At 43.9% G+C, this 144179-nt stretch overlaps 2 protein-coding genes and 1 non-coding gene across 10 annotated transcripts; 1 reads left to right on the plus strand and 2 right to left on the minus strand.

Annotated features, from left to right (window-relative positions):
* Positions 1-4719: 4719 nt before the first annotated feature.
* On the minus strand, positions 4720-4791 carry TRNAE-UUC (transfer RNA glutamic acid (anticodon UUC)). Its single transcript has one exon. It is a non-coding gene; the product is annotated as a tRNA-Glu (tRNA).
* Positions 4792-20096: 15305 nt separating this feature from the next.
* ZFYVE1 (zinc finger FYVE-type containing 1) lies at positions 20097-64915 on the plus strand. Of its 2 annotated transcripts, XR_011465602.1 has the most exons (13): positions 20097-20340; positions 21674-22614; positions 41484-41988; positions 46264-46478; positions 55373-55479; positions 57782-57890; positions 58441-58538; positions 58625-58742; positions 60127-60297; positions 61029-61209; positions 61689-61802; positions 63254-63555; positions 64432-64915. XR_011465602.1 is itself a non-coding variant. In XM_070377590.1 (12 exons), exons 2-12 carry the CDS (start codon positions 22132-22134, stop codon positions 63484-63486), a joined length of 2334 nt encoding a protein of 777 aa, XP_070233691.1. In that variant the 5' UTR covers positions 20097-20340; positions 21674-22131; the 3' UTR covers positions 63487-64915. The 2 variants fall into 2 exon arrangements, 1 of the variants encoding a protein (XP_070233691.1); XM_070377590.1 differs by having other exon boundaries at positions 63254-64915.
* A 68-nt stretch (positions 64916-64983) lies between these two features.
* DCAF4 (DDB1 and CUL4 associated factor 4) lies at positions 64984-104678 on the minus strand. 7 transcript variants are annotated; one of them, XR_011465603.1, is made up of 15 exons: positions 104528-104678; positions 87120-87216; positions 84882-84991; positions 84278-84435; positions 83474-83556; positions 82291-82393; positions 80121-80264; positions 79389-79438; positions 75570-75649; positions 74476-74574; positions 74265-74362; positions 73233-73406; positions 72766-72880; positions 70981-71225; positions 64984-65709 (listed from the first exon to the last, which is right to left on the minus strand). XR_011465603.1 is itself a non-coding variant. In XM_070377593.1 (14 exons), exons 2-14 carry the CDS (start codon positions 87206-87208, stop codon positions 71032-71034), a joined length of 1485 nt encoding a protein of 494 aa, XP_070233694.1. In that variant the 5' UTR covers positions 87209-87216; positions 104528-104678; the 3' UTR covers positions 70836-71031. The 7 variants fall into 7 exon arrangements, 5 of the variants coding, with proteins under 5 accessions (XP_070233694.1, XP_070233693.1, XP_070233692.1 ...); XM_070377593.1 differs by lacking the exon at positions 64984-65709 and having other exon boundaries at positions 70836-71225; positions 84882-84979; XM_070377592.1 differs by lacking the exon at positions 64984-65709 and having other exon boundaries at positions 70836-71225; positions 74476-74571.
* Between the last annotated feature and the right edge of the window lie 39501 nt (positions 104679-144179).

Consider the following 144179-nt stretch of genomic DNA (forward strand, 5'->3'; position numbering starts at 1 on the left):
TGAGAGTCTCTTGGACTGCAAGGAGATCCAACCAGTCTATCCTAAAGGAAATCAGTCCTGAATATTCGTTGAAAGGACTGATGCTGAAGCTGAAACTCCAATACTTAGGCCACCTGATGTGAAGAACTGACTCATTGGAAAAGACCCTGATGCTGGAAAAGATTGAAGGCAGACGGAGAAGGGGACAACAGAGGAGGAGATGGTTAAATGGGATTACCGACTCAATGAACATGAGTTTGAGTAAACTCCAGGAGTTGGCGATGGATAGGGAAGCTTGGCATGCTGCAATCCATGGGGTCACAAAGAGTCGGACGTGACTGTGCGACTGAACTGAACTGAATATTTCCATTATATATGTAATGGAAACATATATATATACCAATCCTCCACCAGCTTTGTTCATAGTAATGCTTCATAAGGCCCCCTTGACTTCACAGTCCAGGATGTCTGGCTCTAGGTGGGTTATTACACCCTCGTTCTTGCCACTTTTTAATATCTTCTGCTTGTATTAGGTCCATACTGTTTCTGTCCTTTACTGTGCTTATCTTTTCATGAAATGTTCCCTTGTTATTTCTAATTTTCTTGAACAGACCTCTAGTCTTTCCCATTGTATTGTTTTCCTCTATTTCTTTGCACTGTTCACTTAAGAAGGCTTTCTTATCTTTCCTTGCTATTCTTTGGAACTCTGCATTCAGATGGGTATATCTTTCCTTTTCTCCTTTGCCTTTCACTTCTCTTCTTTTCTCAGCTATTTGTAAGCCACAAAGCTAGTGCAGGTGATGGAATTCCTTTTGAGCTATTTCAAGCTCGAAAGCTTATTTAACTTATATGCAGAGTACATCATGTGAAATGCCAGGCTAGATGAAACACAAGCTGGAATCAAGATTGCAGGGAGAAATATCAACAACTTCAGATATGCAGATGACACCACCCTTATGGCAAGAAGCAAAGAGGAACTTAGGAGTCTCTTGATGAAAGAGGAGAGTGAAAAAGCTGGCTTAAAACTCAGCATTCAAAAAACTAAGACATGGCATCCAGTGCTATCACTTCATTGCAAATAGATGGGGAAACAATGGAAACAGTGACAGACCTTATTTTGGGGGCTCCAAAATCACTGCAGGTGGTGACTGCAGCCATGAAATTAAAAGACACTTGCTCCTTGGAGGAAAAGCTATGACCAACCTAGACAGCATATTAAGAAGCAGAGACATTACTTTGCCAACAAAGGTCTGTCTAGTCAAAGCTATTGTTTTTCCAGTAGCCATGTATGGATGTGAGAGTTGGACCATAAGAAAAGTTGATCACTGAAGAATTGATGCTTTTGAACTGTGGTGTTGAAGAAGACTCTTGAGAGTCCCTTGGACTGCAAGGAGATCAAACCAGTCAATCCTAAACCAGTTCTGAATATTCGCTGGAAGGACTGATACTGTGGCTATAACTCCAATTCTTTGGCCACCTGATGCGAAGATTTGACTCATTGGAAAAGATCCTGATGCTGGGAACGATTGAAGGCAAGAGGAGAAGGGGACAACAGAGGATGTGATGGTTGGATAGCATCACTGATTCAATGGACGTAAGTTTGAGCAAACTCCAGGAGTTGGTGTGGACAGGGAAGCCTGACATTCTGCAGATCATGGGGTCGCAATGAGTTGGATATGACTAGCTACTGAACAACAACAACAGCAATACCACATCCTCTTTACCATTAATCTGTCAATGGACATTTACCCAACATGTGTTAGCTATTGTAAATAGTGCTGCTAAGTACACAGGGGTACATGTAGCTCTTCAAATTATGGTTTTATCAGGATATGTGCCCAGGTATGGGGAGTTTTGAACCTTATGGCAACTCTAGTGTTTTGAGGAAATTCCATACTGTTTACCATAGAGGCTGCACTAATTTACATTTCCACCAACAGTGTAGGAGGATTCCCTTTTCTCCATACCCATTCCAGCTTTTATTGTTTGTAGACTTTTTGATGATGGTCATTAGGACTGATGTGAGGTGATACTACATTGCAGTTTTGATTTGCATTTCTTTAATAGTGATGCTAGCATCTTTTCATGTACATATTGGCCATCTATATGTCTTCTTTAGAGAAATATTTAGGTCTTCTGCCCATTTTTCAATTGACTTATTTGGCTTTTTGTTATTGGATTGTATGAACGGTTTGAATATTTTGGAAATTAAGCGCTTATTGTTCATTTTGCTTGCAAATATTTTTTCCCAGTTCATAGGTTGTCTTTTCATTTTGTTTATGATCAGAAGTTCTTCCAGAAGCTCAAGGAAGAACTTTCTAAAAGCCCTAGGAACATGAATTGATCACATCCTAAATTGTTTCTTGTTCTTGCCTGAAATAAAATAATTGTTAAGATACTCTTAGAAAATCAAGCCTATCCCTTGAAGTAAGAGGGAGGTCAGCTTTCCTAAATCTAAAGTCTGTGTGGGGGAGAAATGTGGATATTTGAGCAAAATTAGGATTATGTAAGAAAAGAGAAAGAGGGAAACAGAATCTGAGAAGGCAACCATCATCCATTATACAATGTATTGAGTAATTTTCTTGTTTATGAACATTCGTTTCCAAATTGTATGCATTTAAACAATTATGCAATTATCATCTTTATACAAGTTTCCTTCAAAATTTATGTTCGTCATTCTCAAGGGCTGATCCCTAGGAGCGGAAAGGAATAGTGGAAGAGTATGCTGATTTCTAAATTTGAATAGATACCGCCAAACAGTCCTTCAAAGGAGCTATGCCCACTACATTCCTACAAATAGCTTAAACTTGAATACACATATATACATTGTTGTTGTCGTTTGGTTCCTAGGTCCTGTCTGATTCTTTTGCAACAGCATGAACTGTGTAGCCTACCTGGCTCCTCTGTCCGTGTAGATTGCCTTTCCTTCTCCAGGGAATTTTCCCGATGCAGGGAGCAAACCTAAGTCTCCTGCATTGAAAGTGAAAATCACTCAGTTGTGTCCAACTCTTTTCTACCCCACGGACTGTAGCCCACAGACTCTTCTGTCCATGGAGTTCTCCAGGCAAGAATACTCGAGTGGGTTGCTATTTCCTTCTCCAGGGTAACTTCCTGACCCAGGGATCGAACCCGAGTCTCCCGCATTGGCAGGCAAATTCTTTACCACTGAGCCACCAGGGAAGCACACACACATACATCAGTTCAGTTCGGTTCAGTCGCTCAGTCATGTCCGACTCTTTGTGACCCCATGAACCACAGCACGACAGGCCGCCCTGTCCATCACCAACTCTCGGGATTTACCCAACTCATGTCCATTGAGTCGGTGAAGCCATCCAACCATCTCATCCTCTGTTGTCCCCTTTCCCTCCTGCCCTCAATCTTTCCCAGCATCAGAGTCTTTTCAAATAAGTCTGCTCTTTGCATCAGGTGGCCAAAGTACTGAAGTTTCAGCTTCAACATCAGTCCTTCCAATGAATACCCACGACTGATCTCCTTTAGGATGGACTGGTTGGATTTCCTCACAGTCCAAGGGACTCTCAGAGTCTTCTCCAACACCACACAGTTCAAAACCATCAATTCTTTGATGCTCAGCTTTCTTTATAGTCCAACTCTCACATCCATACATGACTACTGGAAAAACCATAGCCTTGACTAGATGGACCTTTGTTGGCAAAGTAATGTCTCTGCTTTTAACTATGCTGTCTAGGTTGGTCATAACTTTCCTTCCAAGGAGTAAGCGTCTTTTAATTTCATGGCTGCAATCATCATCTGCAGTGATTTTGGAGCCCCCCAAAATAGTCAGCCACTGTTTCCACTGTTTCCCCATCTATTTGCCATGAAGTGATGGGACCAGATGCCATGATCTTAGTTTTCTGAATGTTGAGCTTTAAGCCAACCTTTTCACTCTCCACTTTCACTTTCATCAAGAGGCTCTTTAGTTCTTCTTCAGTTTCTGCCATAAGGGTGGTGTCATCTGCATATCTGAGGTTATTGATATTTCTCCTGGCAATCTTGATTCCAGCTTGTGTTTCTTCCAGCCCAGCGTTTCTCATGATGTACTCTGCATAGAAGTTAAATAGGCAGGGTGACAATACACAGCCTTGACATACTCCTTTTCCTATTTGGATCCAGTTGGTTGTTCCATGTCCAGTTCTAACTGTTGCTTACTGACCTGCATACAGGTTTCTCAAGAGGCAGGTCAGGTGGTCTGGTATTCCCATCTCTTTCAGAATTTTCCACAGTTTATTGTGATCCACACAGTCAAAGGCTTTGGCATAGTCAATAAAGCAGAAATAGATGTTTTTGTGGAGCTCTCTTGCTTTTTCCATGATCCAGCAGATGTTGGCAATTTGATCTCTGGTTCCTCTGCCTTTTCTAAAACCAGCTTGAACATCTGGAAGTTCACGGTTCACGTATTGCTGAAGCCTGGCTTGGAGAATTTTGAGCATTACTTTACTAGCGTGTGAGATGAGTGCAATTGTGCGGTAGTTTGAGCATTCTTTGGCATTGCCTTTACATACATTTGCTTTAATGGTAGACAATGACATTTAATTTAGTTTAACTTACATTTCCATGACTTTCTCCAGTGAAGGTGATTGTCTCATCCTGCAACTATTATCTGAACCTGTTCCCCACCAATCCAATAAAACTACATCTACTTTTTTACTCCTTTCGTATTTAATACCTCTGACCACTACCTTTTTTCCTTTTGACTACGCCACACGGCTTGTGGGATCTCACTTCCCTGACTGGGGATTGAACCCAGATCACAGCAGTGAAAGTGTGAAATCCTAACCACTAGACCACCAGGGAACTCCCTGACCACTGCCTTTAACAATTCCTTCTTCCTTGGTTTCCTTGTCCCAGGTTCTTCCTCCTACAACACTGCCTCCTCCTTCTCAGTCTCCTTTGAATGGTCCTCTTCTTGTTCTCACGTCTTAGAATGTTGTTCGTCCTCAGTGTCCTGTTGCAAGCCTTCCTCCCTTCTTGCTGTAAGTGATCCCACAGCTGACTCATCTACTCTTAGGGCTTCAACAATAAGTCTAGATATATAGATCTATTCTCGGATCTGTGTCTGTAGCCTAGATCATCTGAACTCCCTTCTCTTATTGGCCAGCTATCTACCACGTGTCTCTATTAGGATATTTCCTGGGCACCTCAAACCCAACTTAGGCAAAACTACACTTAATATCATCTTGTCTGTTTTTTTGCTTTGGTTTGTGTTAAAAGTAAAATTCACATAAAATTCACAATTTTAAACATTCTTAAGTCTGCAATTCAGTGGCTTTTAGTGCGTTCACTACGTTGTGCAAAATCACCACTAATCCCAGAACTTTTCATCCCTTCAAATAAAATTCTGTACATTAAGCAGTCATTCTCATTCTCTGTTATCCATTCCCCACAGCCCTGAAAACCACTAATTGGATTCTTATTTCTATGGATTTGCCTATTCTGGGTACTTCCTATGAACAGAATCATAGAATATGATTTGTGTCTGACTTGTTCACTCCCAGGTGGTGCAATGGTAAAGAATCCACCAGCCAAGCAGGAGACCCAGGTTTGATCCCTGGGTCAGAAAAATCCCCTGGAGGAGGAAATGGCAACCCGCTTCAGCATTCTTGCCTGGGAAATCCCATGGACCAAGGAATCTGGCAGGCTACAGTCCATGGGGTCACAAGAGGGCTGGACATGACTGAGTGACTTAACAACGACAACATCTTTCACTTAACATGTTGTGAAGGTTCATCCATTTGAACCATGTGATAGTACCTCATTCCTTTTTATGGCTGAATAACATGCTGTTGTATGGATATGCCAGGTTTGATTTATCAACTTATTAGTTGATGGACATTTGAATTGTTTTCACTGTGAATAATGGTACAATGCACACTTGTATGCAAATTTCGTTTGAACATATGTTTTCCATTCTCTTGAATGTTGTCTCTGGGAATGGAATTGTGGGATTATATGGTAGCCCTATGTTTAACTTTTGAAGGAAATACCAAGCTGTTTTCGATAGCAGCTGCACCATTTTTTGTTCCCACTAACAACGTTTGAGGATTTTAGTTGCTAATATTTGCAATTCTCTGGATTTTCCCCCCTAGTTATACCTGTCCTAGTGGATGTGAAGTGATATCTCACTGGGGTTTTGGTTTGCATTTCTGTAATGAGCATCTAGGGCTCGCTTGGTGGCTCAGATGGTAAAGAATCCATCTGCAGCGTGGGAGACCTGGGTTCAGTACCTGGGTTGGGAAGATCCCTTGGAGAAGGGCATGATAATCCACTTCAGTATTCTTGCCTTGGGAAATCCCAGGGACAGAGGAGCCTGGCAAGCTATAGTCCATAGGTTTCCAAAGAGTTGGACACGACTGAGTGACTAAGCACAATGAGTATCTACCCATGTGCTTTTTGGTCATACATGTATCATTTTTCTGCAGTCTTTTTAGACTAGAGAAATGTCTATTTACATTCTTTGCTCTTTTAAAATTATGCTGGGAGGGATTGGGGCCAAGAGGAGAAGGGGACGACAGAGGATGAGATGGCTGGATGGCATCACTGACTCAATGGACGTGAGTCTCAGTGAACTCCGGGAGTTGGTGATGGACAGGGAGGCCTGGCGTGCTGCGATTCACGGGGTAGCAAAGAATCGGACACGACTGAGCGACTGATCTGATCTGATTATTAAGTTTTAAGAATTCTTTATTATGAATATTAGACTCATCAGTTCAGTTCAGTTGCTCAGTCACGTCCGACTCTTTGCAGCACGCCAGGCCTCCCTGTCCATCACCAACTCCCATAGTTTACTCATACTCCTGTCCATTGAGTTGGTGATGCCATCCAACCATCTCATCCTCTGTCGTCCCCTTCTTCTCCTGCCTTCAATCTTTCCCAGCATCAGGCTCTTTTCAAATGAATCAGTTCTTCCCATCAGGTGGCCAAAGTATTGGCGTTTCAGCTTCAGCATCAGTCCTTCCAATGAATATTCAGGACTGATTTCCTTTAGGACGGACTGGTTGGATCTCCTTGCAGTCCAAGGGACTCTTGAGAGTCTTCTCCAACACCATAGTTCAAAAGCATCACTTCTTCAGTGCTCAGCTTTCTTTATAGTCAGACTCTCACATCCATGCCTGACTACTGGAAAAACCATAGCTTTGACTAGATGGACCTTTGTTGGCAAAGTAATGTCTCTGCTTTTTAATATACTGTCTAGGTTGGTAATAACTTCTCTTCCAAGGAGCAAGCATCTTTTAATTTCATGGCTGCAGTCACCATCTGCAGTGATTTTGGAGCCCCAAAAAATAAAGTCTGTCACTGTTTCCATTGTTTCCCCCTCTATTTGCCATGAAGTAATGAGGCCAGATGCTATAATCCTAGTTTTCTGAATGTTGAGCTTTAAGCCAACTTTTTCACTCTCCTCTTTCACTTTCATCAAGAGGCTATTGAGTTCTTCTTCGCTTTTTGCCATAGGTGTGGTGTCATCTGCATATCTGAGGTTATTGATATTTCTCCTGGCAATTTTGATTCCAGCTTGTGCTTCATCCAGGCCAGCATTTCTGATGATGCACTCTGCATATGTTACATAAGCAGGGTGACAATATACAGACTTGACGTACTCCTTTCCCAATTTGGAAGCAGTCTGTTGTTCCATGTCCAGTTCTAAGTGTTGTTTTTTGACCTACGTACAGATTTCTTAGGAGGCAGGTCAGGTGGTCTGGTATTCCCACCTCTTTAAGAATTTTCCAAAGATGTATGATTTACAAATATTTTTTTCCTATTCTGCAGATTGTCTTTTCACTTTCCTTACAGCATCCTTTGATGCACAACATTTTTAATTTTGATGAAGTCCAATGCACCCTTTGTTTGTTCGTGCTTTTGGTGTCGTCTTTGAAATCTGTTGCCAACTCTAAAGTGTCAGTGTGTTCAGGCTGCTACAGCAAAATTCCACAGACTGGAGAGCATTATGAAGAGAAGAAATTTAATAGTCACTGTTCTGGAGGCTAGAAGTCAAAATCAGAGTGCCAGCAGGGCCAGGTGACAGCACTCTTCCTAGTTGACTCACATGGCAGAAAGGGACTAGAAAGCTGTGTGGGATCTCTTCTATAAGAACACTAATCCCATTCATGAGGGCTCCCCGCTCATGACCTAATCACCTCCCAAAGGCCCTAATCACCTCCCAAATAATAATATTATTAATATTCTATTAATATCATCACCTTTGGGGATTAAGATACCAGCAGATAAATTTTGGAGGGACATGAACATTCAGATTCTGTCAGATCTCTCCACAATGACCTGCCCATTTTTGGTTGCCCCACGGGCATGGCTTAGTTTCATCGAGTTAGACAAGAGTGTGGTCCTAGTGTGATTAGATTGACTAGTTTTCTATGAGTATGGTTTCAGTGTGTCTGCCCTCTGATGCCCTCTTGCAACACCTACCATCTTACTTGGGTTTCTCTTACCTTGGACATCGGGTATCTCTTCACGGCTGCTCCGGCAAAGCGCAGCCGCTGCTCTTTACCTTGGACAAGGGGTATCTCTCACCGCAGCCCTTCCTGACCTTCAACGTGGGACAGCTCCTCTAGGCCCTCCTGCACCGGCGCAGCCACCGCTCTTTGGACGTGGGGTTGGTCCTCCCGGCCGCCGCCCCTGGCCTCGGGCGTGGTGTGGCTCCTCCTGGCCACCGCCCCTGACCTCAGACGCGGGGTAGCTCCTCTTGGCCGCCGCCCCTGACCTCGGACTTGGGTAGCTCTTCTCAGCCATTCCTGCGCCATCGCAGCCTGGCACTCTCGGCCGCTGCCCCTGACCTCGGACGTGGGGTAACTCCTTTTGGCCGCCGATCAGGCCCCAATTCCACCTCTGGGTCATGGTGGACAGATCTGACAGAATGTGGTCCACTGGAGAAGGGAATGGCAAACCACTTCAGTATTCTTGCCTTGAGAACCCCATGAACAGTGTGAAAAGGCAAAATGATAGGATACTGAAAGAGGAACTCCCCAGGTCGGTAGGGGTGCCCAATATGCTACTGGAGATCAGTGGAGAAATAACTCCAGAAAGAATGAAGGGATGGAGCCAAAGCAAAAACAATACCCAGCTGTGGATGTGACTGGTGATAAAAGCAAGGTCCGATGCTGTAAAGAGCAATATTGCATAGGAACCTGGAATGTCAGGTCCATGAATCAAGGCAAACTGGAAGTGGTCAAACAAGAGATGGCAAGAGTGAACGTCGACATTCTAGGAATCAGCGAACTGAAATGGACTGGAATGGGTGAATTTCACTCAGATGACCATTATATCACTACTGTGAGCAGGAATCCCTTAGAAGAAATGGAGTAGCCATCATGGTCAACAAAAGAGTCTGAAATGCAGTACTTGGATGCAATCTCAAAAACGACAGCATGATCTCTGTTCATTTCCAAGGCAAACCATTCAATATCACAGTAATCCAAGGCTATGCCCCAACCAGTAATGCTGAAGAAGCTGAAGTTGAATGGTTCTATGAAGACCTACAAGACCTTTTAGAACTAACACCCAAAAAAGATGTCCTTTTCATTATAGGGGACTGGAATGCAAAAGTAGGAAGTCAAGAAACACCTGGAGTAACAGGCAAATTTGGCCTTGGAATACGGAATGAAGCAGGGCAAAGACTAATAGAGTTTTGCCAAGAAAATGCACTGGTCATAGCAAACACCCTCTTCCAACAACACAAGAGAAGACTCTACACATGGACATCACCAGATGGTCAACACCGAAATCAGATTGATTACATTCTTTGCAGCCAAAGATGGAGAAGCTCTATACAGTCAGCAAAAACAAGACCAGGAGCTGACTGTGGCTCAGACCATGAACTCCTTATTGCCAAATTCAGACTTAAATTGAAGAAAGTAGGGAAAACCACTAGACCATTCAGGAATGACCTAAATCAAATTCCTTATGATTATACAGTGGAAGTGAGAAATAGATTTAAGGGCCTAGATCTGATAGATAGAATGCCTGATGAACTATGGACGGAGGTTCATGACATTGTACAGGAGACAGGGATCAAGACCATCCCCATGGAAAAGAAATGCAAAGAAGCAAAATGGCTGTCTGGGGAGGCCTTACAAATAGCTGTGAAAAGAAGAGAAGCGAAAAGCAAAGGAGAAAAGGAAAGATATAAGCATCTGAATGCAGAGTTTCAAAGAATAGCAAGAAGAGGTAAGAAAGCCTTCCTCAGCGATCAATGCAAAGAAATAGAGGAAAACAATAGAATGGGAAAGACTAGAGATCTCTTCAAGAAAATTAGAGGTACCAAGGGAACATTTCATGCAAAGATGGGCTCGAAAAAGGACAGAAATGGTATGGACCTAACAGAAGCAGAAGATATTAAGAACAGGTGGCAAGAATACACAGAAGAACTGTACAAAAAAGATCTTCACGACCCAGATAATCACGATGGTGTGATCACTGACCTAGAGCCAGACATCCTGGAATGTGAAGTCAAGTGGGCCTTAGAAAGCATCACTATGAACAAAGCTAGTGGAGGTGATGGAATTCCAGTGGAGCTACTCCAAATCCTGAAAGATGATGCTGTGAAAGTGCTGCAATCAATATGCCAGCAAATTTGGAAAACTCAGCAGTGGCCACAGGACTGGAAAAGGTCAGTTTTCATTCTAATCCCAAAGAAAGGCAATGCCAAAGAATGCTCAAACTACCGCACAATTGCACTCATCTCACATGCTAGTAAAGTAATGCTCAAAATTCTCCAAGCCAGGTTTCAGCAATACGTGAACCATGAACTTCCTGATGTTCAAGCTGGTTTTAGAAAAGGCAGAGGAACCAGAGATCAAATTGCCAACATCTGCTGGATCATGGAAAAAGGAAGAGAGTTCCAGAAAAACATCTATTTCTGCTTTATTGACTATGCCAAAGCCTTTGACTGTGTGGATCACAATAAATTGTGGAAAATTCTGAAAGAGATGGGAATACCTGACCTGCCTCTTGAGAAACCTGTATGCAGGTCAGGAAGCAATAGTTAGAACTGGACATGGAACAAGTAACTGGTTCCAAATAGGAAAAGGAGTTTGTCAAGGCTGTATATTGTCACCCTGCTTATTTAACTTATATGCAGAGTACATCATGAGAAACGCTGGACTGGAAGAAACACAAGCTGGAATCAAGATTGCCGGCAGAAATATCAATAACCTCAGATATGCAGATGACACCACCCTTATGGCAGAAAGTGAAGAGCAACTAAAAAGCCTCTTGATGAAAGTGAAAGTGGAGAGTGAAAAGGTTGGCTTAAAGCTCAACATTCAGAAAACGAAGATCATGGCATCTGGTCCCATCACTTCATGGCAAATAGATGGGGAAACAGTGGAAACAGTGTCAGACTTTATTTTTCTGGGCTCTAAAATCACTGCAGATGGTGACTGCAGCCATGAAATTAAAAGACGCTTACTCCTTGGAAGGAAAGTTATGACCAACCTAGATAGCATATTGAAAAGCAGAGACATTACTTTGCCAACAAAGGTCCATCTAGTCAAGGCTATGGTTTTTCCAGTGGTCATGTATGGATGTGAGAGTTGGACTGTGAAGAAAGCTGAGCGCCAAAGAATTGATGCTTTTGAACTGTGGTGCTGGAGAAGACTCTTGAGAGTCCCTTGGACTGCAAGGAGATCCAACCAGTCCATTCTAAAAGAGATCAGCCCTGGGTTTTCTTTGGGAGGAATGATGCTAAAGCTGAAACTCCAGTACTTTGGCCACCTCATGGGAAGAGTTGACTCATTGGAAAAGACTCTGATGCTGGGAGGGATTGGGGGCAGGAGGAGAAGGGGACGACAGAGAATGAGATGGCTGGATGGCATCACCGACTCGATGGACATGGGTCTGAGTGAACTCCGGGAGTTGGTGATAGACAGGGAGGCGTGGCGTGCTGCAATTCATGGGATGGCAAAGAGTTGGACATGACTGAGCGACTGAACTGAACTGAACTGAAACATTCAGATACTAGCACACGGTCATGTAGATATATACCTGTATTTTTACTTTTTTTTTTTTTTTGGTGATGTTGTGGGTCTTGTGAGATCTTAGTTCCCCAACCAACAATTGAACCTGGGCCCATGGCAGTGAAAGCTCTAAATCTTAACCATTGGATCACCAGAGCACTCCTTTCATACATATATATATGTGTGTATATATATAGAGAGAGATTGCACTGGTCTTTGTTGCTGCATGCCGGCTTTCTCTAGTTGTCAAGAGCAGGGGCTCCTCTACATTGTGATGCGCGGACTTCTCATTGCAGTGGCTTCTCTTGTTGTGGAGCACCAGCTTTAGGCGCATGGGTTTCAGCGTGTGAGCTCAATAGTTGTTTCTTATGGGCTCTAGAGCACAGACTCAGCAGTTGTAGCCTATGGGCTTAGTTGCTTCACGGCATGTGGTATCTTCCAGGACCAGGAATTGAATTCACGTGCCCTACATTGGTAGGTGGATTCTTTTAACCACTAGACCACCAGGGAGCCCTCTGTTTTTAATAAAATTTCATTGTTTTATCTTTTACATCTTGGATTTGAGTTAATCCTTATATATGTCGTGGGGCTTCCCTGATAGCTCAGTTGGTAAAGAACGTACCTGCAAGGCAGGAGACCTCGGTTTGATTCCTGGGTTGGAAAGATCCTCTGGAGAAGGCTTAGGCTACCCACTCCAGTATTGAGCTTCCCTTCTAACTCAGCTGGTAAAGAATCCACCTGCAGTGTGTGAGACCTGGGTTTGATCCCTGGGTTGGGAAGATCCCCTGGAGAAGGGAGCAGCTACCCACTCCAGTATTCTGGCCTGGAGAATTCCTTGGACTGTATAGTCTGTGGGGTCGCAAAGAGTCGGATATGACTGAGCGACTTTCACTTTGTATATGTTGTAGTATAGGGGTCCAAATTCATTTTTTTGCATGTGTATATCTAATTGCCTCAGCACCAATTTTTGAAAAAACTTCTTTCCTCCATTGAATAGTCCTGGAACCTTTGTAAATCATCAACTGATAGTAAATGGGTGGGTTTAATTATAGACTCTCAATTATATTCCTTTGAGAAATACTTCTATCCATGTGTAATTACCACACTGTTTTGATTATTGTAGCTTTCTGAAAAATTCTGAAGGCAAGGAACGTGAGTACTCCAGGTTCACTGCAGCATTGTTTACAATAGCTAAGATATGGAGACAACCTAACTGTTCATTGATGGGTGAATAGATAAAAAATATGTGAGTAACGTAAGTAATGGAATGTTATTCAGCCATAAAATCAATGACCTTTTGACACTTGTGACCACATGGATGGACCTTGAAGACTCTATGCTAGGTGAAATAAATCAGAGAGAGACAAACGTTGCATGCTCTCACTTTTATATGAAAACAAAAAAACAAAACCAAGCTAAAAAATACAGGGAACAACAAATTGATGACTGCCAGAGGTGGAGGGAGGTTGAGGGGTGGACAAATTGGGTGATGGGGGTCCAAAGAACAGACTTACAGCTATAAAATAAACACATCATGGGGGTGTAATGTACAATATTGTGACGGTAGTCAATACTGCCGTATTGCATATTTGAAAGTTTAAAGTAGATCTTAAACTTTCTCATTCAGTTCAGTTCATCACTCAGTCATGTCCGACTCTTTGCGACCCCATAGACTGCAGCATGCCAGGCTTCTCTGTCCATCACCAACTCCTGGAGCTTACTCAAACTCATGTCTATCATTACAAGAAAAAAACTGGGAGGACTTCCCTGGAAGTCCAGTGGTTAGGACTTGGTGCTCTCACTACTCAGAGCTTGGGTTCGATTTCTAGTTGGTTGGGGAGCTAAGATCCCACAAGCCACACAATGTGGCTAAGAAAGAAAATAAAAATTTGTAACTGTTTATGTTGACAGATATTAACTGTTGTGGTGATTTTCTTACAGTGCATGTACACATCGAATAATGATGTTGCACACCTGAAACTAATACAATGTTACACGCCGATTATAAGTTCTCAAAAATGAGTTGGGAAGGGGGTCCCTCTTCTATTTTCTGGAAGAATTTGTGTAGAATTGGTATTGCTTCTTCCTCAAGTGTTTGGTAATAGTAATAGAATTCAACAGCAAAGCTGTCTGGGCTTGGAATTGTCTTTGTGAGGAAGTTTTAAACTAAAATTCATCTTTAAAAAAAATAAAATAAAATTCATCTTAATAGATAAAGGGTTATTCTGATTACATTTAGAGTCACGTTTGGCAGTTTGCTTTAAGGAATTTGGCCGTTTCTTGTAAGTAGTTGAATTTATAATAACAAAAAGTTATTAATACTATTTATTATTCTTCTACTATATTAGGATTTGTAGTGATTCTTATTTCCATTTTCTTAACTGTGTTTGTGTCTTTTTTATCTTTTTTGGGTATGTCTAGATATAAATTTACCAACTTAAAAAAATCTTGTCAAAGAACCATCTTTTGGATTATTTTCTCTATTGTTTTCTTTTTTTCTTTAATTTTGTTTTTTTTTTTTTTTTAAATTTTATTTTTAAACTTTACAATATTGTATTAGTTTTGCCAAATATTGAAATGAATCCGCCACAGGTATACCTGTGTTCTCTATTGTTTTCTATATCATGAGTTTCTGTTCTGATCTTAATTATTTTTTCCTATTTATTTTGGATTTAACATGCTCTTGTTTTCTAGCTCCATAAGACAATAGCCTAAATAACTGCTTTGAGACCTTTATTTTTTTCTGAGATAAGCTTTATATCCTACAATTTCTCTCTAAGCATTGTCTTTATTTTATTTATTGTGTTTTCATTTTCATTCAACTCATAATACTTTCTAATTTCCTTTGTGGTTTCTTTGACCAAAGTATCATTTAGAAGTGTATCGTTTAATTTCCAAATATTTGGGGATTTTCCAGATATATTTCAGATACAGATTTCCAGTTAATTTCATAGTGATCAGAGAAAAGACTTTATATGATTTTAATATTTCTAAATTTACCGAGATTTGTTTTATTGCCTAACATGATCTATTTTGATGAATGTCCTGTGTGTACTTGAAGAGAAGGTATGTTCTGCTGTTGTTAGGAATATCAAGTTGGTTGATAATGTTGTTCAAGTCTTTCCTATTTTAACTGATTTCCTTCAGCTCTTTGTGCATTTGTCTATTTCTGCTTTCAGTTCAAACTTCAGACCCTCATGATGACAAAACCATGTTTACAAATTCTCAGAAGAGACACTTGTGATCATTATTATAGAATACAGTCCACCTATAACTCTGGAAGATAGTGATGGACAAAGGAGCCTGGCGTGCTACAGTCCATGGGGTCGCAAAGTCACAACTTAATGGCTGAGCAGTGGTCACACAGACAGGTTTCTTTTCTTGCTCCCCCTGCTGGTAGGTAAAGTATTTTAGTCCATCCTTGGACTCCAAGCTTTCTTGGGGGGCTTCCCTTGTGGCTCAGCTGGTAAAGAATCCACCTGCAATGCAAAAGACCTGGGTTTGATCCCTGGGTTGGGGAGATCCCCTGGAGAAGGGAACGGCTACCCACTCCAGTATTCTGGCCTGGAGAATTCCATGGATGGTATAGTCGTTGGGGTTGCAAAGAGTCTCACGTGACTTTCACTTTTTCTTTTGCAAGGACTCTCTTTTATTGCCCAGTTTCCTCTTCTGTTCCTCTCCTTAGTAATTGTTATCAAGACTCTGAGACTTCTCTGGTGGCCCGGTGGTAAGATTCCGTGCTCCCAATGCAAGGGTCCTGGGTTCAATCTCTTCATCAGGGAACTAGATCCCACATGCCACAGCTAAGAGTTTGCATGTCTTGACTAAAGATCTGCAACAAAGGTTGAAGATCCCGAGTGCTGCAACTAAGACCTGACACAGCCAAATAAAGTAAATAAATAAATGTATATAAAAGACTCTAGGAGAGTCCCCCCCAGGCTTCCCCAGGAATTACCACTCTGCTTGTGTTTTTTTTTTTAACTTTCTTTTTTGACTTTCTCTTTTCAATACTTGGGGATTGCTCTTATTTTCCTGTCAGTGTAGTAATGTATTTAAATATATATTTTTTGTAGTTTACCTAACATCTGAGTATTCTGCTGCATAAGTCTTTTTAGAATACCATGTCAAGCATACTCGCGGAAACAGAAGTTTCATTTTGAATTCCAAACTGTTTTTATTTATTTATTTAATGTTACTATGTACTCGTGGTCCATGGTCAGCCCACTGATTGAACAAATGTCTCATCAACTCTTACACAACAGGTATATCTCCAAACACAGAAAAGAGATTATATATTGAGTACACTCTCTGTAGCAAATGTCCACTCTATTCACTGTTTTTGGATGTTAATTCTAAATGCCCTGGGCAGAAAATCTGACTGGCACAGCTAGAGATCAAGGTATTTTCTAGTACCTTTTTAACAGAGAAAAAGTTTTTAATTTGTTGACATCTCATTGTATCAATTTTATCTTTTATGAATTGTGCTTTACTGTCATGTCAACAAATTCTTCACTTAGCCTAGGTCTTGAAGATTTTCTCACGTTTTATTCTTAAAATTTTATAGTTTTGCATTTTACATTTACATCTATGATCAGTTTTTAATCAATTTTTGTGTAATGTATGAGGTTCAAGTTGAGGTTAATTTTTTTTTCTTTTTGCCTATTTTTTTGTGCGCAATTACTCCAGCATCATTCTTCCTCAAAGATAAAGGAAAGACAATCTTTCCTGTAACTGAATTGCTTTTGCACCTTTGTCAAAAATTAGTTGAGTGCATTTCTCAAAGATGAGAAATGGAGAAGGAAATAAGATCTTAAATATGTTATTTGACCCCAAGATTGAGATTTGGCAGAAATGATAATCACCAGATTGTGCAATTATGTGAGCCAAATCATTTCTTTTATTGATTAAGGCAGTTTGATTCACAACTTCTGCCTTAACTACTGGAAGGAAAATATAGCTCATAGGTTGGTGGACTCAAATATAATCTGATGAAGTAGATTATCATATTTTAAAATGACAAACCTGGAAACCTTTTACTTGTTTTGTATGTCTTGTTGGGGTTAAGACCTTTAAAATGCTGTGCTGAGTGACCTAAGGAAATCAGTAAGTCCATAAGCTTGGTTTGCTTACCTCGAAGATTCTACTTTCCTGTCACCTTTTGCATTATTCAGTTTTTTCTAATTAAAATTTTTAAATTTTATTTTTTATGGTGAGATGCACAAATGGGCTTCCCTGGTGGCTCAGAATCTGCAGGAGACCCAGTTTCGATCCCTGGGTTGGAAAGATCCCCTAGGGAAGGGAATGGCTACCCACTCCAGTATTCTTGCCTAGAGAATTCCATGGACAGAGGAGCCTGGCGGGCTTCAATCCATGCAGTTGCACAGAGTGACTAACCGTATTGTATTGTATTGCATTGTATACAAATGGGAAAGTACAAAAAACATATAAATTGTGTAAAGCAAAATCTAGTGAGTATTGGTACAGCTACTATGAAGGTCAGGAGTTGAACACTACCAACAAACACCCAGATGCTTACCATGTGCCCTGATCATATCAGCTCCTTCCATGAGCTAACCACTGGGTTTGTTGTTGTTCAGTTGCTAAGTCAAATCTGTAGTCCCCATGTGACCCCACGGACTACAGCACACTAGGCTTCTCTGGCTCCTCCACTATCTCCCGGTTGTTGTTCAGTCTCTCAGTCATGTCCTACTCTTTGCAACCCCACGGACTGCAGAATGCCAGGATTCCCTGTCCCTCACTGTCTCCCAGAGTTTGCTCAAACCCATGTCCATCGAGTTGGTGATGCCATCCAACCATCTCATCCTCTCTTGTCCCCTTCTCCTCCTGCCTTCAATCTTTCCTGGCATCAGGGTCTTTTCCAATGAGTTGGCTCTTCGCATCAGGTGGCCAAAGTACTGGAGGATTAAATACCATTTAAAGTTTTAAAAAGGATTAAAAAAGCTCCAAAATCACTGCAGATGGTGACTGCAGCCATGAAACTAAAAGATGCTAACCCCTTGGAAGCAAAGTTATGACCAACCTAGAGAGCATATTGAAAAGCAGAGACATTACTTTGCCAACAAAGGTCCGTCTAGTCAAGGCTATGGTTTTTCCAGTGGTCATGTATGGATGTGAGAGTTGGACTGTGAAGAAAGCTGAGTGCTGAAGAATTGATGTTTTTGAACTGTGGTGTTGGAGAAGACTCTTGAGAGTCCCTTAGACTGCAAGGAGATCCAACCAGTCCATTTTAAAGGAGATCAGCCCTGGTTTTTCTTTGGAAGGAATGATGCTAAAGCTGAAACTCCAGTACTTAGGCCACTTAGGCCCACAACTCATGGGAAGAGTTGACTCATTGGAAAAGACTCTGATGCTAGGAGGGATTGGGGGCAGGAGGAAAAGGGGACGACAGAGGATGAGATGGCTGGATGCCATCACCGACTCTATGGACGTGAGTCTGAGTGAACTCCGGGAGTTGGTGATGGACAGGGAGGCCTGGTGTGCTGCGATTCATGGGGTCGCAAAGAATCAGACATGACTGAGTGACTGGTCTGAACTGAACTGAACTGAAATACCATTTTGGGGAAGGAAATGGCAACCCACTCCTGTATTCTTGCCTGGAAAATCCCATGGGCGGAGGAGCCTGGAAGGCTACAGTCCATGGGGTTGCAAAGAGTCAGACATGACTGAAGCGACTTCACTTACTTACTTAAATACCATTTTGTCCTCAAGATATATTAATATCCTCATTTTATGATTAGGAGTATGAGGCAAACTATTAAGATTATAAAAAATTATTGTGGTAGGTTAGAAATAAAACCTTCTAGGGAAATTTTGTGACATGCTAGCCAATCCTTAGAGCCTAGCTCGAGATGTTTTATCTTAAGTTCATTTCCAAAATCCCTCTTTTCCTCTTCTCTCTTTAAAACCTGAAAATTACAAAGTGCTACAGATAGCTTAGTTCTTAGTATCTTGGCTTGTGATGTGGCTTTCTCAACGAAGTTTTACTGTTAGTCCAACTGTTGGCTATCTGTCCAGTCTTGAAAACATAATTTTCAGCAATATAATCCTCACAAATAACTTATACTGTATTATGTAGACTTGGCTTTACTATTGGTCTAACTATGTCCCTTGAATCATCAGGTAAAAAATTATCTCACTTTAATTCAGGAGATGGGTTCCTGTCCCAGCTTTGTCAATTATTTGCTTTATGACCTTGGCGAGTCACTTAACCATCGGTTTCTCTCCTGGGTTAACAGTTATCAGGACAGAGTCAGAGAACATGAGAATTGGCAGGGATCTTTGAGATTACATTGATACAATCCTTTTATTTCATAGAGAGTTGCATGATTTGCCCAAGAGCTTTCTAGAACAATCACAGTCTTCATCTCAGACCAGTGCTCTTTACACCAGGCTTCTGGTGTTGTTCTAAGAAACAATAGAAAAGACAAAAAGTCAAAGCACTGAATAAAAGACAATTTCCAAAACAAACAAACAAACAAAAAAACAGGTAACAATATTAACCATTAGCTTGTGTTGTAGCCTGAAAATTTACCTGGATAAATGTACCTCTCTCTAACCAAAAGCTGATTTAAAACTTGGAAGTTCTGAAGGTAAATAAGGAAAGGTCAGAGAAATAAATTAATGGAGGAAAAAAAAATTAATTCTTGGCTTGCAGAACATTCCAAGACTACTTATATTCTCATATAAATTCTTTCTGGTCTTAGTTTGTGCAAGACGAAATTGGGTAACTGGAGACTGCCTGTTTTTAACACATTTCTGAAGGAATGGTGTGCAATAAAAGTTACTTGAAATCGAATTATTTGCCTGGCCTATACCACATATTACATCAGTTCTCTAATTTAGAGCCACTCCTTCTCTGGCCACTACCCAGAACAACGTGCTGAAACCTGCGGAAACCACAGTCAGCGCAAAAACTCCAAGTCCCATAATGCTCGAGAGCCTGTCTCTAGCGCCTCTTCGCAGGAGCCGCGTCTTCCGTATCGGGAGTTGTAGTCATTCAGAGGCTTCATTTCCGGGAAGTTGGGGAAGGGTGCCACTCCGAGGAACTACACTTCCCAGGAGGCTGTGCGCACGCCTCTCCGCCCTCGCCGCTGTCAGGCTCCACTTCTCCCGCTCCTCCCTCAGTGGGCTGCAGCGCTCACGCCTTCCTGTTAGTCCGAGCAGGGAGAAGTTCACTCCGATCAGCTGATCCTAACTGACAACAGGAGAGGAGGAAGCCCGGGAGGCAGCGAAGGAGGAGGGGGGGGCGGAGATGGAGATGGGGATGGATCCACCGGTGCCCTGAAGAACAGCCCCCGCCTCCACCGGCGCCCCGTGGTTCCCGGACGCCGCCTCGCCGCGACAGAACTGCTTAGTGGTGGGGTTCCCGGGCCGCCGCGGTCGGGGAGGGAAGGGCACGGCCCTGCGCCGGGCGAGCGATAGCCCTGGAGCTCCCTCTGCCCCCGGGAGGAAGGGGGGGGCGGGTGCGGCTGGGGTGGGGGTGGGGTGGTATAAACAATGGATCCGGCTCTGGCCTCTGCCGGCGTGGGGGAGATTTGGGGGGACCTTCTTTGTTCTTAGATCCTGCTCCAGCCCCTCGGGTTGAGGTGGTGTTGCCTGGGAGGAAGGAAGGGTGAGAAATCCCCGGCTGGGGAGAGGCGCCGAGGTGGGAGGCCGAGTGGGCAGACTGTTTGCTTGGGTCTTGGTGGGCGGAGAGGTAGCCTTTTGAAGGTTGGTTTTACATTTTTAATCAATTGTGACAATTTTGATTTTTGTTAACGTTGCGGGAGCTGCTTGGGCACGTCTGTGATTAGGGTGTAAATAAGGTCTCCTAGTCATTCCTTTCGCCTTCCCTGTTTATCTAAAAATTAGAAGGATAGATTGATTTCTGTATGGGAGGAGTTGAATACCTGAAAGGAGGGCTTTACATTTCGTTGGAGCATTAGAATGGGTATCCAGGCGAAGGGGAGTTAGAAATATGATTGTAGAAGGGGCAAAAGCCCCTTTCTTGCTCCACTTATTTTTCTTTCTTTTTTTTTTTAAGTTATTTTAAAGTTGGGTTTTGAGTGACAAAGAGAAAAATTATTTAACTCACTGCATGCCTGGCTTTGCAGTGGGCCATAGTGAAGGAATTCTGTCTCCTGTCGCTCCTTTTTTGCAATTTGAGAAAAGGATGAAAGGAAGTACAATAGTTGTTTTTAAGCACCGTAGAATGGTGACTCTTTCCAGGTTGAGAGTCCTTAATAGGCATCTGTCTAGAGTTGAAACAGCCCAGTTACAAGGGTCTTTGGACCTGCCCAGGACTTTGATGGAGCTAGAGTTTATTATTATTGCTTCTGTAGCTTTTTACAGGCATCTTTCTTCGCCTCTCCCAATTGTGGAGTGCAGGGACGGGTGCAGAACGTCCCTTCAAGGACTGTTTGCTTAGTGCTTTCGATCTGAATCTAATAACTCAAGGAACAGAGAATTTCAGTCTGGGAAATAAAGCGACAGAGTCTGTTAAGTGCTTTGATCCTATAGGTAGTTGTTTTCAAAAGGAACAGCCTTAATCATGATTTTGAGGAGAAATTTCTAGGATCAGAATGAGTCAGTATTTAAGTTTCAAGAATGAAATTTCTCTTGGGAGTTTTAGCCTCATATTTAATCACAATCTTTTTATAAAGGTGCACTTCTTTTAGATGAGTGAAATACTTTTCCTGCCTCTATTGTAGGTATCCCCAGAAATATTGACTTGAGGTTGGATAATATTGAAAAGCTCCTGACCACTCTTTCATTACCAAAACCTTGCGACTGAGGCCCCACCCATGAGCCCACCTCAGTAAATCCATCAGATCTCTCTCAGATAGCCATAAAAGACCCTTTCAAGTTGATTTTGACCACATATTTGCCTGCACTTTATGGAAGATGAAACTATCAAACCAAATCAACGTTGCTGCTGATTCAAGAGTCTTAGAGGCAGAAAATTAAACATTGGAACATTTGTGAGTGTGTGAAGAATTCTAATAGGACATCGATTGTTTTTTTTTTTAAAAACAAAACACATTTTTTAGGGTATTCAGAACCCTGTGGAAGTTGTGTGCAGTCTTCAGACTCAACACCTCTGTCTTCACTTCCCCTGGGGAAAGCCCAGTTACCGTTACATGGTAGGTGGTTTCCTTCCAGTCTGAATATGAGTGCCCAGACTTCCCCAGCAGAGAAGGGCCTGAATCCAGGGCTGCTGTGCCAGGAAAGTTACACCTGCAGTGGGACTGACGAAGCTGTCTTCGAGTGTGATGAGTGTTGCAGCCTGCAGTGTCTCCGTTGTGAGGAGGAACTCCATCGGCAGGAGCGCCTGAGAAACCATGAGCGGATCAGACTCAAAGCTGGCCATGTCCCTTACTGTGACCCCTGCAAGGGCCCCAATGGGCACTCTCCAGGTGTGAAGCAGAGGGCAGTGGTGAGGTGCCAGACCTGTAAAATCAACTTGTGCCTGGAGTGCCAGAAGAGGACTCATTCTGGGGGTAACAAAAGGAGGCACCCCGTTACTGTGTACCATGTCACTAAGGTCCAGGAGTTGCTGGAAGAGGAAGGGATGGATGAGGAGACCAAGAGGAAGAAGATGACTGAGAAGGTTGTGAGTTTCCTCCTAGTAGATGAAAATGAAGAAATTCAGGTAAGCGCTCAGTGATCTAGGATTCATGTGGTAGTGGAGGAGATGTGTTGTTGGCAGGTGACTCTCAGGGAACGTCCAGGAGGAGCTTACATTTTAATCGCTAAGAGGCAAGACTTCCGAAAGCTTAAGTTGAATGGAGTTAGATTCACTTACCAGCTGCATGACCTTGGGCTGAATTATCAGTACTTTACCCCTCTGAGTCTTAATGTTCTCATCTGTACACTGGGGACAGTGCCTACTTCATTGGGTGGTCATGAGGAAGAAATGACACAGTGTTTGTAAAGCCTGTTAGATAGTGAATACTCAGTATATGATAGCTGTCATTATTATTATTAGGATTATTATCAGAAAGAACTGATTTAGAACCATTTTCTGAATGAGAGCACTTTGGTAAGTTGTGAATACATGTGAATGAGGAGAGACTGTGCGTGCAGAGAAAGAAACACTTTTTTGGTGGGTCCCAGGGGAGTGGAAGGCTGTAAATCATAACCCTGCTAGCTCCACTGGGAGACAGGTCTTTGAAAAGTGGGCATTTCCTAAGGGTAGTACCCTCTCCAAATGGGCTCTTATTCTCATATATTAGCTTCTGATCAGTAGAGGCCAGTAAGGGCATCTGTGATAACAGGACTGGAGAAATATTTAATTCTGGGCTAGGGAGAGGGTGGTGAGTGATAATAGGAGCAAGTTGGAGAGATGAAAGTGTGTGACAGTTGGGCCGTTTGGTAAAGGGGTAGATGAATGAATGTACTCTCCACTGAAGCTAGCTAGTATCATCATTTCTATACTTCGAATGAAGACTGCTTGAATTCACATCCTGGCTTCACTTACGGACTGTATCACCACAGATAAGTTATTTAAACTCCGTGCCTCAATTTTGCTTCCACATCGTAGTAGCAATTGAGAGGATTCAAAGAAATTAGGAATGGAAATGGAAAGGCCCTTATCACCGGGCCTGGCATTTGGAGTCAGCATCAGTTTGTTGTATTTGTCAGTATCAGGGAGTGTTTGTGGTACATTCAGTACTTTTGGTTGTGATGACTCCTCAAGCCTCCAGATTGGAGGAGTACATTTGTAAGTTACCACTTGGAAACTGTCTAATTACCCTTGAATATTTTTCATCTGTCTTTTTCCTCTTTAGATAAGATTATGGAGATGAATTGCATCATGATTTCTATGTACATGTATTGTCAGCTACTTTGCTAACACAGGCTTTTCTTTCTTGGCTGAAAGGAACTAATAGAGTTATGGAAGTGACCCAGATCCCCTTCTGCCTCCCTTGTTAGCAATAATGTCTCCTTTATGGATTATGCTCTAATTGGGTGACAGTGTGGACTAAATATTTATAAATGGAACACTTGGGTTTGGATGTTTCTTGTTGGTTTTACCACCAGTTCTCTTTAATGTGGAATACTTTGCAGTGTTGTCAGTGTCATAAAATGAGAGGAAGATTTGGGATGACCAGTAATCCTCATGGATACTGTGTCAACACCAAAAAGAGTGTTTCTTAAGGGGAGGAGGCTGTATTTTTTTTTTGTAGCGTTGATACATATTTCTTAGTAGAGAATTAAGAAAATAGAAGAATGTATACCAAAGAAGACAAATCCAACGGTTTGTGCATCTGTTTTTCTTATAATGTGTCATATATATATATATATATTATAATTGGATTGTTCTGTAAAGATTTCTCCTTCATAAACATTGACTACTTCCCAGCAAATAACAGTTTATTAATTGCAAGCAGCTTTGGTTGGGACTAATGGATTAGATGAGAATTTTAGGTGGAGATTTGTTCTCATAGAGTCATAGTGGTAACGTACGTGGAGAAACTATCTGGTTCCCTTTTCTAATGTGAAGGTCTGAAACAATTAGAGAGGTGATTGTCTGATATAAATCTAGATGATGAACTCAGCTCGATTGTAAACTCCTGGAGAGCAGGACCCTGTGTTGTGCCCTGGGTCATACAATGGTGGACATATCAGCCCTTAAATACTTGATTGGTGATGTCACATGTCAGCCTCAGTTTTTTAGAAATGAATATCACACACATACTTAGTAAAAAGGCTAAAACCATATGAAAGGACATACAATGACAAGAGTTCCCCTCCTACTCCATGCTCTTGGTCTCTTGTTGGAACATTCACCATTAACAGTTAACTATGCGCCCTTCTAGAATTTTTGTCACGTATGCTTATGAATATATGTATGCATCTTTTAAATTTTTCAACAAAAAGGGAATCTAATATACTTGCTGCTCTGTCCTTGGCTGTTTTTCACTAAAGGATACTTGTAGAACTTTCCTTATCTGCACTTTGGGGTTTACCTCATTATTTAAAGGCTGCCTAGTACTCGGTTGAATGGTTTTTCTATAATTTTAGCCTATTATGGGATGTTTGAGTTATTACAACCAGGGATGTATTGAATATCCTATAAATCTATTTAGATATGGAATCTTTGTCAAATGATATGTGCATTTTAGATTTAGATCGATACTACCAAATTTCTGAACCTTATTTTCTTTGTTCCTGCAGTGCTTCTCTGAATCTCCCCTGGGTTCTGGTCTTGGCTCATCATAGTTAAAATTTAAAGAGCTCTCACTGTGGTACTTGGCACCATGCATAGCATTTGCGCTCATTGAATCCTGATGACAGATAGCTCTGTATTAGTTTCTTACTGTTGCTGTAACAAATTATCACAGATTTAGTGACTTAAGTTTTTCTATTATAGGTCAGAGATCAGAAGTCCTAAAATGGATTGATGGGGCTGTGTTCCTTCTGGAGGCTATGGAAGAATTTGTTTTCTTATCTTTCTAGCTTCAAGAAGCCTCTTGTGTACTTTGGCTTGTGGCCCCACCACCCAGCTTCAAAGCTAGTAGTGTTAACATCTTCTAATCCCCCTTTCCATCTTTTTTCTTCTGCTGTCACTTGCTTCTCTGCCTGTGGCCCTTCTGCCTCCCTCTTGCAAGGATCCTTGTGGTTACATTGGATTCACTTGGATAATCCAGCATATTCTCCCCACCTCAAGGTCCTTAATTCAGTCATATCTGCAAAGCCTTTTTGCCCCATGAAGTGACAGATTCGCAGGTTCTAGGCACTAGGATGGCATCTTTGGAGGTGGGGTGGGGGCAATTTCACCCTACCACAGCCTGTGAACTAAGTGTAAGTCTTAGTAAGTTCGGCAGCTATAACAGAATAGCATAGATGGGGAGGTTTATTAACAACAGAAGTTTATTTCTCATGGTTCTAGAGGCTAGGAAGTTCAAAATCATGGCACTGATAGATTCAGTGTCTGATGAGTGTTTGGTTCATGACAGCTGTCTTCTCATCATGTCCTCACGTTGCAGAAAGAACCTCTCTGGAGTGTCTTTTATAAGCACACTAATCCTGTTCATAAGATTTCTACCCTCATGACTGAATCACCTCTCAAAGGCCTTACTTCCTAATGCCATCACATTGGGAGTTGGATTTCAACGTATGCATTTTAGGGGAATACAACATATCATCTAGAAGCAGTGTATTTTCTCGATGAGGACACTGAAACACAGAGAGATGAAATGACTTGCCAAGGTCAAGTTACAATAAGTGGCAGAGGATTTGCGCTCCAAGATCCTTGTGCTATAATACTTCTGTTCTCTCTCACCAAGTCATTTAAATGTTCTAATCAAACTTCATTCTGGTCAGTAGCATCAGCTTACCAATTCCTCATGGCTACTGTGAGGATCAAATGAAACAGCTCTGTGTAAATGCAAGACTGTTAGCACTGAAGAACTCCTTCCTCATATCAGTGAAGATTTCATGATTTAGGCCCCGATTTTGCTTTTCTCTGTATGTTTCTAGGCATTTGTGGGCTTTGATCATTTTCAGTTTAGTTCATAGGGATGATTTTAGCAGCTTGTAGGCTGTTACTGTTATGTGAGGTTCCCTCAAATTCTCTGGCCTAGAATCTCCTAAGATTTTTTGTTTGTGATCTGAATATTATTTAGTTTCTTTTGGAAGACCTGGGAGGACAAAAAGCTTCCTTTTGGAGGTGACAATTTTATCATTGACCCGTTGCCATTTGAGTGTATACTGGAATGGCAAATTTGGGGAGAGATTGACTTGTAGTCTCAGAAGCAGGAACTCATTGGTGGCTCTTAAATGGACACATTTGGCCTACTAGCCAAAGACATTTCATTCATTCATCACCTTTATGGAGTATATCTGCTGGTGCCAGTCATTTTCTAGACTCCAGAGATAAGGTTTGGTCCATGCCATCATAAGAGCTTACCATTAAGGGAGGAAAGCAAAGTTAACACATGTAAAACACATAAAAAAGGTGGTTTCGCTGTATAATCAAGGAAGAGTGACTGAGAAGCCACTTTTGCCAGATGGTCAGGGAAGGTTTTATTGTAGAGGTGACTCTTAAGCAAAGACATGATGGTTAATACCACCTGGGGAAATAGACCTCCAGACAGAGGAAAATGAGAACAGAAAGCAGGTAGGCTGGCATGTTTGAGTAGAGAAAGAATGCCTGTGTCGCTGGAGTGAGCCGACAGAGAGTGGTGAAGATGGAGGTGCAGAGCTAGGCAGTTGCCAGATGCTGTGGGGCCTTGTAGGCCATGGAAATAAGTGTGGTTTTAAATGTTGTGGGAAGCACCAGATTGCTTTATGTTAGAAGGTCACTTGTGCTGATGGAAGTTTTTTAGAGATGCTCTTGACTTTGGTGTGAAGACTAGGAGACTTTGTAGTGTCTGGGAGAGGACAAGAGGAAAGCAGGGAACCCACTTAGGCTGTAGCAGATGCAGAGGGGAGAAGGAGCCTGGATTTGGTGCAGTTATTGTCATGGTGAGATGGAAAAACATTGATGAATTTGGGACGAAGTTTGGATGTAAAACAGGAATGCTGGTATGTTGGGTAGGTGAGTGAAGGAGAGGACTCCGTAGTGACTCCTAGGCATTTGGTTTGTGCAAATAACACCTGCTTAAAACCCCAGGTTTAAATTGATAAAACCCCAGACTTAAATTGATAAAACTTTTAAGAACTCAGTTCACATAATAAAGAAAAAGTTAAAGTAATCTCATTTGTTACTATCTAGCACAGTAGTTCTCAACCAAGGGTGATTTTGCTTGCCCCCAGGGGTAGGGGTGGGGGGGCATTTGGTAATGTTTGGAGACTCCTCTAATTGTCACTGCTGGGGGATCAGGGATTATGTGCTTCTGGCTAGTGGGTAGAAGCCAGAGTCCTGCTGAGTATCTTAAAATGCATAGGGTAACCCCCACCTAGAGAATAACCTGGTACAAAATGTCAAGGGTGCTAAGATTGAAACTGATCTAAGAGATGAAGATTTGTTCTGATAGGAGACCTGGATTCCAGTGAAGTGGAAAACATTTAACCAATACACCACTTTTTATTCCCTCTTCTGGTTCTTTCTGTTCCTCAGAAGTAATTTAGCTGAAATCAATATTATCTTTTGGCATATTTTGTAACCTCTCTAGTGAAATGGTTAGACCTTCTGTGTTGTATTCATTGATTTTTCTAGACATTACTGGAACTGTAGTTGGAAAACCAGAGACTCATGGGTCCATTATTGAGAAACTCACAATACGTAAATGATCCACACTGACAAGAGATCTATAGTTTCTTGAAGTTAGAGACAACGCCCTTAGCAAATAACTCAAAGGTTAGAAGAATAAAGTTCTAACAATTAGAGTTCTTAATGGAGGTAGGGGGTAGTATTTTCCTCTTTGTTGAGTCTTGTGAGGGATTCAGACATCTTGTCTTGCTGAAATATTTCTAGTCACAGAAATGGTGAAAAAATTCATATACTTTTTTATATATATATATAAAAAACAAATTATACATTTATATGTACACAGATCCACATCTAATGTATGTATATATAAATACTTAAACCCCAAGTTTTTCTTTCTTTTTACAACCACTCCATTCTCCACTGTCTCTTTTCTACAAACTTGCTATCAGAACAGAGCAGCACACTAACAGTCTCTTGCCCCTGTTTCATCCTCATGCTAACTGATCCCCAGTGGTAGGAAGGCTGTGTGCTCTTCATGCCAAAAAGCTCTGGAAGTTAAATCCCCTCCTGCTGAACATGTGGGGTGATAAGGAAGCCCAGTGACCCAGGAGTGGTCCATGAGACCCTTAAGAAAGTGTCTCCTGGGGTAGGCCTTCCTAGACTAGAAATCCAGAGCCCTGAGCCCTGTCTGAAAGGGAAGGCCAGGGTAAGCCTTCCTGTCCTTCAGTGAAGTCAGTGGTGGACCTCATCTCACTGAGACCGTTCCTTTAAGAAGACCCATCACGTTGTTTGGCTGCTCCACTTGTTTACAGTCCCAGAATAGTGTGGCTCAGAACACTGGGAGTTGGCCTTTTTTTTTTTTTTTTTAATTGGCTAAAAGAGACATTATTCTAGTGGGATTCAGGAATGGAAAATAGCTGAGGATGTTTTTGTACTGTATGGGAATCCTTGACCCCAAACAGGCTGTGCTGGTCTGTCCCATTTCTTTTCTGCTTCTGTCTTAGACTCATCTGTGCGTGACCCCCTGGGCCTTGTCCTCTGCTGCCTGGTCTAGGGTACCTTCCAGGGGCTTGCTCTTCCCAGGACCTCTGTTTCAGAGAAGCTGGCAGAAACCCCTCAGGACTTAACCGGTTGGTAGGTCAGGAACCTGGGGATCATAATTATCTAACTTGTGGAACTTCCTTATTTTTCTCTTCGAATGGTCAGACTATTATAGTATAAGGACTCATTTTGGTACTGTGGCTGGTTAGCCCTTTGGCAAATTCTGGTCAAAACACAAATATATTTATTCTTGGTTATTAGGTGCCATGTTAAAAAATGTAACAAAAAACCCCTCCCATAGATCTGCTTAGGAGCTGTCTGTCAAAATAATAAGCAGTAATTGGTACAACAGCAGAGACTCCATCTCCCTCCACCACCTTTTACTCATAGAAAGCCAAGTAAAAGTCCCTTTTGTTTAGTAATAGTAGTTGGGGGAGGGCACTGTATGATATTATTGGGAAACTGGGGTTGAGAATGACTCAGACAAACAGGAAGATGAAAGAACCCCTATTATATGCCTCTAATTTCTGCTCAGCATCTTGTGAGCTCACTCAGCCTTGGGCTTATTCAGTTGTAACAGACTTCTGGCATTTAACCTGGGAGGCTATTTTTTTAGTCCAGGGCTGTTTAAAATTTGACCCATGCAAGCCATCAAAACCACTGTGAGTCAGCTTTTCAGGGAACCTATCTTTAACTATTTCAAGTTACCTCCAGTTTGTATGATTCTAATTTTTTTCTGATCTGTCAGTTCCTTGAAGTGATTGATTTTATTTCTGGAATTTGGTAAACATTTGGCTTTTTTGAGTCGGGGTTAGTGTCCTAGGCAGATTTCTCATTAAGTTGACGGTGTATGTTTCCCTGTGGCTGCATCTCCGGGCTGTGCTACTCTTGAGTTGGTCCTGCAGATTGTGTCACGTGGAAGCCTTCTGATGGCTGGCTGGACTCTTCTGGGGAGTCCTGTCTGCTTTGGGAACAGCTCCCAAGAGATCAGTTCCAGCTGAGGTTGGAACTGCTAAAATGTATTGAACACATTTGATCAATGGGGGGCAACCAGCGGAAACCTAGTGGGTGAGATCACAGAGAGGGGAAAGAGATAGAAAGTTTTCAGGCAAGACGGATTGGAAAGACCTATGGGAAGGGACACAGAGGAACTTTTGGAGGCAGGAAAGGGTGGGTGTTTCCTTGGAGAATGTTTTGTTCATTTTGCCCCTCTTTCCAACAGCTTTTGGCCAGTAATTAAGAGGTTCCCTTTGACCTGTTTGTGAGGTCAACTTGGTGGTAGCTGGAATCCTTGGTGGTGGCAGAGAGGTATACCCACCATACGTAAGCACTTGGCCTCTGGCTTGAATTGATGGAGGATAATTCAGTTTTCTTGTAGCTTCTGGAATTTTTTTTTTCCCCTCCTTCCTAATTTTCTTTTGCTTGTGACTGGGTTATTGCTGTCTTTCCCAGGAACTTGACTCTTAGAGTACTTGAACAGACGGAGCCTGGTTCTGGCATGTAGTCACAGATACCCCAGGTTCAAGTTAAGAAGAGAATAAAATCCCAAGCAATTCAGCAGTCATAGAGTATTCTAGAAATTCCTCTACCTCTCAGCCCATTCTCCTGCCTGGTGAATATGTCATCCAATTAATACATGGCTGAACCGTTTTCCATAATCTCTTATAACCTTTCTTTTCAAAGAGTTTAATTCAGTTTACCTGTGTCATTCAACAGCAGTCATAAACATTTATTGAGCGTCAATTTTCTGCCTTACTAGTTTGAGTAATCACTCTGAAAAATGCTTTAAAGTGAAAATTCAGAGGTTGAGCATGACTGGGGAGGGGTGGTGGGGCCTTCTTTCCTGGGAAGGCCCTGCTGTCTTCTGTCCTTGTCTCTGAGCAGAGGCTGCTTGAGGATCCTGACTGTTGGTGCGCACCCTTTCTGGTCCCGGTGCCTGGGCGTTCAGTCTGTGGCTGGTAGGTCACTGGGCGCACTCATTCCTCCCCGTGTCCTTAGTCAGCTCTGTTGTTTGGAACTGGATCACCTCATGGGCAGCCATAAAGACAGCCTGCTTTGCCTTTCTTCTTTTTCCTTCCCTCCCTCCTCCTCCTCTCCTTGTTTCCTTCCTCCCCTAATTCTCTCTCTCTCTCTCCTTTTCCCTCCCTCCCTCTAGACTCTTCCTTCCCTCTCTCCCTCCCTCATCTCTTCCCTTCTTCTCCCCCCTACTTCATGAATTATGAAGTTAAATCTACCATTGCCAGGGGAAAAACGTTTCTTTCCAGTGCTACATGTAAAATTTTAGGCTTAGTGGAAGTCGCTCAGTCATGTCTGACCCTTTGCAACCCCAGGATTGTACAATCCATGGAATTCTCCAGGCCAGAATACTGGAGTGGGTAGCCATTCCCTTCTCCAGGGGATCTTCCCAATCCAGAGATTGAACCCAGATCTCCGGCATCGCAGGCGAATTCCTTACCAGCTGAGCCACCTGGGAAGCCCAAGAATACTGGAGGGGGTAGCCTATCCTTTCTCCAGCAGATCGTCCCAACCCAGGAATCCAGATGGGGTTTCCTGCATTGCAGGCGGATTCTTTACCAGCTGAGCTACAAGGGAATCCCTTTAGGCTTATGTACCATATTCTTTTTTTTTTTGGCCACACCATCATGCAGCTTGGGGGATGTTCCCCAATGAGGGATCTGATTGAACCCAGGCCCTCAGCAGTGAAAGAGTAGAGTCCTAACCATTGGACCGCCAGGGAACTGCTTATGTACTGTTTTGGACTGTTCATATATTTCTTCTCCTTTCACTACCATGAAGATTGCATTTACTGCATTTTTTTTTTAAAGGATTGATCTAAAGAGATTTGGCTTTATAGTGCTGCCTTCCTTGACCACCAGATTTAAAACAGCAACTCCTGCCTGTTCCTATAGTCCTACTGCTCTTTCCTGGTTTTTCTTCACTCTGCTTATCATTGTTTGACATAACATGTACTTAAAACCAACCCTTGTGGTATAACTTACACATAATATAATATGTACATCAAAAACCAGTTTTTTGGCTTCATCCCATGGCCTGTAGGATCTTGGTTCCCAGACCAGGATCCAACCTGAGGCCCCTGCATTGGAATCTCGGAGTCTTAACCACTAGATCTCCAGGGACGTCTCTGTAATACACACCTTTTAAGTGTACAGATTTGTGAGTTTCAACAAATGTGTGTACACCTGTGTAACCACCTCCGCAACACTCGAGATGTAAGTACCACACGCTAACCAATTGCACCCCTGGGGCCCCCATAACGCTCAAGGTATAGAGCGCTTCCGCCCCCTCGGAAGGTTTCCTAGGAAGTCAGTCCCCAGCAATCACTCATCTGCCTTCTACAGCTGCAGATTTGACTTTCCTGGAGTTTCGTGTGAATAGAATAATTCGGTGCTGCTTTGTATCTGGCTTCTTGCACTCACCATATGTTTTTGAAGGTCATCCGTGTTGTTGCGTGTCTCGGTTCATTTCTTTGTGTTGCAGAGAAGTTCTATTGTATAGATGTACTGCAATTTCTTCATTTGTCCATGGACATTTTGTTTGCCATGTATATTGTTTGCTTATGGTCTTTCTTCTCCCCATTAGCATGTAAGCTTCCTGAGGGCAGTGATTTTTTTTTATAGGGGTGTAATTCATGTAACATAAAATTAACGATTTTAAGTGAACGATTCATTAGTATTTGGTACATTCAGTGTGGTGCCACCACCTCTGTCTAGTTCTAAAACATTTTCGTCATCCCAGAAGAAAACCCTGTACCAGAGGGCAGTGATTTTTTTGTCTTTTTTATGCAATATTTGTTATTTTCCAGTTATAAAACTAACATAGACTGGTCATGTTAAAATACTGAAGATACAGAACTACAAGAAAGTATCCACTTCTATCTTAATTTTAGAATGAAAACCACTAGTACCTTTAGTTCTTCTGAATGTTGCATTTACTCTTTGAGTGTGGCCTAGAGGCAGACCAGGGCACTGCAACATCAGTCGGCACTTAACAGCATTTACGGCAGGCCTCCGCTGTGCTGAGTGCTTGCTGTGCATTCTGTCAACTTAATCCTGGCAGCAATCCTGTGAAGTAAATTACATTGTTACCCTCATTTTACGGATGAGATAATGGAGCCCAGAGAAATTAAATAATTTCTTTAAGGTTTTTCTGAAGTCAGTGAGTGGTAGAGGCAGATTGGACCCCCTGCTTTTTTTTTTTTAATATATATTTTTATTTATTTGGCTGTGTTGGGTCTTAGTTGCAACATGAGAACTCATGTTGAGACAGGTAGGATCTTAGTTCCCCAACCAGGGATCAAATCCAGGTCCTGTGCATTGGGAGTGCAGAGTAAACCCACTGGACCACCAGGGGAAGTCCCCCTCCACTTTAAAAAAAGATATTTTCTTGGCCACACTGCACAGCATGTGGAATCTTAGTTCTTCAACCAGGGATCAAACCCATGCCCCTTGCAGTCTTAACCACCGGACTGCAAGGGAAGTCCCCAGATTGGACCCTAAGGTGTAGCCTTCCCTAGAGAGAATATAGCATCTAGACATTCTGTTCTGTGTTTATTCACTTACTTAACAAATAAGTACAGATTTCCTATTGTGTGTCAGGCCCTGTCTTAGGGCTAGTGGTAAACAGCATAGCTTAGACCCTTGCCAACCTGGAGTATGCTCTAGTGGGAAGCTGGAACCAGGAATAATGGGAAAATGTTAACAGAGGTGGTGGGTGGGGACTGGAGGCTGTGATTAAGAGAAGGGTAGAGAAAATTGCCCATGGCGTGATCCAGATGGAGGTGGATCTGAATCGAGCTCTCACTTTTTAAAAAATTAAAACATTTCCTTTGTGGTTTATCACAGGATACTGAGTATAGTTCCCTGTGCTCAGCTCTGCTGTCTTCTGTCTAGCCTGGAGTTGTTACTACTAATCCCAGAGCCTTTACCAGAGCTTCCGTCTGTTTCTATAGCTGGCCAGATATGAGTATGCCATGCCACGCCACTGAAAGGGGGGCATCTTCCATCTGGAAGCTCCTTGGAAGAGTTCCTTGAGGATGATGTGGGTCTTGAGGATGATGTGGTATTTCCAATCCCCAGAATCTAGCATTGCTTTGGAAAGCTTTTCACTCAGATATAAATGGACAGCTGAACTGGGTGAGTTGGGTGAAGTCAAAGAAACTGACCATGGAGCTAAAAATGACCCGTCTAAAAGAATTTGCTTTGTGGATCATCCCTACATAGAAACATTTCTCTTTCCTGCTAGAGGAGCTGCAGGCAGCACTGTGAGGTCATATGTCAAAGGCACCACTGGTAGTTAGAAGACATGGGAGGAGAATTCCTGACCTCTCAAGTAATGGAACTCTTTTGAGGACACTGGAGTGGAAGAAAATGATCTTTGCCCTTACCAAATGCGCTCAGTGTGTTTGTGAAGCCAATCTTGTGACTTTAGTGGTCTTAAGAAAACATTTGATTGAGAAACAATTGTTTTTTACATGAAACTTGATTGGCACATGTGTGGGTAAACACAAACATGTACAGTCCTTGGAGGATAGGATGAAACGTAATTTTCTGAACTAGCTGGGTTGGGGGGAGCAGGTTTACTAGAACTTTCTGGCAGTAGGGATTTGCGGTTGGAAGGGAACCTCCTTTGATTTTGGACTTTAACAGTGGACTGGGTCCTGATCTGTTTGACATTGTTTAAGTAAAATTTTATCTGAAAATTAGGCCATGGACTTAAATCTTTGTATGGAGTTTTTTTCAACATGATGAAAATGGCTCTGGATTTTTCAGAGAAGAGAGTCCTCACTTTTCACTTCTCCTTTCCTTCCTACAGAAGATGGAAAATGTTACCTAAATTATACTTATGTTGGTCTTACACTGTTAGATTAGTGCCAGATTCTAGATGAAGCTTGATACATATTTGTTGATTGGTCAACAGAGAAAAAACACAGCCTAAAAGTTGAGAATTAGGTTTTACTTGGTGAGTTTACTGAGGAGTATAGCCTAGGGTAGCCTCTCAGATAGCCCACTCCAGTACTCTTGCCTGGCAAATCCCAGGGACAGAGGAACCTGGTGGACTGCTGTCTCTGGAGTTGCACAGAGTCGGACACGACTGAAGTGACTTAGCAGCAGCAGCAGCCTCTCAGATGGCTCGGAGGAACTGTTTCAAGGAGTTGAAGGAGGAACCAGGATACAAGGGAGTTTTTGCTGGGGGGAAAAAAAGAAAAATTTTCTAGTCCAACATCAAAAGATCACTGCTAATCACAAAGAATAGAAATCTCAAGTTAATGATTTCAGTGCTTTTCTGTGGGAAGATGCAAGAGTCTGGGCTCATTGAAATTATTCCTTTGATGTACACCTTTACTATCTAGAGTCAGTATTCTGTTTTTCTCCATCCTGAATCCCCTCAGGGTGAACCATGGCAGGAGGGCTGGGGTGGCTGCAGTGACTGATGGCTGGATGGAGGCAACATTAGTTGTTTACCAGAATGGCAGGCAGCGTTCTTTGTTTACTGAAATGGCAAACAGCATATTTTTTGTGTACAGGTTAAATGAAGTAATCAAGTTCTCATTTCCTTCTGAGATAGTGGTTCCAGTTCTGCCAAGATTGAGAATCTGGTTTGGTTTCTTTGGGTTCTGTCTCTTCATTGGAGCTCAGGCAAAAATGGAATGAAAGCAGAATAAACCAGAGTAATTGTTCAGTTCCTAAGTTGTGTCTGGCTCTGTGACCTCATGGACTGCAGTATTCCTAGCTTCCCTGTCCTTCCCTGTCTTCCAGAGTTTGCTCAAATTCCCATCTTGAGTTGTTGATGCTGTCTAACTATCTCACTGGCTGCCGGCCTCTTCTTTTGCTTTCAGTCTTCCCCAGCATCAGGGTCTTTTCCAGTGAGTTGACTTCGCATCAGGTGGCCAAAGTTTTGGAGCTTCAACATCAGTCCTTCCAGTGAATACTCAGGGTTGATTTCCTTTAGGATCGACTGGTTTGATATCCTTGCAGTCCAGGGGACTCTCAAGAGTCTTCTCCAGCACAGACCCTCACGTAAATGTAATTAGTGGGAACTTAACTTTGGGGATAATTTATCTATTTTGAGTAATGTTAGAATCTCAGTGGAGAGGTATAAAATCATCTTTGTTGTCCAAGGGTGGGATTTACCATGAGCGCTGTGCGGGGCGGAGCAGTCATGCCTCCCTTAGCCCTTTCATTACTTTGGGAAAGGACCTGATTTTTGTCCTCAGCTATAAAAACTTAGAGGACTGCGTGTTTGTAATTGGTGCAGATCAGATCCTCTGCACCCAGAGCGACCAGAACTGAGAGGACCTCAGTCCTGAGTTTCTTTCCTTTGGAGTATGTTCCGGTGTCTTTAACTTTACTGCCTCTGCTCTGTTGAACTTTCCTCCTTCCAAGGCTTTTTATTTCGATTTCTGTCCCATCTCTTGCTTTTTCCTCCCTCGGCTGCCTCAGAGCAAAGCCCACACGGTCATTCGTCCCGGAATAATTCTCTGAGGGCCGAGAAGGAATCTCTCAGAGACTGTCATCCTTCCCCTTGCCTGCTTGGGTTGCCTTTTTCACTGTTGTAAACTGCTCTGAACTCTGAGCTGAAACAATGTAGTTCATTGAGTACTATAACATTTCATTCTAGAAACTCTCCTTGGAACTTGGCACAAAATGAAAAGCTTTGATGGGTGAGACAGTGATAGAGAGAGGGGTGTGTTGTTCGGTTTCTTCAAGATGGGTATGGTGATAGTCAAAGTTGCTCAGTCGTGTCCGACTCTTTGCGACCCCATGGACTATACAGTCCATGGCATTCTCCAAGCCAGAATACTGGAGTGGGCAGCCTTTCCCTTCTCCAGGGGATCTTCGCAACCCAGGGATTGAACCCAGGTCTGCTGCATTGCAGGCAGATTCTTTACCAGCTGAGCCACAAGGGAAGCCCAAGCTATAAAGTCAGTATCAATAATACTATGTTGTTTTGCTTAAGAGGAGTGAAAAGGAGTTACCAGGAGCAAGCAGTGAGAGCTTTTCATTTTCAGATAGAATTAGTTTAGATTTCACCCCATCACTGCCTCAGTCCCTGGATGGACAACCTCTGAGCCACAAGCAGGCGCAAGCTCGGGCGCTGCTGCTGTGCCCCTGGGTATTTTCCCAGCAGGCTCGTCTTTACTAAATAATGGCTGGTATTCATCAGGCGCTTGCTGTGTGCCGGGCGTTGTACTGTGCCCTTTGCGTGCCTTATCGCCTTTAGTCCTCTCAGTAGCCCTATGGGTTGTAGAATCTCATACCATCTCATTTCCCTGAGGTTTCAGGAGTTGAGCAGCCTTTCCAGGGCCACACTGGGTGTTGAATTTGGGTGTTTCTGACTTGCCTGAGGTCCATGTGAGCAGGAGGAGGACGGAAGGCAGAGGCTGGGGAGGAGCACCTTTGGGGTGTTGCTCCTGTTTTTGCTGTTGGGTCAGGGCCGAGGACCATTCCCAGCATGTCAAGTTGGGTGGGGTGACCAGTTGGCAGGGCTCAGAGTCAGATAGCTTATTTCAGCCCAGGAATGGAGCAGAGTGGGAACAGGCAGATGGTGAATAGGCAGAACCAGTAGAGCCGCAGCCTTGTTCCCCCTGGCCGCATTCTTCCTTCATCAAGGGGAACCTTCTTACCTTTTCTTGACCTTCTCTTCTGCCAACTGTGGGCTTCCCAGGTGGCTCAGACGGTAAAGAATCTGCCTGCAGTGGGGGAGACCTGAGTTCGATCCCTAGGTCAGGAGGATCCCCTGGAGAAGGGAATGGCAACCCACTTCAATATTCTTGCCTGGAGAATCCCATGGACAGAGAAGCCTGGCGAGCTACAGTCCATGGGGTTGCAGAGAGTTGGACTCAGAGACTAACACTTTCAGTTCACTCTCTTCTGACTGAAAAACCGGTCTTGTTACTTACTCCCTAGGCTGTTGTTTCCTTTCTGGCTCAGGGGAAACTGCCCACAGGTTAAGGATGAATTGAGTAGTATAACAGGGAGCAAAATAATGCGAAAGGCAGAAGAAGGAAAAACGAAGCATGATTTCAGTTTGCCAGGCATTTTCTCGTTTATCTGTTGATTTGATTAGCAACCAGTACCCAGTCAGGGGAGGCAAAGATGGTTATATCCTCATTTTACATGTGGAAAAATGCAGTCAGTGCATATTGAATGATTATTCAGGGCTTCTTGGTAGAAAAACCAGCCTGAGGTTTGAGCTCCACCTCCTAGAATTCTTTGCGCTAGACTCATCTGCACATGCGCACATGAACTTGTATGTTTAACATACCCCGGACACCTGGTGCCAAAATCATATCCCCAAATGCTGACTCCAGTGAGTTACTTATATATGTTATGCACATCATTTAGTGGGTAAATCTTGAGACATTTAACTCTTAACAGATCCTACAGGCCCCTTTTCAGGTGCCCACTCTTGAGTGTCCTGGATACCCGTTGTGGTTTTTTTTTTTGGATAGTGGATTCATGATTGAGTTCATTTCCAGGGGAGAAAACCCCTAGGCCTTGTCTTCTTCCTCCAGACTGTTTGATGACTCTTGCAGCCGGCCACTCTGACCTTATCTGACTCCTTGCTGGTAGAGGTTTATGGAGCTTTTGTTTTGTTTCTCTTGCGGCCAGCTTTGCAGCTTGGAACGATACTGGAGGAGTGACATGGGTCCAAAGCGGGCTGTTCTGTGTAACTTCTTGTTCCTCTCAGTTGCCTGGGAGATCAGTGAGCCCAGTTATCAAATGCCGCCGCTGTGTTCAGCCCTGTGGACGATCCAGGGTGGAGAAGAGTGATCAAAGTACCTAGCAAGGTGCACTGCATTCATTCATTCGGTAGCTCGATATTGAACTCCTCTCCTGTGCCAGGCCGTATCCCGAGTACTGGGGGTGTAAGGGCAGACTCGCTTCTGCCCTCATGCATCTAGTGAAGGGCACTGTCAGTGCAGTGGGCATTCAGTAAATAAAATATTGTCATTAAGGCTATTCCTGTAATAATTGTAGTGATGTCATTAATAGAATAGTGAGTGCTTTACCATCTTGATGAGATTATGGGAAATGAAGAGATCGTATTATCACACCCAGTGGTCTGCCTCCCTGTAACTTCTCCTTATCAAACCAGCAGACTCTTGAGAGTCAGGAATGTGTTTTCTGTTGTTGTTGTTTGTGTGTCTCCTGGCTGGAGGATGAGAGTTGTAAAGGTTCATCACTCCTTTAGCTGGAGTAGAACACCGTGTGTTTGAATTAGGAGCTTTGACCCTGGGGATTTGTGTTCTGAGAGTTACAGGCCCCTGAGCATCTTCCTGGAACTCCAGTCTGGGATCTATCTCACTGACGCCAGCGCCCTTCCTTCCTGGCCTGACTTTTTTTTTTAATTTCGTCACGGCACACATGTTTTCTCTGTTTGTGGCGTGAGCTTCTCGTACTGTGGAGCGTGGGCGCTAGAGCTCACAGGCTTAGTAGTTGTGGCGCTTGGGCTCACTTGCCCTGTGGCATGTGGGATCTTAGCTCCTTGTTTAGGAACCTGCATCAGCTGCACTGGAAGGCAGATTCTTAACCACTGGACCACCAGGGAAGTCTCGTGGCCTGACTTCTTATAAGGACTGCAGTGTTTTTAAACTGTAAACGGAGGAATTATGGATAGATGGAGTTTGACTAGTAAGTTGTTCTTTGTTTTTTAATAGTCTTACTTAGATGTAAGTCACATACCATGTATTTATCATCCTTTTAAAATATACAACTCAGTGCTTTCAGTATATTCATAACGTGTGGCCCTTAGTACTAAGTCCTTAGCATTTTCATCAACCCAAATAGGAACCCTGTACCCACTACCAGTCACTCCCTATTTTCTGCTTCCCTTCACCCCTGGCAGCCACTGATACATATTCTATCTCTATGAGCTGACCTATTGTGGACATTTCATATAAAAGGAATTATATAATATGTAACATTTTGTGTCTGGCTTCTTTCACTTAATATAATATTTTCAACGTTCATCCATGTTGTAGCATATATCAGTACTTTTTATAGTTGGATAATATTCAGTCATTGTATAAATATACCGCATTTTGTATATTCACTCATCAGTTGACGGACACATGGGTTGTTTCCATCTTTCACTGTTATGAATAAGGCTGCTGTGAAGATTCATGTTCAAGTTCTGTATGGATGAATGTTTCTAATTCTCTTGGTTTATACCTCGGAGTAGAGCTCCTGAGACATTTGGTAACTCTGTGTTTCACTTTCTGAGAAACTGCCATGCTGTTTTCTAGAGTGGCTGTGCATTGTGCATTCTCATCAGCAGCGTTTGAACATTGAAGTTTCACTGTATTCTCACCAGAACTTGCCATTATCTTTTTGATCATAGCCATCCTAGTGGGTGTGAAGGGATATCTTGTTGTGGTTGGTTAGCATTTCCCTGATGACTATGGTGTTGAGCATCTTTTCATGTGCTTATTGATAATTGAATGTCTTCTTTGGAGAAATGTCTGTTCAAATTGTTTGCTTAATATTTGATTAGGTTATTTTTTCCTTACTGAGTTGTAAGAATTATTTACATATTCTAGACCATTAGTCCCTTATCAGATATGTGGTTTGCAAATATTTTCCCCCGTTCTTTGGATTGTCTTTTCATCTAATGGTATCCTTTGCAGAATAGAAGTTTTTAATTTTGATGAAGTCCATTTTATCCATTTTTTTCTTTTGTTGTATTGATTTTAGTGTCATATCTAAGAAGACATTGCCTAATCCACGGTTGCAAAATTTCCTCCTATGCTTTCTTTTAAGAGTTTATAGTTTTAACATTTTTATGACCATTAAGTTCTTATATACTGACTGAGGCTTTCAAAGTTCCTGTTAGCTGTTTGCTAGGGGTAAGTGTCAGAGAAGGCAATGGCATCCCACCCCAGTACTCTTGCCTGGAAAATCCCATGGATGGAGGAGTCTGGTAGGCTGCAGTCCATGGGGTCTCTAAGAGTTGGACACGACTGAGCAACTTCACTTTCACGCATTGGAGAAGGAAATGGCAACCCACTCCAGTGTTCTTCCCTGGAGAATCCCAGGGACAAGGGGAGCCTGGTGGGCTGCCGTCTATGGGGTCGCACAGAGTTGGACACGACTGAAGCGACTTAGCAGCAGCAGCAGCAGGGGTAAGTGTTGGGTGAGAGGCTATTATCCTGGGACTTCTTTTCCTTGTCACATTGACAAGTCAATCGAGGAGCCCTGGCAAGCACTTAATTCTTGCAGGTGTTTCTAGCTATTTTGCAGTTTTTGTATTTCATTGTCTTTCCCCTCCCCTCTCCCCCCCTCCCCTTTTTTGGGAAGGTAACGAATGAAGAGGACTTCATTAGGAAATTGGACTGCAAACCTGATCAGCATCTGAAAGTGGTTTCCATTTTCGGAAATACTGGGGATGGGAAGTCTCATACCCTCAACCACACTTTCTTCTATGGCCGAGAAGTCTTCAAAACCTCCCCTGCCCAGGAGTCCTGCACTGTGGGAGTGTGGGCAGCATATGACCCAGTCCACAAAGTAGCCGTGATAGACACGGAAGGGCTCTTGGGAGCTACAGTGAATCTAAGCCAGAGAACACGGCTGCTGCTTAAGGTCCTGGCCATCTCAGACCTCGTCATCTATCGAACTCATGCAGACCGACTGCACAATGACCTCTTCAAGTTCCTTGGGGATGCCTCAGAAGCTTATTTGAAACATTTCACTAAGGAGCTCAAGGCTACCACTGCCCGCTGTGGCCTGGATGTCCCCTTGTCCACCTTGGGCCCTGCTGTTATCATTTTCCATGAGACTGTGCACACCCAGCTGCTGGGCTCTGGTAAGTAGATGGGGTTCGGTTGTCATACTTTGACCTTTCTGGGTACACTGGGCTGCAGTAGTGACTTGGTGGCGGTACATTGCCCAGAAAAATTTCTGCCTGGGCAAGACATAAGGAAGTGTTTCAAGAAGGACGACATGATCAACCATGTCAGAATCTGCTCATGGGCAGGATGAGGATTGAGAATTGCTGATTGGCTTTGGCGATATAGAGGGCCCTGGTGATCTGGGTAAGACCGTTTCCCAGGGATGGTGGGCCTGAAAGCCTGATCAGAGTGGGATCAAGAAAAGAGAAGGAAAAAACTTAAGGTAGTATATTGATCTCTTTCTTCTATAAAGGGAAGCAGGTAAGTGACAGCAGGAGGCTAATGTGGGATTTCAAGTTTTCCCTTTATTGAACTTTAAGACGCGAGGTATTGCAGATACTTGGGTATGGCTGGGAATGATTCACTAGAGCAGGAGTGATGCACAGGTGGAGGGCTGACCTTAGGAATGTGGACGGCTCATCTGTAACAACAGGAGAGAAGGGAGATTATATGGACACGATTACAGGTAAGTAGGTAGGTGTGGTGGAAGGTGTCTTCTTGTTTCTGTTTTCTTAGAGAAATAGGAAGCAAGAGCATCGCCCGAGTGGGAGGGTGAGGGAGCAGGTGCGACAGTGATTGGATGCAGTGGGGGCAATAGTGTTGGCTCCAAAAACAGTTTCATTATGAACGTTCGTTTAGTTAACAAAGTTTATTAAGTGCACAAGGTCACATGCTGACTGCCAGGACCCCAAACTGAAAAGAAAACCAATTCCCACCCTCGAATAGCTGGTAGTCTAGTTGGAGAGGCCACATGTGTTCCATTCCGTGGTGGGTGTCGCTCCTGGAGCTGTGAGTGTGCAGAAGAGGGACACTGTACACATCTTTGTAGGAAAGAGGAGGTGACATTTGAACTTTAGAGACTGGCTAAACAGAGGAGGGGAGGAAGGATGGTCTAGGAAGATGAACCTGTAGTGGTTTGAAGGAGCTTATTGTGTTCAGGGAACTGTAGGTATTTGTACACTGAGTTCCTGGATTCTGTTCCTGCCCATTTCAATGCATTCTCCTCAAAGGATGGGGAGTGATGTTTTTTAAAAGCTTAATTTATACTTTAGGTCATGTCATACTCCTGCTTCCAACCTGTCAATGGCTTTCCATTACATCAGGATACAATCTAAACTCCTAATTATAGTGTCCTCACTCCTGCCTCTGTCTCTGAACTCTGCTTACCCCTTTCACTCCCTCCACTAGCTATACCAGACTTTTCTCTGTTCCCATCTTTGTACATGCTACTCTGTCTACCTGGAACACACTTTCCTCCAGCCAGCCATCCTCTTTCAGATTCAGCTCAACTCTCAGCCCTTTGGAGCCTTTGCCAAGTGTCTCCTTTAAAATGGTCCTTCCTGCACCCTGGTGGTCCTGTCTTGTTAGATCACCCTGTTCATGTTCATCAGGGCAGCTGTCGCTCTCCGAAATCATCCTGTTTGTTTGCTTACTGGTTTTTGATCTTTTCCCCTTGGAATGGAAACTCCAGGAAGGCAGGAACCTTGCCTGTCTTATTCACTGCTGCCTTTGAAGAGCCTGGGTGAGTGCTTGGCGCACAGGAGGCTGTCATCAGGTACTTGCTGAATGAAGAGGCTCAGTGTTTCTGAGGCTTAGATTGTGTGGGAGGGAATAGTGGACACAGTCAGGGATCAGATCATGCATGGATGGCCTTGATTTAGGTCTCAAGTATGACAAGATCCCTTGAAGGATTTTAAGTAGGGAGTTAATGTGATCAGATCTGTATTTTCAAAAAGATCCCCCACGGCCTGTTGCAGGATGAACTAGAGAGGCACGTGTAGAGGCAGGGAGGTGGCCAGGAGCTTATCACAGTACTAGGTGAGGAGTGATGGGGCCTGAGCCAGGGCAGGGCAGCAGGTGGGGAGTGGACAGACTGGGACCCTATTAAGGAGTTAGAATCCGAAGGATCTGGGTCTAGGATACCTCCCGTGATTAGCATTTTTATGCCACTTTGGATCTTCACAGCTTTGGTGAGGGGAAGGTCTAATTTCCTGTTCAGGGTTTTGAAATAACCAGCCTTTCAAAGTAACTTTTTTTTCCATAGGCTTTACTTAAAAAAAAAAAAAAAACAATCTTCTTTATTTTTGGCTGTGCTACATCTTTGCCGCTGCATGGGCTTTTCTCTAGATGCAGCTTGCGGGGGCTGCTCTCTAGTTGCAGTGTGCAGGCTTCTCGTTGCAGTGGCTTCTCCTCTTTCGGAGCACAGGCTCTAGGGCGTGAGGGCCTCCGTAGATGCGGCTTGCGGGTTCTAGAGCACAGGCTCAGTAGTTGTGGCGCATAGGCTCAGACACTCTGCAGCATGTGGGATCTTCCCGGAACAGGAATCGAACCTGTGTCTCCTGCGTTGGCAGATGAATTCTTCACCACTAAGCCATCAGGGAAACGCCCCTGCTTTTTTTCTTTTGCTTTATGCCTTGCACTATGCTAGGTGCTTGTTTGTTTGTTTTTTTTAAATAAAAGCTGAATAACAAAGATAACATTTTTTTCCTTAAATTTTTAAACATTTTTATTTTTTTGCCTGTGTCACACAGTATATGGAATCTTAGTCCCCTGACTAGGGATCAAACCTGTACCCTCTCCAGTGAAAGTACAGAGTCTTAACCACTGGCCCACCAGGAAAGTCCCAACATTTTCTTAAAATAAATGCAGACTTAATGTTTCTTTGTTACTCAGCTCAATCAACAGCAGCTATGTTTTACAAATGAAGAAACTGAACTCAGAGAGCTTAGGTTATGTAACCAAGGAGTTTCCAGCTAGTAAGCTGCAAAATTGGGAGTCTGAATCCAGAGTTGTTTGTGGATCCAGAACTCTGGCTACTTCTCTTTGATGACTGTACCTTTAAATTGAGCTAAAGCCATATTTCCAGTGTTTAATTGGAATGATTTTTTGTTGTTAAAATATTAAAGGAAATTATGCTATATGACTCAGGGAACTCAACCCGGGGCTTGGTCACAACCTAGAGGGGTGGGATGGGGAGGGACGTGGGAGGGAATGTTCAAGTGGGAGGGGACATAGGTAAACCTATGGCTGATTCATGTTGATGTTTGGTAGGAATTAACACAATCCTTCAATTTAAAAAAATAAATTTTAAAAACAACATAATCCTTTGTCAGCACAGAATCTAGTTTCTAAAGAATAAAATAATTTAGGTTTTAAAAAAAATATTAAAGGAAATTAAAACCAAAAGTCCGTCCAAGTTTTATCTCCAAAATGATTATTGAATCTGTTTATACTGCTGCTCCCTAAATTTCTGGATAAATGTTAGATAAACTACGGGAAGGCTGATACCTTCACACAATGGCAGTTGTCTGCAACTTCACCAGCATAAGATCAGCACTTCCAGAGAAGCTATTTATTTTAAATGCTCACTAGAAGGTGACTGGTGAAATCCATCCATAGGATGAAAGACTTATGTAGCTGTTAAAAAGAAGGAGATGTCTCCTCACAGTGTATCAAGTGTCCAAGGACACACGCTTACCGTATGTTGTTAAGTGATGAAAGCAAGTTGCACGTATGTGTTGGGAATTATGTAGGAAAGAAAGTCTGAAAGGGTAATCACTGGACTGTAGTTCCCTTTGAAGAGTAGGAGGGAGCAGAGGACCTACGTTTCTTTCCTTTTATGCTTTGACATGTTTGGATTTTTTACAATAAGCACACTAAAAAACAAAAAGACACTTCTAGTTAAAAATCCATCTTGTAAGGCAGGGGACTCTGGTTTGATCTCTGGTTGGGCAACTGAAACCCCCACATGCTGTGGAGCAGCTAAGCCCTCGTGCCGCAACTAGAGAACCCGTGAGCCACAATGGAGATCCCTCATGATGCAGCTTAGACCTGCTGCAGCCATTAAATAAATAAATATTAAAATTAAATAAATGACTCTCTCTTTTTTTTTTAAGTTACTTCCTTGAAGTGTAACACACATACCAAAAAGTGCACAGTATATCAGAAGTGTATCCCTGAGCACTTTCACAAGCTGAGGGTACCTGTCACTTCAATACCAGGCCCCACTTTACAGAAACCCCTGCTCGTGCTTCCTTCTAGGCAGTTCCTTCCATCCTGACTTCCAACAGCATGGAGCAGTTCTGCCTGTTTATGTACTTTTATATTTACGGAGTTGCACCACATATTCCTTTTATAATGAAAGACAGGAGACTTAAGAAAGGCCCCTGTTCACACACCTGTTTCCACAGATCACCCCTCTGAGGTGCCAGAGAAGCTCATCCAGGACCGGTTCCGGAAGCTGGGCCGCTTCCCGGAAGCCTTCAGTTCCATTCACTACAAGGGGACGAGGACCTACAACCCTCCCACTGACTTTTCTGGGCTTCGGCGTGCTCTGGAGCAGCAGCTGGAGAACAATACCACCCGTTCTCCCCGGCACCCCGGCGTCATCTTCAAAGCCCTGAAGGTCAGTTGGTTTCTGGCCTGAGTGCTTCTCACTGGGGCACCAGTGGGTGGTTAGGACACTCAGTTCTCCAGCTTCTGTTGGTGCTGGTGATTAGAAACCTGGGCCGCAAAGAGAGGATCTGTGAAAGGAAGGGCATGAGTGCAGTGTGTTACCTGTTGAATGGTGTCCTCTTGCCAGGAACATGAATCTTGGATGATAATTAAAAGGTCCTCATCTTGGAGAAAAACCTTATTTTACCATTCTTTATAATAAAGACATCAACTCAGTTCCTGCCAAGACTGCTTCTGTTTTAAGGTTTACTTTGTATACGCCCCTGTGTTACCATGCCTGCAGGCGGAGGACAGAGGAGCAGGGAGGGAACAGGGTCTTTGGAGCAGTGCTGGGAGTGTGGGATTTGGAGAAAGGACACTGTTGACAGGAAGACTTGAGCTAGGGATTTGAGGGTGCTCTGAGGGTTAGGGCATAGAGCCCGAGACCGGAGGAGATAGGAGAACCGGTTTCCATAAAGCTAGGCTGGCCTGTTTGACCCAGGAACAGACTTTGGGCATATGCTGATTTGCTTCATCCATGGAGTCTAAAAGGTTTGCGGTGGGACACAGTGTAAGCAATTTCTGCATCTGGGTAAACTGTATATGGAAGTTTGTTATACTATTTTTGCAACTTTTCTACAGGTTTGAAATTACATCAAAATGAAAAGTTAAAAAAAACAAGAGAAGGGAATGAAAAGTTACTACTCAGACAAGTTTATGGTTTTTGCATAGTGGTTACTAAAGGCTGTGTTTAGTAACCTCACAAAATTCATATCTTGAAATACTTTAATGCCCAATTAGTATACATGTACTAGTATACATACATATCCAGGGGTTTGGGAGGTGACTGGGTCATCAGAATGGAACCCTCTTGAGTGTCTTTAGCACCCTTACAAATGGAGCCCCAGAAAGCTCCCTTCCACCAAGTGAGGACACTGAGAAGGCACCATCTGTCAACCAGAAGGCAGACCCCCGCTTGGAGGCTGCCATGCTGCACCCTCATCTTGGATTTCCAGCCTACAGGACTGTGGCGAATAAATTTCTGTCATTTATAAGCTTCCCAGTCTGTGGTATCTCATTATAGTATCCTGATTGGACTAGAAAAACTTGGGACTCTGGAGTCAGACAGAGTTGTGTTGGGATCCCAGTTCTGCCATTTACCTGTTGCTTGGTCTTAGGAAATTTGTTCGTTCATCCATTCAACAAATAAATGAGTGGATCTCTGTGTCAGAGTTTGAGGTGCTGGAAATAACCGTGGAGAATAAGATAGACACCAGTGTTTGCCCTTATAGTATACTTCTTCAAGGGCTTCCCAGGTGACTCCGTGGTAAAGAATCTGCCTACCAGTGCAGAAGATGACGAGTTCGATCCCTGGGTCGGGAAGATCCTCTGGAGGAGGAAACGGCAACCCATTCCGATATTCTTGCCTGGAAAATCCCAGAGAGAGAGGAGCCTGGTAGGCTAGAGTCCATGGGGTCACAGAGTCGGACACGACTGACCACACATGTCCTTGTAATGGCTTAGAGGTAGTCAGGTGGAAGATTACACCCAAATATTGGGAACATTCTTAAATGCAGGCTGAATCCGTACTACGTTATACAAAGGGCTGTAAAATCTGATCCTTAAGACTATTGACAACTAGGCCAATGGCTGCATTATAGAGTTCCTTAGGTTTTCTCAAAGTTAACCTGCTTAGTGTTTGCAGAAGCCCTTCAGGGACACCAGGTGCCGTGAGCAGTAAGTAACCTGTGCTCAGAGTTCTTGGATGCCCTCCTCCAGGCCGGTTTGTCAGGTCCCTTTCTGCTGTTGTTGTTGTCACATTGTGTTTTTACGAGGTGATATGATTCATGAAGCTTTCTGTGATTAAAAAGAGCCTGGTCAGCTGGAATTTTGAGGACTCTTGGTAACCGTTGGCCTCAAGAGTTTACCTGGATCTTGTATTTCCTGTTCTCTGAGGCAGGCTGTGTGCTGTACTGAGGTGTGGGCCCACAGCTCTGTCCATGGGATGGAGTTACCTGTTTAAGCTTGTGCTTCGGGCTCTCCTCAGGGAACTCTGGGGTCTTGCAACTTGTTCAGATCCTTGAAAAAATTGTTTTGTCTTTTTCTGGTTGTTTTTAATCTTCTTTAAATTAGAAGTTGTTCATTCTCTGATAATCATGCTTAGAGAAAGCTACCTTTAAGGTCTGCATTAGGCAAATTGACCTAGGAGAGGTGTATTGCTATTAAAATACTCTTAACAGAAGTCTTCATAGTTCAAAGCAGTGTATAATATAATGGCCATTTATTTTTGTCCACTTATTTTTTGTTTTATGTTGTATTTTTTTTCTTTTAAGGTGGCCTTGCATTCTTTTTTGGAACAAAAGAGTAGGGATGGTCATAAACAGATAAATTATCAGTGCCAAAATAGCTTGTTTGACTTTCTGTTTCTCCCATTTTTTTCTTTCTCTACTGGTATTTATTCTTCACCTTGTCCAGTGCCTTACTGACTCCCTGAAGAAACACTTCAAGAAGCCTTGGGATATATTCTAGTATGATTTATATGATTTTGTTTCCTCTGTGATTTTCTCTTTATTTTACATAAGATACACAGGAATATTGTTAGGAAAAAAATGTATAAACCTTTTGGGAAAATTGGGAGGCACTGTGTGCACTGTGAGGCAAGACTGTGATGGCCAAAAAAAGAAATCGCAACCCTCTAGCAAGACCACCACTGTGCAAGGGTGAACACTGACAGGTTAGGCAATAAAATGTCAAAAAGGATATGAAGCACTGTAAACTTTTACAAACTTCTGGTTGAGGTAAAATTAGTATAGCCACTTTGAAATGCAGTAGTATAAAGAAATGCATAATATATATTCCAACCATGTCATTTCTAGAAACTGGCCATAAAGCAACTCTTCCACAGGAACACAGAGACCTATATGAGGATGTTAATGGCAACAGCCTTGTAATAGCAAAGAAAAAAGCAAACTAAGTGTGCAAAAAATAGATAAATGGGGCATTATATGATTCTTTGCTACTTATTTTAGAAAGAGAACTGGGGTTGTGATGTATCTATGTGCCTTATATACTTTGCTTTTTTTTTATGGAGTGTTGAAGCCTAGCATTTTTTCCATGCTATTAAATATCCTATAAAACCATGTTTTTTTAAAAATAGCTGCATGCTTTTTCATTTATATGGATGGATCATTTTTTATATGTAGTAGTTCTGCCCTTATTTTAATAGTACTTTCCATTTTTCCTTATATTTTCTGAGTACCTAAAGGTATTGCCCCGGAGAAGGCAATGGCACCCCACTCCAGTCCTCTTGCCTGAAAAATGCCATGGATGGAAGAGCCTGGTGGGCTGCAGTCCATGGGGTCACTCAGAGTCGGACACGACTGAGCGACTTCACTTTCCCTTTTCACTTTCATGCACTGAGAAGGAGGAAATGGCAACCCACTCCAGTGTTCTTGCCTGGAGAATCCCAGGGACAGGGGAGCCTGGTGGGTTGCCGTCTCAGGGGTCGCACAGAGTCGGACACGACTGACGCGACTTAGCAGCAGCAAAGGTGTTGCCCACATTCTGCCTAATTCCTTCAGGTAAATTGCAGCTCCCATTGCTGCTGGCCAACCTTTCTGTGGAGTGTTTACTGATGTCATGTTCTGTGCTCTGCACTGACGTGTATTTTTCATGTTATCCTCATACCAACTCTGAGGTTGAGAAACAGAGGCACAGAGAGGTATGCTAATTTGCCCGAGATGGCTTGTCTAGTGAGTGGTGGAGAATTTGTTTTTTTAATATTCATTTATTTATTTGGCTGGGCCAGGTCTTAGTTTGCAGCCTAGCACTCGGGATCTTCAGTCTTTGTTGTGGCACGTGGGATTGTTTTTAGTTGCAGCATGTGGGATCTAGTTCCCGACGAGGGATTGAACCCAGGCCCCCTGCATGGGGAGCGCAGAGTCTCAGCCACTGGACCACCAGGGACGTTCCAGTGGTGGGGATTTGAACCTGGTAGTCTGGCTCCCAAGTCTGTGCCTTTAAACCCTGGGCTGTATTCCTTCTCAGTAGTTACTCGACTTTTAAGAAGGTCAGAAGATGGGTCGTCTTTAAAGGTTCCTGATGCATACTGCCAGTTGCCTTTACAAAGGACATTCTTATAAGTTGTATTTGAGTGTTTGGTTACTTTAAAAAGTTATTTTTTAAATTGTAAAAGCAATGTGTGTTTGTAATGAACAATTGAAATAGTACAGATTCAAATAGTACAATCCAATAGTAAGGTATGACTTGAATCCTTTCACTCCTGTCCCCCTCACTGTATGATAACTGTTATAATACTTTCTGACATACACTTCCAGAAATTTTTGGTGCTGCTTCGGTGCATACAGAAATATATGTATGTAATGTTTGTATACATTTTCTCCCTAAATAAGTCAGATCATAGAGAAGTTAAATCTTTTTTTCCTTCCTCATATTCTTTTCCTGTTCATTATTAAACAGGAAATGTGATTAATGAGCAAGATTGAGGAGTTGTAGAATGTGTGTGTGTGTGAGCATGTGTGTGTGTATGAGACCTTCAGTCACTTTCTGCTCTAGCGACTTGCCCGTGTGTTTCCCATTCATTCTGCTGATCTAGTCACTCTTCCTGCCATTTAGCCTCTTTGTGGTCCAAGCCCCAGTTCCTTTTCTCCAGGGGAATTTTTCTCACTTCTTAACCTCTCACTTGTTTGCTCAGTTTCCACAGTAGCAACAGCTCAGATACCTACCAGCAGAGCATATTCTCACTGATGAAGTAAGTCTGTTTAAAGAAAAGAGATGCTCAGGTCCCTATTGACCAAGGAAGTTGAATATTGAATTAACTGTTGTTGCCTGTATTTACAGTTATGAATAATGGAGAGAACCATTTTAAGGTTGGATTCTTACAGGTTTTATGTAATACCTCCTTTAGCCTCCGATCTCTAAATGTAGGAACTCTGACTCTCTAATTCTGTCATATCAGGAAGCACCTATTAAGTATTTACGAAGTTATTATATATTTGGGGGGGGAGGTGGCATCGTGGATTACATAAGAGTCTCCATTTTGAATCAGAAAATTCACTGCTAGCCTTTGATGACTGGAGTGAAACTTACAGGTTAGATAGTAAGAGCTGTACTGTTGTCAAGGCAACTAAAGTTCAAGATCATCTAGTCTCCAGGCAGCCTTTTCCAGACTGACCTCAAATACTTTCCCAAGCTTTCTCAGGAAAGGTCCTTCCCTGCCTCTTATGGCTTTGGGGCCTCAGGAGGGAGGGAGCCCAAGAAACCCTGGAATGATGTGAGGCTTGACATTCTTGAAAGAGATGAAGTATATGGATTAGGTGGTAATGTTCACACTGGAAAGAAACAGGTTATAGAGGAAGGAAGACAGTGTCTCCTTACCCTTGTATCTAAAACACATGAGCATCAAGCTTTTTTTAACAGTTATTGTTATGTTTCCATACTTTTTTTTTGGCCGCATCATCCAGCATGCGGAATCTTAGTTCCCTGACCAGGGATCAGACCTGTACCCCCTGTAAGGGGTGTGTGGAGTCTTAGCCATTGGACTGCCAGGGAAGTCCTATTCCCATACTCTTGATTCATGTAAGTCCTCCTGATGCTTGTCAAGGTCTGATTCATTACTGACTGCCGGCTCTTCGGTGAGTTGTGAGAGAAATACGATGCTTGTGTTACCAGCATTTGAGAGGATGGGTGGCCAGCATCTGAAGAGGTGAGGCTGGTTGGTCTTGGAGTTCTCTTTCTGATGTCATAAGAAGTTACTGTTGCCTTGGCAAACGTAAGCCAACAGTTGTCTAGGGCCGGTGACAATGGAGGTTCTATGGGGATTTGTCTCATGGTGATCAGGCTGCAGATTGTTTCATGCTAAGCCTTGAGATATTTAGAAATGTCCTCATTTTTCTGAAGATCTTCCAGAGAAGTGAATCAGGCCACTTGAGTTTGGAACAGAAAAAACCTTATGCTGTCACTGTTATTGGGCTGCAATTTTACATTTACTGGGGAGTGGCATGCCTTCTGAGTTCAACCCAGCTGTTGGATTCATGCTAAATTTGATATTTTTCCTAAGAAAAAGTATTACTTAGGTTATCCTTTCAGTTACCTATTTAAAAGAGAAACCGAGGGCTAAAAATGCTCTTCTTTGGGTTTCATTATACATCTTTAGTAGCTTCTGCGTTCCTTTTTTAGCTCTCTTTTTTTTCTTTCTTATTTTAACACTGCATTTGGTACTTAAGCATCTTTTTGCAGCTAAATATTCACCCACAAATGCAACCAGCCATGAAGACCAGGGAGCTGTCATGGAAAGGAGAGAAGCTCTTATATCCCTTCTGTTAGCTGGATCAGTTGGTGAGGGTATCTGAAGGATAAAATTAAAGAATTCTCAGCATAAAAAATAAAAATATTAATCGTGGCAGCTCACGGTTTCTGAGCTCTCAATCTATGCCATGTGCTCTATGGAGTAACTTCATTTGATCTCACAGTGTAATCCATGGAGACCCCTGCTCCAATAGCCACCCCCATTTTACAGATAAGGAAATTGAGGCACTTGAAGAGCTACCAACTACAGGCTGAAATAATTTTTTGTGGGGGGTCCTCACATTTATGCAAATTTTCCATTTGGTTTCATGCTATACCCAAGTTTATTTTTTAAGTAAAAATAACTTCCTGGGACTTCCCTGGTGGTCCAGTGGTTAAGATTCTGTGCTTTCACTGCAAGGGGCATGGGTTCAATTCCTGGTCGGGGAACTAAGATCCTGTATACCACGTGGTGTGGCTAAAAAATAAAGCAAAAACTTCCTCCCCAAATCTTTCAGTAAATTGACACATTAGGAAGATGATTCTCTGTTTGCCCACCAGCTAGCCCCAGAAGGTTAGGCACACAGCTGTTTGAGAAACACAGCTGTGTGAGAAATACAGAAAGAGTTATCAGTGATTTGGCCAATCAGTGAGTAGTTAGGCATAAATTAGAGAGGCCTGTGGGCGTGGGATAAGACCTGGTGCAGAGGCAGGGCCAAGGTGAGGAGGAGAGGGTGGGTGGGTTGGCGTGTGCGTGGGGCTTGGTGTGCGTGGGGCTTGGTGCTGGGGCACTTCATTGCAGAGGTCCTAGTTGAGTACTTGTTAAGACGTGTGCTGGACTGAGAGGAGGATCCAGAGGTAGTACGTGCCTTTCTTAGTGTTTGTGATCTAGTCTGGGAGATCAGATACATATATCAGGCTTACAGCTTTGCCTCATCACTTACTACCTGGTTCCGATGTTGAGGACAGGAGGTGCTTAGAGAAGGCAGAGTGTGATCTTCCCAGAGTGGTTGGGAAGGCTGCATGGAAAAGGTGAGACCAAGGATAGGTCCTACTCAAAAGTAGGAGAGAGGAGGATGGTGTAGGCTTGACTCTGCTGGGTTTGCGTCTTGTTTATTCTCTTCAATATTCACATGTATATTCCTTTATAGTCTGTCTCCAAATCTTACTTGTTTTCCCTTAGTTACTTTTTACAAAATTACTACCAAGAGAAAAGGATGTATATGTATTAATCTTAGATTGTTTTTTTTGGTCCGAGTCAGAGATTGCCACTTGGTCAGCCGTCACTGGCAGGTCGTATTTTATGGGCATGTTCATTATCTTTGCAGGAGCTGAATTTGAATGCACATGGGTGAGTCCCACACCCTTAGTCTGACACATTCTTTGCCACTACTCTTGTCTTGAACACCTGACCTGACTCAACATTGAGAGCTTGTGCTTTTGAAAACAGTTGGTTTACAACTCAGGGTATTAGGCTTCATTGGGAAAAAGGAAAAGGAGTTTTAATAAATAAGTGTCCTTAAGCGAAATTCTGTTTAGAACTTGAGAATCTTAGTTTAGAACCTAACCTGCCCCTTTTCTGAATCTCATCTTAAAATTTCTTTCACCTTTTTACTAAAGAAAGTAGCATCTTGTCCTTCTGTTTTAAAGCTACTTTTATATCTCTTCCCCTGAGGAGTGCCTGGCTGCCACAGAAAGAGTCGAGACTTAGGAACTGTGAATATTTAATAATTTTTAAAGCCTAGAAAGCCTATTTATATTTAATTCATATGACTTTTTTCACTGCGTATGACTGAAGGGTTGGAGGGGGGAAAAAAAAAATCAGCCTGAAGAATACTTTCAATATAAAGTAGTGAACACAAAGAGTATTAAAAATGGAAGCTTCCTTTAAACATAAAAATTTCAGTCTGTTACTTCACATACCTTTATCTTTCTTCTTGGCATTTATTTTGACCGTTTGCTGTCTTTTAGGTTAGTTACTATAGTTGATAAAAAGGCTGCCAATACCTAGAATAATTCCTCCTTGCGTTTTGGCTGATAACCCTTTTTTGTACATAGAGATAGTTCTGTGGCCAGTAAACTCCAGTGAGTGTCTGTGGTTAGAACTGGTGGAGACGCCCAGAAAACTCCCAGCGCACTTCTGAGCTCTGTCTCCCTCCGACTTCAAGACAAGCCACCTTCTCAAGTATCGCTTTCTTTCCCAGCTTCACAAAGATGAAATGGGCATTCGTCAGTATCTGGTGGTTTTGAATGAACAGTGGAGTGTGTGACATGTTTATAACTTTCAAGGTCATTAGGAGAGAACAGTAATTTTGCTTCCTTCTGAGCTCTTGGGAAATGGGCCGGTTCTTTCTGAGGTTTCCTGTGGTGAGGATTGGTGTAAGTCAGGCCAAGAAGGTGGAGGTTAAGGAGCAGAAGTCGCTGGCTTCCCGCTTCTAGCCGCAGAACCGGTAAGAAATAAGCCAGCGGTGAGGGCGTGTTAGAAAGGCAGCCAGTGGAAGGCCCAGAGCTCCGAGCTCTCTGCTGAGGCCCTTCGCGTGTCACCTTCCCTCCGCGCAGGCTCTGAGTGACCGCTTCAGTGGTGAGATCCCCGATGACCAGATGGCACACAGCTCCTTTTTTCCAGACGAGTACTTCACCTGCTCCTCCCTGTGTCTCAGCTGCGGGTAAGTCCCCACTGTGGGAAAAGAGCCTCAGAACAGTGCTTCACAGACTTCCCTGTGCCTGCAGATCACGTGGGGTCTGCTTAAGTTAGACTGTGACTAAAGGATGGAGTGAGGCCTGAGATAGGGTATTCCAACAAGTTCCCTGGTGAGCCTAACGGTCCAAGGACCACACTTTGAGGTTGCAGGGGATTACAGGACACATGGTTACGAAGAATTCCCTGAAGATTCCAACCGGTTTAGATGTGAAATTGACTGGTTTGAGTAACTTTCACTGCAGAAAGCTTTCAGTTCAGTCTAGTCACTCAGTCGTGTCCGACTCTTTGCGACTCGATGGACTGCAGCACTCCAGGCTTCCCTGTCCATCAACAACTCCTGGAGCTTGCTGAAATTCATGTTCATCGAGTCGGTGATGCCATCCAACCATCTGTCATCCCCTTCTCCTCCTGCCTTTAGTCTTTCCAAGCGTCAGGGTCTTTTTCAATGAGTCAGTTCTTCATATCAGGGAGCCAAAGTATTGGAGCTCAGCATCAGTCCTTCCAATGAGTATTCAAGACTGATTTCCTTTAGGATTGACTGGTTTGATCTCCTTGCAGTCCAAGGGACTCTCAAGAGTCTTCTCCAGCACCACAGTTCAAAAGCATTTAGCACAGAAAGAAAAAGCACGGAAAGCTTTAGGTTGCCCGTGTTTCTGTGTTTCTCTTACCAGAGCTTTCAATTCTAGTCATTCCATCCATTCACTGTGCACAGCACTGGGGTAGGATCGGTCCTAGTGGATTCCTTTCATGATGAGGACAGACGCCTAGAGCACCTAGAATTATCCAGGGAGCTTTCCAAATGATTGAAAGGCTTTGCCTCCAGGGTTTCTCACTTACCAGATCTGGGGTGGTGCCTCAGCACGGGTGTGTTTAAAACGCTCCTCAGGTGATTCTGATGTGTAGCTGAGTTGAGAACATTGAGTTAGGGCAGTATTCTCAAACTTTATGTATGCATCGCCTCGGGCTTTTGTTAAATGCAGATTCAGAATCAGCAGGTCTCGGTGAGATTCTGTGTTTCCAGCCAGCTCCTGGGTGATGCTGCTGGTCCTTGGTTACAGGGGAAACAGCAGTGATTCTCAATTTTAGCATGCCTCAGGAAAACCTGAAGGACATGTTACAACAGGTAGTTGGGCCTTGCTCCCAGTTTCTGATTCAGTAGGTCTGACGTAGGGCCTGAGAATTTGCCCTTCTGCTAAGTTCCCGGGTGATACTGATGTTGCTGAATGGGGACCGCACATTGAGGCTCACTGGATTAATTTGAACTGTTGATAGCTACTCAGTCACAGGCCAGTGACTTGTTGGATGGAGCCTGGGGGTTTAAATGCAGTGTGTCAGGGTCAGATTGCAGACTCTGTCTTGTAGACACTGGCCCACCTCTCCACTGCTTTCATCACTTCATCATCTAATCCTGTCCTCCACATTTGCCCATACGGGGGAGACCTGAGCCTTTTCTGTAATGAATTGCCTTTTTGCATTGATCCCTATAGGCCACCTCCTGGGCCACCATATTTGCTCTGAGTTTGTAACAAGGACGTGGTTCTTGGATTATACAGACTGCGCCAGGGAGGACTGAGGCTTGTCTTAGAGAGGAAAGAGGGATGTTAGTTGCCAGTGTGACTTCCTTTAGCGGGCCCCGTGAGCCCAGCAAGAGAGGCTTAGGCTCTGTTGGATCATCATCACTTTTCCATTCTAACTGTGCCTCACCAGGGTTTCCAGAGCTTTCCCTTCTCTCATAGTGAAATTCTAAAGTCCTGGTCCCTGGTTTTGCGTTGTCAGGAGAGCAGAGCTCACTGTTCATTTGGAAGGTTTTCTTGTTCAGCTTAAGCCTCCTCTTAATGTATTGTCAAAATTTGAGGGTCAATTTTTGTTTTGCATCTTGGCAGCCTGTTCTGATTAAACTTCTTATTTCATGCTGTTTGGATGTTTGAGTTCCCTGAAGGCTGTTCAGGTTTTATCTCTCATCAAGGTGCTGTCTGCTGGCTCCTCCATTCCTACTGAGGGACCTGGTGGTTTTCCAAGAAGAGATACCCTTTTGGCCCTTTTTCCTCATGCAAGAGTAATAGGTGCACTACCTGTGTAGCACTGTTGATTGCAAGTATGAGAGAGGCCCTTAGTTTCCAAAACAAACTGCTGTCTCTCTGCTCTGTATTTGGGGCCCAATTAGTAACAGGGGGTCTAGTTTTGCCCTTGCATCTGGCTTAACGCTTGTGCGTAAGCGGCCCTGGCTCCTTTTAGCAGCTTCATGTCAGCTTTGGTGCCTCCCTCAGGGCTGGATGTAAGAACAGCATGAATCACGGGAAAGAAGGGGTACCTCATGAAGCCAAGAGCCGCTGCAGATATTCCCACCAGTATGACAACCGGGTTTTCACCTGCAAGGTGAGTCCTCCCAACCTCTCCTCCAGCAGCTGGCTTGCTGGCCACACTCCCCTCTTGGAAGACTGGCTTAGGACCAGTCTTGACTGTTACCAAAGTATTTGATATTCAAATTGAGTCTATCTGAAACTTCTCTCCAGCTCCAGCCATTAAAAACTCACATGTCTGTTGCCAGGGGCCCCTTGGTTTATTTTTTTTAAGCTTAAACCTCCCCCCTTATCCTGTTGAGCCTGTATGCCGGGTTCATCTACATTGACTGTTTATTCCTAAGAGTGAAATTGCCCTTCAGAAACTTAGTTTGGATGAATTTCTCCTATGACAGTGATAGAATTTGTAGCTCAGTTTTGGGCCCCTGGGATGGGTACACATTCAGATCATAATCATTCAGGGCACTGACTTCTTTGGAGAAAGACTTTCCTCTGCTCTGCTAAAACCCAGGGTCCGTAAGCCCTCAGCAGGTCTGGTTTGCAGGCAGTGGGGCCAGACAGGGGTGTGGAGAGGCCAGGGGGTCTGGTGGACAGAACAGAAGCTGGCAGAGTGCTCCGTGTTTCAGGCCTGCTACGAGAGAGGCAATGAAGTCAGCGTGGTGCCCAAGACGGCTGCTTCCACTGACTCCCCCTGGATGGGTCTTGCAAAATATGCCTGGTCTGGGTGAGTTTCAGTGGCTGGCATTTGGGTCTGTTTGTCTCTCCAGGCCCCTGGTGTGGAGTTCCAGTATCTGTCTGCCTTCCTTGTAGGTACGTGATCGAATGTCCCAACTGTGGCGTGGTCTATCGTAGCCGGCAGTACTGGTTTGGGAACCAAGATCCTGTGGATACGGTGGTGCGGACAGAGATTGTGCACGTGTGGCCTGGAGTAAGAGCTGTTTTATTTTTCTGTTTTCTCTTCGGGTTGTCCAGTTATTCCTGTGTATGGGAAAGTGGAGCTTGTTTACAATGGTGGTTAACCATGAATTTCAATATGTTGGTGGTTTAGGAAGCTATGCTCTGGAGTGCCTTTTTTGTTCTAGACCGTTCATTTTTATCCCATTTCTTGCATAAATATTAGAAACACGACTTAAACTAAAAATTGATATATAAATTGCCTTAGCAAATAAAACTTTATCTTTTCATATTCTCCTCACTCATTTTCCATATGTATGTTTGTATAGATACAATTATAATTAACGTGCCACTTAACTGCTTTTTCTCATACCACAGTTTTGCTTTGTTTCCATATTGCTTTCACTTTTCATGATTTTCATTTGTAATCACTGTGTAATATTCTGTCTAATGTTAAAGTTTGATTTCCCCATTCTCTTCATTTTGAACATTCATGCTGTTTATGATTTTTTTATTATCAAAGAAAATGCTATCGTGACCATCTTCATGTAAGAAAGCCTTTTCTTTGTTTTGGAGTATATTCTTCTTGAAGTATATTCTAAGAAGTATAATCACTATGGACCTTTACTGTTTTTAAATTGGATTTTTTAATTCAAGATGTTGGAAAAACAAATCTATTTATGAGGCAGTGATACAGTGCTTTCATTCTGCATTAAACCACGATTCACACTTGGAATTACCCATCAATCACAGCACATCCAATGCCTTTTCCCTTCATGGAAGAAAGATAAGCGATTTTCTATGTGTTGTTTGCTTCAGTTGTGTCAGACTCTTTTCAACCCCATGGATTGTAGCCCACGAAGCTCCTCTGTCCATTGAATTCTCCAAAGCAAGAGTATTGGAGTGGGTAGTCATTGCCTTCTCTAGGGGATCTTCCCAACCTAGGGATTAAACCCTGGTCTCCTGCATCATAGGCAAATTCTTTATCATCTGAGCCACCAGGGAAGCTCTTTTCTATAAGGGACTTATTTTACTTGGTGGTGTTCCCCTTTCTGGGTGATTCCTAAAGCAACAGATCCTAACCCAGCCTGGGGTGGGGAACCTCTTGGAGGAGGTGTCCTCTTTATAGGATTATTTATTTCCTGGGTTGTATATCTCACAAGCAGAGTAAGTTCTGAATTGAACAGTTGTGGACCAAGTCCTGTGGTCATCTTGAAGAGTAGTATCAGCAATGACTCATAGGGTGTGATGTTGCTTAGAAGCCATAGGGATTCTGATCTGACCCTGCTCTTCTCTGCCAGGGAATCTGTGGTTCTGAGTTGGCTGTGATGGGTATGTAACTCACCTAAGACCCCTCTCCCTCCTTCCCTTTACTCCCGTCACTCAGAACATGATGGGAGCCTGTGTTTTCATTTCAGACTGATGGATTTCTGAAGGACAACAACAACGCTGCCCAGCGCCTCTTGGACGGGATGAACTTCATGGCTCAGTCGGTGTCTGAGCTTAGCCTTGGGCCCACCAAGGCTGTGACGTCCTGGCTGACAGACCAGATCGCCCCTGCCTACTGGAGGCCCAACTCCCAGATCCTGGTATGGTGGCAGGATCCCTGGCACAGCCCATTCTCCTTGTGTTGCTTCACCCTGCCCTTAGCTTGTTCTGCGAGGAAGGCTTGGAGTCTCTGTCCCAGCCAGATGAGCTTCCAGAGTGTGGGAAAGGGTGGGACACACCTAAGACAGCCAGTGTCCTCTTTGTCCGCTGATTTCCTGTGTTATTTTCTGAGTATTTCCCTTGTGGTGGATTTTAGTTCACTTTCCCACTAGAGCCAGTTGTTATTGGTCAAATGTCTGAGGTCATACCTATAGACTGTAGAGGAAAGGGAGCCTTTAGAGGTCATTTAGGGTCACCCCCAGCTTGATACACAAACCTCACGGCTCCCACATCAAGGGAGCCCCCAGATTTGGCCCAAACACTTGTGACAGGAAACCTGTTCCTCCTCAGCTTCCCAGAGGCTCATGAGAAGCTGTGAAAGAAACGAATCCTTGTTGCTTTTATGGCTGAAATTACATAGTCCTTTCTGAGATCCCTGTGACTCAGCGAGGTGGATGTGAGGTACCTTTCCAGCACTTCTTGGAAGAAAATGTTAATCACAGCTGTGCTTCAGTGAGGGTGTTCCATGTGGCTGGAGGTCTTAGGTCCCCTCTGTTGGGACCATCAGCATCCTGCCATCCTCAGATGATCCAAAAGACTCCCTGGGTTGACTTTCTCAGCTGAGCAGACATGAATGACACCTGCCTCTCTGTTTGTTTTGGGCTTGGAACAGAGCTGCAACAAATGTGCTACATCCTTTAAAGATAACGATACCAAGCATCACTGCCGGGCCTGTGGGGAGGGCTTCTGTGACAGCTGTTCATCCAAGACCCGGCCGGTGCCCGAGCGGGGCTGGGGCCCTGCGCCCGTGCGGGTGTGTGACAACTGCTATGAAGCCAGGAATTCCCAGTTAGGTAACGTGGGGCCCAGGAGCCGCAAGGTGGAGGGGACCTCTCCTTGGCACTGGGTGCTGGGAATGGGACCCTCACCTGCCCAACCCTGTTCCTCCCCGCCTCACTCTTTGAGAGCAGTCGCTCCCCTGGTCTTGCCCAGGCATCCTCTAAGCTCTTTGTTAACTGGGTCCTGGGGGCGCTGTTCCTTGGCTGGGGGAGGGTTAAAGCTGTCCTGTGTTTACCATAGGCTTAGACTGAATCTTCTCCTGGAGGAGGTTCTAGGTCATGCTCCTGGCCCACTGTAAAGGAAGGTTATGAAATAGCCCCAGAGACCTGAGGTAGAGGAGTGGCAGACCTCACTGGCTGTGGTGTGCGTGCCCACAGCCCAGACCCTTGCCACCCTTGCAAAATGGCACAGGGTGCCCTGGGAGAAGCGTCTAGAATTTTTCATTTGGGAAATGACTCAGAGGTGATGGCATTTCCTTCATCATTGTCTGCAGATGTCACTGAGGCACAGGGGGACGACGAAGGTGGGACGCTGATCGCTCGGAAGGTGGGCGAGGCCGTGCAGAACACTTTAGGAGCCGTGGTGACAGCCATTGACATACCACTAGGTGGGCCTGGCAGTGCCTCTCGGGTGCGGTGTGTGTGGGTGAGGGCTCGAGGAGTGCCGTGCCTTGGGCTGTTGTTTTGTCAGCCTGCTGACCTGGATTGAGTTGGGCAGCAAGGACGCGACTGAGAATTTACTTTCCCTGCTTCATGCTGAATACCTTGGTGGTTTCATGTCTATTCCTGGAGGCCATCCTCTTAGGCCATCTATTGCTGCATAATAAACCACCTGAAAATGGAAAGGCTTAAAACAATCACGTCTCAACAGGACAGGCAAGCATTCTTCTCTAAGTGGCATTGCCGGGAATTACTGCTGGACTTTCCAGTATGGCAGCTGGACGGGTCTTGAGGGGCCAAGCCAACCTCACTTACACACTGGCTAGCCTGGCAGAGCTGCCTCGAAGGCTGGGCTCAGGAGAACTTCCCCCTCACCCCATTCCCTGTATTCCCCACGCCTCTGCACATGGTTTCTCCAGTGCTAGCGATTCCTTACGTAGTGCCTCAGGGCTCTCAGACAGGCCTGGGCCTGGAAACCAGCTCTTCTGCTAGAGACTGCTGTAGTCACAGAGCCTGCCTAGATTCAAGAGAAGGGGCAGGGCCTCAATCTGCCACACCAGCCAAGCTGTTATTCCTTTAAGATTGAAGAGAGCCACTCACCTGATGTGAAGGGGCGGGCTTATAACCAGGATGGGAAGAGGGAGATGAAGGGAAACCTGCCAGTGTGCGGAGGGCTTAGGCAGGGCTGACTGGGCCTGGGGCATTCCAGCCCTTCATAGGGGAGAGACCAAGGGCTCCTGGGTGGCTGTGATGACAATTGCATGGATCAGATTTGATCACATGGCTCACAGAATGAGCTGATGACAGGCTTTTGACTTGAGAGTGTAGAAATAGATGGATTTATCCAGCCTGGAGGCTCAAGTTGCATCTGCTCTCAGGTGACCAGGAGGGGCAGGGGCCGCCCTTGGCAGAACCTTCCAACTGTGCTTAACAGGCACTCACTTGCTGAGCACTCACTGGCTGTTGGGTCCCAGCTCATCAGACACTTTATTTCTTATAATCTTGTAACTGCTTTTGAAGGTGGGTTGTTATAGATGAGTAAACCCAAGGCCCTGAGACTCTAAGGAACCTGTCAATCCCACAGCTGACTGACTGAGGCTCAGTGGAACTGGGATGAAGCTGTGTCCTGACTCCAAAGCCCGAACTTCACCATTCCGCCAGTGGTTCTTAATTCAGCCGTAGTTTAGGCTCACCTGGAGAGCGTACTAGATAGGTACATATCAGTGCCAGACATCCTGACCTGTGTGGTAGGGGGTGAGGGAGCCCTGGGTGGAAGGGGTGATGTGTGTGTGCTTAGACTGTGAGCCAGTGAAGTGTCTGTCGCTGGCGTCTCGCCCGGTGGGACTCGGGGTGCTGGGTCCCGCGTGTGCCGCCCATCATGGCCCCTTCCGTGACGCAGGTCTGGTGAAGGATGCAGCCAGGCCGGCCTACTGGGTCCCGGACCATGAGATCCTGCACTGCCACAGCTGCCGGAAGGAGTTCAGCGTCAAGCTCTCGAAACACCACTGCCGGGCCTGCGGACAGGGCTTCTGCGACGAGTGTTCCCACGACCGCCGGGCTGTCCCCTCTCGAGGCTGGGACCATCCTGTCCGAGTCTGCTTTAACTGCAATAAAAAGCCCGGTGACCTTTAACCCCAGCTCCCTCTCCGAGTCCTTCACAATTCCTTAGGTTCTCAGGGTTAGAAACAAGGTCGTGCTGAGGTAGGCCCTCCTCCTGGTCACCTGTGGCGGTGTGTGTCCTCTCTCCTCATCCCGGGGGCCCTGTTCCCACTGTGGGGTGGCGGGCGGGGGGGTGCAGACAGCGAGTCGGGGCGAGCCGGGCGGCGGGCCCGAAGGCGTGAACCCCACCAGGGCGGGCAGCCTGAGCAGCTTAGAGCAAAGGGGAATGAACTCGAATCCACTGCATTTTATTTCAGTTAAAAATAATACGTACGTAAATATATATACACACACACACACGTATATACATACAAAAGGAATGTGGAGGCGTTCACGCTGTCGCTGGCCGTGAACACCCGCGCAGTCCGTCCCCAGCAGGGATCCGGGGGCAGCGGGCAGCAGGTCTTCCCCCCACAAAACCGAGCCAAGTCCAAGGCCACTGCACCACTAGCCTCCCTCTGCTGCTTCTCTCCGAGCCTTCGAAGCCTTCATGCCCCTCGGCTGCCAGGGTAGGAGCTTCCCAGGGACCTTCTGCTGGGGGTGGCCTGCGGGGGAGCTCCCTGGGCCCTCCAGAGTTAGATCCCAATCCCTGGCCTTGGCCTGTTTCAGAGACCACCCAGCTTCGCGTGCAGGTCACGGATGGGTGGAGGGTGTGGTAGGGTCCCCGGACCCAAGGAGTCCCCAAGCGCAGGTGACGTGATGTCCCTCGAGCGGGGGCGGGCACGGAAGGAGACGGGCCTTCCCCAGCAGTGTTCCCTGCTTGTCGATGCTTCCATTCGCTCCACCACTTGGCTTTCCCTGCCCCGCAGTGAGCACCTGCCCTCACCCTCCCCCCCCAGCCCCCGCGAGCCCCCCATCTACTGAGTGTTGCACTAGGGTTCTTGCTTATTTTGAAGTGTCTTAATTCTTTATTCCCAGACACACGACCCCTTGAGCTGTTGGAGGGGTGGTCATGAGAAATCTTCCAGGGAAAGAGCACAGAACGGACTGTTAGTGGTTTTTTCAAAGTATATACAAACATTTCAGCGGATCATTACGAAAAAATTCTCCAGTCCTGGCGAGAGAAGTCAGATGAACGTTTGTTTCTCAAGAGCTGGGACATCCATATCTGTCGTGACTGGAAAGAGACCGTTGTGCTGAAATCCTGTCATCATGGTGGATTTTATCGTCAATGGCCAAAAAGGAAGAATTCGAAGTGACACAGTTCTTGACTGAACTGGGGGGTGGGCCAAGCCTCAGGGAGGTACGTGGTGGTCACTTGGTGTCGCTGACGTGAGCCCTGGACACGTGTTGGTCCCTCTCAGACCTGCTTCCTTCCCGCCTCCCGTGGCCCAGTGACTGAGGCCTGCTCTAGTACTGTGTATTATGAAATTCGCCGTTATAAAGGAGTCTTCCTGCGGAATATGGACTGTGGCCTTTTTCCTTTAAGTTCATCAGTATTATCTTGGTACCTCTTTCTAGTTGATGAAAAGTGAAAGAAAGTGAAGTCGCTCAGTCGTATCTGACTCTTTGCGACCCCATGGACTGAAGCCTACCAGGTTCCACCGTCCATGGGATTTTCCAGGCAAGAATACTGGAGTGGTGGCCATTTCCTTCTCCAGATCTTCCCAACCCAGGGATTGAATCTGGGTCTCCCGCAGTGTAGGCAGACGCTTTACTGTCTGAGCCACCAGGGACGTCCCCTAGTTGATGAAAGCTGGTGGCTTTTCAGAGCAAAAGCCAAGTGAGAGGTATATTTTACCTGTGAATATCTCAGTTTATTCCCTGGGAATGCTCTCTCCCAGAAGAGATTAGGTGTTACTAGTGACCTGTGGAAGCCCTGGGAAGAGACTCTTCTCCTTTTGTATCTGCCCCTTGGTGTCGATCCTCTGCCCTGCCTTGCTCTGTCTGTTCAGCTCCCGTTGAACAACTGTTCACCGTCTCCTGTCCTGTCGTGTGGGGCCGCCCCTGAGCATGGTGTCTGCTGGACCACACAGGAAAGATGCAGACAAGTCTTCCGAACTCGCTTTCTTACACTAGTCAGACCAGGAGAGAAGAAGAAGGTAACCCGGTATCAGAATAACCAAAAGTTCTCTCTTTTGTCCTACACACCCAGTGTTCATCTTGGTTTTGCGGTGGCTGCTTTAATTCAGATGAGGCCAAGAGTGCAGGTGGGTGGGTGGTAGGAGCAAGCAGGGAGATGGGTCCAGAAGTCACCTGTAGGAAAACTAGGTTTAAGGAGATCTTACACTTCGAGGGCAAAAGTAAAAATTCCATTCTCTCTAACACCGGGGGTTGAATAGATTTCTTGAGCAGGAGACCTTGTTAGCTGTCTCACTCATTAGCAGACCTTAGGCAAACTGCTTTCTTTTCAGTACCCCACCCCCAGTATATTGGCATGATCTTCACCTGCTTCGTAGGGTCCTAAGAATTAAACGGGAATAATGAATGGTGAAAAAACATACTCAGTGTCTACATGTGGTAAGTAAGTGCTGGGGAAGCTAAGCGCCCTGGAGGTTTCTGTGAAGCTCAGACTCAACCGATTTGAGTTGTTGAGTTGAGTTCAGTCGCTCAGTCGTGTCCGACTCTTTGCCACCCCATGAATCGCAGCACGCCAGGCCTCCCTGTCCTTCACCAACTCCCAGAGTTCACCCAGACCCACCCCATCGAGTCAGTGATGCCATCCAGCCATCTCATCCTCTGTCGTCCCCTTCTCCTGCCCCCAATCCCTCCCAGCATCAGAGTCTTTTCCAATGAGTCAACTCTTCGCATGAGGTGGCCAAAGTATTCGAGTTTCAGCTTTAGCATCATTCCTTCCAAAGAAATCCCAGGGCTGATCTCCTTCAGAATGGACTGGTTGGATCTCCTTGCAGTCCAAGGGACTCTCAAGAGTCTTCCAACACCACAGTTCAAAAGCATCAATTCTTCGGTGCTTAGCCTTCTTCACAGTCCAACTCTCACATCCACACATGACCACAGGAAAAACCGTAGCCTTGACTAGACAGACCTTTGTTGACAAAGTAATGTCTCTGCTTTTGAATATGCTATCTAGGTTGGTCATAACTTTCCTTCCAAGGAGTAAGCATCTTTTAATTTCATGGCTGCACTCACCATCTGCAGTGATTCTGGAGCCCCCAAAAATAAAGTCTGACACTGTTTCCACTGTTTCCCCATCTATTTCCCATGAAGTGATGGGACTGGATGCCATGATCTTCGTTTTCTGAATGTTGAGCTTTAAGCCAACTTTTTCACTCTCCACTTTCACTTTGATCAAGAGGCTTTTTAGTTCCTCTTCACTTTCTGCCATAAGGGTGGTGTCATGTGCATATCTGAGGTTATTGATTTTTCTCCCGGCAATCTTGATTCCAGCTTGTGTTTCTTCCAGTCCAGCGTTTCTTATGATGTACTGTGCATAGAAGTTAAATAAGCAGGGTGACAATATACAGCCTTGATGTACTCCTTTTCCTATCTGGAACCAGTCTGTTGTTCCATGTCCAGTTCTAACTGTTGCTTCCTGACCTGCATACAAATTTCTCAAGAGGCAGGTCAGGTGGTCTGGTATTCCCATCTCTTTCAGAATTTTCCACAGTTTATTGTGATCCACACAGTCAAAGGCTTTGGCATAGTCAATAAAGCAGAAATAGATGTTTTTCTGGAACTCTCTTCCTTTTTCCATGATCCAGCAAGTGTTGGCAATTTGATCTCTGGTTCCTCTGCCTTTTCTAAAACCAGCTTGAACATCAGGAAGTTCATGGTTCACGTATTGCTGAAGCCTGGTTTGGAGAATTTTGAGCATTACTTTACTAGTGTGTGAGATGAGTGCAATTGTGTGGTAGTTTGAGCATTCTTTGGCATTGCCTTTCTTTGAGATTGGAATGAAAACTGACCTTTTCCAGTCCTGTGGCCACTGCTGAGTTTTCCGAATTTGCTGGCATATTGAGTGCAGCACTTTCACAGCATCATCTTTCAGGATTTGAAATAGCTCAACTGGAATTCCATTACCTCCACTAGCTTTGTTTATAGTGATGCTTTCTAAGGCCCACTTGTCTTCACATTCCAGGATGTCTGGCTCTAGGTGGGTGATCACACCATCGTGATTATCTGGATCGTGAAGATCTTTTTTGTACAGTTCTTCTGTGTATTCTTGCCATCTCTTCTTAATATCTTCTGCTTCTGTTAGGTCCATACCATTTCTGTCCTTTATCGAGCCCATCTTTGCATGAAATGTTCCCTTGGTATCTCTAATTTTCTTGAAGAGATCTCTGTTTTTCCCATTCTGTTGTTTTCCTCTAATTCTTTGCATTGATCGCAACAGTTAGACAATTACAGATGAAACAGATCGGAGGACAGCTTGCACAGATGCCCAGGTGAGGGTGAAACATGTCCCAAGAGAAGGGGCAACAGGCTAAGGTGTGTGTTCACATCTCAAGGCCATGTTTTATCCCGAGGCATAAGAAGCCATTGAGTGCAGGCATCTTTGGGGAAAGGTCATTCTCATGGCGGTGGCCTGAAGAGGCAGACGTCAAGGAGTGGGCCTGGAGGCATCTACCGTTGTAACATGAATGGAGAAATTTAGCCTGCAGTTGTTTTCAGAGACGGTTACAGGGAACATTTAGACCAGGACAGAGTGAGGGCTCACAGGTAAGAGGTAAGCAGGTGGTGCCCTTGTTGTGGGCACCGAGTGTTGACCGGTGGGCATTTCTGGTGACCAGTCTGTGCTACTGTTCTCATCCGTTAAGAAGGCCACGAGCAAGGAAACAGCAAAGGGTTTATCGGAGCCTGGTGCTGACGCCACCCTCTGTTCATTCTAGACCTTTCATTGGCACCCGGAGGATCAGGGCAAAAGGCCCTAACAGACCTGCAAGTGAAAAATGCCTCCAGAGTGTATGACAGACTTAGTCTTCGGGACACTCTTAACAAGCAGTGTGCCAAAATGCTTTATCAACTTTGCAGTGAAGTTTAACCACTTTTCATATCATCTAGAGCAAATGTTAGGAGCAGTGACCACTAACCAAACATAAGAACAGATTGCTAAATTAAGAATTTTGATCATGTCCTCACCTCCTTTTTTTTTTTTTTTTAAGCCTAAGGCAAACATACAACTAATTCTTTGACAACTGTATTTGCCTAGTAAGAAACCTGGGCTATGGGACAGTTGACAAGGCATTAGGAAGGTGTTTTGGAATGTGATGTGCTCAGTCATGTCCAACTCTTTGCGACCCCATGGACTGCAGCCCACCATGCTCCTCTCTGTCCATGGGATTTTCTAGGCAAGAATATTGGAGTGGGTTGCCATTTCCTCCTCCAGGGGATCTTCCTGACCCAGGGATTGAACCTCCGTCTCCTGGGTCTCTTGCATTGCAGGTATAACCACCAGCTACATCTCAGAGCTCATCAGGTACTTTTTTGAGTAGTCAGTTGTCTCCTGTCTCTGAGAGACAGTGTACTGTTCAAAAGTGGACTGAGTAGCCACAGCTTCTTTGCAGTACAGAACTGTGGCAAAAGCTCTGCACTAGAGGTGCAATACCAAAGATACTCTCTGTAGAAGGCAGATCTTCTTATGAACAAACTTGTGAGAACTTAGAACTTCTGGGGGTGAAAGTATGAGTGATATTAGGGTCACAGCTTAGCACTTATGCTTGTTTGTGCTCTTCGGGTGGGGGCATGTCACCAAAATCAATCCAAAAGATTCTGCTGTGATTGGTCAGCTGGACCTTTCAATCATAAGGCTATTTCCTGAGTCCTCCATGCAGGTCAGCATGCCAGGGCTGCAGAGATACAGGGGCGATGTCTAAATGATTGAACACCTAAGAATTCTGGTAATTGGCAAGCTTCTTGCCTTTGAGTGCCAGAGCCAGAAAAACTTATTTACTTGGTGATTAAATATGAAATGCTAGCATTGCCCCAAGCTGCCTTGTGATTTCTCCTTAGCACTAGCAGTGTGATACCCAAGTACTGTCAGCAACTGGAGGAGTGTGGAAAGTAGAGGATGTGGTCTCTTCTGGTACCAATGCCAGGTCTGTGATCTGTGGTCAATTTCTCTGCCCAGAAAACGATGTTGATAATTTTTATATTATTACTACTGCCCTACCTCCTTTATGGGTTGTTTTAAGGGTCTAGTCAGGTTAAGATAGGGGAAAGTCATTTATAAAACCTAAAGCTCTGAAAACATTTATTATAACATACAGCTCATCTATGGGATGACCATTCTGATACTCTAATGAGTTTTGGATTTGTTTCTCTGTACATTAAGTTGTAGGAGGGTTCTGGCAGGACACAGATGTGTAACACTTAAGGGGATAACTGTAGAGTGTGTTAATTGGCGAAGCACATTGGACTAACAACAGAGAGATGCAATTACCAGCTGCAGGTCTGAAGGGACAAATGGAGAGAAGTTCCTGGAATCCAGAGAGCTGTGTTCCAGCAGAAGCTGTAGCCTGGGGTGGAGGGAAACAGCCACAGCTCTGCAAACCCCAAAAGGAGGGGAGCCAGAAACTAACACTCTCCCCTCAAGCTCCTGTCTGCTTTCCTGCTGTTATGTTCGATTGGCTGAACCCAACCCAGGCCAGGGAGCCTGCTGAAAGCTTTGCAGAAAAGCCACGAAAGCTGGCCTCAGTCTCCATCTTTTGTTCCCTCACCCAAGATCTGAGCAGGTGTTGCCGTAGCTGGTTTGATGCTACAGCAGCCAAGCATCACGAGGTTCTAAATCATGAACAGAAATGACACACCATGTTGTGGTTCTTTATCTGGTAGAAAGACCCGCTCTTTATATTAACACTCTGTATAAACATCTCACAAACCACTTCTCTTGGATTACAAAAAGGCCAAGCCCGTTTTCTTTGAATTGGGGCCCTTGAATGGATGTTCAAGTCACCACGATAAATACAGGAGCTGCTGTATCTAACAGTTTGGAAGGTGCTTCAAGAAATGCATGCTAAGGCCTGCCTAGCATCTGAAAGGATCCACCTTTCCTATGAAAGCCAATGAATGGTAATAAATGAGAATCTGAGAGATCTGACACTGGTGTTGAGTGAGTTTGAGAAGGCTAATTTAATGATGACCAACTCAGCCTTAAAAATCTTCTTCTAGAGACTCAGAGAAATGACTTTCCCTTCTTCTCACCTGGCTTTCTCAAGGATGTCTTTCTGGGACCCAGGCACTGACTACTAACAGTCTCATCAGGCTTCTTGAAAGGGCTTTTGGTGAAAAAAGCAGCTTTAGTTACTGTCTATCTTCAGCCTTTAGAAAATTATTTTTTGTTAAAAAAAGAGGGGAAGAGAGATCCTAAGGAATTCAACAAGAAATAGGCACCTTTTATGAAAAGGACTTTCAAGGCTCACAACTTAACCGAGATCACTTTACTGAAGTATCTCCACATAAAACATATCACCTCTTCCTCCGCAGCTGGATGGATGGTACATGTGCACACAGACGACCCACTTAAAATGCCCTCACTGGAAACAGCAACTGTGGCAAAAATACGGCTACCTTAGCTCCCTTGAGTAACATTCACACCCCTCCAGGCCGCACCCTGCAGAGTTAGCTGTAGGAGAAGCAGTAAAGGTCCTGCCGGACAGCCATGAGCAGCCCTGGCGCTCCCTGGGCGCCCCCAAGACGAGAAGAGAAGGCCACGCTGGGGATGTCGGCCTTGGAGGTGGGGTATGGGGAGGGTATGGTTCTGAGTAGTTGGCCGTCGTGGAGGCTCCAGATTCTTGTGTAGCAGTCCTGGCCCACTAAGAGAGAGGGAAGACATGCTGCAGGTTAGTGAGAATGCACAGGACCAGGGCGGAGGGCAGGGGGTGGAAACTGTGGCCCTGGCTTCCACGATTCCTAAGGGCTAAAGGTGATTCCACATGAGCCAAGCAAACTCACAACGGAAATTGTCTCTACAGATAAGATGTCCCTTTTGAAAATTAAAGTCACAGGTTGCCCTGGTGCTCCAGAATTGCGAGTTGCCGGTGTTCAAAGGGACAAGATGCAAAGGCTGGCTGTGACACCCTGGGTGGTTCATGGGGCATCTTGGCTATTGGGTGGCCCATTCTGTTTCTCTTGGTGACAAGGGCTGTTCAAGAGGGAGCCCAGCCCACCTGTTCTAGATGACATGCAGCTCATTTCCTTTTTATGAGATAGTAACCAGGATGATCTTTAATTTCATTACATCCCGGGGCAAACTGGGTGATAACTCTCTCCAAAACATTTTCTGCTTTAGTGATTCAGTTCATAAGACTTTATAGTCTTCAGTATTCACAGGTCAGAGGAAAGAGACACCAGACACCACTGATTACAGCAGCCCGGACAGCCAGTATACGCTACTGGGGGAAAGGGCAGACCTCAGGCTTCACGGACTTAAGTGTGTGCTTCCGACCATCCGAGTTGACTCTATGACCTTGGGGGTGGGTCAGTTCGGGTCATGCAGTTCAAGAATTACTGCAGTCAGCCCACTCCCTACATCTGCTTCTCAACAAGGCTCGTATCTTTCCTATCATCCAGAACACAGAAACTCTTCTGCAGTGAAAACTTGTGGAAAATAGACTTAAGGAAGCTAACTGCTGGTGGTGTGGTAAGAGTAGTAAAAAATTCTAAGAAAGTTCTAGCGAAGTGATGCTTCTCAGCCACAAAAAATTTCACAGCAGATAGGTACTTTCTGTAGGAATATTAGAAAACTTGAGATCTGTGAAGACTAAGAACATACACCTTAATGCCAAGGGCCTACTATTTCATTTGTGAAAGTGCTGAATAATTATATAATATAATCTATGATCAACTCGTAACTCCTTTCAAGGGGGTTTGGTGCTCGAAAGCTCTGCTTCTATTCTACACATCATGGGATCACAGTGGTGGTGGTAAAGGGACCGGGCATTGGTTCCTTTACAATGACCTTCATCTCTGTTCTCAGCATCCTCTGGTAGAAGCATGAGTACAAAGAACAGGGGCTCAAGCTTTGCGACAGGACGGCCGCCCTGAATGCGGACCTGGTGAACAGACTTAACCCCCACACCCAGGTCTCCTAAGTTGCTGTGTTTTATTGCTCCTCACTGGCCTGTAACTGAAGTGATGTCTGCCCAGTGACATGGAGACAAAGGGCTATCCACATGCTGGGGGTTAAACTGTTGCTCACTGATGGCCAACTTTGCACCCCATCTTGACTCCCAGACCCCAGGTGTCCAAACCCCCCTTTATTCAGCTTGCCATAGAGTCATGTCTTCTCTGCTTTAGCTGCTGGGGGTCCTCAGGGTCAGGGTCAGTGGGATGGAATGCCTCGTCCCCAGCTACCTGCCACCATGATTCCTTCCTCCTCGTGCACGTGCAGGGGCAGGTGGGCATACTCGTTCACGTGCCCTTCGTACTGCCTGATGCACTTGGTGGTCCTCAGGTCCCACAGCTTGATCTGTGGGAAGAAGCACAGAGGCTGTCAGGAAGGGTCCATCCAGCACGTACTGGTGAGCCCCAGGCGTGAAAGCCAGCGGGGGCGAGGTGTCTCCACAGACCTCTTCAAGTGAGAAAATGTAAGGCGCCCGCTCTGAGTCTGAGAACCTATCAGAGGCACCAGGACAAGTGCCCCATCCCTTTAGACCAGATGGGGCTCCGAGTGGGCGGCAAAGCAGCTGCCCTGCACACCTGGCACCTCACCTGGTCTCCACATGCCTCTCCCCTGCCGCGGTCCGACACAGGAGCCTCTCCTGCCGAGCCCCTCCCCTGGCCCAGAGCAGCTCCGTGGCTGCAGTCAGCAGTACCCGTACCGTTCCGGCCATGTCGGACGCCATCAGGCGCTGTTCTTCTTGGAGGATCTGCACAGAGGTCACTGCAGAGTCGTGGAACAGGCGGGTGGCCTTCCAGCCCTTGCCCTGATTTTGACAACGCAGATCAATGGCAAAGATTTCGCCAGAACGACAGCCGTTAAACAGCAAAGGAGCCTGTGGAGAGAAGGACTGTTTGGTACCTCCCTCCACGTCTGCGAAGAGTGAGTCCCCCAGAACACACCCCCCGTCTCCCTTCTCTGGATCAGAGGGATGGGTAGAGGCAGGCTGGTTAGGGTTCGAGCTTCAGCGGAGACGGAAGGGTTTCTTATCAAAGGTCAAGAACTGGACATCACGTGTCCCTCCAGTGTCCTCCCCGCTGGCTGCGACAGGCCCTTAAGGCCTCACCCTGAACCCCTCCCCTCCCGTGAAGTGAGGGTGTCCCATCCCCGCCCAGGTTATGAGTGAGAAAGTAGGTGATGAGAGTGGAGTAAAACAGACTAGAAATCCAGGGAAGACACGGGTCCCAAATAGAGTGGGAAGATGGCTGAAGAAACCAGAATGATGAGTTCTGTGCTTATTGCCAAAAGCAGGTCAGCACATCTCTTCCACCCTTTGAAAGAAAGGTGGCATTTTCTATAGGTCGAGTCTTTGAAATGTAGTAAGGACCAGAATTTTAATTTTTAAATTTATCAAATGGGTAGCTTGCCAACTGCATATAAAACTGTTACAAACTGGGACATAATTTATACATTAAAGTTTTTTTACTGTCCTGCTGGCTAATCTAAGTACTCAAGAACTAACACTTCATTGAAACTTTAGGAAGTTGCTGAAAGCCAGCTGAGCCAGGCCTTTCTAGATCGGCCAAATTTCATTCAGCACTGACTTATTCACCCATGAATCACTTCGGATGCCCTCTTTTTCCCTGTATATGAGAGAGGAGGACTAGATTTCACACAAGGGAATCCCATTCCAGCCCAGCACAAGGTCGCCTCTTGGGAAACTCTGAGTTAGGCCCTCCCCAGTGCAACCAACCGTGACAGCAAACTGCTGGGTCAAGACGTCACTGCTGGTCCCAAACGACTGCCGGTGTCCCGTCACCACGCTGGTCACCAGGACTCGCCGAGACAAGCCTGAGAGAGACGGAGACAGGGCGGACAATGTCCCTCTCGGTCCGGGGAGAGGAACTGTGGACTGGTGTTTCAGGTCTGTGCCCTCTCTCACTCTGGGCAGCTGGGTGGCTCACCTGTACTAAAGCAGTTGTTTGCCTGGATGTTCAGGGACCACGCGCAGGACCAGGCCCCGGGGATCCGGAAACTGCAGAGCATGCCAGGCCGGTCTCCTGCTGAGGGAACAATGTTTCAAGTCCAGCTGTGTGATCTTAAGCAAACTTTCTGTTCATTTTTTAAAATTGATAAAACATACATTAAGGGCACAAATCATACTATACTCCTTAATGAGTTCTCTCAAAGTAAGTAGAGCTTTGTAACCACCACCCAGGTTACTAGAACATTCTAGTACCCTGATACTCTTCATGTTTCTTCCCAATTACTACCCTCCTCACTCCTCCCTAAAGGAAACCACTATCCTGACTTCTAAAAGCATCTCTTGGTTTTGTAAGGCAAATTCTGAACCTCTTTTTGCCTCAGTTTCCTCATCTGTAAAATGATGATACTATATCCTCCTGCTTCACAAACTGGCTGTATGATGAAACGCTAGGCACAAGGCTAAGTGTGCATTAAATCACTTAATCTTCCATGTAACCCGAGGGGGCAGATATTTACTTTCCAGAGGTTAAGCAATCTCTTCAAGATGGTTAGGGGCAGAGCTGGGATTCATGTCAGGTCTACCTGAGAGGCCTGATCCTTGTCTCTGAACCTAATTCTCTGAAACTGAAAACTTCATATCCAGAATGCTGCCAGGCCGTCAGACTGCCTTCAGCCATACAGAATCTAAGTATCCCTGACAGCACCTTCCATACAGTAGGAGCTTAACAGATGCTCTCTTGGTGATCTGTATATAGGCAGCCTAAATAAATATTTTCATCTCCTATACTGGTTACACATGCTTTTAACTGTTCTGGCTGCTGAAAAGACCCAAAAGGAGGGGATAAGTGAAGATGTACACGCTTCCAGTACAAATCCTGGGTGGGGTTTAGGGAATCCTCCCAGGTGCTCTGCAGACTGTCCCCATCCTGCGAGCTCCCACTTGGACTCACCAGCCTGTGGTCCCCACCCGTCTTGTCCAAGCCATCACCACAGAGCTTATGCTGCTGCTGGCTGCAGCTCCTGGGAGGCAGAGGACAAAGATGTCCCCCAGCAACTCCTTATCCATCAGTACCTGCATGATTACTGACAAACAGCGACGTGGGGAGCAGGGTGGCACAGCCCGGAGTCTCTGCAATTCCCATGAGGCACAGCCTGGAAGAGCTGTTAAGGACAGTCAAGAACGAGTCTCCTCCAGGAGGAGAATGGGCATCAGCACTCTCCAAAAAAATCATCCACATTTAACAGGCTCCATGTTCCATATTTAGTTTTGGATATTTTAAAAGGAAAAAAATGTCACAGATACACTTAAAGGCCCCTTTTTAACTCCCCCCACATAGAATTGCGACTCTAAAACAAGTCTGAGTTCTAGGCCTTAATATTTCTACTACACAGTATTTGTCCTTAAGCAATGTAAAGAAGCATTTGATTTTAAAATACATGTAAATGGCGTCACACACAATCTTCTACAACTGTTCAACGTACATTATCTCCGAGACGTAACTGTGGTAGTGTTTGTAGCTCTGGTTCAACCACTTGCACCACAGAGCACCCCTTTGTATGAACAGACCACAGTTTATTTATCTGGGATCCTGCTGCTGAAGTGGGTTTTGCCCCCGCCCGCATCCTTTTTTCCTCTCTTCTTGTCCTTCTGTCTTCCACTCCCATGTATGGGAAGCTTCTCTTAAGAGTTTCTTACACCTGTGATAAGGATTTCACTTTACACTACAGTGTGCCATATACACACAAACATTTGAAACAGGAGTTCCGTAAAACAGTCACCCTTACTAAATAGGAAACCGGCATCTTCTAGCAGTTTTCCCCATTCTCCTCCTACACCAAAACTTGGCTCTATCAGACCTTAAAAACTGTGTTTATCTGAATGGGTATAAATTACCTTTCAATTCGCACTTCTCTGGCTACATCTGATAGTCATCAGGCTTCCCTTCCTTTGAGCTGTCACTTTATGTCCTTTGCCTGCTTTTCTACTGGACCGTCTTCTGATGTGGTTCCTTTCCCTTCAGAGTTTCAATAGAAACCTGTGTTTATTCCCTACTTCCTCGCCTTTTACTCTTCAACCCACTGAAATCCAGGTCAGACCTTCATCTTTTCAGTGAGATGTTCTCCACCAAGGTCTCCAGTGAGGTCTTAATACCTAAACCCGATGAATGCCTTCCGGTCCTGCCCTGAGCCATGCAGCAGTTTCTAATGGCACACTCCTTGGCTCCGTAAGCACTCCCCTGGCGTTCCATCCTTGGACCTTCTATCGCTAAGACACCCCAGCCTAGGCTCTAAAGCCTCGTAAACTCGTGTCTCTCCTCCACTCCTGCTCATCAGTTCACTCTCTTGCCACTACTCTGGGTCCTGCAGCAGCCTTCCACCCAAGGTCTCATCCTCACCAGTCAACCACCCTCACTGCCATTTGAGAAGTGAATCCATGACGACTGTTCTCCAGGGGCATCCCACAGCCCTGAGGATGTGGTTTTGCAAGGTCCTACCTAGCCAAAAACATCATGGCTACCAAGCCACTTACTGCTGTCCAATGTGCCAAGCTCGCTTCTCACTCTTCCTTCTAATGGGCGCTCTGTCCCCTCCTTCCCATGTGGGGATCACCTCCAGAAAGGCCACCCAATTCCTGTACTCTACAACTGCCCCATGGCCATCACTGCAGACTTGATCACCTGTTGAGGTGCCTAGTTCCTACCTTCCACAGGGGTTGCAGATGCTCAATAAATGATGGAATGAATATACACACTTCATCGAAAAATGTACATCTGTGCCAAGCAGGCAATAGTCTTGACCACCTGCATGTGTGACGTGTGGGTATCATGTTGCCTTGGGTGGCAAGCCTCATGTTAAGTATCTCTACTACAGAGGCTGTTGAAATTATACATGAGAACCCTGATCTGGGCAGCTCAGTACTTTCTTAAATAAATTTCTTTTCCTTTTAGGTTTGTAGGGTAAGGATGGGAGAAAGTCCTTACCCATGTTATTATGGCTGAAACCCAGGTTACACTCAAACTCTGCATGGTACTTGCAAGGGCCAGTATCAAAGATTTAATCCTTTAATAGGCCACAGGTCAATGAAGAAACTAGTTAAGCGTAGAAAAAATTCAGTTGACCCTTCCGCCATTCCAGAGAAAAGAGCAGATGGCTGGTCTGAACCAGGTGTCATTTTTCTAAAGGGAGAAAGTTCAAGACCTTCAGTAAAAGCAGCAGGTGTGTAAAAGCCTGATTACCTGAAATGACCACCAGAGGGCAAGCTGCTGATCAAAGAGCAATAGACCCCAGTCATTAAACCCCACTACAGGCGTGCTTTGTTTTATAATGCTTTGCTTTACTGCTCTTTGCAGATAGTGGACTTTTTAATATATTTTTAAAACAAATTGAGAATCCGTAACAACCTGACGTTGAGCAAGTCCACTACTGTTGCTATTTCCCCGACGGCATTTGTTCATTTTGTGTTTTTCTGTCACATTTTGGTAATTCTCACAACATTTCAGAATTTTTCGTTACTATTTTACGTTATAGTAATCTGTGATCAATGATCTTTGATGTCTATTGCAAAAAGATTGACTTGTCGTCAACAAGTCAAACTCAGATGATGATTAGCACTTTTAACAACAGTATTTCTAAGATAAGGTGTGTACGTTGTTGCTCAAATATAACGCTGCTGCACACTTACCAGGATAGTGTAAACAACTTTTATATGTACTGGGAAACCAAAAAATTCATGTGACTTGCTTTATTACGATATTCTTTTCGTTGCAGTGGTCTGGAACTGAACCTACACTCTCTCTGAGGTAGGCCTATAAATGAATTTTATCCTCACAAAGAGAAGCATGGAAAAATGCCATATTGTCTGAAGATCAGAAATGGGAGTGAGGTTCTTGTTTTGCCTTTTTAAAGGCTTGATCTCTTCTGCCCTCTGGTTAAGATCAAGACAGTAACAGGTGGTCCTATCACTACACAAACCCCACCAAACGAAAGCCACCTAAAACTTTCTACTTACAGAACACACACAGTTTGTCTTACATAAAATTTATAATCAGATCCTAATAAAACCCTTTGAAACAGAGTGTTGTGGAACAAATAAAAAAAAAACAAACCCCGCAAACCAAACTAACAGATTCCAATTGAGGCATCATTTGTTGAGGACCCATGACATGGCCAAGCACTGTGCTGAGTGTACTCACAGATGTTAACCAGTTAACCTGAGGACAGCTCTAAGTTAGGTAAAACAAGTGGTCACACAGTTTCAAGAGCTCATTTGTTATGGAAGTAAACCACAAGACTCATTAGCACGTGGCTTCGACTTTGGGTCCTTCTCTCCATGAAGGACACGATGGACAGCTGACCTCTGCACCATCAAGAGCCCCAGGGAGCCCAGCTGCCCTGACTGGGCACTGTGTGCCCCTACAATCTGGGAAGGGAAGATGGAGACGAGAATGAAGAGTGCTCTGAAGAAGGCCTAGGGCCCACAGCCCCAGTGCACGTCCAGGGACACCCTTTCTGCTGTGCCCTCAGCCTCCCCGCCCTGCCTGCAAGGTTCCCCTTCCCTCTGTCTCAGGAGGACCTGGGGTCCCTTTTCATGGCTTTACTGTTCCTTTGCGCTTGGTTCCTCTGCTAAAGCACTGACTCTCGAGCCCAGGACTCTGTCTGATACGTGGTGCCATCAGCACAGTTTCAGCACTTCAACTACTTCTCTGTGCTCATGGGGATCCCTGTTTTCTAGCGGATGCACCGCTCTTTCCTTCAGGGGAGACATGCCTGCAGAATGGCCCAGACCTCTGGACACTAAGACACCGAGACACAGTCTCACAAACCCCACAGGTGCCCAGGTCTACACCAGTGTGCAGCCCGCCCACCAAACCTCTTCAATGCCCAAAGATACAGAACGTGGGAATCCAGGTGATTCAGTGAGGCCCAGCACATGGCGTTCACCTGGTGAGGAAAGACAAGATGGGAAGACTGGTCTGACTGCCAACTTAGAATCAGACGCTTTCTTACAGAACACAGACACATGACTGCTTTCTTCAGGTCTCACTCCTTGAATAGGGGCTGGAACGAGCTTCTGAGGACAAGGAAGCTCCCTGCCCACTGCGTAGAACCTTGAGGGCAAGGGGAGGAAGCAACTCCTGGGCTGGGGTCCTTCATCATCAGCATGGGGGCCTCATAATGAAGCATCTGGTATCCCGTCCAGGGAGGGGATGGATTCTCTGCAACGGATCTCACTTAACCCAGAAACCATTTTCAAGCTGTGTCTGTCTTGTGGCCCAGGTCTCAACCGAAGAGGAAATCACAGTTTCTTACAGATGCCATCACCCCAAATCAATGTAAAGGCTGCCCGCTAGTCAGCAAGCAAGGCTCTTTACATTTATGTAAATTTCAGTGCTGGCTAGACTGGCTGGGAGATGGAACACAGGATGATGCAGTGGGAGGACCCTCTGCCCACCGTGGCGCACCTCCCAGGAGCTAAAACACAACGTTTTCCCTTGTGAAAATGAGGTAATGGAGCCCTGCCTCCTTCACCAAGCTCTCCTCTCCTCTGAGTGTGACCAACTACCACAGTGCCCTGGATCCAAAGGCAAAGCGGCTGCCAAGGCTATAGCGCAGGGCAGCATACCTTCCGGTTGGTGAAATAGAGGTTTTCGTGCATGTGCACCCTGAACGTGGGGGTCTTCAGGCCGTGCAGGCTGATGATGCCGTACTTTGAGCCCCCGACTTTGACATCGTTCACAGTGAAGAGCCGGTCACTGTTGGTATCCGCCTGGAGAGGGGAGGTGGACTGTGGGTGACTGCCCAGGCTGAGCCAGGTGGGCTGCCTAAGACCAACTGCCCAGTCCCCACGTTCTCTGTGCATTCCCACCAGGTGAGGGCCCCTGTCCATGAGGGAATGTGGAGTGACCTGACTTGCCCCTACGTGGTGTAGCCATCACCGGGCAAAGCTAACAGATATCTAGTCTCACAACTCAGAGGCAAAAACAGCAGTGAGGGGCACGGCCAGCAAGTCTGACTTCACTCAACTGGGTGTGGGAGAGTCCTAACGTCCACCCAGAGGACTGCTCAGATGAGCCTCATGGTGACACAGCACGTGGCCATCATGCAGGCCACACAGCAATGTGGGAAATGCTAGTTATAACTGGCAAGGGCTAAAAGATTCCTATTACACAGCTACTGTGATTACCACCGCAGGAGACCCCAGTTCGATTCCTGGGTCAGGAAGATCTGCTAGAGAAGGGAAAGGCTACCCCCTCCAGTATTCTCAGGCTTCCCCTGTGGCTCAGCTGGTAAAGAATCCGCCTGAAATGTGGGAGATCTGGGTTTGATCCTTAAGTTGGGAAGATCCCCTGGAGAAGGGAAAGGCTACACACTCCAGTATTGTGGCCTGGAGAATGCCATGGACTGTACAGTCCATGGGGTGGCAAAGAGTCGGACATGACTGAGCGGCTTTCACTTCACTATGATTACCACCAAGTAAAAAAAGGCACTGCGTGGGGAAAAAAATTGTAATAAAAAGATGGCACTGGGATGTGGGCTATTTTTAAGCTTTTCTTTTCTCATTTAAAAGATGTGGTTAATTATTTCAAAGCAAAACCTTTATATGTGTGTTTTTAATATATATGTATAAATATACACATATACACACTGGTTTGGATGCTGGTGAAAACACACTCCCTTTGCGAGTTCACTCGGCAAGAACAAGTATGTTCCTGAAGAATCATTTCCATGGCTAGCGTCAGATTGAGCACCTGATCCCTGGGTGACAAACTGCCCTTCCCACCCCTCTGGTCACACCCGCCATCCAGGCGGGGAGGGACCTGCAGGCACCAGCACCGCAGTGTGAGGACCGAGGGCCCAGGCCCTGCTAAAGCGGCAGGCGCACAGCGACCTCTACTGTCCCCGCCCGGTCTACTGGAGGGAAGGGGCTCCGGAGGGGAACCCACCACCAGAAAGGATTCTGCTCGACTGAGGTCAAACTGTAGCCCAAACACAGGAGAGAATGTGAGTTCTGGCCCCCAACACACCTTACGCAGAAGGGTTCTGCTGCCGAGGTCTCCTGGGGCCGGACCTCAATGGTCAATTCCATCGCCTCAGCCTCCCATCCTACCAGTAGACCACTGAGGTTCTCTCACTCTCCTTGACTGGCCCTCTGCCTCCAGGAAGGCCTCCAGGGGTTGCCAGTCTAGCTCAGTGGTCTGACTCCTTCCGTCTGTGGTGGACACTCTGATCCTCTGCCAGCATTTCTCTGGCCCCTGGCTTCTGGTTTGGGTCTAACCAGAAGTGGGAACTTTCTGTTCCCCAGAAATGATGCAATGGATGAGGAAACGGAGGTGTGCTGGATGAGCAGGCCCTGCTAATGAAGTCAGGGACAAAGCAAGAGACGAATACGCCATTGCTTCTGAAGGACGCTGGAACTTCAGGTTTGGCCACCAAACCCTGTCCAGCACGGAAAGGACTAGAGGCCACTGGTCCACTGTGTGCTTTCTCACCTGTGTACACAACATACCCAGTGGAAAGTTACTTAGTGATGGTTCTCCATTGGCATGTGCGGACTGTGGCTTTAATGAATGTCAAGTGACACAGCTGTAGTGGGGCTGACAACGGTCACAGCACAGCCTGTCTCGCCAGCTTGGCATCTGCCGCTGGTAGCTGCTTGTTAGAACCGTAATACCTGATTTCAAGCCTAGAGGCTTCTATGCGGTCAGCCTTGATGGAAAGCAAAGCGAAGCCACAAATGGCCCAGGGGACAGCCACTACACCCCGGCACCCGCAGACGGCTCCCTTGCACTCACCATTATCAGGTTAAACTGGTCACTTGCCAAAGCGGAGGGATCCGAGCTCTGAATTTGGACCTTTTTCCTCTGCATGCAGCTCACTCGCAGCTCGTGGGCTAAACTGCAGAGGAGAAGGAGAGCAGCATGGGAGGGTGGACGCCGCACGTAGGTATCCATGAAGAAGACGCAGGGCTTCTGCTCTGTCCCCCACCCAGAAGACCATCTTTGTGGGTCAGTTCTCTCTCTGTGTTAAATCTCAGCAGTGGAGCTGAACAAGGCTCCAAGGAAGCTCGATTTAAGAATCTTAGGAAAACGACAGCAAAGAAATGGCTGGCTCACTCATGGTGTCAAAGAAGGGCACACTAGAAAGATTAGTTTTGGATCATCTAGCTCAACTCTTTCTCTTGGGATGAACAGCGTGTGACCGAATGGAACAACCTGCGGCAGGGCACACAGTTCCCGTGCAGCCGCCCATCCGATTGGCTCCTTTCCTCTTCACCAAGGACTGAGCATGTCTTCAGGTGAAGAACTAGACCTTTAACTCTTTTCCCACCTGCCCTGGCTGACACTGTCTGTAGGGCCGGCCTTCCCCACTCATGTTGTTCTTCCCGGCCCAGCTGTAGCAGGAAGCAGAACGCAGGGCCTAGGAGCTCAGACTTGGGGGTCAGATGGATGGTCGGTCCCCTTTCTACTTTTACCCTGAACAAATCATTCCACTCTGAGTCTCAGTCTCTTCGTTTGGAAGCTGGGGGAAGGGTCAACCTACCTCACAGGTCTTTAGTTAGAACTGTAGACATCACAAGTGTTTGAAGTTTAGTACATACCCATTTAATGTGCCATTTTTGCTGACAACTCGTTAGAAGGAGAAAAGGAGGCAGAAGTCTGATGGAATGAAGTTAAAGGACCTTCTACTTAACTAGAAACAAACTACAGGTAACGAAGAGGAAACACCTTGAGAAATTCCTGCCCAGTTTCTCTGCCTGGATGCATTCCCCGCTCTCCCTGGCTCTAGAGGGGAGGTGATGCTCCCAGCGCTGACTTCAGCAGCGGAAGGCAGGCTGTGGGCTGAAGCGCCTCCTCTGTGAAGGTTCCTCAAAGAGCAGCTACGCACGCTATGCCCACTTAATTCTTGGACCATGGAAATAAAAAAATACGAAAAGAACACTGATGAAGAAAACATAACCATGAGGCATTATCTTACCGGCAGTAACTGGTGGCGTTGAGAAAACCCAGCTTGCTTTTCTGGAGTAAGGAAGATGCATTAAATCCCAACCTGGCTATTTTCTAAATTAAAGAGAGAAAGATGCGATGAAGTTTTCTGTTATTGTATAATGGATTCTGTTTTTAGGATGTGATGAAGAAACAGGTACTAAGTTGACAGAAATTACATGCATAAAAATCTGATCCTCTCCTGTGCTAGTCTCCTCTCCTTGGAAAGAGAAAAAGCCTATCACAAGAAAGTATGTGAGAGCTACAAAGTCTGCTCGGCACCCCTCTCTCCAAGGGCCCTGTCAACTTAAACCTGCGATGAGGCCACTGAGCTAGCGAGTGCAGGAATGGCCTGGCCACTCGGGTCTGCATCATGCTTTCCGTTTGAGCTACCATGACGGTGGGGCCTGGATTTTCCACTCCACTACTCCTGTGATCACTGAGATATCCTGGCGTCTCATTCCCAGAAGGGGTCCTGGAGACCCTCCTATACAAACCACATGTTCTGGTTTTCCATTGAAAAGATACAGTCACAGAGGCTGTATCAGGTTGCTAACCAAGAACCTCCAGGGGAGGAACAGAGTGTCAGGATTACTGATGAAACCCAGCGAATGAGAAAAGGTGGTGGTGGTGGGAGGAGTATCTTGCCGGTTCCTATTCTCTTCATCAGGTCCCCTTCAGGGAAGTGTGCTACGCCGAGTCTTATGGGGGGTGTTTCACTGCCGCCTCCTTGTGGCAGTGGGTGGACGCTGGCAGGAGTGGCGGGCACGGGCAGCCCCTGGGGTGCGGCACCTACCTTTCCCTGCTGCTCCTCTTCCTCTAGCAGCCTCAGCCTCTTGCGCTCCATTTCCTTCTGCCGGATACTCTCCTTTGTGAGCGGGTTGCAGTTGTTATGGCCAGGCAGCAAGCGGAAGTAGCGCTTCTTTTCAGGATCAAAGTAATAGCCTGGTAGATCTTACATCAAAAGAGATCTTACATCAAAAGAAATAAAATTCAACTTAAAACTCCATGAACTTAGCCACCCAACGGAGAGCCCAGGGGCCTGTCCACCACCCCTCCCGTTGCCGGTCCTTCCCGAGGGACAGCAGGTGGACGAGCATTGCCAGTCTCCACCCTGGGCCCGAGTTCAGCCCTGCGGGGAGCCGTTTGCCTCAGGATCTCGGTTCTTAACACTCGGCTCCTCCCATGAGTGTTTCAACTTGCTCCCAGGATTTCCTCTGAGTCAGGAATGGGCTAATGACACACCTAGAGTGTACCACACACAAGTGAAGACACACGGGGCTGAGGAGAAGGACAGCCAGAACAGACAGAACCAGATGACAAGGGATGACTAGGTTTCATCTAGTCATTTTTCCCCGCAGGCAGGCCCCAGAGGAGCCCTGTCCGGCAGGCGGCCTTACCTGGCACAGAAGAGCTGCCAGCTGTGCTGGAGGTCGAGGGGGCTTCACCATGGCCATCGCTGGAACCCTGCGGGCTCTGCTGCGCCCCTGCGTCCTTCCTGCAAGAGTAACTTGCGGCCAGTGAGTCCCAGTCATTCTCTGACCGTGGGGTCCTGCAGTTCCACAGCCTTCACATTCCCAACCCTCGATTACTTGGGAGGCACTAACCCTTCTCTTCCTTGGAAGCAGTTTACCTACTGCCAATATTCCAAAGTCAGGGCAAGGTTTTGGCTTTTCACCCTTTACAGGATGCAGGTCACAGTACTTCCCCTTTTGTATCTCCTCCTTTGAGCATTTTCTGAGGTCTTTTGGAATTTTCCAGATGAAAATGAGAACAGAACTCTTGGCCAATAAGAATTTTACCAGCTGGGCTCATCTGTCAACTCAAGAGTAGCTACAAGGCCAGGTGAATTCAAGTCTTTACTGGATTCAGCAGTACAAAGAATTTACATTTTACTTGGCTACCCAAGCCTACGGTTGGAGAAACTGGGGTTCGGGCACAGAGGTGATTTCCTCAACAACACTGGGACAGACCCATGGTTTAAAGACTCATTCTGCAAAGGTACAAGCAGCTCCTGTGGCAATTACAGGCTGAAGGATAGAATGATAGAACAAAAGACCTAATTTTAGAATTCTGATAAAGTCCAAAATTATGAACTTTCCCTACCCTAGCCTATAACACTGAAAGGAATACAAACTGCAAAAAAAGCGTAAAAAAAAAAATCAAATAACTTTCTTTTTGCCTATAAATACAATACAGTTTCAGAGAATATTATTTATTCTCCCTTTTTATGGCCCAGAGCTTCCCGAGGCAGTTCATCTGTTATCAGCAGCAAGAGAGAGAGGGATTAAGTGTCATGACAGATGTCTACATTTCTAGTCCAAGGACTGCTGTTCCCTTCTTTCCATGTGGAGTGCAGAGGATTGCTGTCCTGCGTGTTTCCACGCGACTCTGCCAGGCTGAGTCAAGGTACTCTTCTTACACAGACCACATTCTGGTGCATGTTGTGCTCTTGGGGGAAGGCCTGGGGTCCATGGTTCTCCTTATACAATGTATCAGCACTGGGTACTATCCTGATCTTTCTACAACACGGGTCAAGTTTGGGATTTCAGCTCAGAGTCCCTATTAGCTTGAACCAGGTGAGGCCTGCCCATACAGGAGGCCTGCTCAGAGCCAGGGATCCTCATGGGGCTTTGCATACACTACTGTGACCCTCGCAAGAGAAGCACTGTATACGAAGAGTGACTCAGGGTGGCCAAGTAGCTTGCCCGATTTCACACGGGAAAAACGCAGAGCGTCAAACCCAGATATCCTAACACCCTTGTTCCTTCCACACAAATGTGATGCCTTTTTAAAACTTAAATTTGATGGGTTTTTTTTACTCTTTGAGTTAATCTATTCTAGAGAAGCATACTGGCATTCGACAGCTTCTGATTCTATAATTAGAAATTTGTCCATTTTAAAAGGAGATCTGGAGAGTGGAAGAGTTCTGAGATTGGCATATAGGTCTCCTTTGGTGAGGGATGGGCTGTAGAGACCTCCTAGGGCCAGAAGTCAGGTCAGCAGCCCTGAACTGTGAGGAGGTATCCTCTCCTGGGGTGGGGTGGGGTGAATCATGTCCTGAGACTAGACTGTTTGTACTTCATTCATGCAGAAAAACAAGTGTGGAAAATGTTTATTATAGGGATTCCACCTAAGTTTACGCTGTTTTATTTTCTAAGCTGGGTGGTAGGTACATGATATTCACTGTATTACTCTTTATACCTTTCTGTATTCATTAAATATTAGCTATTATATATTACATAGCCTTCCTTGGGATTTAGGCTGAATTAATGAAATTAGGTTTCTAGAAAGCTATTTTCAAGGCTGAAAAAAAAAGAGAGAGAGAGAGAAAAAAGGTTCAAAAAATGGAGAAACAGCTCCTCAGTTATACCAGACAGTGTTTAAGCCTGTGGCTAGGGCTCTGGCCACAGGTCATGGTCACACGGAAGAGGAAGATGAGTGTGGCCATCTCCTCACTACTCAAAGTGTGGCGGATGGGCTGGTCCTCGGCAGAGACACCCCCGTGGGAGCGTGGGAGACGTGTAGACTAGTCAGCCCCCCTCAGATGCTGCACTTGGTCGAGACCCTTAGGGAGTTATGTGCGTGTGAGCGTGCTGGCCATGCTGGGAAGACACTGGGCGACCGACAGCACTTGCCTCTCGTTAGAGCCATGTGGTCTGAACCAAGCACTGTGTCGGTGGCCCCTTCTCCTGTGCCTTCTACTCTTCCAGCTGCTTTGATGCATTTCAGCTCCTAAAAGACAGAAAGAAGAAACAAAAAGAAATTACATGCAAACGCACGTGCGCACATCTTTCTCTTGTTTGCTTTTGACAGTTCAGTTCCTTCACGTACAGAACTGGGAAAGCCGCCACTAAGCCTTACCTAGAGAAGGCCTGCCACGAGGTGGACGCACGGATAAAACCCAGCGCCCGTAGCCACTGTCTGCCTGCAGCCTCTTACCTCACGACAGACACCTGGCCTGCCAATCCGCCAGCCTCCACTCCCCGGGTCACTGTGTGACGTGTGGACAGACTCTCACAATTACTTTTCGACTGAGGTCTGAGCCTGCCTTGAGAACCTTCTTCAGCTAGTCTTTTCCCTACCAGATTAACACCAGAGCTATATAATAATTATTCTTTCAATCCACACACACCCCTGATTCATATAGAACAGTTAATAGTGAATACTTTCTCTTCCTCAGTATCGAGCAGGAAAAACTGTGAACAAATTAAACAGGGCCAGTGCCTGTGATGTCTCGATGTGCTTTAGAGACTGTTTTAGCTTCCTGAAGTACATTAACTAAAGGCAAGGGTGTGCCTTTGTTGAAATGACGACACTGATGTTGCCATAACTATTTCAAGTGGCTTTTACAAATCTTACCTTGTATAGCCTGAATTTATCACTTAGTTGTCAAAATGTCACAAGTTTTAACATTGGGAATCACACTAGGAATTCTTAAGAGACTGAACTGTAGTATGGAGGCCAGTTGCTGCGAGATTCATGCTTTCCCAACACCTGGTTGGGATTCCTTTCCCACTCACTGGAGACACCGTGACATCCGACTGAATGTACTTTATAAACGTAATTAAATGCCATGACAAAAATTGGAAAAATATTTCTAGGGCTGAAATACAACCAAAGAACAGATTAGAAAACCTACCTGCCTTTGTACAGGAGACAGGAATCAAGACCATTCCCATGGAACAGAAATGCAAAGAAGCAAAATGGCTGTCTGAGGAGGCCTTACAAATAGCTGTGAAAAGAAGAGAAGTGAAAAGCAAAGGAGAAAAGGAAAGATATACCCATTTGAATGCATAGTTCCAAAGAATAGCAAGGAGAGATAAAAAAGCCTTCCTCAGTGATCAATGCAAAGAAATAGAGGAAAACAATAGAATGGGAAAGACTAGAGATCTCTTCAAGAAAATTAGAGATACCAAGGGAACATGTCATGCAAAGATGGGCTCGATAAAGGACAGAAATGGTATGGACCTAACAGAAGCAGAAGATATTAAGAAGAGGTGGCAAGAATACACAGAAGAACTGTACAAAAAAGATCTTCATGACCCAGATAATCGTGTGATCACTCACACTCACCTAGAGCCAGACATCCTGGAATGTGAAGTCAAATGGGCCTTAGAAAGCATCACTACGAACAAAGCTAGTGGAGGTAATGGAATTCCAGTTGAGCTATTTCAAATCCTAAAAGATGATGCTGTGAAAGTGCTGCACTCAATATGTCAGTATTGGAAAACTCAGCAGTGGCCACAGGACTGGAAAAGGTCAGTTTTCACTCCAATCCCAAAGAAAGGCAATGCCAAAGAATGCTCAAACTACTGCACAATTGCACTCATCTCACATGCTAGTAAAGTAATGCTCAAAATTCTCCAAGCCAGGCTTCAGCAATATGTGAACCGTGAACTTCCTGATGTTCAAGCTGGTTTTAGAAAAGGCAGAGGAACCAGAGATCAAATTGCCAACATCTGCTGGATCATGGAAAAAGCAAGAGAGTTCCAGAAAAACATCTATTTCTGCTTTATTGACTATGCCAAAGCCTTTGACTGTGTGGATCACAATAAACTGGAAAATTCTGAAAGAGATGGGATTACCAGACCACCTGACCTGCCTCTTGAGAAACTTGTATGCAGGTCAGGAAGCAACAGTTAGAACTGGACATGGAACAACAGACTGGTTCCAAATAGGAAAAGGAGTACCTCAAGGCTATATATTGTCACCCTGCTTATTTAACTTATATGCAGAGTACATCATGAGAAACGCTGGGCTGGAAGAAGCACAAGCTGGAATCAAGACTGCTGGGAGAAACATCAATAACCTCAGATATGCAGATGATACCACCCTTATGGCAGAAAATGAAGAACTAAAGAGCCTCTTGATGAAAGTGAAAGAGGAGAGTGAAAAAGCTGGCTTAAAGCTAAGATCATGGCATCTGGTCCCATCACTTCATGGCAAATAGATGGGAAACAGTGGAAACAGTGGCTGACTTTATTTCTGGGGGCTCCAAAATCACTGCAGATGATGATTGTAGCCATGAAATTAAAAGACGCTTACTCCTTGGAAGCAAAGTTATGACCAACCTAGACAGCATATTTAAAAGCAGAGACATTACTTTGTCAACAAAGGTCCATCTAGTCAAGGCCATGGTTTTTCTAGTAGTCATGTATGGATGTGAGATTTGGACTATAAAGCTGAGAGCCGAAGAATTGATGGTGTTGAACTGTGTGGTGTTGGAGAAGACTCTTGAGAGTCCCTTGGACTGCAAGGAGATTCAACCAGTCCATCCTAAAGGAGATCAGTCCTGGGTGTTCATTGGAAAGACTGATGTTGAAGCTGAAACTCCAGTACTTTGGCCACCTGATGCGAAGAACTAACTCATTTGAAAAGACCCTGATGCTGGGAAAGATTGACGGCAGGAGGAGAAGGGGACGACAGAGGATGAGATGGTTGGATGGCATCACCAACTCAACGGACATGGGTTTGGGTGAACTCTGGCAGTTGGTGATGGACAGGGAGCCCTGGCGTGGTTCGGTTCATGGGGTCGCAAAGAGTCGGACACAACTGAGTGACTGAACTGAACTGAACTTGCCTTTATTCCCCAACTTCTACTTTTGAGTAGGGAGTGCCTTGCCTGTTAGCACCAAACAAAGCACTGCAAGTCCAGACCTATGTTCCAGAATTCACTATTTATCCAAAGACTCTGTGTCAACCTATGATTGTGAGTTGGGGTTAATTCGATACAAATGAACAAAAATTAAGTGAGTATAGTACTTAAACATTTCATGAATTCTGTAACAAAGTCCTTGATTTGCTTCTTTTCAGTCTGCTTCCCATAGAGTCACTGCACAATTTGGATTAGTTTAACCAGCCACTCTCTAGTCCTGTGCCAGAAAGCATATGCACCACTAAAGCACATCATACAACCATGCCGACTTGGAGCCATCACAAATGTTTCACTTTCATCCTCTGCTGGGACATCATAAACTGACCTAGTTTTATTTACTCCTAGTTTGGTTCACTGCTGACAATACGGAGCATTATCACTCTCCTAAAATCCTTTCCACTTCCTTCTAGTCACCGTTAGTACATAGCACAGCTCCCTACTTCACCCAGAAGACAGACGTTACCAGCATGAATACCCAAACTTCTTTCTCATCCCCTGCACAAATGTCTGCCTTTACTAATTCCTATCATCTCCCCTCCTGTCTAGGAGAAACACGTGGCCCTGTGCCTTTTCCAGGCCAACCCATCCCTCCTGACAGTTTCCTTCTCAAACATTGCCAACATCTGTTCTCATATGTTTAATCAATTTCCCACTTTCCTTATCTCAGCGTATAAACATGCTCCGGCTTTTCATTTGTATGTGCTCCACCTCCAATCCAAAAGGAACAAAAGTGTTCTGGAAGCACAATCTGTATGTACACACCCTACTTCTTTATTTTCCAATCATTCCCCAATGCAGTCAGGCCCCCTCTATCCTCACCCTTCTGCTAAAATGCTCTTACTGAGGTGTGAACTAATGATCACCTACCTGCCAATGTTAGTGGTCTCTCTTTAGTCCTGATTCTCACGACATGTGACACCACAAAGTTTCAAGCTTCTTGAGGTTCCTGGAAGAGCTTTCTCTTGGTTCTCCCCTGACTTGTCAAGTTCATCGTTCTCTCATTTCTCCTGGGCCACCCATTCTGTGTTTCCCAACATTCTATCCCAGATGCTCTTGATTCCATATTTAATAGCATCTCACCTACAAACACAGTTTCACCTCTATCCTAGCATCCCTCCAGAGCAGGGGTCCCTAACCTCCAGGCCTCCAGACAGGTACCTCCTGCCAGATCAGCAGTGTCTCTAGATTACAAGCAAAGCACACAATAAACGAAGCTTGCTTGAATCATCCTGAAACCACCCACCCTGGAAAACTGTCTTCCATGAAACTGGTCTCTGGTGCCAAAAGGTTGCGGACCTCTGCCCTAGAGCATTCTAGTTCTCATGAAAAGGTTATCTCCTGTCTACTTCTACATGAAGCAGATTCAACATGTTCCAAAGAGTTCATAATCTCTCTCTAGTTTCCTAGCCTGCTCTCTTACCTATCTGTATTTCCCGTCTCTGAAATTCCACCAGTGCTTCACCCCATCCAAAAATATAATTTTATTAATTTTTCTCAGTAACCACTTTAATGGCTCCTGAATTTAGATCAATTATCTTAAGCCTTAGAAAAAAAAAAAAGTTGTATTTATTAAAAAAAAATAATAAGTTAAAAGATTATCATTATTACCAACTCAATAAAAAGATAATGGTGAGTCAAAGGCTTCAGATCACCCAGCAGGAGGCAGGCCACTGGCCCACCAGCACCACTGTTCTCAACAGAGCAGTGCACAATCACAAAGACACAGCTAATAAGAAAGAAATGGCAGCTGCTGGTTTTGGCTGAAGACAATACTTCTAAACTACCAACTCACACAAACACAGGTTCAGGCAATGCAACAGAACAAGGGAGGCTGACAAGATCAAGCGGAAGTCATTTTTAAAAGTCGTAACAAATAGATGTTGACCAAACATGGAAAAGAATTAAGAGTGGGATGAAACGGTATCTTTCTGTACTTTTAAGAAGTCTATTTCAGGGGTAAAGTGTGTCTTCCCCAAATGCAAACGTGGTTCAATCTCAATAACCACTTTAGGGACCAGGTTTGCACCTATCCCTCTGCGTGGAACTCTGTACTCTCACCTCCCACCATTAAATGTGATGTGAATTCTTTAAGACAAAAATCCTGCTTTGTTCTTTTTTCTATTCCTGGCACTCAGTAGCTGGCTCTTGGTAAATGTTCACTGAGCTAAAACCAACTGACCAACATCCAGCCAACCAACCAACCAGCCAACTCTGCAGCTATTTTAAATCCCAAGTAGCTTCCTTCTGCTCTGGGTATTTTCATTTGATATTCAACATACATTACAAAGTGCCCACTCACGTCAGGCACCGGGCATGGAGGGGCAGGCAGAGATAAATTGTGGTTCCCGTTCTCAAGGGACTCGGTGCTTAGAGGGAAGATGAATATGTGCACCAATTCCTGCCGTGCATCTTCAGGGTGATACAGGTCTCTCCAGGTGCAGTGGGGGAGAAGGCAGTGATGGCTCGGAGTGGAAGAGCCAGAGTGGAGACTGAATTTGAATCCAGCCCGTCAGGCAAGGTGGCAGTGTGAGGAGTCTGTGAGCACTTTTTGGTGTGGCCAGAGCCTAAGGTACAAGGGGTTGGGAGATTGGGCTAGAGGCAAGCAGGGTCAGATACTGAGGTCCCTGGGTGAGTAACATTAGACCTGTATTTTAGAAAGGGCATTTCAGAGGCAGCGGTGGAGGGAATGAGCTGGAAGTTAAGGGTTGCTGCAGCAACTCAGGTTAGATGAACCCACCAACATGGAAGTGACAGTGATACCTGGGATAGAGAACCCTGAAGTTAGAAAGATGTAGGAGGGAAATTTCATGGGAGAGGTGGGCAGAGGGCAGCTGAAAACTGACAAGTGAATAACTGGCAGTGTTCTGACCTGAGAGTCCAAGAATAAAGAAGGAAGGGCGGTTTTGGGGAACAAAGTCTGACCATGAAGAAGCCAATCTCAAGATGTGTTAAAACGGGCCTGAGAATCCAGAGGGGAAATGAGGCAAAAGATACAGATTTGAAAGTCATCAGCACACGGTAACAGATTGAGACAAATGTGGCTCAAGCCAAATATACAGCGAGGATTAAAATTCAAAATTAGAGACAATTTTATTGGACAGTAACATGAAGTCAGCACAATCAGTTTTTAGATTGGTGTTTCTCTACCAAGGACGATTTCACCCACCAGGGGACATCTGGCAATTTCCAGGGACATTTTTGTTTGTCACAACTTGGGGGTGGGGAGGGGTGGGCTGCTCTGGCATCTAGTGGGTAGAAGCCTGGGATGCTGCTAACCATCCTGTAATACAGGACAGCCCCTTACAACAAATTATCCAGCTCCAAATAGTGCTGAGGTTAAGAAATCCTGCTCCAAAAGGAAATGCTCAATAACAATTTTGCTGGGGATAAAATGCTGGCTCTCAGCTCCTTGGGAACCACTCTGCCAAGCACAGATATTAAATAAGATGTGTTGTGGCAGGCTGAGCTTGGCTTTGCCTTTTAGAGTATCTTTCAAGCACTTAAAGGAATAAAGAATAATAATTTCTAAGAGACCATTATTCTAGAAAGATAATGTTAATCTCAAACAAATAAAGAAACATGACTTAACTTTTTGGAAAATGTCTGAGCAATACTTATCAAGTAATTTAAATGTACATGCCTTCTTCTGGGCCTTGATCCTAAGAAAATAATCCAAAAGATTGTAAGAATTATATGCAAGACGTTTACTACAACTTTCCAACTCACTGTATGAAGCTAGGAGTCCTTTGTTGCCAAAACCAGACAAAGGTATCACAAGACAAGAAAACTACAGATCAGCCTACCCTATGAACACAGACACTATTCCTCAACCATATGCTAGCAAACCAAATCTAGGTTCAACACTAAAAAAAAAATCAGTGCAATACACCATATTAACAGAATAAATGAGAAAAAAATAAACAAACACCCACGTGATTATCTCAATAGATGCAAAAAAAAAAAATACTGGACAAAATCCAATGTCCTGCTGGACTTCCCTGGTGGTCCAGTGGTTAAGAACCCACCTGACAAAGCAGGAGACATGGGTTTGATCCCTGGTCCAGGAAGATCCCACATGCTGTGGGGCAACTAAACCTGCATACTGCAACTACTGAAGCTTGTGTCCTCTGGGGTCTGGGCCACTGAAACGAGAAGTCCGCACAACGCAACTACAGAAAGCCTGGCCCACAGTAATGAAGATTCAGCACAACCAAAAATAAATAACATTCAAAAACAAAACAGCTCTTATCATAAAAAAAAATCCAATATACTGTCATGACAAAAACTAGGCACAGAAGGTAACTTCCTCAACTTGATAAAGGGCATTGACAACCCCCCCACAGCTACCACCATAATGGTAAAAGACCGCAAGCTTTTCTCCTAAGATCAGGAAGAAGACAAGGATGTCTGTTCTTATCATTTCCATTTAACACTGTCCTGAAAGTTCTAGCCAGGAACAATTAGGCAAGAAAAAGAAATAAAAAGAATCCAAACAGGAAAGGAAGAAGTAGAACTATTCATATCTGTAGACGACATGATGTGATACATAAAGAAAATCCTAAAGAATTCACATATACACATATGCACAGAAACTACTGGAGCTAAGAAATGAGTTAAGCAAGGCTGAAGGATGCAAAATAACTGTACTTCTGTACATGAGCAGTGAATAATCTGAAAGTGAAGTGAATACAAATCCATTTAAAATAGCACAAAAAAGAATAAAGTACTTAGTGATAAATTTAACGAGTGCACAACTCTATACATTGAAACTACAAGACATTGTTGAAAGAAATTCAAGAGGACCTAAATAAATGAGAAGACAACCATGTCACGGATTGGAAGACTTAAGATGGTCTACAAACTGATGTACAGATTTAACATACCGCTATCAAAATTCCAACCGCCATCTTTGGAGAAGTTACTAAGTTGATCCTGAAATTCATTTGGAAATATAAGGGACACAGAAGAGTGAAAATAATCTTGAAAGAGAGCAAAGTGGAGGACTCACACTTCCCAATTTCAGTGCTACAGTAATCAAGACATCAGTATTGGCACAAGGACAGCAACATAAATCAATGGAGTAGAACTGAGAATAAAGAAAGAAAGAAATCCAGAAATAAATACATAAATACATATATTTATGGATGTATAAATATATACATCCATATATTTATGGATGAAATAATATCCAAAATAAATCCATATATTTATTGGATATTTTATAGAAAATTTTAAAGAAAATTATTTATCTATTTCTTTTTAGCTGCGCTGGGTCTTTGATGCTGAGCATGGGCTTTTCTCTAGTTGCCTCAAGTGGGGGCTACTCTCTACTTGCAGAGCGTGGGTTTCTCATTGTGGTGGCTTCTCTCGTTGCAGAGCACAGGCTGTAGGGCACACGGACTTTAGGAGTTGTGGCTTGTGGACTCAGTAGCTGTGGCACCCATGCTTAGCTCCCCACAGCATGTGGAATCCTCCTGGACCAGGGATCGAACCCATGTACCCCACACTGGCAGGTGGATTCCCAACTATTGGACCACCATGGAAATCCTGAAAATTGATTTTTGACGAAGGTGCCAAGACAATATGGGGGTGGGAGGCAGCAGCAGATAAAGAAAAATCTTTCAACTGCCCAAAGCTCTGGATATTCACCCGCAGAAGAATGAATCTGATTCCTATTTCACACCATATATAAAATTAACTTGAATGGGTCTAAGCTCTCAAACTATAAAACTTATGGAAGAAAACAAAGGTATTAATCATCAAGAACTTTGAACAAGCAACACTTTAAGTATGACACCCAAAGCACAAGGAAAAACAGCTGAATTAGACTTCATCAAAAGTAAAAACTTTTGTGCTAAGAACACTATCAAGAAAGTAAGGATGAAACTGGAGCCGATTATACAGAGTGAAGTAAGCCAGAAAGAAAAACACCAATACAGTATATACTAACGCATATATATGGAATTTAGAAAGATGGTAATGATAACCCTGTATGGGAGATAGCAAAAGAGACACAGATGTATATAACAGTCTTTTGGACTCTGTGGGTGGGGGGTGGGGGTGGGGGTGGGGGGGTGGGGGGAGATGATTTGGAAGAATGGCATTGAAACATGTATAATATCATATAAGAAACAAATCGCCAGTCCAGGTTAGATGCAGGATACAGGAAGCTTGGGGCTGGTGCACTGGGATGACCAAGAGGGATGGTATGGGGAGGGAGGTGGGAGGGGGGTTCAGGATTGGAAACACGTGTACACCCGTGGCAAATTCATGTTGATGTACAGCAAATCCAATACAATATTGTAATCAGCCTCTAATTAAAATAAATAAAAAAAAAAATGAAAGTGCAAAGACAACCCACAGAATGGGAGAAAGTATTTTTAAATCATGTATTTGATAAGGATCTAGTATCCAAAATATATATACAACTCAACAAGAAAAAAATAACTCAATGAAAAATAAGGAAAAAAATCTGAAGACAATTCTTCAAACATATACCACTTAGAAATGTGGTAAAGAGCCACTTAGAACATGAAAAGATGCTCAGCATCATTAGTCATTGTGCTGTGTGCTTAGTCACTCAGTCGAGCAAGACTCTGTGACCCTGTAGGACTGTAGCCCGCCAGGAGCCTCTGTTCATGGGGATTCTCCAGGCAAGAATACTGGAGTGGGATGCCATGCCCTCCTCCAGAGGATCTTCCCAACCCAGGAATCGAACCCAGGTCTCCCGCATTCCAGGCAGATTCTTTACCATCTGAGCCAGTGTCCGACTCTTTGAGACCCCATGGACTGTAGCCCACCAGGGTCCTTGGTCCATGGGATTTTCCAGGCATGAATACTGGAGTGGGTTGCCATTCCCTTCTCCAGGGGATCTTCCTGACCCAGGGATCGAACCCAGGTCTCCCGCATTGTAAGCAGACGCTTTACCGTCTGAGCTACCAGGGAAGTCCCCTCATTAGTCATTACTGCTGCTGCTGCTAAGTCGCTTCAGTCGTGTCCGACTCTGTGCGACCCCATAGACGGCAGCCCACCAGGCCCCGCCGTCGCTGGGATTCTCCAGGCAAGAACACTGGAGTGGGTTGCCATTTCCTCCTCCAATGCATGAAAGTGAAAAGTGAAAGTGAAGTCGCTCAGTCATTACTAGGTAGATGCCTAGTAACAATAAGATACCACTTTATCTCTCTCAGGATGGCTACAAAAAAAGAAAAAAGTACTGGTGAAGATGTGAAGAAACTTCTGGTGGGAATGTAAAACACTACAGTCACTATGGAAAACAGTTTGGCAATTCCTCAAAGGATTACACACAGAGTTACCATATGACTTAACAAAATCCAGCAGAAATGAAAATATATGGCCATATAAAGATCTGGACAGTAATGTTCATAGCAGTATTATTCATAACTGCCCCAAAGAGTAAATAATAAAAGTTTCTATCAACTGATGAATCAGTAAAAATATAGCACATCCATACAACAGACTGTTATTCAGGCATAAAAAAAATGTACTATTGACGGAAGCTACATCATGGATGAACCTTGAAAATACTATGCTAAGTGAAAGAAGTGGGACAGAAAGAGCTACATACTGTGTGACTTATTTGATGTATATGAAATCTTCAAAATAGGCACATTCAGAGAGGCAGAACGAGAGAAGCGGTTTTTCAGGGGCTGAAGGAGGAGGGGTACAGAGTATGGGGAGCATAAAGGGCCAGGTCCTCTTTTTTTTTTAAAGCTTCCTGAAAGCCTGTTTTTCTGTTATGAATAACTGCTTTTTCCAGTTATCCCCAGATGAGTTGATAAAGACTCTGATTAAACTGTTTTATGCTTCTAAGAATAAGAGTAACTATTACATCTTTTTATTATCTAGGTGGTAGCTTTGAAAAATTTTTATAGAATTTTAAATGATTTATGATGTTCCATGTGTTCTTGTTTGTTTTCTTAGGTAACATTCCATCAAATTACTAGTACCATATATAATACTAGAGTATGACAGCAGTTAAAAAATGTTTTAAATTATAATTGATTTACAATGTGTTAATTTCTGCTGAACAGAAAAGTGATTTAGTTACACACACACATTCTTTTTTAAAGTGTTCATTTCCAATATGGTTTATCACAGGATACTGAACACAGCTCTGTTCTGTGCAGTAGGACCTTGTTTATCCATCCATTCTACATGTAATAGCTCACATCTGAGAACCTTAACCTCCCACTCCACCCCTCCAACCTGCCTCCCCCTTAGCAACCACAAGCCTCTTCTCTATGAGCATGACAGCAGTCTCACTTGTTTTAAAGTCAGAATCAAACTGAATATGACTTTAAACTAAAATTTATGCTTTGTGCATTTGTAAAACATGGATATACTGGTATCATATTTCCTTTATTCTACTTGATTATACACTTGTTGAAAGGTAAATTTACAGATCAAATGATGGAACTTAAGGATTCAGTGAAAGTTTTTTTTTTTTCTCTCTCTTTTTTAAAAAGAAAACTTGTCTTTTTAGTTAAAGCTTCATGGAACAGAATTTATATTTAATCAGAATGACTAGACAGGATCCTTTTGGGAAGTCAATCTAAAAGAAGCTAACAGGAATTGGTAGAACTTTTGGTTTTTGATATTTACTTACTACAGGCACAGTGTAGTAATATGAAATACTTTGAAGACCATAATTAAAAAAAAAAAGTGTCAGAGTTATACAAAAAGACCATATATCACTGGGTAGGAAGTTGACTAGGTAGGCAGTGAAATGACTGGGTGTGTAATATTTTTTAAAACCTTGATTTTGGGTCAGCATAAATAATCCTTTAATTTTCCCCCTACTTTCAGCCGCATTCCATTTTGATGTTTAGCAGAGCAAACCAAAATAAAGTTCTATTAATTCAGCAATCCTGAAATCTGAGTCATATTAAGATAAAAATGAAACTGAGGAAAGCTAGTTTCCTTCTTCTGTAATATCTAATTCATCTTCTTATTGATCCTTTCTTAGTCCACAGGTGGACACTTGTCCTGTTCCAGACAATGAGCTGAGCAATCTCTGAAAAGGACTCTGTGAATGTACTCTTACAATATATGTGAGATGGATAATCGGGTGAATACCTAGAGCTTCTGAAAACCTCAGAGCTTCTCATCAATCTTTTGTATATTTTGGTAGGGAGCAGTGTATACCTCTGAAGCTTTGCTGAGAAAAAGCATTTCAATAATGATAAATTCTGAAAATACAGTCTTCATATCCTTTACTTTCTGCTTTTCAGAACCGCCAACCATTTCCTCCAGATGAGGGCTGTCTGTACAGCATCCACTGTAGCTCTTTATAACTGGGTTCATTAGGAAATAACACATCCAGCGGAAGGGTGTGCTGATATATTCTTTCTACTTCAGGTAGCTGTTTGGCGACTCCATTTCTTGATGATGATGTCACTGTGAGGTCATCACGTTTCCTTTATGGTTCCTTCCACTCACTGCTGTGGCGTGCAGACAATCCTGAAGGTCGGCACATGCTTCAGCGGTTTTTTGGCCCCCACTTCAAAGCTGGGGTCTTTTGTGAGGCTCTCATGTGGGCAAGTCGGCTCTGACTTGCAGCCTGGAAGTTTACTGTGCGTGCATGCCAAAGATTTGCACAGCTCACCAAATTGCTCCTGGACTGGAATGCAAAAGTAGGAAGTCAAGAAACACCTGGAGTAACAGGCAAATTTGGCCTTGGAATACGGAATGAAGCAGGGCAAAGACTAATAGAGTTTTGCCAAGAAAATGCACTGGTGATAACAAACACCCTCTTCCAACAACACAAGAGAAGACTCTATATGTGGACATCACCAGATGGTCAACACCGAAATCAGAATGATTATATTCTTTGCAGCCAAAGATGGAGCTCTATACAGTCAGCAAAAACAAGACCAGGAGCTGACTGTGGCTCAGACCATGAACTCCTTATTGCCAAATTCAGACTGAAATTGAAGAAAGTAGGGAAAACCACTAGACCATTCAGGTATGACCTAAATCAAATCCCTTATGATTATACAGTGGAAGTGAGAAATAGATTTAAGGGCCTAGATCTGATAGATAGAGTACCTGATGAACTATGGAATGAGGTTTGTGACATTGTACAGGAGACAGGGATCAAGACCATCCCCATGGAAAAGAAATGCAAAAAAGCAAAATGGCTGTCTGGGGAGGCCTTACAAATAGCTGTGAAAAGAAGAGAAACAAAAAGCAAAGGAGAAAAGGAAAGATATAAACATCTGAATGCAGAGTTCCAAAGAGTAGCAAGAAGAGATAAGAAAGCCTTCTTCAGCGATCAATGCAAAGAAATAGAGGAAAACAACAGAATGGGAAAGACTAGAGATGTTTTCAAGAAAATCAGAGATACCAAAGGAACATTTCATGCAAAGATGGGCTCGATAAAGGACAGAAATGGTATGGACCTAACAGAAGCAGAAGATATTAAGAAGAGATGGCAAGAATACATGAAGAACCATACAAAAAAGATCTTCACGACCCAGATAATCACGATGGTGTGATCACCCACCTAGAGCCAGATATCCTGGAATGTGAAGTCAAGTGGGCCTTAGAAAGCATCACTACGAACAAAGCTAGTGGAGGTGATAGAAATCCAGTTGAGCTATTCCAAATCCTGAAAGATGATGCTGTGAAAGTGTTGCACTCAATATGCCAGCAAATTCGGAAAACTCAGCAGTGGCCACAGGACTGGAAAAGGTCAGTTTTCACTCCAATCCCAAAGAAAGGCAATGCCAAAGAATGCTCAAACTACCGCACAATTGCACTCATCTCACACACTAGTAAAAGTAATGCTCAAAATTCTCCAAGCCAGGCTTCAGCAATATGTGAACTGTGAACTTCCAGATGTTCAAGCTGGTTTTAGAAAAGGCAGAGGAACCAGAGATCAAATTGCCAACATCCGCTGGATCATGGAAAAAGCAAGAGAGTTCCAGAAAAACATCTATTTCTGCTTTATTGACTATGCCAAAGCCTTTGACCGTGTGAATCACAATAAACTGTGTAAAATTCTGAAAGAGATGGGAATACCAGACCACCTGACCTGCCTCTTGAGAAACCTGTATGCAGGTCAGGAAGCAACAGTTAGAACTGGACATGGAACAACAGACTGGTTCCAAATAGGAAAAGGAGTACGTCAAGGCTGTATATTGTCACCCTGTTTATTTAACTTATATGCAGAGTACATCATGAGAAATGCTGGACTGGAAGAAACACAAGCTGGAATCAAGATTGCCAGGGAGGAATATCAATAACCTCAGATATGCAGATGATACCACCCTTATGGCAGAAAGTGAAGAGGAACTAAAAAGCCTCTTGATGAAAGTGAAGTGGAGAGTGAAAAAATTGGCTTAAAGCTCAACATTCAGAAAACAAAGATCATGACATGCGGTCCCATCACTTCATGGGAAATAGGTGGGGAAACAGTGGAAACAGTGTCAGACTTTATTTTTCTGGGCTCCAAAATCACTGCAGATGGTGACTGCAGCCATGAAATTAAAAGACACTTACTCCTTGGAAGGAAAATTATGACCAACCTAGATAGCATATTTGGAGAAGGCAATGGCACCCCACTCCAGTACTCTTGCCTGGAAAATCCCATGGATGGAGGAGCCTAGTAGGCTGCAGTCCATGGGGTCGAGAAGAGTCGGACACGACTGAGCGACTTCACTTTCACTTTTCACTTTCATGCATTGGAGAAGGAAATGGCAACCCACTCCAGTGTTCTTGCCTGGAGAATCCCAGGGACGGGGGAGCCTGGTGGGCTGCCATCTATGGGGTTGCACAGCAGCAGATAGCATATTCAAAAGCAGAGACATTACTTTGTCAACAAAGGTCTGTCTAGTCAAGGCTATGGTTTTTCCTGTGGTCATGTATGGATGTGAGAGTTGGACTGTGAAGAAGGCTGAGCGCCGAAGAATTGATGCTTTTGAGCTGTGGTGTTGGAGAAGACTCTTGAGAGTCCCTTGGACTGCAAGGAGATCCAACCAGTCCATTCTGAAGGAGATCAGCCCTGGGATTTCTTTGGAAGGAATGATGCTAAAGCTGAAACTCCAGTACTTTGGCCACCTCATGGGAAGAGTTGACTCATTGGAAAAGACTCTGATGCTGGGAGGGATTGGGGGCAGGAGGAGAAGGGGACGACAGAGGATGAGATGGCTGGATGGCATCACTGACTTGATGGACGTGAGTCTTGGTGAACTCCGGGATTTGGTGATGGACAGGGAGGCCTGGTGTGCTGCAATTCATGGGGTCGCAAAGAGTCGGACACGACTGAGTGACTGATCTGATCTGAGCTGCGCAGGTTTTTCAGGGTACCGCTTCCTTCCTCTTCCCCAGACACCATTCCAGGCCAGGTGGCCAAATCCCGAAGGTGCAGCCCGGAAAAGGCCAGGCCTGGGAATCTCAGACCTAACCAGGAAGCCTCTCTCCTGGCCTCTGTGCAAGGTGGCCCAGTCCTGCCAAAATTCAGCACGGGGCCAAGGCTCACTGCCCCGTCCTACCCAGCACGTGGCCCGCAGTGGCTTCCTTGGGGAGTGATGAAAATGTCCTGGAATAAGATGGTCGCAGGGCTTCCCAGGCGGCGCTAATGGTAAATAACCTATCTGCGAATGCAGGAGTCATAAGAGATCCAAGAGACATGGGGTTTGATCCTTGGTTCTGGAAGATCCCCTGGAGAAGGGCATGGCAATCCACTCCAGTATTCTTACCTGGAGAATTCCATGGGCAGCAGAGCCTGGTGGGCTAGAGTCTACAGGGTCATAAAGAGTCAGACACCATTTAGTGACTAACGCAGCACGCACACACGCAAGATGGTCAGATGACATTGGAAATATTGTACAAAACCTGCCAAACGGTGCATTATAAAAAGGCGAATTATATATATCCAAGTGAAAGTCGCTCAGTCATGTCCGACTCTTTGCGACCCTATGGACTATACAGACCGCGGAATTCTCCAGGTCAAAATACTGGAGTAGGTGAAAGTGAAAGTGAAGTTGCTCAGTTGTGTCCCACTCTTTGTGACCCCATGGACTATAGCTTACCAGGCTCCTCCGTCCATGGGATTTTCCAGGCAAGACTACTGGAGTGGGTTGCCATTGCCTTCCCCTTTTCCAGGGGATCTTCCCAACCCAGGGATCGAATCCAGGTCTCCCGCATTGCAGGTGGCTTCTTTACCAGCTGAGCCACCAGGGAAGCCCAAACAAACAAAAATTTTCCTGCTACAAAAGTACTATGACATTTATAAATGAGACATATCCTAAATATCCAGCGACAGATGAGTTAAGATTATAGAGGTTACTGGACTGCAGCGTGGGAAACGCTACCGCCACTGGCTTGAAAAGCCCCACATAAAATGACCTCTGCAGGGGGCTTGCCCTGCCCACCCTGAGTAGTATTTAAAACCACCTCACAAATGAAGGAAATCAAGGCTTTGAAGGCTAAATATGGTACCCAGAAAGACACAATGGGGTGGGGGTTAGGGGTTGGGGAAGGGATTCTACTCCTGCTGGTCCGCCTCAGGACACCACCTCAACTGCGATCTCCACGATTATTTAAAACTAGAGTTTGGGGTTTTGTAATTTTGTTTCGTCCTGGAAGCTGTGGCCTCAGTTTTCTTTCTTTAGAGCTGTTGGATTCAGAGGACAAGGTCTGTGGACCACCCCATGTCCGTCCAGGGGAAAGGGGAGGGGGTAGTCATAGTTTCTAAGGTCAACTGGGGTGACGACGAGGCTTCTTGGACATAGCTAGTGCTAGCTTCGTCGCTAAGGCACCTCGGTGCGGAAGTTAACTTCGGGAAGTGTGGTTTCACCCCGTGGCCCCACCGTTTGCTAGTGACCTCGGGTAAATGACAATTTCACTAGGGCTCGTTCTGCATCCGACAGAGGTACTGCCGCCGACCTCATGGGGTTAGTGTGCGGAAAGCTTCGATAATGCTTATAAAGCAGTTGGTAGTGCATAGCACTGTAGGTGCTTGCCTTAACTGCTATGCTGACCTGTCTGAAAGCCAACCACAATCTGAACTTCCAGGTAAAACCGCCACCAAGAGCCCGCAGTCCAGCCACTGGCAGCTATCGGGTGGCACTTTGACATCACAATTTAAAAGAACGCTCCATCGGGGCAGACACGGAGCGGCGAAACTCAGGGCCTTCCTCTCCCGTCTCTACGGCTGTAAATCGAACAGGACGAGCGAGCTCCACGCGCCCACAGACTCCACTCAACCAGAGTTAGCCCGCCCAGCCCCCTACCCACGCCGGGGTCCGCGCGGCTCCTCCTCCCCGCCCCTTTTCTTGGGCCTTGCCCCCCACCTCCTCTATCAGAGGAGCAGCAGCAGCCCCCTAACCGACGCCAACAGTACTCCAGTCAGCGCAGACTTACTCGATCAGAGGATTTTTTTCCGGCTCTCCCTCGGGCCCAGGGTCCACAGGTGCCGGGTGCGAAGCGTGGAAGACCCGGAAAGACCGAAGGGTAGCGTCTGCCACTTAGTTGCGTCCACTCTCGCGTTGTCGCAGCGGATAGGGAGATGGCAGCCGCCCCTCCTTTCTCATTGGACGCGTCTTCTGACGGGCTATGCCAATAAGGGTGGATCTTAGGGAGGGGCGGGGTTGAGGTCTCGGCTCCGCCCAGGCCTGGTGAAAAGGCAGCGAATCGGCGGCTGTATTCTTTGGGCTCCGCCCTTTGGGGCGGGGTCAATCATGTTTAGGGTGGAGACAGACGCGTTTTGGGGCTGGGCCTGGCCGGGCCGGGCTGGGCCAGAGGCGAGTTGAAACTTCCCAAGCTGTGGCTACCCCACCCAGCACCGGGTATTTTCTGTGTCCAACCCGGTTAATCCAGCCCAGGAAAGTCCTCTCGCTGCTTGGGACCCCCTCCTTTAAACTTACGGAGGAGGAAAGAGTCTGTTGTGGAAAGGGCGAAGGAGGGTCTGAGATGAGAGGAAAAAGGAACCGGTGATGAACTGGTGGTGACCTCTGGTAGCTTGAGACTACTGACCGTAGGTCTGCGTGGCTCCAAGCTGCAGAAGAGCGTGCCCTCAGATTCAGTTCGGGAGCTTCCGCTGTAGATCAAGTTCTATTTCCTTCTTGCTGTGTGACCTTGGGGAAGTCTCTTCCGTTTCTGTGACTTGATTTCTTCTGCTGAAACAAGGAAGTAGATCTAACGTTCTGATGTTCTCTCTAGTGGAAAGTTTGTTTATACAATGAATAGTTCCAGTATGGTCTCTCTGTGTGTGCCTGCTCCAGGTGTCAGCTGACATAAAAGATGGAAAATGGAATCCTGTGTAGGGCCCTTTACCAGAAGTGGCAGTTTGCTTTTTTTTTTCAGATTTGGTTTATCTTTATTGTAATTGAAATATAGTTGATTTACAATATTGTGTTAGTTTCTGGTGTACAGCAAAGTGATTCAATTTTGTGTATATATATATATATATATTTCTTTTCCATTATGGTTTGTTATGTGATATTGTCTACAGTTCCTGTGCTATACAGTAAGACCTTGTTGTTTATTCATTCTATATATATTCTGGAAACTGCAACCTCCCACTCCATGCCTCCCTCACTCCCCTTCCCCTTGGCAACTAACTACAGGTATGTTCTCTATGTACAAGTGACAGTTTTGTGAGGATAGCTGGGTTCAAATGGGCCAGGCTTGGTTGTTGCCACGAGCAGACCTGGCACACTATGTGCCCTGTTAACCCAGGGCCCTGTGAGTTGCTAGATCCCTTAGAAAATAGATTGTGGGGTTAATCAATTGTAGCCATGTGTGAAAGCATTTCAACAAATAACAAGGAAGGTAGGATTCTGCCTGTCAAGAATTTTATATAAGAAAGGGTATGAATGGGAAGAGATGATCAGAGTAAGGACAGAAGTCAGAATAAAGGACAGCTTCATGAAGCTTGAGCTGCCTGGAAGAGAAAACAGAAATTCTAAGCTGAACCAACAATCTGACTGGAAGCCTGTTCAGGGAGTAGTGAAGCATTCATTTTGACTGAAAGGGAGGGGAGTCTTGGAAGCTAAACTGGCAGAATAGGTTGGATCAAATGTCAAGGGTAAGGAGCTGGCAGAGGGAGCCTCTGTAGGTTTGAGAGGTAGGGAGTGACAAGATTAGAGCCGTGATTTGGGGAGATCATAGCTGTGGTTTGGGCAGCACTGTAGAGGAAACTGGAAAGGAAAGATGTGGAAGTCACCTGCGAGTCTCCGTAGAAGATGAGTCCCTGCAGAAGGTAGACAGACCTGAACCAGAGTGGTGGCAACTGGGATGGAAGGGAGGGGTAGAGTCAAGACAGATTTCAGAGGAGGGGGAATCAGTAAGATGTGAGGAACTCTGGGAAGAGTCAAATGGGATTCCAGGCGAAGAGCCAGGGTCACCAGAGGAAGTCAGAAGGAGTTGGCAATAACAAACATCCAGCCCCCAGGCTCTCTTGAATATTCACTGAAGGAACTGGAACAGGATGTGCCTTGGGGATCTAAGGTAGGCACACCAGAAAAAGGATAAAAAATATTTACAAATCAGTGCCCAAAGGAAGCTTGGCCTTGGGCAAGTCTTGGCATTTGTGAACTCTAATTTCCTCATAGGTAAAATGAGGATAATGATACCTGCTGAAGTTATTATTTTTTTTCATATATATATTATATATGTCTGTATATACACACACAGGATATTGAATGTATTTTTCCTGTGCTGTTACACCTGTGTGACCCCATGGACTATATAGTATAGTCCATGAAGTTCTCCAGGCCACAATACTGGAGTGGGTAGCCTTTCCCTTCTCCAGGGGATCTTCCCAATCCTGGGATCGAACCCAGGTCTCCTGTATTGCAGGCGGATTCCTTACCAGCTGAGCCACAAGGGAAACCCATATATATATATATATATATATATATCTGTGTATACACACACAGGATATTGAATATACTTTTTCTGTGCTATACAGTAGACCTTGTTTATCAAAAAGAGTGGCTGTGAGGAGAAAACCAGAAAGCACCTTACTGCTTGATCTGTAACTTCTATGGACTGAGCATCCTTTATTATGTGGATGACTTGATATGTGAATAGTGCATATTACTTATCAAAAGTAAGAATAATTCCTTTTTCTCATTTCCTCTCCAGAATTTGAAGCCAATGCAAATAAGTTTTTCTTTGAAGTGGCACCTAAAATGAGTCAGCATTAACTTTGACTACATTAAAAAAAAAAACAATACTTTTTGAGTCCTTCTCATATGTCACATATATAAGCCCTTTCCATATATTTGTTCTTTTAATTACCACAACCCTATGAGGCATGTACTATTAATATCACCACTTCATTGATGAATTGAGTCACAGAGAAGTTAGGTAACTTGCTCAAGCTGGTGAAAGGTTGAAGGCAGGAGGAGAAGGGGATGACAGAGGATGAGATGGTTGGATGGCATCCCTGACTCAGTGGACATGAGTTTGAGTGAGCTCCAGGAGATGGTGAAGGATAGGGAAGCCTGGCCTGCTGCAGTGCATGGACTCACAAAGAGTTGTACACGACTGAATAGCAACAACAACAAGCTGGTGAGTGGCACAATTTGTGCTCATAAGGCAAAAAGTATCATAATGAAAGTCTAAAAACATACTTCAATTTGGTATAAAATATTTACAACTCTTACCACAGAAAAGGCTAATTTTCCTAAAATATAAAGTGCTCCTACAAATAAACTCAATAGAAAAAGGTGCAGTGGCTATACCAACTATGCAGAAAAGGAGGTCAACATGAAAGGATGCTCAGCCTCACTCAAGGTAAGGAAAATAAAGTTGAAAACTCCTCTGACATACTCTTTTTCATAACCAGATAGGCAGAATCCAAATGTTAATACTCATTGAGGCTCCTGGGCTTCCCTCGTGGCTCAGCAGTAAAGCATTCGCCTGCAGTGTAGGAGATGGGGGTTTGATTCCTGGGTCGGGAAGATCCCCTGGAGGAGTACACGTCAATCTACTCCAGTATTCTTGCCTGAAAAATCACATGGACGGAGGAGCCTGGTGGGCTATGGTCTGTTGCTGCTGCTGCTGCTACTGCTAAGTCGCTTCAGCCGTGTCCGACTCTGTGTGACCCCATAGACGGCAGCCCACCAGGCTCCTCTGTCCCCGGGATTCTCCAGGCAAGAACACTGGAGTGGGTTGCCATTTCCTTCTCCAATGCATGAAAGTGAAAAGTGAAAGTGAAGTTGCTCAGTCGTGTCCGACTCTTCAAAACTCCATGGACTGTAGCCTACCAGGCTCCTCCGCCATGGGATTTTCCAGGCAAGAATACTGGAGTAGGTTGCCATTTCCTTCTCCTGGGCTATGGTCTATGGGGTCACAAAGAGTCAGACACGACTAAAGCGACTGAGCACAGCATAGCGTGGTGAGGCCCCCATGCAAGCTCTAAGGGAGACAACTTGGCAATGTATCAATATTTATCAAAATTAAAAACGCACATACTTTTGACCTAGCAGTTACACTACTAGGAATTCACCCTAAAAATACATTTGCTTATATGAAAAATAACTTAAGTACGTGAAATATTTTGTAATAGTGAAATTTTGGATGCCATCTTAGGGTCCGTTAGTAGTTTAAAAAGCAATGATTAAAAAAAAAAAAAGCAATGATACATTCATTCAGTGGAATACTGTGCACTTAAAAAAATAAAAGGAGTCTCTTTGTATGCTGAGGTAAAAGTATCTCCAAAATAGATTCTTGGTTAAAAAAGCAAGATGAAGAGCAGTATGTAAAGTATTATATAGGGTAAACAGTAGGTGTGTGTATGAATGTATATCTCCCTGGAATGATAATACTCATTACCTGTTGGGACCTGGGTGGTTAGGTGACAGGGATGGGAGAGAGTTTTCACCCTCTTGCACCTTTTGAATTTCGACTATTGGCTTATATTACTTATTAAAATATAAAATTTAAATATTAACTAAATCCACATGTTACACACGGCAACCAATTGCAGGAGTTGTTCATTTTAAGAAAGAGTGAAGTCGCTCAGTCATATCTGACTGTAGCCCACCAGGCTCCTCCGTCCACGGGATTCTCCAGGTGACATATAAATGTGTTCTGTAGGAACACTTGTCAAATCCCATCAGAGAGACACTAATCTAAAATGTAATCAATACAGGAGAAACATAATCAATGTGTCCACAGTATGATAACAATCCTCTCAGAGCCCAGAAGAAAGGATTCTTTTCATCAGAATTTGTCAGTGTTTATTCAGTATCAGGAGAAGGCAATGGCACCCACTCCAGTAGTCTTGCCTGGAAAATCCCATGGACAGAGAGGCCTGGAGTGCTGCAGTCCATGGGGTCCCTAGGAGTCGGACATGACTGAGCGACTTTACTTTCCCTTTTCACTTTCATGCATTGGAGAAGGAAATGGCAACCCACTCCAGTGTTCTTGCCTGGAGAATCCCAGGGATGGGGGAGCCTGGTGGGCTGCCGTCTATGGGGTCGCACAGAGTCGAACACGACTGAAGCGACTTAGCAGCAGCAGCAGCAGCATTCAGTATCCAAGGGATGTGAATGTCTTGGTCACTGGAAATCTCGATCCAGAGTAATTCTCCCATCCTTTTACTAATGTGAATTAAATATCCCACAAACTCTTCCAACCCCTTAGTATGACTACATGTTCACTGAACTGCCAATGACTGGTTCTACCACTTAGGACATGATTCTGGGAAGGAGAGAGCCCTGAGTAACAGGCAAGAATATTATGGGCACCTGGAAGTCATGTATCCTGGTAATAATTGACCTGTGGTTTTGGTATTCTTGGGTGGTCTGAAGCAGTTTCCAAGGGTCCAGCCCAAGTAACTGATAATATCAAATGCTGGAACCCACAAACTCGACTTACGGTACTGCTGGAATATGATGATGGAATTCCAGTTGGGCTATTTCAAATCCTAAAAGATAATGCTGTGAAAGTGCTACACTCTGTATGGCAGCAAATTTGGAAAACTCAGCAGTGGTCATAGGACTGGAAAAAGTCAGTTTTCATTCCAGTCCCAAAGAAAGGCAATGCCAAAGGAATGCTCAAACTACCGCACAATTTCACTCACCTCACGTGCTAGCAAAGTAATGCTCAAAATTCTCCAAGCCAGGCTTCAACAGTACGTGAACCATGAACTTCCAGACGTTCAAGCTGGTTTTAGAAAAGGCAGAGGAACCAGAGATCAAATCACCAACATCCGTTGGATCATTGAAAAAGCAAGAGAGTTCCAGAAAAACATCTATTTCTGCCTTATTAACTATGCCAAAGCCTTTGACTGTGTGGATCACAACAAATTGTGGAAAATTCTGAAAGAGATGGGAGTACCAGACCACCTGACCTGCCTCCTGAGAAATCTGTATGCAGGTCGAGAAGCAACAGTTCAAACTGGACATGGAACAACAGACTGGTTTCAAATCGGGAAAGAAATACGTCAAGGCTGTATATTGTCACCCTGCTTATTTAACTTATTTGCAGAGTACATCATGAGAAATGCTGGGCTGGAGGAAGCACAAGCTGGAATCAAGATTGCAGGGAGAAATATCAATCACCTCAGATATGCAGATGACACCACATTTATGGCAGAAAGTGAAGAATTAAAGAGCCTCTTGATGAAAGTGAAAGAGGAGAGTGAAAAAGTTGGCTTAAAGCTCAACATTCAGAAAACTAAGATCATGGCATCTGGCCCCATCACTTCATGGGGAATAGATAGGGAAAACAGTGACACACTTTATTTTTCTGGGCTCCAAAATCACTGCAGATGGTGACTGCAGCCATGAAATTAAAAAAAACACTTGCTTCTTGGAAGAAAAATTATTACCAACCTAGATAGCATATTAAAAAGCAGAGACATTACTTTCCCAACAAATGTCCATCTAGTCAAAGCTATGGTTTTTCCAGTAGTCACGTATGGATGTGAGAATTGGGCTATAAAGAAAGCCAAGCTCTGAACAATTGATGCTTTTGAACTGTGGTGTTGGAGAAGACTCGAGAGTCCCTTGGACTGCAAGGAGATCCAACCAGTCCATCCTAAAGGAAATCAGTCCTGAATATTCATTGAAAGGGCTGATGCTGAAGCTGAAACTCCAATACTTTGGCCACCTGATGGGAAGAACTGTCTCATTGGAAAAGACCCTGATGCTGGGAAAGATTGAAGGCAGGAGGAGAAGGGGGTGAAGGGGAAGAGGGTATCACCGACTAAATAGATATGAGTTTGAGTAAGCTCTGGGAGTTGGTGATGGACAGGGAGGCCTGGCGTGCTGCAGTCCATGGGGTCGCAAAGAGTCGGACACAACTGAGTGACTGAACTGGACTGAACTGAAAATGTTATTCTTAGCTAGTAGCATCAGCCTGACTAATTTAACAGTTCATAAAACATGCTTGATTCGGAAAATTTAAGAAACAGAGAAGCACAAAATAAAAAATACACCCAAATAATCTGTAATAAACTCATACCTCTCAAGAAACCACTGTTAATATTTGGATGTCTGTTTCTAAGCATGTATTTGTTGTCATTGTTTATATAGTTCATTAATTCTTCAACAAATATTTATTGGGACCTTGGAATGCCATGCCTATGCTAGGTGCTAGGAGTATAGTTGTGTTTTTTTAATAATTTAAAAAAATTTTGAAACAGTTACAAACTAAAGATTCAACCAGTCAATCCTAAAGGAAATCAACCCTGAATATTCAGTGGAAGGATTGATGCTGAAGCTGAAGCTCCAATACTTTGGCCACCTGATCTGAAGAGCCCATAAATTCGAAAATACTCTGATGCTGGGAAAGATTGAAGGCAGGAGGAGAAGGGGGCAACAGAGGATGAGATGGTTGTATGCCATCACTGACTCAATGGATATGAGTTTTTTTTTTTTTTTTGGCGATGGATTTATTAGAAATCATTGAATTGTACATTTGAAGCAGCTGAATTTTATGGTGTGAAAATTATACCACAATAAAGTGAAAGTTAAGTTGCTCAATGGTGTCCGACTCTGCGACCTCATGGACGCAGGCCACTCCGTCCATGGGATTTTCTAGGCAAGAGTACTGGAGTGGGTTGCTATTTCCTTCTCCAGGGTGGATATGAGTTTAAGCAAGCTCTGGGAGATAGTGAAGGACAGGGAAGCCTGGCATGCTGCAGTCTATGGGGTCGGAAAGAGCTGGACACGCCTGAGTGACTGAACAACAACAAACTAAAAGAAAATTCCAACCAGTACAGAGACTTTTCACAGTGGACTACTCTTAGTTGTGTTTTTTCAAATGAGGATGTTCTCCTACATACTCCGTCAAATTCAGGAAATTAACATTTTTATACCACTACCATCTAATCCTTGGTCCCACTCAGTTATCACCTATTGTCTCAATACTTTCCTTTATGGCAAAAATATCAATTCAGAATCACATGTGTTTAGTTATATCTGTTAAGTCTTCTTCAGTCTTTAATTTTAATAACCTTGACACTTTTGAATATTATAGTCCAGTTAATTTGTAGAATATCCTTTAGTTTGGGTCCTCAATTTGGTTTTGTCTTATGTTTTCCATGATTGGCTCCAGATTGTATCTTTAATAGGAAAGTCAGAGAAGTGACAGCATTCTTCTTACTGCTTCCTATCAGAAGGCACATGATTTTGGTTGGTCCCATTATAGATGACGATGTTAATTTTCACTTCTTGATTAAGGGTGACAGCAGGCAGGCTTCTCCTATGTAAAGTCACTCTTTTAAAATTTAAAAATAAAAAAAAAAAAAAAAACTTAAGTCATAGAGGCTCACAGGAATTTGCAGAAATAGTCCAGAGAGGTCCCTGTACCTTTCATATAACTACCTGTGGTAATATCTCATATAACCATGGTACAAAATCACTCTTTATTTTTTTGTAATTTTGTTAGTATTTACGAGTCTATGTAAATATCCTATTCTTTATCAAACATTTAATTAATTAACCTATTTATGGGCTTATGGTTTCCTATGTTTTTCAGTGGGCTAAATCCATCCTTATCATTATTTATTTTGATGCTCAAATAGCCCCAGATTTGCTCTTCCTAACTACTTCTGTGTCCTTTTTACTTGCCTCATCATTCGTTGATCATTCTCTTCTGGAAAAAAAGATATTCCAGGCTCATCTTGTTCTTTTTCTGCCCAAGCCTGAAATGAGTCATTTACCTAAGGTGTCCCAGTCTCACTTAGTGGAAATTGGTATTTAGAAGCCAAGATTTGAGTGCTAAGTGCACTCATTGCTGTTAGGGTATCCCTGTTCCAAGTATACTGCAACTTAGGGTTAAAGTTGGAAATATATACCCACACACTGTCACATACAACACAAACACACGTACACATTTACATCTATATTAACCCTATCTTGATAACCATGAGTTCACGCCAATACCTTCAATTCCAATCCATCACCATGCGGGCTCATTCAAGTTTTTTCTCTTTCTATATTTGTATCTCCCTTCCCCAACAGTAAAATTAACATTATCTTTTTTTTTTAATTTACTTATTTGAACAATCCCTCTGTATGTGGTCATTCATATAAGAGTCTCTAACCACTGTCCTCTCCCCACTGCAGATGTCCTTCTAACCCCACATGGGTTCTGAGAATCTGTGCTGGGTCATACTCTCCACCCCCCACAAAGAGGATGCCAGCACTCCATGTGAAAATGTAGTTTTGGAGAGACAAAAATCCTTCCTTTCTTTCAAGGAGTTTACATTCTAATGGTGGGGGAAGGGGAACAAAGAAATAAAAGATAAAACATGGGGTAATAAGTGCAATAAAAAACAACAATAGGATAATGTGATAAGAAGTGACTGAGGTGCTATTGTGGGTTGGTGGTGCTGATTATTCTCTTCATGCACTCCCCCAATCCTTTTCTGGCTCTGTGCACGTCTACAAAATGTTTTATGTTGGCTCCTCTGTGACTTCCTTCCTTTTTTCCCCCTTCTTTTTGGCCACTCTGTGTGGTGTGTGGAACTTCCCTGACGGGATCAAGCCTGGTTCCCTGCAGTGGGAACACAAGAGTCTTAACCACTGGACCACCAGGGAAGCTCTGCAGCCCGCTTTCTGACTGAATTCAACCAGTAGGAGACTGGGGGAGTGGGAGGAGAGAGAATCCCTTGCCTGCTTTGGGATGTATTTTCTGGCAGTGGCCCCTCCCCTGGCTCCAGTGCTTATCAGGCTCCCCAAATTCCATTTCTCCTCCTTGTCCCTTCAAGGCCCTTGGTGGTAATAACTTCTTTCTGTTACTAGCTCGTGGGTGCCCCATTGGTCTTTCTTGTCTCTTTTTATCCTGCTTACACCTTTGTTAATAATATCTTCATTAAACTCCCTTGGATCATTGAGTTGGAGTCTATTTCAGGAAAAGGCTCTTTCAGGAAATGACTCTTTTTGTTTAAACAATATGCTTAATCATTTTTCAGGTCAATACATATTCTTATACTATATGATTTTCAAAAACTCAATTTGATCAGTTAAAAAGGAAAACATTAGCCAGGCTTGTCCTTCTGGAATTGTGTGCAAAGTGAAATCCCTCCTTGTCCTGCACCTAACCTGAGATCTGAGAAGCTTGAGTTGTGCTTTCAAGGAGGCAGCATTGATCTTGGAGAGGCAGCAGTGATTGGTGGCGTGAAGTGAGCTGTTAATTCCCTGCCCAGGAATTGAACCTGGGTATGCCGGAGAAGGCAATGGCACCCCACTCCAGTACTCTTGCCTGGAAAATCCCATGGATGGAGGAGCCTGGTGGGCTGCAGTCCATGGGGTTGCTAAGAGTCGGGCAGGACTCAGCGACTTCACTTTCACTTTTCACTTCCCTGCATTGGAGAAGGCAATGGCAACCCACTCCAGTGTTCTTGCCTGGAGAATCCCAGGGACGGGGGAGCCTCGTGGGCTGCCGTCTATGGGGTCGAACAGAGTCGGACACGACTGAAGCGACTTAGCAGCAGCAGCAGCATGCTGGATGAAAACCAGGAATCTAGTCACCAGACCAGAAAGGGTTAGAGGCTAGAGGTTAGAAGCTATTTTCCCTTGGCTCTTGCCCCTAGTGAAAAATGCATTTCTCATGGAGACAAAAACTATAAAAGCAGGTACATAGTTTATTATTAGAGATATAGCACAACAAGTGGGAAAGCACACAGAGAAACCTTTACGCTAGAAGAGAGGCAGAGAACACACCTGGAGAGAAAGACATGGGCACCCTCCTTAAAGAGGAGGAGCACAGGAAAGAGGTGGTTAAATCATTTACATAGGGCAGTTCTTCCAGGTCTTTGTCTTCCTTCTGGCCAATCACCTTGTTTCATCCCCCTTGTTAATTCGTTTCAGGACCTTCCCCATAGATGTGCACGCATCTCTCAGCCAATATGGATCACGACGCAAAGGCATCTGGGAGAAGCAAGATTGATAGTGGCCTGGCATTGGCCCCTGACTTTTGACCTCTGAGGAGTCTTTCTGTGCATGTGTAGTGTTTCCCTTGCCGCAAGGAGGGGTAATATGTGATCTCTTGATCCTTTACTCAAACAAGGTTTAACCCCTCTCTGTTTCTGTCATGACTATTATCTTAAGGGGTCTTCCCTGGTGACTCAGATGGTAAAGCGTTTGCTTGCAGTGCAGGGGATCCAGGTTCGGTCCCTGGGTCGGGAAGAACCCCTGGAGAAGAAAATGGCAACCCACTCCAGCATTCTTGCCTGGAAAATCCCATGGTTGGAGGGGGCTGATAGGTTACAGTCCATGGGGTCTCAAAGAGTTGGACACAACTAAGCGACTTCACTTTCTTTTTTCATTATCTTAAGGTGTCCACAAAGAGACAAAGCCTGGCTATTTACCTTGTTTCTGTTATTACTTCCATTTAGGGGGGCAAACAGGAGGCTGATTGTAAATGCCTCACCTGGAGCCACCTATCTCTGTTTCAGGAAATGCAAGCACGATGCTAGTTTTAAGTGTCCACCTGGAGCCCATTTGTAAACAGGAGGCCGGTTGTAAATGCCTAGCCTGGGGCCTGTGTGTTTCATGCTCAGTATGCCGAATGTTGTGACTCTACACCCTCATGGCATCCAGATTAGCCCAGAAATGCCTTTTTTGGCCTCTTTCGGATACAAAGAGTATTTTCTTCATCAGGATTCATCCTCAGTTGTGCATTTCTTAGTCCCTGCCCACCTAAAGAGGGTTCTCAGCCATTAGGCATCAACAGAGCCCTTTCTGGGGTATGCAGGTCGTTGCAGGAGCCTACTTCTTTTATTACCGTGTCTCCTTAGTGCTGGGCTTCCCTGGTGGCTCAGATGGTAAAGAAGCTGTCTGAAATGCGGGAGACTGGGTTCAGTCTCTGGGTCGGGAAGATCCCCGGAGAAGGAAATGGTAACCCACTACAATATTCTTGCCTGATAAATTCCATGGGCAGAGGAGCCTGATGGGCATCAGTCCATGGGATGGCAAAGAGTGGGACATGACTGAAAGACTAGCACTTTCGTTTTTTTCACTTAGGGGCAAGGACTGTGGTTCCATTCGGAGGATTCTGCAAATAATTAAAACCCCACCCCCATCCCTCAGGAAACATTTGCAGGCCTGGAGGTCTTCCCAGGATGGTCTACAATGGAAGTGAGAAAGTGCTTACCGGAAGAGTACCTTGCTAGAGCTTCCATGTGGTTAGTCGCTCAGTTGTGTCTGACTCTACAACCCCATGTTCTGTAGCCCGCCTGGCTGCTCTGTCCATGGGATTCTCCAGGCAAGAATATTGGAATGGGTTGCCATGCCCTCCTCCAAGGGATCTTCCCAACCCAGGGATTGAACCCAGGTCTCCCGCATTGCAGGTGGATTCTTTACCGTCTGAGCCACCAGGGAAGCCCAGAGCTTCTGTGAGCATAATTCAAATATTTCCTCAGCAAGATGGAAGACCATTAAAGGAATTTGCATTGTTTCCCGTGATTGGCTTTATCAGTGTCAACAGCTTTATAGAAGTAGGAAGCTGTAGATTGAGAGAAGGAAAAAAATATCCTGCAGAATAAGAGCAGGAAAAAAAAAGATTCATGCATGTAATTGTTCCAAATTTAATGCCTCCCTGGTAAATTCTGCATTTGAGTTTCTGTTTAGCACTGATAGGAGGATTGCCTTTAGGGGACAGGAGGAAGGGAGTAGGGAAGAATTCTGCTTCCATTTAGATTTAGGGAACTACAGTGGACTTGAAGCAGAACTGAATCCATCAAGAAACCCACGTGTACTTGTACGTGGGGAGGCTTTTTACAAATCTGCTGGGAATGTTATTCCTGATCCCAGGAGAGGAATCTGTGGTGTTTCTGTTGTATTTTCTAGAATCATATATACAGACAGTCAAGTAAACCAAGAAGGCTAAAGTATGGAGCCTCTTCAACCACAAATAGCGTCCTCTCCCTCTCTCTCAGATGAATCAACACTGAAAGCTACATGCTCTCACAAAATTCATTTCTTCCTTGTTTTGTCCCAAATTTAACTATCTAGTCCTCTGTTAAGCATTAAAAGAGGTAATTTGAGGTACTGTGATCCCACTTTTCCAGTTCAGAGAAATACTACACTCTGGATAAAGAAGAAAACATTTGAAGGTGTTTTGTATATTGGAAGGAAGACACTTTTTTTTTTGGCCTCACCTCGTGGCATGCAGAGCTCCCCCGATCAGGAATCAAACCCAGGCCCCGTGTAGTGGAAACTTAACCCCTGGACCACCAGGGAAGTTAACACACCTTATGAATAATGTTGCTTATTACTGTTAATGATCATCTCAAATGCGGTCTAGAGTGTAAGACTGTGCCATGGAGTCAGTCAGCCTGTGTTCAAATTCCTGTTCCTTTCCTATTTAGCTGTAGGATCTTGGGCATGTTGCTTAACCTCTCTGAGCCTGTTTCCCCAAGTGAAAAGTGATGATACTAAGGCTATCCATCTCCACATGAAGATTAAATACATGTGGATTTTACAAAGCACTTAGAAGAGTGCTTGACCCACCGTGAGCACCTGAGAACTCAGCGAAACAGAACCTCTAAAGTTGCACTGTGATCGTCTTCCACACAGTGGGCATCCCAGAAGCTCAACTGCACTCTCTTAAGAGAGCGGGGAGAATCGCAAAGGGTGGTTTCAAGGCTTCCTTTTTCCCATTCTGAGGCATAAGTGTGATTTTCCACCCTCACATCTGAAGTGATAGCTCCTTCAAACGAGGCTAAGCGTCAGCCATGGTAGGTTTTGTGACAGAAGCTTTAACCACTTCATTTTACAGTGGAGGCTTCCGCAGAACAAGCTTCTCTCTATAAATGGCTTCCTCTCACTGCACCTTTGTGGACGGGGTCTCATGGTGGGTCGGCTCATTTGCTGGAGCTAAATAAACATTCGTTCCCACTAGCCCCACGGTGCTAGTGCTGCTAGTAATGAGCGGGAGCATTGCCCACTGCTGCCGATGCCATTAGGGACGCCCTGGTAGAGTTGTGTTGATTGCCGGGGGGGGGGAGGGGGGGGTGTCAGAGGCAGAGAAAGCACAGCTGGGCTTTCCGCCCCCAGCAGATCTTGTCGTGCAAGCAGCCAGAGCAATCATTGTTAGACTAGTGAAGTCAGGACGTAAATTCTAAGGGGAATAAAAATGGGTGAGATAAAGGCTTTGAGGTCTGTGATTTAGAGTCGTTTTTCAGGTTTCTGAGATGTTGAATAAATTAAGGTAATATGACAATGCAATTGAAAGGACACTTCGTAAGGGAGTAACAGCTTGAGCAACTCTGTATTAAGGAACGATCTCTGGGTTGGTTTCGTTGTCAGAGTTTGCACTTTCTGGCCGAAGCCTACACTCTCCATGCTCAGTAAATATGCGTTTTAAGTGCTGAGCTGTGGGGGAAGTCTTCAGAATGAATAGGGCCCATGGCAGTGCAATATGCATAGCATAAGTGTGACAAAATCCACTGGTCCCTGGACTATAAGACCGAAGCAGCCTCTGCAGATACTCTGAGCTTGTGCATGGCCATCTGGTCGGCGAGAATGCTGAACTGATACCAACATGAGATTGTTGTAGGAATAGGTGATTCTCAGAATTTAAGGTAGGCTGGGCTATCCAATGCAAAGTGTTTGTAGGTGCTGATTTTAGAAGAGGATATTTTTGGCTAGGTGGACTGAGATTTGCAGATAGATGGATGTCCTAGTTACTCTTCTTTATGCAAAGCACCAGAAAGCCAGTCAGGCTAGCACAAGCCAGAGCAGAATTTAGCAGAAGGATTTTGGGGTATGTCATGGTGTCTAAACCAACCTTCCTTCTCTGGTAGCTCAGTAAGTAAAGAATCTGCCTGCAATTCAGGAGACCAGCTTCCATCCCAGGGTCAGGAAGATCCCCTGGAGAAGGAAATGGCAACCCACTCAAGTATTCTTGCCTGGAAAATCTCATGGACAGGGGAGCCTGGCAGGTAACAGATCATGGGGTTGCAAGAGTCAGACATGACTTAGTGACTAAACCACTACTAAGGTGTCTAAGGGAAGGTGGCACTGGAATTAGGAATCAGGAACCCAGGTGATTTTTATCTTTGCCTTTTGAAAGCTACGTGAACTCTCATCTCTGCTTCTCTCTGCACATCTGATTCTTGTCCTTGACATAAATCTCTGCAGCCTGGTACCTACCCTGATAAGCAATAAAGTTAAATATAAAAGGTCTAATAATGTTTTAGAAATGAGGAGATATAACTAAACAAATATAAGGAAAAGAGGCCTCTGACAAAGAAAAAAAAAGAAAAAGGTAGAACCCAGAGTTCAAGAAAAATGAAGAAAGATTCAGATTTCCTTGGCATCAATTGGCATCACTAGGAGGGAAGAAACGTCCAGGTCCCCCAGCGATAATACCATGAGAGTGGAGGGAGCCAGGACTGTCAAACTGTTCTGAGTGAGGCACCAGGCAGGAACCTGGTGGAGTCAAAAGGGAGCTGAAGGAAGAGAGACTCTTATATTGTATAATTGCTGAAATCAGGTCTGTGTGTTTGAGAATTTTTTGACTGTCCTGCTGACTCAGGTCTAGGCAATATGGGTAATAAATTGGACATGTCCTTGCCAACCTAGTTTTATAGTTGGTATTGCTACTAGAGAAAGCTGGCCTAGAAAAGGTGAAAAATACTCTGTAAAAATGAAGGTTACTTCACTGGTGATCCAGTGACTAAGACTCCACACTTCCAATGCAGGTTATGAAAAACAGAGTTTCATCCCTGAATCAGGAAACTAGATTCCATGTGTGCAACTAAAGATCCTGTGTGCTACAACTAAGACCCAACAAATATTGAGTATAGTTCCCTATGTTATACAGTAGGTCCTTATTGGTTAGTTTATATTTTTCAGTGTGTATATGTTAATCCTAGACTTCTAACTTATCCTTCCCTTGCCCCTTTGGTAACCATACATTTCTTTTCTATGTCTGTGGTCTATTTCTGCCTTGTGTCTTCTTTTGAAAATTTTAAAAGATTTTAAAATTATTTTTTAACTGAAGCATAGTTGCTTTAAGTATCTTCTTTTTTTAGATTCCACGTATTGCAATAGAATGTAAGTGATAACATATGATATGCTATTTGTCTTTGGCTTAACTTGATGTGATAATCTCTAGGTTCATCCATGTTGCTGCAATGACATTATTTCATTCTTTTTTATGGGTAAGCAATATTCTGTTGTGTATGCATACCGCATCTTTATCCATTCAGCGGTGGATGGACGTTTAGATTTCTTTATGTCTTGGCTATTGTAAATAGTGCTGCTATCAACACTGGGGTACATGTATGTTTTCAAATTATAGCTTTCTCTGGATATGTGCCCAGGAATGGGATTGTTGGATCATGTGGTAGCTCTACTTTTAGCATTTTAAGGAGCCTCCATACTGTTTTCCATAGTGGCTATACTAATTTACATTCCTGCCAAGAGTGTAGGAGGGTTGCTTTCCCTTTACACTTTCTCCAGCATTTATTATTTGTAGACTTTTTGATGATGTTAATTCTGACCAGAGTGGGGTGATACCTCATTGTACTTTTGATTTGCATTTTAGAGGGTAAAAGTTTGATGAAGTAAGGATATGTAGATAATTTCAAGATATTGCCTAGAAATACTTATTAATTACGAAGTGGGAAAGGGTGATTTATACAGTGGAGAAACCTGACAGATACCACCTTAGTCAAGTGACCAAAGTTAGTATCACCTGTCATGACACAAATTTAGATTGGGTCCCATCTGATAATACGCAGTGAGAAGAACACAGCGTTACTTTTGTAGTATTCCTGACCAAAACACATCACTTGAAACTATTCATGAGAAAACACCAGATAACGGAATGACGGACATTCTACAAAATAACTATCCTGTAATCTTCAAAAGTTTCAAGGTTATAAAACATAAGGGAAGTCTGAGGAACTATTCCAGGTTGAAAGAGCCTAAAGAGATGATAGTTTTATGCAACATGTCACCTGAATTGAATCTTCTAGTTTTCTAAAGGGTATTATTGAAACAATTAGCAAAACTTGGAATGGGTCTTTATATTAGATGGTGATAATGTGTAACGTTAATTTTCTGATTGTATTTTGGTTACGTATGGGGAATGTCCTTGTTTGTAAGTATTATACCACCAAGTGTTCAAGTGTGTTGGGGCATCCCATTGGCAACTTATTTGGAAATGGTCAGGAAAACAAAAGGTTCTTTGTCTTAGTTTTACAAATTTCTTTGCATTTAAAATTATTTCTAAGTTACAAAATTATCTACACAATGGAGTATTACTCAGCCATTAAAAGAATACATTTGAATCAGTTCTAATGAGGTGGATGAAACTGGAGCCTATTTTACAGAGTGAAGCAAGCCAGAAAGAAAAACACCAATACAGTATACTAACGCATATATATGGAATTTAGAAAGATGGTAACAATAACCCAGTATACGAGACAGCAGAGGAGACACTGATGTATAAAACAGTCTTTTGGACTCTGTGGGAGAGGGTAGGATGATTTGGGAGAATGGCATTGAAACATGTATAATATCATATATGAAACGAGTAGCCAGTCCAGGTTTGATGCACAATATTGGATGCTTGGGGCTGGTGCACTGGGACGACCCAGAGGGATGGTACAGGGAGGGAGGAAGGAGGAGGGTTCAGGATGGGGAACACGTGTATACCTGTGGCGGATTCATGTTGATATATGGCAAAACCAATATAATATTGTAAAGTTAAAAAACTATAAAAAAATTATCTGGACAAAAACTGCAGGGAAAATAAAGATATTTTATTGGCCAAACAAAAACAGAGTTCACTATCATCAAGCCCACTAAAATTTTAGAATTCTCAAGAAGTTTTTCTTTTCCAGGTAAGATGAAAAAGATCTCAGGTGAAAGGTTAGAAATACATTAATGAATAAAACACGAACAAAGGGATAAATAGGAGATAAATGGGTAATTAGATAGGATAAATGGGTAATCTAGGAGAATATCAATTGTAGAATTTCAAAGTAAAACACATGACAACAATAACAGATAAACTGGAGGAAGATATGTGGAATTAAATGTTCTAAAAATTTACTGAATTTTCTGGAAGATTAAACTGGTTATATTAGATTTTGGTAAGTCATGAGTGTATAATTTTTAATGTACACACTAAATGTAAAAGAACAGAAAAATAATATAGAACTTCAAAGTATGTAAGAAAATAAAATGATAAAAAATACTCAGTCTGGCTTCCCTGATGGGTCAGTGGTAAAGAATCCACCTGCCTATGACCCAGCAATCCCACTGCTGGGCATACACACTGAGGAAACCAGAACTGAAAGAGACACGTGTACCCCACTATTCATCGCAGCACTGTTTATAATAGCCAGGACATGGAAGCAACCTTGATATCCATCAGCAGATGAATGGATAAGAAAGCTGTGGTACATACACCCAATGGAGTATTACTCAGCCATTAAAAAGAATGCATTTGGATCAGTTCTAATGAGGTGGATGAAACTGGAGCCTATTTTACAGAGTGAAGTAAGCCAGAAAGAAAAACACCAATACAGTATACTAATGCATATATATGGAATTTAGAAAGATGGTAACGATAACCCTGTATACGAGACAGCAAAAGAGACACTGATGTATAGAACAGTCTTTTGGACTCTGAGGGAGAGGGAGAGGGTGGGATGATTTGAGAGAATGGCATTGAAACATGTATAATATCATATATGAAACAAGTGACCAGTCCAGGTTCGATGCATGATACTGGATGCTTGGGGCTGGTGCACTGGGATGACCCAGAGGGATGGTACGGGGAGGGGAGAAGGAGGAGGGTTCAGGATGGGGAACACATGTATACCTGTGGCAGATTCATGTTGATATATGGCAAAACTGATACAATATTGTAAAGTTAAAAAAAAAAAAGAATCCACCTGCCAATGCAGGAGACATGGGCTCAATCCCTGATCCGGGAAGATCCCACATGCCCAGAGCAACTAGGCCTGTGTGCCACAATTATTGAGACTGTGCTCTTGAGCCCGGAAATTACAGCTTCTGAGACTGCATGCCCTAGAGCTCGTGCCCTGCAACTAGAGAAACCGCCACAAAAAGAGAAGCCTGTGTACCACAACAGCTAGAGAGTAGCCCTTGCTTGCTGCAACTAGAGAAAAGCCCACGCAGCAACAAAGAACCAGCACAGCCATAATAAATATATATTATAAATAAATAAAATTCTCAGTCAATCCAAAAGAAGGCAAAAAAAAAAAGGAGAGAAAAAGGAACATAAAACATATGAAACAAGAATCAAGCACATAATATTTAATCCAAATATATCAGCATTTACATTAATTGTATATGGAGTATATTATTGTAAACATATTACAATAATATATTTGTATACATATTAATTGTATATGTATAATTTACAATTATATTAATTTCAAATACCTCAGTTAAAAGACAAAGATTATCAGACTGGATAAAAAACAAATAAAACCCAACTATCCACTATTTACAAGAGCCACTTAAAAACCTAAGGATACAAAAAAATCTGAGAAGCAAAGGAGAGTAAAATAATATCTTGTTAAATAGAAGAGACAGCTGTGTGGCTGCGTATTGAACAACATAGATTTATTTTAAGGCAAAAAGCATAACTAGAAATAAAATGGTCACTTCATGATGATTACTGGCTCAGTTCACTAGGGTGATACGATAAATCTACCTTGAATATATTAACATATGTTAAAAAGTTGACAGAACTAACAAGGACAAACTAGCAAATCCATAATAACAGGCTATTTTAATGCATCAGTTCAGTTCAGTCGCTCAGTTGCATCCGACTTTTGTGACCCCATGGACTGCAGCACGCCAGGCCTCCCTGTCCATTGCCAACTCCTGGAGTTTACTCAAACTCATGTCCATTGAGTCGCTGATGCCATCCAACCATCTCATCCTCTGTTGTCCCCTTCTCCCACCTTCAATCTTTCCCAGCATCAGGGTCTTTTCAAATGAGTCAATTCTTCGCATCAGGTGGCCAAAGTATTGGAGTTTCAGCTTCACCATCAGTCCTTCCAATGAATATTCAGGGTTGATTTCCTTTAGGATGGACTGGTTGGATCTCCTTGCAGTCCAAGGGACTCTCAAGAGTCTTTTCCAACACCACAGTTCAAAAGCATGAACTCTTTGGGGCTCAGCTTTATAGTCCAGCTCTCACATCCATACACGATTACTGAAAAAACCACAGCTTTGACTAGATGGACTTTTGTTGGCAAAGTAATGTCTATGCTTTTTAATATGCTGTCTAGGTTGGTCATAATTTTTCTTCCAAGGAGCAAGCGTCTTTTAATTTCATGGCTACAGTCACCATCTGCAGTGATTTTGGAGCCCCCCAAAATAAAGTCTGTCACTGTTTCCACTCTTTCTCCATCTATTTGCCATGAAGTGATGGGACCAGATGCCATGATCTTCGTTTTCTGAATGTTGAGTTTTAAGCCAACTTTTCACTCTCCTCTTTCACTTTCACCAAGAGGCTCTTTAGTTCTTCTTTGCTTTCTTCTGCCATAAGGGTGGTGTTGTCTGCATATCTGAAGTTACTGATATTTCTCCTGGCAATCTTGATTCCTGTTTGTGCTTCACCCAGCCCAGTGTTTTTCATGATATACTTTGCATATAATTTAAATAAGCAGGGTGACAATATACAGCCTTGACGTACTCCTTTCCCTGTTTGGAACCTTTCCCTATTTAATGCGTGTCTCTCAATAATTGACAGGACAAGAGGACGAAAATTAAGAAGCGCCTGAAAGATTTTGAACGACACAATGAACAAACTTAATTTAATGAACATATCAGTATACACAACATTGCATCCAATAACTGCAGGATACATATTATTTTCAAGACCAAGTAGTGTTTACCAAACTTGGAGATATCATAGTAATCTTTGACAGACTTAAAATGACTTAAATAATATTGTGTGTTTTGTGACCACAATGCAATTATACAGAAATCAGTAGCAAAAAGATAACTAGAAAATAAATCCTCTTGTGTATGCAAATTGTATAAGGTGTCTTTAGTTAGGTTATCCTGCAAGTAAACAACCTCAGACTCTCCTTGACTTACTAACACATTTCTTTTCCATTCATGTTAATGTTTTTGATGTTGCAGCTCTGCTCTACCCAAGCTAGAGCAGAGTTAGCCTCTGGGTTAACCTCAGGTCTGCTTTCCATATCTTTTTATTCTGGGATCCAGGCTGAAGGAGGCATCTCTAAGTGGGACATACCTTTCTGTGGCAGAAGGCACTGGAGTGCAAAACCCCCAGCCAAACCACACAATTTAGTGTAAAAGCTCTGCTCCAATATAGCATACATGTAACAGTCCTTGGGCCCAAGAAAGCCACATGGTCAAATTCAACATGAATGGGTACGTATTATCTTATTACAGTTTAGGAGGGAATGACTAATTGAGAAAAATAATATATCTACATCTTAAATTAAGAAATCCATATCTATGTAACCCGTTATTCAAAGAAGAAACCACAATGGGCATTTGGTAAAAAATTGAATTGATAATTAAAAACCCCAGCATATTAAAACCCTAGAATGCAGCTAAAGCAATTCATAGAGGAAAGTATATACTTAAATGCATATGTTAAAAATGAAGAAAGACTGAAAGTCAATGGGATAGGCACTCACTTCACCTCAGGAAGTGAGAAAAAGAACACTCCACAGTAGTTGTGTCTTAGGAGGATACTGAGTGGCTGGGGGACAGGAGTAGAAAGAATTATTTTTCACTGTATATCCTTTTTATCTTTTAAATTTCGCATCATATGCATTAACAATCTTTTTAGGAAAACACAGTATTGAATATGGCTTATAATGCATCCATTCCTTATATACATTTGGCTTGAAGGGCTTGAAAGGAAAAGGAAAAAGAACAAAAAGAAACCAGTTTAGGAATAAGAAGGGAGATGTAACCATCGTCCAAAACAGAAAGATCAGAAGGATTTTGAGAGACTGTGACACACAACTCTATGGCCTCAAACTTGAAGCCTTTTAAAGGAAAGGATTATTTCCTATCAACATACAGTCAAATTTGACCCAAGAAGACATGAAAAACCAGAATAGATTACTTATCATAGGAGAAATCAGAAAGATGATTCAAAATTTACTATTTAAAAAATCTACTTTTTAGGACTTCCCTGATGGATTGTACAGTGGATAGGAGTCCACCTGCCAGTTCGGGGGTCACAGGTTCGATCCCTGGTCCAGGATTCCACATGTTGTGGAACAACTAAGCCTGTGGGCTGCAACTACTGAGCCCTGGTGCTGAAAACACTGAAGCCTGTGTGCCCAGAGCCCATGCTGCACAAGAGAAGCCACTGCAGCGGGAAGCCGGTGCACTGCAACTGGAGAGTAGCCCCCACTGGCCACCACTAGAGAAAGCCTGGACACGGCAAGGAAGACTTAGTGCAGCCAAAAATAAATAAATAAAAGTCCACCTTTTAAAAATGGGGGCCAGGTAGATTCCAAGCTGAATATATTACCTAACCTTTAAAGAGTGGATGATTCTGAAGTTATTTAAAATATCCCAGTCTATAGAAAAAAGGTAAAATCCTCCAGTTTGTTTCACAAAGCCAGTATAATTTTACAACCAAAACCTGATAAAGGTCGTGCAAAAGTAGAATTATAGACTGATCTCACTAATGAATATGTGTTTGCAGAAATTTTAAATAAAGTATCAGCAAGTAGAATCAGGCAAACAGAACCTAGAAATCTCTCTCTCTCTCTCTCTGTGTCTCGCACACACACACACACACACCAGTAAGCACAAACAACAAAAACAATAAAGCCCTCCTATAACCCTCCCTGGTTACAGGACTGGGAGTGATTCACTATCAGGACACCACTCAATAAATTCCATGATTTAAATAATGGAGAAAAACCTTATGATCATATCAGTAGCTTCAAAAATGCATTTGATAAAGTTTATCTCATTCCTAATAAAATTCTAATAGTAATAGAATGAAATAAATATGTTGAAAGCTATCTACCGAAAGGGCCTCCCTGGTGGCTCAATAGTGCCTGTCAATACAGGAGATGCAGGTTTAATCCCTGGATTGAGAAGATGCCCTGGAGAAGGAAATGGCAACCCACTCCAGTATTCTTGCCTGGGAAATCCCATGGACAGGAGAGCCTGGCGGACTATAGTCCATGGGGTCACAAAGAGTCGGATATGACTTAGCAATGGAACAACGACAACAAATATACCAAAAACTAACAGTAAGTACTATTATTCATGGTGAAATATGAAAATAATTTCTGTTAAAATCACCATTATAATTTGACTGGCAAATCCAATAACAAGAGAAAAGTTATCTTTTTGTTCCCGATGATATGATTACATACTTACAGAAACTGAGAGACTCTGGTTAAAAAAAGATAATTTGGTACTGGGGATAGATTTTAAATAAAGATCAAGAACTTTACTAAATGTGTAAATGGGGAAAAGTATTGCATTTATAATAGCAAAAAAAAATAATGAAATACTTTGATAAAAATCTAATAAGACATAGGACCTGGATAAAGAAAAGTACAAAATATTATTATTACTAGTATAAAACCACTAAAGTCTGAATAAGTGCAAAGCCACATCATGTTCTTGGATATAAAGACAATATTTAGATGTCAGTTCTCCACAAAATAGTATGTACACTTAATGCAATTCCACTTATGATGCTCATAGGTTTTTTTCTTAATTAGATAAAATAAACTTTACACAAAGGATAACTGAGATACTATGGGAAAAAACATCAGATATTGGAACTTATTGATGTAAGAATTGATGTTGCTATAGGAATTGTTAGAGCAGTGGACCACAACTGAGAATTCAGAATTGGTGCACATAAGAGGTTAATACATACTAAAGGAGACTTGAATTTAGTAGATAAAGGATGAACATTTTTTTTTTTAGGATGAACATTTTTAAGTGATGTTGGTTCACCTGGTTATTCTGCCAGAAGAAAGTAAATTTGAACCTCTATCTTACTTCATACCCACAAATAAATTCCAAATGGAAAAAAAGATAAATATAAAAAATAAAATATTTTATGAGGTAATTTAGGAGGCTACATATATTTTCTAAAGATCAAGGAGATCTCTTTCACTAAGACTAGGAATCCAGAAGTTATAAAGAAAAGATAAATATACTGGACTAAAATATTTTAAAACCATTTATATTATAAATGGTATCATAAACTAAGTTAATGGGCAAATAATAATATCTGTAATGTGATGACAGAAATGATTTCTATAATCTTAATAAATTTCAGCTCATATAAATTGACAAGAAAAATACTAAGTAATGCAATAGAAAAGTGAGCAACAGATATGAAGAGAAAATTCACTCAACAAGTCCAAATATTCTGTGCTGTATAAAAATATGCTCAAATTTCTTGATGGTCAGGACAAGGCCATAGGTAGCACCTTCCCATAAACTGGAAAAGGTCAGGGCCCTTCCTCCGCACTGAACACAGAAGGATGCTTGCTTTTGCAAGCCGTTTGTGGGCTGGATTTCAGCCATGACAAAGTGTGTACAAGCTGTATAATGCGTGCAGTGGTCTGGACTAAGAGAAATGCAAATTAATAATGGAATATTGCTCTATATCCGTTAACCTGGCAAAACTTGAGCTATGGTACCTGTTGCCAGCAGGGATGTAGGAGAAGTATGCTCTCATACATTGGAGTTGTAAAGTGTTCCAGCCCTTTTGGAAGGCAATCTGGAAATATCTATTAAAATTAAAAATACGTATTCCCCTTGACCCCAGAATCCTACTCCTAGGAATCTATTCCATAAAAATAAAAGTGCTAATTTGTAAGGACATGTGTGCGAGAATGTTTATTGCAGTATTGTTTGTAGCTGCCAAGAACTGGAAACATGGTGAATGGCCATTAATCAGGGAATGGCTGAAAAATTAAAATACATTACTCCATAGAATATTACATGGCCATTAAATGGAATGAATTATAGCCTTGCCAGATGTCTGACAGAGATTTCCATGAGATACTGGTTAGTGAGAAGAAAAAGATGCAAAATGAGTGTCACGTGATGCCATTATGGTAAAAAACAACTAAAAAACCCTCCTTACATATGTGGGAATATATGAATATGCATGTGTGAGTATGTGTGATAACAAAAGGGAACCTAAATGCACTCTAGGTTGTTAATGTTGAAGGAAGAGAAGAAAAGAGGGAAAAAGTTGTCCATGATAAAAACAGCAATCCCATTCAGGTAAAATTGTGGAAATATCTGTTCCTAGGTGTGTACATATGTGTGTATGTAAATACAACAAAGGAACTTCACCTCAGTGTTACTGGTTAGGATGGTGAGATTTCAGTGGACTTTTCTTTTCATGATGGTTTCTTTATGCTGCTGCTAAGTCGCTTCAGTCGTGTCCGACTCTGTGCGACCCCATAGACGGCAGCCCACCAAGCTCCCCTGTCCCTGGGATTCTCCAGGCAAGAACACTGGAGTGGGTTGCCATTTCCTTCTCCAAAGCATGAAAGTGAAGTCGCTCAGTCGTGTCCGACTCCTAGAGACTCCATGGACTGTAGCCCACCAGGCTCCTCCATCCATGGGATTTTCCAGGCAAGAGTACTGGAGTAGGGTGCCTCCGTGTATTTTTATATCCAGGAAGAAGATGAAATTATTTTCACTTTGAAAATAAAAATGACAAAACTCAAATAAACCCCAAACCAGAAATACTAATATGACCCAGTAACACACACATTCTTATTTATAGCTGGCTGGAGGGGACTCAGCCTGAAAAGGGGATGGAAAAGAACGAACAAAGCAAAGGTCTATCGCTCTGAAGTACTGCCTCCATCGCCGGTTATGGGGCAGCTGGGAAAATGTTTAAAGTCACACATATATTAGTTACAGCATCTCTTTTGGATGATTTCCCTGTGTCAGCAGAATTATTTGCTGCTTTTTGTAAACTTAGAAAACTTCAGTGGAAGTTTGATATTTTGGTATTTGTTTTTTTCTTTATGGGAGAATACGCGGAGTGGCGAGTCATGAGAGGGGAAAGGATTGTGCAAGGAAGAGATTGGGAGGCCTCTCTAGCAGTTGGGTCACCTCGCTTCGAAGTTGATGCTTTGAAGCCGTACAATTTTTATTTTTTTGGCTGCACGGTGCAGCGTGTGAGATCTTAGTTCCCCAACCAGGTATTGCATTGCGCTCCCTGCAGGGGACGCACAGAGTGGTAACTACTGGACTACAAGGCAAGTCCCCGAAGGAGTATAGTTTTATCAGTTTAAGAAAGAGTTTTCCTCCCCGCTTTCCAGATGGCTAATGAAAATGGCATTATGTGATGTTACAAACCCAGAACTGCACATTTTAGGTTGAGAATGAGATTCACTTCTGTGTTTTGGACTTGAGAGAACAGTTATTTGGACTGGGGATTAGAGATTGGGAAACCTGTTGACCTAGATTTAAGTCGGTGTTGGTAGTTAGCCCGGGTTTACTTTTACTCAGTTATTTTTTCACAACTGAGAAAAACAACAGAAATCTTTCCTGCCCATAAAATGAGCTGTCCTGAGAGTATGTCTAAGAGCTGTTGAGAGATTTAAACGGGCTCATTATGGGTAAAGTGATTTAGAATAGGTCCTGTACCTGGGAAGCTCACCGTGTGAGTATTGCTCTTATTGTTTTTACTAGTATTACTATGAATCTTTTCTTACAGGGTGGGCTTGACTGTCTGCTTGCACGGTGCACGTTTTTTTTTTTTTTGGAAATGGCTAATAATACATGTCATTGATGTAATTTAAGATCGAGATGCTATGTGAATTACTTTCTGTATAATACTTCATCCAACGCTGTGAACTTGAGGGCACTAAATTCTATTTGGTGGAAAAATTAAATCAATGGTTACTTACAGTCACCACATAATGACACTTAGGGATTTAATAAGATATAAAAAATACTTCTGATTTCCTTAAATAAATGGGGTTTTCAATAAAATCATGTGTTACTGATGCTTGACTTGGGATAAGACGCATGGGAAGTACAGGTGTGTGGGGATGTGCTGTGCTCAGTCGCTCAGTCATGTTAGACTCTTTGTGACCCCATGGACTGTTGCCCGCCCCAGGCTCCTCTGTCCATGGGATTCTCCAGATAAGAATACTGCAGTGGGTTGCCATGCCCTCCTCTGTGGGGGTACCTAGCACTTTTTGTCAAGGGTGTCTTTTTCTAATAATTAAAAAAAGAATTTTCTGATGAGTAGTGTGACAGAGGATCTCTCCTTGTCAGACCCCTTTGAGCTCCGTTCCTGATTAGGAAGTCTTAAATAAAGTCTTTCTTGCCATTTGAAAAAAAAGAATCTTTTACAATATCACTCACTAAGGACGAGTTAAGGGGTTTTGCTCTTGGGTTTGGTGTTCTGTTTCATTCAGCTTTGATGTCCTGTCACCTATGTGACCTCTATAGCTCTGAAAGCAGAGTCTTAGAAGGCCATTACTAACTCTTTGTACCTCCTTCACCCTCCCTCGAGTTCTGGATGAGCTATTTTGACCCACCCACTGGGAGAGCACTTCTGGCATTGGAAGGTCAGGAGCCCTGAAAAGAAGGCAGGAGATGAGAAGGTCTCATTCCTCCTGCATTAGCTGTGAGTCGGCAAAAGAAACCCCCTGCAGGGCTTCCAGATTTTAAAAGCACCCTGGTGCTTAATGACAATTGTGTGAGTGCAGAGCAAATGCGGAAGGACTCTGCCCCTCTCCAGCCTTATTCCTCATTCCATTTCTGTGAAAATAGCAACTAGTCAAATGTGCTGACCAGTGGTAGCCTGAATTTTTACTCCTAGGGCTCAACTGCCTGCCTTACTTTTGGCAATGTTGAGTAAGTTCCAGCTTGTGTTTGGCATCTCTCCTAAAGGGCTCTGTCCGGGCACAGATTTGTAACCCTTTCCTAGCAGCACTGACTTCCAGGCAGCGCTAGTGGTTAAGAATCTGCCTGCCAATACAGGAGACTCAAGAGACGTGAATTCGATCCCTGGATCCGGAAGATCCCTTGGAGTAGGAAGTAGCAACTGGCTCCAGTATTCTTGCCTGGAAAACTCCATGGACAGAGGAGCCGGGCGGGCTACAGTCCACGGGTTGTAGCGCACTGGGCAGCACCATGCACCCTTGTTGCATTTAAGACATCCGGTCGCCCTTTAGTCTCTTGGTCCTGGAAAGAAGATTGGGAACAATCCTGTGCGTTCTTAGTCTGTGCTCTGGGAACCTCTCTCCAAACTGTCTGAAGCATAAATGTCTGTGACTTCTAGGCCAAACGAATAGTCATCGGATGTATCACCCATCAGGAGACGTGGCCTGTGGGGCTTTTCCAAAAGGCAGGGCAGGGCATCTCAGGCCATTCTGCTGGATATTCAGTTTCAGGCAATTGACCATTCGTTCAGGGGATGTAAATACAGGCTGTAGATACAACTTGCATTCTCACAGAAAGAAGTAGAAGGTGTTGTAGATTTCATTAGTGAAGACACTAACATGGTGTGTGTCATATAGCACAGTGAAGTTGTATAGGGATTATCTTTCTCATTTCTCAGAGTAGGCAGACTGCAGGTTCCAGTGCATTGCTGACTGTCTCAGCAATTGTCGCACTCTGATCAAAGCAGTTCATTGTGTGCTGGGGCTGTTGTTTTTTTTTTTTTTTTTCTTTTTCAGTTAGGAAAGATCGTTGCAATCTTCCTGCACAAAACTGGTATAGCCAGGGAATATTTGGTCCATATACTGTCAACTCCACTGAACATACGTTTCTGGCAACAAAAGAAACTGGACTGGCAAGCAATTTGAGGTAAGTCCATGTGGTTATTTTTTCTTCACTTCACAGTGAATCATAGATCTGATGCCAGAACAGCTTTAGAACTAGGCATTTTTTTTTCCCCATCTGATGCAGGATGGATGATAAATAGATCAACCATGTTTTACTGCTCTAACAGTATGGGGGGGGGGTGGTCATGGGTAACTTTTTCTCAGAGGAAAGCCATGTTCCCCATCTCCCCCAGCTTTGCAGATGGACTCACCAAAGCTCAGAGAGGAAAAGGTGACCTGCTTTTATGACAGGGTGCCCATTTGGTTGACCCAATGGAGCAGTTCCTTAATTTCAAACAGGTGATCCTGCCATGGTTCTTATTCAACTGCATCACTCAGAAAACATCCTAAAATGTGGAACAATCAAGTTTTCCGTTGCTGTATCCATTTGACAGGTGGCATATTCATTACATGTCAATATCCTGATGTGGCATTAATTCAGGACTCTGCCATGGACCTACTGTCGTTAAATCATTCAACAAACGTCTGATGAATACCTACGATGCTCCCAAACCTCATGACAGTAGGACTCACTTGTATCATCTTGATGCTTTTTCAACCCTCTTCTGCCTTGGAAGGTATCTATGTAAACATTGCTGGTTTGGCAGTTTCTTCCAGGGCTGGAACCCTGCATGATTCCAAACGTTGCCGCTTTCAAAGTCTGTCTTCCCTATGAAATGACACTAGAGGGCGCTCAATTGCCAGTAACAAATTTGGGCGGGTGGACTTCGCGCAGTATTTCAAGTCTTCTGTTTTATTCTTTTCAGTAAAGAACAGTTGCACAACTCCATCCTCCTACTAATGGATGTCAAAAGAGAAGACACTCTCTTCTCTTTTGGTGGACTAGATGGACTAGATGTTGGTTTCCATTCCGGCTTCCTCCCTGAAAATCCAGGCTTTTGAAATATCCCTGTTAACAGTGAGTAACTTGCTAGTACACACATCCTGGATATTAACATTTAATTACATCCTCTTATCGTCCACCACATCCACATCTAATCCTTAGATATCCCAAAAGGAAATTCTTGAAAAGACGGACTCCATCCATTATAAACTCAAAGACTTGACCGACAGATTAATTTGGCTCTCATTTTGCTTTGGGTTAATGTCCTTTTCCTTGTATGCAGGCACATCTTGCCTCCCATTTTGGCTGGGAATTATCTGGCTTCATGGAGGAGGAAATGGCAACCCACTCCAGTATTCTTGCCTGGAGGGTCCTATGGACCAAGAAGCCTGGCGGGCTACAGTCCACGGGATCGCAGAGTCAGACATGACTGAGCTGCTAACACTATCTGGCTTCATTGGATCTAGGGGAACACACACTATTTGCCTCTGACTCCCCCTAACCCCACCATCCCTTATCTTCTGTTCTTGCCCTTCTTTGTACCTCTTAAGCACCACCGAGGACTCAACCTTTCATCCTCTTCCTAAGGAGAAGGGAGAAATATTTCTCAGGTGCTTACATCATCAGTTGCTTTTCCTTATGTCACTTGCACTGTGACATGAACGTCTTCCCAGAAACCCTTAAGAGCTGGTATCTGATATCCCCATTTTACAGATGAAGAAACTGAGGTTCATGATCAAGTCATAGGCCAGATTTTGTATACCTTGTAAGTAGTTGAGCCAGGATTTAGTCCCCAAGTTTTCTGATTATGCTTTCCTCTGCACCTCCCTCCTTACTCTTCAGTATCGTCATCAGTGTTTCCAGTCATGTCATTCCTTGTCACGTTCCTTGGTTTTACCACATGAAAGTTTACCAAAATTCACAATGTAGGATAAATACTAGCTTAAGAAAAACATTACACAAATGAAAATGAACCTCAATTCTGATGAAATCTGCCCTCCTATCCCCTCCTTATATGGGTTTCCCAGGTGGCTCAGTGGTAAAGAATTCACCTTCCAATGCAGGAGACTCAAGAGACGTGGGCTTGATCCCTGGGATGGGAAGATTCCCTGGAGGAGGAAATCACAACCCACTCCAATATTCTTGCCTGGAAAGTTGCACGGACAGAGGAGACTGGCAAGCTATGGTCCATAAGGTTGAAAAGAATCGGACAGGACTGAGCATGTACACTCATGCGCCGCGCCGCCCCCCCCTTTATAACTAAAGATTAAAAAGAAATCAAACTTGGGATAGGAGTAGCTTTGGTCATTAAGTAAAAATGCATTCTTGGTTCAGCCTCCTCATTATGAAATTTCACCTTAGAAAGCATCCCAGAGTGGCTAATATGTGACATTACAACACTTATATTTGACTTTACAGAAAGACCAGAAATCCAAAGGCCTTCAGAATCTCTGTTAATGAGCTCATTTGTTTGGAATAGTTATAGCTTCAGTATTTGAAGCTTTCCATGGCAAGGAATTTCCCTCTGTGTTACTTGGTTTGCGGTAAGATGTTAATATGAATATAGAATTATCAAGTAGAAAGTTGAATTTCCTCCAGTAGACATGCTTTCTACTGTCCAGTACAGTTATAAGGGAGAACTTGCCATAGAGATTTCCGGGTTAGTGGGCTTCTGGCATTATTATGAGTAGAGATTAAAAAAAAAAACACTTTGAGATATAAATTCATTTATTGTACAGTTCACCCTTTAAAGTGTACAGTTGAATGAGATTTATTGTATTCACAGATAAGTGCAACCATCACCATTGTCAACTTTAGAACTTTTTCATCACCTGAAGAAGAAATCTGGGGAATTCCCTGGTGGTCCAGTGATTAAGACGTGGTGCTTTCATTGCGGGAGTCCAGGTTCAATGTCTTGTCAGGATTTAAGATCCCACAAGCCACTCAGTGCTGCCAAAAAAAAAGAGAAGGTAATCCTTTTATCTGTTCCTCTCCTGTTCCTCGCATCTGCCCCATCCAGTCGTAAGTAACCACTAATACAGTCTTAGTCTATGGGTTTCCCTATTTTGAACTTTCATATGAATGGAACCATATAGAATGTAGTCTTTTGTGACTGTTCGCTTTCACTTAGCATGATGTTTTCAATATTCATCCGTGTTGTTGCATGTATCAGTACTTCTTTCTTCCTATTGTGTGTGTATACTATCTTCTCTTTATCTGTTCATCTGTTGATGGACATTTGACTGTTTCTACCTTTTGACTACTAAGAATAATCCTGCTATGAACATTCATGTACAAGTTGTTGTGTAGACATATGTTTTTTACTTTTTAAAATTTTTATTTTGTGTTGGGATATAGCTGATTAACAATGTGATAGTTTCAGGTGAACAGCAAAGGGACTCAGCCATACATATATACATGTTTCCATTTCCCCCCAAAGTCTCCTCCCATCCAGGCTGCCATATGACATTGAGCAGAGTTCTATGTGCTATACAGTAGGTCCTTGTTGGTTATCCATTCTAAATACAGCAGCGTGTACATGGACATATGTTTTCACTTCTTGGGGATCTGTACCCAAGAGAAGAATTGCTGGGTCATACGATAATCTGTGTTTATTATTTGCAGAACTGCCAGCCAGTGTTCCAAAGCAGCTGTACTATTTTACAATCCCACCAGCAATGTATGAGAGGTCTGTTTTATTCATATCCTCCTCAACACTTGTCATTTGAGTATTTGATTCTAGTCATCCTCATGGATGTGAAGTAGAGTTGTTTAATAGGATGGGATGTATATTACTAGATATAGGTATTTACGCTTTTATGTATCCTTTTAATTATTAACCATCTGCTTGGTCTAGGGCCAGGCTCCCGAGATTTAAAAGTGCCATACCTTCCATCCACATTTTATGGGGTAGAGAGACAGAAAATGAGACAATTTAAAATATAAATATATTTTCTTTCTTTTTTTGGCTATGCCACATAGCTTGTGGGATTTTTGTTTCCCAACCAGAAATTGAACCTGGGTTCTAGCACTGAAAGCCCAGAATCCTAACCACTAGGCCACCAGGTAACTCCCCCTAATATATTTTAATGTAGCTATGGGTAAAACTGTGAAAACCAAATGTAGCAAGCAATTAATTTAATCCGTTAAATCTAGAGATCCATTTAATCTATATAGCTTTACATCCTATGCCCTACCGAATGGGTATGAGTAAAATATTTAGTATCAGCTTTATTAAAAGCCTTTTTAGAAACATGATGGTTTTCAGAGTCATCATGAGTGAGCCCACTTGTGTTTAGAAAATAGCCCTTTTTTCCAGAATTGTCAGTGAGTTCCAACTATTACAGTATGGCAATTATATAAAGTTTTGTCTATTGTGCAAGGATAAAATAAGTTGGCTGGTGAGAACAGAGAACATATGGTGACTTTGGGAATCCAGGTAACCAAAATAAATTTCATTTCTTGTCTGGAAACTTAGTGATCCCCTTTCATTGGATTTTTGCTTTTCTTCTTTACCAGAACCAATCGCTTACATTTCGTCTCCTCTTGCTGCAGTCCTGTCTCATTCATCCTCTATCACTATTTTCTTTCGGGGGGCAGGGGGGTTCTGGATTCTGTGGGAGGAGCTGTCCCCAGGCTGGCTGCCCCTGTTGGCTGAGATGCATTTAAAATGCACTGAGTCCTCTGTGGACTTCAGGAACGTTTTCTCACCTCCTTTTCTTTTTCTTTTCCCCTTGAGTAGAGTAAACACGGAGTTGAGGTCCTTTCGCAGCTATGTAGGCCAGAGTTCATCGCCTAGAGCGTCAGAGTAGAAAACATTTGCAATTCAGCAGGCCTCTGTCCCGGTCTTCGCCAGGGTGCGGGACATTTTAGGTCCTGTGGCGTCTGTCCACCTCTCCTGCTTGTGGACACCTATTTTTATATGGTGGTGTAAATATCTGCAGAACACCCAGACTTGGTGTGCTCTCCTGTGCTTGGCTCTCCCACTTCTCCTGGATGCGTCCTGCCCAGTGACAGAGGAGAAGCCGAGGTCATGTCAGTGGTTATGAGTGAGGGAGACAGGTGCCTCGGGGTGTCTCCACACTTAAAGCCATACCCTGCAGAAAGCCCTCTTTGGGGGGTTCTTGGGGCAGCCATTTTGCAGATGAAAGGCAGTTTCTCTTTACCCAGGAAATGGCTCAGGGGGTGGATTTATTTTTTTATGTGTGGATACAGTCTGAAGGGAAGTCGGGTCCTTTGTGTCTTGGTCCAGGCATGGTTCTCGTCCCTCCCCGTGCGGGTAACGGTGGAAGGAAGGTCCCCGCTTCCTGCTCCATTCTGGTCTTCTCTGCAGGAGGACCTTGCCAGGGGCTTTGATTTAGGAGGCAAGAGCTGCCACAGTTTCAGATATGGCATCCACATGGATGAGCCAAGGGAGGACTTGGAAAATTTTAGTCTTGGCAGGTAGAGAGAGGAGTTAGCTCTCTTAAAAAAAATGGACTGCGCGAGAGCTCTACAACCAGTGTTTCTATCGGGAAAAACCGAGGCCCACGTGTGATTGGTCTTAGTGAGCCAGTCCTCAGAGTAGACTGTGATTACACCCTGTGATCTGAGTGGAGGAAGATCCTGTGTAAAAATATCCCATTTGCTGCCTTTCGTGGCTACACCTGAGATTCTAATCAAGTCTCTGCTTTTGTGTGTGTACTGTGTATTTCATGGAGTCTTGATTCCTTTCTTGTGAAGGTTTTGGGGTGTCCTAGAATCCCCTGCAACTACCCAGGAGGGAGTCTTCTTTAAGCCGATTTGGAGCATGGCCTGAGGGAAAGGGTGGGGATTAGCAGGAAGGGATTTGGAAGAGGCCCTTAAGGTGCTTCCCTGGTGGTTCAGAAGGTAAAGAAAAACTGCCTGTCAATGCAGGAGATGCGGGTTCCATCCCTGGGTTGGGAAGCTCCCCTGGAGGAGGGCATGGCAACCCACTCCTGTATTCTTGCCTGGAGAATCCCATGGACGGGGAGCCTGGGGGGCTACAGTCCACAGGGTTGCAAAGAGTCAGACACAACTTAGTGACTGAACAACAACAACAGCTTGATGGAGGGTAGAGTCCATCGAGGAAAGAAAAGCCAGAGGAAGAGGGTATAAGAGTATCCCAGCCTAGGTCGCCACTCCCCCAAGGAATTCATACGAGCATTATGGGGGAGATTGGAGAATGAGGGGTTATGATTTTTATTAAGACAAGCCCCTCTCCCACAGTCGAAAGTCCTAGGACTTTGTTGGTCTCCAGTCTTTAGGACTTGGCCTTGACTTCATGTTTCTCTAGTCAGGGGGAGCTGGCTGTTGGCATTTCTGGGAGCCAGAAACCTGGCATTATCCCGGGCCCTTCTCATCTCCCTCCAGCCCACGGCAAGTGTGCAACCATGTCCTGAGGGTTCTACTTCCTTAGAAATCACACATTCTGTCCTTTATCTTCATCCCAGTGCGAACGCCTCCTAGCAGGCTCGCAGCCCGCCAGCTCAGTTTCTTGCCGGCTCAGTCTCTTTCCAATCTGCGGTTGCATCGCTGCTGAAATGAGCTTTCTAAAAAGGCACCAGCTTCATTTTCACCCCAGCTTAAAATCTTTAAGTGTTGCCCGACTGCCTTCCAGACAAATCTTAGCCCTAGCAACATCCGCATCCTCACCTCTCTAGCTTTTCCTGTCTCACTTGTCCCCCTGAAACTACCTTCCTATGACGGGATCCCCTGAAATCATGATGCCCTCTCCCACCTCCGAAGCTTTTATGTGAGCTACCACTTCTGCAAGGACATTTCCCCTCCCACAGGTCATTTGAGACTCAGCTCAGTGATCGTCTCTTCTAAGAGGACAGCCCTGACCTTCCTGTCTGGTTGATGCCTCATCCAGCCCCACAGTGTCCCCTGTTCTTCCACCTCATACATCTTCACTGCCTTCTCCCCGCTTCCCATATCTTTCAAATATGAGTCCTTTGAAGGTGGGGACTCTCTCAGGTCTCACTGCAGCCTGAGGCCCAGCAGAAAGGAGCATAGTGGAATAGAAGAGGGAATCTACAAATACCTGATGAATGCATTAGCTGTTTTTAGTCTACATTTTGCATCTGGAAAGTCTTTTACTCCTTGACTATGTCTGAAATCTACCTAATAAGGGTCCAAACTTTCTCCATGAAGCCTTTCCCTTCAGCAATGTTAGAGGTACTTTGCTCCCTCCAAAGAGGTTCTTTGGCATGTATCACTTCTCCCTTGTTTTATACTAATTTCTGAAAATCTTGATACCATGAAGTCTCGAAAACCCAAAGGAGTGAATGCATTCAGTAAACACTCAAGGATAGGATTATGGGCTTCATGCCAGGAAAAGGCGAGACTGGTTGGGCAGGCCACTTTTCCCTTTTAAGTCACATCAAGTAATTACACTACTTGCTTATAGGGTTGGGCCTACTATTTTTATTCTCTCTCCAGATGGATGGGAATTGCTTTTTGAGGGTTGTTTCCATGTCTGGTTTATTTTTATTTCACCACCTGTGCCTAGCACAAAGCCTCCCTCATAGAAAACCTCTGATAGATGAGTGAATGAATGAACTGAGTGAGTGGAAGCAGCGTGCATTGGTTTCAATTCAGCTTGTCCTGAAATAGGTTTCACAGGTTTGGCCCTAGGAGCATCTCCCATATCCAGACTTTTTTTTTTTTTCTATGCTTTGAGATTTTGTGAATGGATTAAGAATCCCACCACCACCTATATCCCCAAGAAGAGAGAAAACCAGATTACTGTTTTATTTTGTTAAGTCTTTTGCTGTGCCACGTGGCATGTGGGATCTTTCTTAATTTCCCAGGGATCGAACCTGCAACCTGTACCCTCTGCGTTGGCAGCATGGAGTCCTAACCACTGGACCACCAGGGAAGTCATCAGATTACCGTTTCCAGCCCGCACCTCTTCAGCTCAGTGCCTATAATACACCGGAGCTGGTTCTGGATTTCAGGGGAACCAGCATGGCCACCCAGCTGCCAAGGCCATGACTGATCGTTCTGGGGATGAAAGGAGGGATTGACGGTGAGCTTGTTCTTGTTTTTTAAACACCCACAGGACTTCAGACTCCTTCAGCTCGCAGAGCCTGCTGGGAACTGCCTTTATTTTGGATGGCTTTTGTGGTGAGCTTCCTCTTTCATTGACCCCTCTGGCTATTTGTGAGGCCTGTATCTCCTTCTCTTACTTCTCTCTCTTACAGAAGTCAGGTGGAAAGGCTGACACTTGCTACAGAAATGCCATTCTTCCCCTGTTTCTGGATGAGCATCTCTTCACAGCTTTGATTCACTGTCTGCTGAGACAGTCTTCAAACTTTTAAGAGAAAACAGATTCCAGTACCCCTAGTGGTTCAGGTACTTTGAGTCCTTGGTTGCACCCCAAATGGGACTTTGGATGAGTGGCGTGGAACACATGCTTAAGCTGGACCAGGGAGATTTGCTAACTGATGTCAAAGCTGAATCTGAGAGGACTACATGGGATGGATTAACATGACCGAGAAAGGCCTCAGCCTTCTTTCCCTAGTCACATACACTGTCTAGAGTAATGCTGTACCACAGAAACACAACATGAGTATTTTAAAATTTCTTAGTAGCTACATTAAAACAATTAAAAGGAAAGAGGTAAAATTAGTTTTAATAACATTTTTAATTTAACCTAGTAAATGAAAAGTATTTTCATTTCAACACGTAATCAATATGAAAATTATCAATGAGATATCTCTCATTGTTTTTTGGTCCTAAGTCTATGACATCTGGTGTGTGCTACTGCTAAGTCACTTCAGTCGTGTCCAACTCTGTGCGACCCCATAGACGGCAGCCCACCAAGCTCCCCCGTCCCTGGGACTCTCCAGGCAAGAATACTGGAGTGGGTTGCCATTTCCTTCTCCAATGCATGAAAGTGAAAAGTGAAAGTGAAGTCGCTCAGTCCTATCCGACTCTTAGCGACCCCATGGACTGCAGCCTACCAGGCTCCTCCATCCATGGAATTTTCCAGGCAAGAGTACTACACTTATAGCACATCTGGATCCACACTAGCCATGTTTCAAATGCTTAGGAGCCCCGTGTGACTCACGGCTCCCATATTAGCACAGCTCTAGACTCTCCAGGTGGGGTGAGGAAGTGGTAACTTGGGGCCTACTCTGTCCTTCAAATGAAGTCACCTAACCAACTAAATCATGCTGAAAGCTTTGGGGAATGGTGGAGTATATTCAAATATATGACTATCTATCGAGCCTTAGACATGGGATTTTAAAAGTGTCTTGATATTACAGTCAGGAAGGGGGCATTTAGGGGATTTAAGTAATTATATGACCCTTAACTCAATTAGTCCTATTTATTATTTCATTCTCATCAAAGTTGTTCTTTGGTTATTTTTCTTGGATTAATGAGTTAAAAAAACGAAACTTGATGGACACTCACTTTCTGACATGTCTTTTTATTTGGATCCCCTTCATTCCTTATGCCATCAGGAAAGAATTAAATACCTACATAAAAAATAATAATCAGCCTTAATTGAGAGCTTGCTATGTGCCAGACACTTAACATGCATTACTTCATTCAAGTAGGTTCTATTATTACTGCCATTTATCAGATGAGGAGACTGAGACATTCAAGTTCCTAAATAAATTTGCTCAAGATGACCCAGCTGGCAAATGGTGACCTCAAGCAGGTAAATTCTAGGGCCCAAGCTTCTAAATCATATACAGCACTTCCTTGCAAAATTAAAGTAAAATTTAACATTCTTCCCAAATTTTTAGGGTTATGGTCTTGTTTAAACCTGTCTGCTCTAAGTTCTTTTACTTTTGAGCATTCTGGCAAAAAACATGTGTTTTTTTTGTGGAGTGAGAGCAGTACATTTTAAGTCCTATTTGAACAGTTTAGCCTCATTGCAGATGGGTCAGACTATCTGCAAATTGACAGAACTTGCCTTACTGTAGAAAAAAATCTTGATCTATGACATAAAAACCAAAGTTAAATTAATAATAACTCTTATATGTCTTATAATTGATAAAAGGTGAATTCACAACTTAAAAGTCATATCTATGTTGACAGAGTTAAAATGGCATTCCATTAAATTATAAAAGGCAAGGCTATGCTACTTAAGAAACCAAAATCCTGTCTTTAATTCATATTTTTTAATTCAATTATTATAAAATATAACATAAATGCTTAAATTCTGGATTAGTTCCTCACAGTGGAGACAGATCTAGTCTGCCATTTTCAAATGTACTGGATATTTAGGAATTATGCTTGTTCCTGCATCCTGCTCTTAATAAATGACTATACATACTTAGAGTATGTAATATGTAATATAAATATATTTTCTCTCTCCTATTGTAAGCCTTGTTCAGGGCAGGCACTACCTTTTCTGATTATTTATCAAGTGCATATATTAAAACATGCCTTGCCTTCCAATCTGAATTGCTATGCTTTAAAAAAATTTTTTTTAATCAGAGGATAATTGCTTTACAATGTGCTGGTTTCTGCTGTACAACAACATGAATCAGCTATAAGTATACCTATATCCCCTCCTTAAGCCTCCTTCCCATCCCCCACAGCGCACCCCTCTAGATCATCCCAGAGCACTGAACTGAGCTCCGTGTGCTGTGCTTTTGATATCTCAAAGAGGCTTTGGGAGTTCTGACTGATAGTTCAAACTCATACTTCTTGGGCTTTTTAATGTTGTCAAGGCCCATCACAGGCAAAGTATTAGCTTTTGAACCAATCCCTTGACAAATTAATAAAGGACCAGACTTTTCAAATTTTAATTTTAGAAAAGGGGAATAACTTTTCAAATTCTAAGATGCTGTGCAAGAAGTTACACAGGGAGGTTGGGATTAGCAGATGTATGATGCAGATGTAAACTATTATACATAGAATGGATAAACAACAAGGTCCTACTGTATAGCATAGAC

Source organism: Bos mutus, chromosome 10 (assembly GCF_027580195.1).
Source record: "Bos mutus isolate GX-2022 chromosome 10, NWIPB_WYAK_1.1, whole genome shotgun sequence".
In the NCBI taxonomy this organism is placed as follows: Eukaryota; Metazoa; Chordata; class Mammalia; order Artiodactyla; family Bovidae; genus Bos; species Bos mutus.

Bases quoted from the DNA above. Each gene is read 5' to 3' on its own strand.
- ZFYVE1 (XM_070377590.1), top strand. From the start codon at position 22,132: ATGAGTGCCCAGACTTCCCCAGCAGAGAAGGGCCTGAATCCAGGGCTG. The intron at 22,615-41,483 runs GTAAGCGCTCAG...TTTTTTGGGAAG, and splicing joins ATGAAAATGAAGAAATTCAG to GTAACGAATGAAGAGGACTT. The intron at 46,479-55,372 runs GTCAGTTGGTTT...CCCTCCGCGCAG, and splicing joins TCATCTTCAAAGCCCTGAAG to GCTCTGAGTGACCGCTTCAG.
- DCAF4 (XM_070377591.1), bottom strand. From the start codon at position 87,208: ATGCATCAAAGCAGCTGGAAGAGTAGAAGGCACAGGAGAAGGGGCCAC. The intron at 84,992-87,119 runs GCAAGTGCTGTC...ACTGGCCGCAAG, and splicing joins CCACATGGCTCTAACGAGAG to TTACTCTTGCAGGAAGGACG. The intron at 75,650-79,388 runs GTATCTTTGGGC...CAGCTCTTCCAG, and splicing joins CACCTGGATTCCCACGTTCT to GCTGTGCCTCATGGGAATTG.